General features: G+C 36.8%; 5 long non-coding RNA genes, 22 other non-coding genes and 2 pseudogenes across 27 annotated transcripts; 14 read left to right on the top strand and 15 right to left on the bottom strand.

Annotated features, from left to right (window-relative positions):
• Window positions 1-7,539: 7,539 nt before the first annotated feature.
• LOC135752944 (uncharacterized) lies at window positions 7,540-12,584 on the bottom strand. Its single transcript, XR_010533394.2, has 8 exons — window positions 12,543-12,584; window positions 11,428-11,499; window positions 11,298-11,331; window positions 10,411-10,611; window positions 9,044-9,116; window positions 8,274-8,350; window positions 8,143-8,181; window positions 7,540-8,044 (listed from the first exon to the last, which is right to left on the bottom strand). It is a non-coding gene; the product is annotated as an uncharacterized lncRNA (long non-coding RNA).
• LOC135753164 (U1 spliceosomal RNA) lies at window positions 9,863-10,027 on the bottom strand. The gene has a single exon (XR_010533473.1). It is a non-coding gene; the product is annotated as a U1 spliceosomal RNA (small nuclear RNA).
• On the bottom strand, window positions 10,810-11,000 carry LOC135753219 (U2 spliceosomal RNA). The gene has a single exon (XR_010533527.1). It is a non-coding gene; the product is annotated as a U2 spliceosomal RNA (small nuclear RNA).
• Window positions 12,585-15,402: 2,818 nt separating the features above from the next.
• On the bottom strand, window positions 15,403-20,994 carry LOC135752942 (uncharacterized). The gene is made up of 8 exons (XR_010533392.2): window positions 20,953-20,994; window positions 19,836-19,907; window positions 19,706-19,739; window positions 18,819-19,019; window positions 16,907-16,979; window positions 16,137-16,213; window positions 16,006-16,044; window positions 15,403-15,907 (listed from the first exon to the last, which is right to left on the bottom strand). It is a non-coding gene; the product is annotated as an uncharacterized lncRNA (long non-coding RNA).
• On the bottom strand, window positions 17,725-17,889 carry LOC135753165 (U1 spliceosomal RNA). The gene has a single exon (XR_010533474.1). It is a non-coding gene; the product is annotated as a U1 spliceosomal RNA (small nuclear RNA).
• Window positions 19,218-19,408, bottom strand: LOC135753195 (U2 spliceosomal RNA). The gene has a single exon (XR_010533503.1). It is a non-coding gene; the product is annotated as a U2 spliceosomal RNA (small nuclear RNA).
• Window positions 20,995-24,083: 3,089 nt separating the features above from the next.
• Window positions 24,084-25,390, bottom strand: LOC141281014 (uncharacterized). The gene is made up of 4 exons (XR_012335372.1): window positions 25,317-25,390; window positions 24,548-24,624; window positions 24,417-24,455; window positions 24,084-24,318 (listed from the first exon to the last, which is right to left on the bottom strand). It is a non-coding gene; the product is annotated as an uncharacterized lncRNA (long non-coding RNA).
• A 745-nt stretch (window positions 25,391-26,135) lies between these two features.
• Window positions 26,136-26,300, bottom strand: LOC135753166 (U1 spliceosomal RNA). Its single transcript, XR_010533475.1, has one exon. It is a non-coding gene; the product is annotated as a U1 spliceosomal RNA (small nuclear RNA).
• A 782-nt stretch (window positions 26,301-27,082) lies between these two features.
• Window positions 27,083-27,273, bottom strand: LOC135753218 (U2 spliceosomal RNA). Its single transcript, XR_010533526.1, has one exon. It is a non-coding gene; the product is annotated as a U2 spliceosomal RNA (small nuclear RNA).
• A 5,199-nt stretch (window positions 27,274-32,472) lies between these two features.
• On the bottom strand, window positions 32,473-33,777 carry LOC141281017 (uncharacterized). Its single transcript, XR_012335378.1, has 4 exons — window positions 33,704-33,777; window positions 32,935-33,011; window positions 32,804-32,842; window positions 32,473-32,705 (listed from the first exon to the last, which is right to left on the bottom strand). It is a non-coding gene; the product is annotated as an uncharacterized lncRNA (long non-coding RNA).
• Window positions 33,778-34,522: 745 nt separating this feature from the next.
• Window positions 34,523-34,687, bottom strand: LOC135753167 (U1 spliceosomal RNA). The gene has a single exon (XR_010533476.1). It is a non-coding gene; the product is annotated as a U1 spliceosomal RNA (small nuclear RNA).
• A 782-nt stretch (window positions 34,688-35,469) lies between these two features.
• On the bottom strand, window positions 35,470-35,649 carry LOC135753222 (U2 spliceosomal RNA; annotated as a pseudogene).
• A 10,977-nt stretch (window positions 35,650-46,626) lies between these two features.
• Window positions 46,627-47,934, bottom strand: LOC141281013 (uncharacterized). The gene is made up of 4 exons (XR_012335371.1): window positions 47,861-47,934; window positions 47,091-47,167; window positions 46,960-46,998; window positions 46,627-46,861 (listed from the first exon to the last, which is right to left on the bottom strand). It is a non-coding gene; the product is annotated as an uncharacterized lncRNA (long non-coding RNA).
• A 743-nt stretch (window positions 47,935-48,677) lies between these two features.
• Window positions 48,678-48,842, bottom strand: LOC135753170 (U1 spliceosomal RNA). The gene has a single exon (XR_010533478.1). It is a non-coding gene; the product is annotated as a U1 spliceosomal RNA (small nuclear RNA).
• A 782-nt stretch (window positions 48,843-49,624) lies between these two features.
• LOC135753223 (U2 spliceosomal RNA) lies at window positions 49,625-49,800 on the bottom strand (annotated as a pseudogene).
• Window positions 49,801-61,820: 12,020 nt separating this feature from the next.
• LOC135753214 (U2 spliceosomal RNA) lies at window positions 61,821-62,011 on the top strand. The gene has a single exon (XR_010533522.1). It is a non-coding gene; the product is annotated as a U2 spliceosomal RNA (small nuclear RNA).
• Window positions 62,012-62,793: 782 nt separating this feature from the next.
• Window positions 62,794-62,958, top strand: LOC135753171 (U1 spliceosomal RNA). Its single transcript, XR_010533479.1, has one exon. It is a non-coding gene; the product is annotated as a U1 spliceosomal RNA (small nuclear RNA).
• Window positions 62,959-70,221: 7,263 nt separating this feature from the next.
• On the top strand, window positions 70,222-70,412 carry LOC135753196 (U2 spliceosomal RNA). The gene has a single exon (XR_010533504.1). It is a non-coding gene; the product is annotated as a U2 spliceosomal RNA (small nuclear RNA).
• Window positions 70,413-71,194: 782 nt separating this feature from the next.
• On the top strand, window positions 71,195-71,359 carry LOC135753172 (U1 spliceosomal RNA). Its single transcript, XR_010533480.1, has one exon. It is a non-coding gene; the product is annotated as a U1 spliceosomal RNA (small nuclear RNA).
• A 7,242-nt stretch (window positions 71,360-78,601) lies between these two features.
• Window positions 78,602-78,792, top strand: LOC135753197 (U2 spliceosomal RNA). The gene has a single exon (XR_010533505.1). It is a non-coding gene; the product is annotated as a U2 spliceosomal RNA (small nuclear RNA).
• A 782-nt stretch (window positions 78,793-79,574) lies between these two features.
• Window positions 79,575-79,739, top strand: LOC135753173 (U1 spliceosomal RNA). The gene has a single exon (XR_010533481.1). It is a non-coding gene; the product is annotated as a U1 spliceosomal RNA (small nuclear RNA).
• A 7,251-nt stretch (window positions 79,740-86,990) lies between these two features.
• Window positions 86,991-87,181, top strand: LOC135753216 (U2 spliceosomal RNA). The gene has a single exon (XR_010533524.1). It is a non-coding gene; the product is annotated as a U2 spliceosomal RNA (small nuclear RNA).
• A 782-nt stretch (window positions 87,182-87,963) lies between these two features.
• LOC135753174 (U1 spliceosomal RNA) lies at window positions 87,964-88,128 on the top strand. Its single transcript, XR_010533482.1, has one exon. It is a non-coding gene; the product is annotated as a U1 spliceosomal RNA (small nuclear RNA).
• A 7,246-nt stretch (window positions 88,129-95,374) lies between these two features.
• Window positions 95,375-95,565, top strand: LOC135753217 (U2 spliceosomal RNA). The gene has a single exon (XR_010533525.1). It is a non-coding gene; the product is annotated as a U2 spliceosomal RNA (small nuclear RNA).
• Window positions 95,566-96,347: 782 nt separating this feature from the next.
• On the top strand, window positions 96,348-96,512 carry LOC135753176 (U1 spliceosomal RNA). The gene has a single exon (XR_010533485.1). It is a non-coding gene; the product is annotated as a U1 spliceosomal RNA (small nuclear RNA).
• Window positions 96,513-102,952: 6,440 nt separating this feature from the next.
• On the top strand, window positions 102,953-103,143 carry LOC135753199 (U2 spliceosomal RNA). Its single transcript, XR_010533507.1, has one exon. It is a non-coding gene; the product is annotated as a U2 spliceosomal RNA (small nuclear RNA).
• Window positions 103,144-103,925: 782 nt separating this feature from the next.
• Window positions 103,926-104,090, top strand: LOC135753177 (U1 spliceosomal RNA). Its single transcript, XR_010533486.1, has one exon. It is a non-coding gene; the product is annotated as a U1 spliceosomal RNA (small nuclear RNA).
• A 7,292-nt stretch (window positions 104,091-111,382) lies between these two features.
• LOC135753221 (U2 spliceosomal RNA) lies at window positions 111,383-111,566 on the top strand. The gene has a single exon (XR_010533529.1). It is a non-coding gene; the product is annotated as a U2 spliceosomal RNA (small nuclear RNA).
• A 782-nt stretch (window positions 111,567-112,348) lies between these two features.
• On the top strand, window positions 112,349-112,513 carry LOC135753178 (U1 spliceosomal RNA). The gene has a single exon (XR_010533487.1). It is a non-coding gene; the product is annotated as a U1 spliceosomal RNA (small nuclear RNA).
• The last annotated feature ends 11,417 nt before the right edge of the window (window positions 112,514-123,930 follow it).

Genomic DNA, 123,930 nt, shown 5'->3' on the forward strand with positions numbered 1-123,930 from the left:
CTCTTGAAATTTTGCAGGTGGCGCTATCGAGCCATTTTTACACGCCCACTTCTGACGCCTATACTACATGTAAATTTTCGCCACTTCTGACGCGTGTGCAAATTTTCATGAGTTTTCGGGTATGTTTAGGCCCTCAAAAATGCGATCCATTTCGGAGAAGAAGAAGAAGAAGAAGAATTAAAACTGCAAGCAGTGATGGAAGGGCCCTCGCACGCATGTGCACCGCCACTCTATGGCCTTAGTAAAGCAATGAACCAGGGGGATTGAAATTTCAGTGGGTAAATATAGGCGGATATTCAAAGGAACTTTGAAGTGCCACACCTCCTTTGTGCAGCAGGTGGCGCTATGATTGTATTTGATTGTTGTAACATTGATGTGTTGAGGCCAGGACCCTTGTCAGACGTATGATGTCTGTGACAGGTCGGACATTGCATGCCTGAGTTACAACAGCTTTCTCATGGCGAAACATCACTCTTTGCGAGGCCGCCACGGACACACCCTTCAACGAAAAGTCAAGATCTTCGCAATTTATCATCGCAAAGGGCTTAAGATCAGTCTCACCTGATATGATAATGATTTGATTAAATCTCTGAGAACAGTGAATCACAGCGTAAAACAAGGCATTTACTGCTACCTCTAGGTGGCGCTAGGACTGAAGCTGAATATTTGCCTTGAAATGTGTTCAGGCCAAGACTCTTATCAAACATGTGAAGTGTGGGGCAGATTGGACATTGTATGCCTTAGTTATAACATCTTCCGGTTTCATGGCGAAAACGCTGAACTTTGTCAGGCCGCCACGGACACACCTTCCAACGAAAAGTCAAAAGCTCCGCAATTTAACATCGCAAAGGCCTTTAGATGAGATTGACCAAATATGATGACGATCTGACAAAATCTCTAGGAGGAGTTTGTTAAAGTACGAAGCCTGGAAATGACAAAATTTGCACAGAAATCACAGCAAAAATTAAAAATGGCTGACTTCCTGTGAGGTTTAGAGCTTCGCTCCAAGAGACTTTTTTGTAGGTCTTGGGGTGATATATGACCCTACCAAATTTCGTTTCTGTAGGATTTTCGTAGCGGCGGGGCTGTTCTCTTGAAATTTTGCAGGTGGCGCTATCGAGCCATTTCTGCACGCCCACTTCTGGCGCCTATGCCACATGTAAATTTTTCCCACTTCTGACGTGTGTGCAACGTTTTATGACTTTTTGAGCTTGTTTAGCCTGTCAAAATGCGATTCATTTAGCGATACTTTGCCAGGCCGCCACGGACACGCCCTTTAATGAAAAGTCAAGGTCGTTGCTTTTTATCATCACACAAGGTCTTGAGATTACACTGGTGAAATATGATGTTGATATGGTTAAATACCTAAGAGCAGTAAGTCACAGCGTCAAACATGGTATTTCCTGCTGCCTCTAGGTGGCGCTATGAGTGTTACTGAATTATGCCATGTTGATGTGTTCAGGCCTGGACCCTTATCAAACGTGTGAAGTCAGGGGCAGATCGGACAATGTATGCCTGAATTACATCAGCTTCCTGTTTCATGGCGAAACATTACACTTTGCCAGGCCGCCACGGACACGCCCTCCAATGAAAAGTCAAAAGCTCCGCAATTTAGCATCGCAAAGGCCTTTAGATGATACTGACCAAATATGATGATGATCGGATTAAATCTCTAGGAGGAGTTCGTTAAAGTACGACGCTTGGAAATGTCAAAAAATGACAGAGAAAATTCAAAATGGCTGACTTCCTGTGGGGTTTAGAGCTTAGCTCCAAGAGACTTTTTTGTAGGTCTTGGAGTAATAGATGATCCTACCAAATTTCGTATCTGTAAGTTTTTCGTAGTGGGGGGGCTGTTCTCTTGAAATTTTGCAGGTGGCGCTATCGATCCATTTTTACACGCCCACTTCTGACGCCTATACTACATGTAAATTTTCGCCACTTATGACGCGTGTGCAAATTTTCATGAGTTTTCGGGTATGTTTAGGCCCTCAAAAATGCGATCCATTTCGGAGAAGAAGAAGAAGAAGAAGAATTAAAACTGCAAGCAGTGATGGAAGGGCCCTCGCACGCATGTGCACCGCCACTCTATGGCCTTAGTAAAGCAATGAACCAGGGGGATTGAAATTTCAGTGGGTAAATATAGGCGGATATTCAAAGGAACTTTGAAGTGCCACACCTCCTTTGTGCAGCAGGTGGCGCTATGATTGTATTTGATTGTTGTAACATTGATGTGTTGAGGCCAGGACCCTTGTCAGACGTATGATGTCTGTGACAGGTCGGACATTGCATGCCTGAGTTACAACAGCTTTCTCATGGCGAAACATCACTCTTTGCGAGGCCGCCACGGACACACCCTTCAACGAAAAGTCAAGATCTTCGCAATTTATCATCGCAAAGGGCTTAAGATCAGTCTCACCTGATATGATAATGATTTGATTAAATCTCTGAGAACAGTGAATCACAGCGTAAAACAAGGCATTTACTGCTACCTCTAGGTGGCGCTAGGACTGAAGCTGAATATTTGCCTTGAAATGTGTTCAGGCCAAGACTCTTATCAAACATGTGAAGTGTGGGGCAGATTGGACATTGTATGCCTTAGTTATAACATCTTCCGGTTTCATGGCGAAAACGCTGAACTTTGTCAGGCCGCCACGGACACACCTTCCAACGAAAAGTCAAAAGCTCCGCAATTTAACATCGCAAAGGCCTTTAGATGAGATTGACCAAATATGATGACGATCTGACAAAATCTCTAGGAGGAGTTTGTTAAAGTACGAAGCCTGGAAATGACAAAATTTGCACAGAAATCACAGCAAAAATTAAAAATGGCTGACTTCCTGTGAGGTTTAGAGCTTCGCTCCAAGAGACTTTTTTGTAGGTCTTGGGGTGATATATGACCCTACCAAATTTCGTTTCTGTAGGATTTTCGTAGCGGCGGGGCTGTTCTCTTGAAATTTTGCAGGTGGCGCTATCGAGCCATTTCTGCACGCCCACTTCTGGCGCCTATGCCACATGTAAATTTTTCCCACTTCTGACGTGTGTGCAACGTTTTATGACTTTTTGAGCTTGTTTAGCCTGTCAAAATGTGATTCATTTAGCGATACTTTGCCAGGCCGCCACGGACACGCCCTTTAATGAAAAGTCAAGGTCGTTGCTTTTTATCATCACACAAGGTCTTGAGATTACACTGGTGAAATATGATGTTGATATGGTTAAATACCTAAGAGCAGTAAGTCACAGCGTCAAACATGGTATTTCCTGCTGCCTCTAGGTGGCGCTATGAGTGTTACTGAATTATGCCATGTTGATGTGTTCAGGCCTGGACCCTTATCAAACGTGTGAAGTCAGGGGCAGATCGGACAATGTATGCCTGAATTACATCAGCTTCCTGTTTCATGGCGAAACATTACACTTTGCCAGGCCGCCACGGACACGCCCTCCAATGAAAAGTCAAAAGCTCCGCAATTTAGCATCGCAAAGGCCTTTAGATGATACTGACCAAATATGATGATGATCGGATTAAATCTCTAGGAGGAGTTCGTTAAAGTACGACGCTTGGAAATGTCAAAAAATGACAGAGAAAATTCAAAATGGCTGACTTCCTGTGGGGTTTAGAGCTTAGCTCCAAGAGACTTTTTTGTAGGTCTTGGAGTAATAGATGATCCTACCAAATTTCGTATCTGTAAGTTTTTCGTAGTGGGGGGGCTGTTCTCTTGAAATTTTGCAGGTGGCGCTATCGAGCCATTTTTACACGCCCACTTCTGACGCCTATACTACATGTAAATTTTCGCCACTTCTGACGCGTGTGCAAATTTTCATGAGTTTTCGGGTATGTTTAGGCCCTCAAAAATGCGATCCATTTCGGAGAAGAAGAAGAAGAAGAAGAAGAAGAAGAAGAATAATAATAAACGGAGCAAAAACAATAGGGTCCTCACACCCTGGTGTGCTCGGGCCCTAATAATAATAATAAACGGAGCAAAAACAATAGGGTCCTCACACCCTGGTGTGCTCGGGCCCTAATAAACGGAACAAAAACAATAGGGTCCTCACACCCTGGTGTGCTCGGGCCCTAATAATAATAATAAACGGAGCAAAAACAATAGGGTCCTCACACCCTGGTGTGCTCAGGCCCTAATAATAATAATACACGGAGCAAAAACAATAGGGTCCTCACACCCTGGTGTGCTCGGGCCCTAATAATAATAAACGGAGCAAAAACAATAGGGTCCTCACACCCTGGTGTGCTCGGGCCCTAATAACTAGACATACCTATTCGGGTCTGCTCCCGTTTGCTGTGATGACGGGGACTTAGTCCAAAGCACATTTTGAGGAATACTTACACATTTTACTTCTTATTTCTTTGGAATTAATTATTATTTATTTTCAATTACAAAGTATGCGATCTGATTTTTTTAATCGCGGTGTTTGTTTTATTCCTCGTTTCTTTTCCATGCATTTGCTTTATTTATTTATTTTCTGCTTGTTGCATTTAAATGCACATTTGATTTGTTGCCACATTATTCTGTGTTAATGTATTTTTTAACATGTTTATCAACAAAAAGTGCGTTATTATAATTAATTATATAGCTGTGAAATATATACAAGAATTCCCAGCAAAAACAAAACGTTTTTATAACAATTTTCTATTACAATACATAATATCTTAAGCCACTTTGCTTACCAAGTAAATGTATCTCCATTTAAGAATTGTCAGATATTCACTAGAAAACAAGACAAAAACAGTAAGTAAGATATTCATTTACTTTTTTCTTTCAAACATGAATTTACAGACGGCTGGAAATTTTTAATAAAATAACTAGACATACCTATTCGGGTCTGCTCCCGTTTGCTGTGATGACGGGGGACTTAGTCCAAAGCACATTTTGAGGAATACTTACACATTTTACTTCTTATTTCTTTGAAATTAATTATTATTTATTTTTAATTACAAAGTATGCGATCTGATTTTTTTAATCGCGGTGTGTGTTTTATTCCTCGTTTCTTTAGCTCACACAACATTCTACCAAAAAACAGCAGATCATTTTCTACTAGATAACTCCATACACTATGGATTAAAAATGTCCCGACTGCGAACCTGATAAAACCCAGGTAAAAAGCAAATACAAATAAACCATTTTGATTTAGCAAAAGTTTACAAATAAATGCACTCCCTGCACACAACAAGCACGTCTAGTTACCATTCATTTTTTGCGTGATTTAAGTTTCGTCGCATACATTTTGGAAGGCACACGATAAAAACAAAATAAGGCTTTTAATGTATGCAGACTTCATTCTCCGTTGAGGGCTTATCAATCATAATAAACGCTGTTAACTCTTCTCATTGAATGGTCTAAATCCAATGCTGGTAAAGAAATCAAATGTGCATTTCAACGCAACAAGCAAGCCGTAAAGCAATGGATGCAGGCAAACAAACGAGGAATAGCACATACACCACGATTAGATCATCGGGTCTCATACTTTGGAATTAATAAGAAATAATTATTCAGTCTAAAGAAATAAGAAGTAAAATGTCTGAGTATTTCTCCAAATGTGCAGACTCATTACAATAAACGGGAGCAGACACGAATAGTTATGTATGTCTCGTTATTTTATTTAAAATTGACAGCTGTCTAACATATGATATATTTTGATAATACGAAATGCTAAAAAAATAATATAACACCAATCGACAATATATGTTATTGTTATTTTTACAAGTAAATTCATGTGTAGGAGAAAACAAAGCAGCTGTCAGTCCATACTATATTGAGTGGCCATCGTAGTGGTGCAACCTGAACGATGTTTTCCCTACTTCCGGTCAAAGGCGCCATTTTGTGAAATAGGCATATAGGTGACGCTGGAGCACGCGCGGCCATTGTCTCTGTTCAACAAAGCAAGTGTATATATACACATACGCATATTTTTCCTCAATCAATCACCGAATACAAGGTGCAATTCGATGCCAACTGGCCCTTCTCTCTGGTTTCATGTTTGTAAGGAAAATTAAGGGGGAAATTACGATAGCATTTCAGCCAAACATTCATTCGTGCCACACGCTGCTTTTCTTTGAACGAAAAAAAACCCCTCTGCTCCCCCTACACAATTTCTTCTCCTGTTATTTTATGCTTAAAACAAGCAAATAAATCTGCCTACAGGGTAAGACAAAATTTGTGAACTTTTCCCATAAACACTTAATTCAAGAAAAATTGTCCCACCCCACTGGCCATTTTTTATCCACAATACACATTCGATGTCTGCACGCACCATTGTCTTTGTTCAACGCAAACAATTCTGTTGCGTTTTTCTTTGAACGAAGTGCTCCGCCTAGATAATTTGACCCATATTCACATGGGTTTGTTTCTCGTTTTTTCTTTGAGAACAATCTATATAGCGCTTTCCACAATCGTTTTGGTGTTAGCTTTACGTAAAATAGAAACACAGAAAAGTACTGAGCGATGGAGAAACCACGAAGCGGAACTTATTATGGACCACGGATTGGCAAACAAACTGGCAACCACGCACAAAAGAAGCAAACTCTGGTTTTAAACTCACCTTATTTGTCCCCGGAAAACGCCAGAGTCGATGCACGGAGTGGACGTAGCAAGCCTCGCTTCCATAGCCGAAGGTCAAAAATCCATTTAAACGTGTAGTCCCCGGTGTCCACTCGATCTTACACAAAAAGCCGAGAAGCGATACCGCAATGGCATCCGGAGAAGGCGCTGGCTGTCGGGATGGAGGTTAGCGGGTCAGAGGTCCGGCACTGAAGGTCTGCGTTCATTACTCACCGTGTGTATTTCACTCTATACTTGTAAAAAAACCATACAAATACATACAGAAACAGTTATCACTCATACAAAAAGAAACACGAAGGTAAAGCTTCAGTTAATTTGCTCGCTGAATGCTTTTTGCATGCACATACAAAACTGAACAAAACTGATATACTGAACAACATAGGCCCCAAAATTGAGGAACACCAGTTGTTTAGTTAAACTGATTGAATAGCACTTTGCTTCCTATTTGTTAAATATGAAATGAGACAATAAATTACAAATTACATTTCAATGCCTGCAGCGTGTTCATGTCCACACCACAAATAAAACCGTGTGACCCTTTTTTTTTTTTTGGTTAAAAGTTTGAAAGTTTCGAACCTACGCAACACTCTAAAGACAAATGCTCCTAAATAGTAACAAATAAGGGTTCTTCAGCTTGTAACCATAGCAGAACCCGTTTTTTTGGTACTATATAGAACCTTTTTATACGGTTCTATAAAGAATCTTGCCTTGAAAAGTGCTCACCTCAGTGGTGCTATAAAGAACGATTAATTTATCAGCTGTCAGGAGTGACATTTTTGTTATTTATCCACTTTCTAATGTATAGCACTTGATAAGGATTAACAGTTTAAAAACAGAAATGCAAGACATCAGAAAATACATTTATTTTTTACTTTCATAACATGAGAGGTGTCATACAATAACAAATATGTGCTTTAAAATCACATTCCTAAGTTAAAAATATACATAAAAATAGATATATGGATCATTACACAAATCACTACTCAAAGGAAATATGTTAAATAACTGCTTCAATATTAATTAACAATAACATTTGGCCAAGGCAGTCCTTGTGAATAGACATATAAATAGACAAATAAAATCATGACATATATGCCATAGAGCCTGAGATAGAGAAAAATAATAAGGAATTCTGCTTTTACTACCATCTCAGAAATATTGCCAGAATTGGAGGTTTTGTCTCAAGACAGGACTTAGAGAAACTTGTTCATGCTTTCATCACCAGCAGGGCCGATTATTGCAATGGACAATGGATTAAAAAAGTACTGTTACTTGTTTAAAAACCACTTCATGGCTACGGGCCGAAATACATGACAGATATGCTAATCGAATATGAAACCGATTACTCGGATCAATAGGATCAGGTCATTTAGAAAAAACAAGGGTTCACTCAAAACAAGGTGCATCAGCATTTAGTTATTATCAGCTTTCAGAAGAGATCAGATGTGCTTCAACAGTAGACACTTTTAAATCTAGATTAAAAACACATCAGTTTAACTTTGCATTTACTGAATGATTTAAAACAGTACGAATAAAACAGTACAAAAGAATAAAACAGTATGAACCTTACCTGTTATAAAGGGAATGAAGCTTACGGTATGGTGCTTACCTGCAGAAATAAATAAAGTACAATAAGAACACACAGAACTTCAATTTTCAAAATTATTTTAACAATAAATGATGATTATTTAACTGGTTTACCTGTTTGCGATTACCACAGAATCCCGTCACCTGGCTGCGGTCTTCATTTGGTGAACGGTTCTCCACTCATAATTGACCTATACAAGAAATAGAGAAGAATAATAAGCAATTCTGCTTTTACATGTAGATGTGTGCCCCAAGAACACAGACACACCGGCCCCAAAAAGTTTAAACAGTAAACATTTCTGTTATTTTAATGTGGCAAATGTGTCAGCTTTAAAAGAAGCATACATTACCTTTTAAAGAGGATGCGCACTGCGTGAAATACCTTTACTCCCAGCATAAGCAAGCAATTTTCAAAATGCTTTTAAAAGTAATGGTGATTATTTTACTTGTTTAACTGTTTGTGATTACCATGGAATCATGTCACCATCATTTTTAAGCTTGTAAAGCAAATAATGAAATATTGACTTAGTAGGAAAAAATATTTTGGAAGTATCGTGATAAATGATGAAGAAAATATTTTGCAAAGTGATGGTTAGCACACGGTTGATGGTACCTAATAAATTCCATCATATTTTTTTTATTCCTACTATGGAAGTCAATGGTGACTATCTGCTGTGGGTTTACCATCATTCCTCAAAATACCTTCTTTTGTGTTACTCAGAAAAAAACTAATCCTCGTGTTGTTGTAAGCCTGTATGCATGAGTAAATGATGACAGAATTATCATCATAAATTGAAATATCCCTTTAAACTGTATTTCCCCCCCTTAAACCTAAACTTATTTTCTTACAGCAAGTCATTTAGGTAATCAAGAAAATACTTTACCCGTTGTCTTTGTGAGTTAAACAAATACAGCTACGCTTCCAGGTCTGTCGACGTTGCTGTGGTTTTTCGACAGCTGTAGTATGAAGGGTAGCGAATGAATGAATACATTGCAAAAAATCATTTCTTACTTGTTATTTCGAACTGTTTTCACTGTACAAATATCTAGAAAGTCTTAAAATAAGATGCATTTTTTGATGAGCAAAATGCCCTAAGAAAATAAGCCTAGCCTTTAGGGAGAAAAAAACTCAAAATTTAAGCGAATTTGGGCTTAAAACAAGCAAATAAATCTGCCAAAGGGGTAAGAAACAAATCTAGATATAAACACTTAATTCAAGAAAAATTGTCGTAGCCCATTGGCAGATTTGTTGGCTTGTTTAATGTACATGGATGTACAATATTTCAATTTGTCTTGTATTTATTAGCATTTTGTATTGCCCAACGCTGTCTATGTTGTTTAACTGTTGTCATTTTCTTATAAAAGCCTTTATAATTTATTAGTTTGGATGATTGCCATTCCCGAGAACCTCTTATATTGGAAGGAAAAGAATCATCTAAGCATTATTTTGTTGACTGTCTCTTAGACATGTAGCCGTTTGATTGTGGTTCTATTCAATGGCTAGTCTATTCTTTTGGAATGGTCAAACGTCTATTAGATTTTCACTGACAGCCCAAATTAAGCCTTGTTTTAGCCTAGACACATATTCGCTGTCTATTTGAAATTATGTAGTCGTTAAATAGCCGCTTTTTTGATGACTAATGTATTCTTGGGCCGTGGTTAGACGTCTCTTGGACAAAAGAATCTATTTTTAACACAAAGGTCAGGGGAGAGCGCGAACGCAGTCCCCCACTATCAGAAATTTTGCAGTCGAGATTCCCACATTTGGGGAATTCGCAAAGGGTCAGCACAACCGGAGTGCAATGGCTGAGCCTCGCCCTGGGTGAACCACCTTCATGATCATGGTGTCTCCCCTGCCAGGTAAGTATGAGCGACACCCTTTGAGGCCAGACGGACGCATCTTCCTGTGACCGATCACATCGACGGCGCCCCCGAAGGCCATCCGACTAACATTTCATTACTGTGTGTGACCAGGTGGAAAGCGCACGAAGCCACGTCTGAGACCACACATTCTTCGAGATCTACCCTATTTTTATTCCGTTTCCAGCCCGGTTGAACCGTGTAGAGTGAAATATGTGAAACAATTTAAATCAAATGGATTTAAATTGCGCATTCAAATATATGGTTTCGTTATTACAAAGTAACTTTACGTGGAATAGAAACAAATAAATGTACAGAGCAATCAAGAAACAACGAAAGCATAGCAATTTTAGAACGTGGATAAATAAAAACACAGGGCTCAATGACTTACCCGTTGTCGTTGTGAGTTAAACAAGTACAGCTATGCCTCCAGGTCTGTCGACGTTGCTGTGGTTTTTCGACAGCTGTAGTATGAAGGGTAGTGAAAAAAAGTTTTCAGGTGTTTTTAACATTCCAATCGGCCTCTTTCGCTTTTGTTGCACCTTCAGCTGTGTCGAGGATGTTTAATTCGTCCTCGGATCACCACCACAAACTTGTAAAGAAAATAATTAAATACATTACAAAAACATTTCTTTGTCAGCGTGTTCATTTTCACGCAAGCTTTTCGTTAAACCAATAAAGCCAACGAAAACACAGCAATTTTAAAACACACGGATTAGAAAAAACACCGTCATTCACGCACAGAAGAAGCAAATTCTTTTTTTATACTTGACTTATTTGTCCCCGAGAAGGGGAGCGCACCATTCATGGAAACACTGCAATACCATGTTGATGCATGGAGTGGAAGGAGCAAGCGCCGCTTCCATTTCCGAAGGTCAAAAATCCATTTAACATATAGTCCCCGGATAGGAGACGTATCAGACATTAAACTGATAAGAACAGATACTACACTTGATCTTAGCCAAAAGGCCGAGAAGCGATACCGGAATAGACGCAGCCAAAGGGGGAGCCAGCGAAGGCGCTGGCTTTTGGGGTGGAGGCTAGCGGGCATTTAACTCTATACGTTCTCATTGTATAACCCAGAGGTAGAACGTTGAGCTAGCAGATCAGAAGTTCATGTTTTCTAAACCCATGCAGAAAACACACACACAAACTGTTGGGAAAAAGCAGTCATCGCTTAACCAAACAGAAACATGAAGTAAAGCTTCAGTTAATTTGCTTGCAGCTTGCAGATCCAATACGTCGATCGTAAAGGTAATGCCGGTAGATCGCACATACCTTAACTGTGTATGCTGCTCCACGCCTCCACGAGCTTCGGGAAACAGAGCGCAAAATTGTCATTATGGTCTTGGATTAACTGTGAAACATGCTTTGCCTTTCTTCTCAAATGTGTTTTCATAAATCTTACGCTGTCCGCTGCAGCTCAGTCGTCTAACTTCTAAAATTTACCAGGATGCGCATTTTTTCCTTGATGCAGGAACTGATCCACGCTCATGAGAGAGAGAGAGAGAGAGAGAGAGAGAGAGAGAGAGAGAGAATTTAGAATTTTCAAAAAACCTTTATTACAAATTAAAACATTTTCATAACCTCAAATCAGAAAAAACAAAGGGGAAAAAAAATATATATATATAGTAACGGAAATAACAAAAAATAAGCCAACATAGGAGCAAAGACCAAATCATCTTCAATAACCAGACACAGAGCTCCTCCATAATACCAAATCAATTCAAAAGAAAGAAGATCATTCATTGCTTTTAAGTATCTAAAACCAATAAGGATTCTAGATTTAACTTATTTTAAAAACTGCTAATATATCATGGCTTCCAGGTCTGTCAACGTTGCTGTGGTTTTTCGACAGCTGTAATATGACGGGTAGAGTGAAAAAAAAATGTTTAAGTGTTTTGAACATCCCAATCTGTTCGTTTACTTAGTATTTTATTCATGTTTTCGAGTTAAAAAATAATTCTTAAATCAAGATACATTTACTTAATAAGCAAAGTGGCTTAGAATTTAAGTCTTGTTTACTGAAATAAATTCTAAAATGTAATAGGTTAAGGCTTAAAACAAGTAAAAATATCTGCCAGTGGGGTAAGAAAAATAAACCTAAATTGAGTTTATTATTGAATTAAGTTGAAACTAGAATTAAGTTTATTTTTCTTACCCCGCTGGCAGATATTTTTTACTTGTTTTAAATATAAACCTGTTGATTTTTATAATTTATTTCAATTATTACAAAGTATACGATCTGATTTTTTTAATCGCGGTGTTTGTTTTATTCCTCGTTTCTTTTCCATGCATTTGCTTTATTTATTTATTTTCTGCTTGTTGCATTTAAATGCACATTTGATTTGTTGCCACATTATTCTGTGTTAATGTATTTTTTAACATGTTTATCAACAAAAAGTGCATTATTATAATTAATTATATAGCTGTGAAATATATACAAGAATTCCCAGCAAAAACAAAACGTTTTTATAACAATTTTCTATTACAATACATAATATCTTAAGCCACTTTGCTTACCAAGTAAATGTATCTCCATTTAAGAATTGTCAGATATTCACTAGAAAACAAGACAAAAACAGTAAGTAAGATATTCATTTACTTTTTTCTTTCAAACATGAATTTACAGACGGCTGGAAATTTTTAATAAAATAACTAGACATACCTATTCGGGTCTGCTCCCGTTTGCTGTGATGACGGGGGACTTAGTCCAAAGCACATTTTGAGGAATACTTACACATTTTACTTCTTATTTCTTTGAAATTAATTATTATTTATTTTTAATTACAAAGTATGCGATCTGATTTTTTTTAATCGCGGTGTGTGTTTTATTCCTCGTTTCTTTAGCTCACACAACATTCTACCAAAAAACAGCAGATCATTTTCTACTAGATAACTCCATACACTATGGATTAAAAATGTCCCGACTGCGAACCTGATAAAACCCAGGTAAAAAGCAAATACAAATAAACCATTTTGATTTAGCAAAAGTTTACAAATAAATGCACTCCCTGCACACAACAAGCACGTCTAGTTACCATTCATTTTTTGCGTGATTTAAGTTTCGTCGCATACATTTTGGAAGGCACACGATAAAAACAAAATAAGGCTTTTAATGTATGCAGACTTCATTCTCCGTTGAGGGCTTATCAATCATAATAAACGCTGTTAACTCTTCTCATTGAATGGTCTAAATCCAATGCTGGTAAAGAAATCAAATGTGCATTTCAACGCAACAAGCAAGCCGTAAAGCAATGGATGCAGGCAAACAAACGAGGAATAGCACATACACCACGATTAGATCATCGGGTCTCATACTTTGGAATTAATAAGAAATAATTATTCAGTCTAAAGAAATAAGAAGTAAAATGTCTGAGTATTTCTCCAAATGTGCAGACTCATTACAATAAACGGGAGCAGACACGAATAGTTATGTATGTCTCGTTATTTTATTTAAAATTGACAGCTGTCTAACATATGATATATTTTGATAATACGAAATGCTAAAAAAATAATATAACACCAATCGACAATATATGTTATTGTTATTTTTACAAGTAAATTCATGTGTAGGAGAAAACAAAGCAGCTGTCAGTCCATACTATATTGAGTGGCCATCGTAGTGGTGCAACCTGAACGATGTTTTCCCTACTTCCGGTCAAAGGCGCCATTTTGTGAAATAGGCATATAGGTGACGCTGGAGCACGCGCGGCCATTGTCTCTGTTCAACAAAGCAAGTGTATATATACACATACGCATATTTTTCCTCAATCAATCACCGAATACAAGGTGCAATTCGATGCCAACTGGCCCTTCTCTCTGGTTTCATGTTTGTAAGGAAAATTAAGGGGGAAATTACGATAGCATTTCAGCCAAACATTCATTCGTGCCACGCTGCTTTTCTTTGAACGAAAAAAAAAAACCCCTCTGCTCCCCCTACACAATGTCTTCTCCTGTTATTTTATGCTTAAAACTTGCAAATAAGTCTGCCTACAGGGTAAGACAAAATTTGTGAACTTTTCCCATAAACACTTAATTCAAGAAAAATTGTCCCACCCCACTGGCCATTTTTTATCCACAATACACATTCGATGTCTGCACGCACCATTGTCTTTGTTCAACGCAAACAATTCTGTTGCGTTTTTCTTTGAACGAAGTGCTCCGCCTAGATAATTTGACCCATATTCACATGGGTTTGTTTCTCGTTTTTTCTTTGAGAACAATCTATATAGCGCTTTCCACAATCGTTTTGGTGTTAGCTTTACGTAAAATAGAAACACAGAAAAGTACTGAGCGATGGAGAAACCACGAAGCGGAACTTATTATGGACCACGGATTGGCAAACAAACTGGCAACCACGCACAAAAGAAGCAAACTCTGGTTTTAAACTCACCTTATTTGTCCCCGGAAAACGCCAGAGTCGATGCACGGAGTGGACGTAGCAAGCCTCGCTTCCATAGCCGAAGGTCAAAAATCCATTTAAACGTGTAGTCCCCGGTGTCCACTCGATCTTACACAAAAAGCCGAGAAGCGATACCGCAATGGCATCCGGAGAAGGCGCTGGCTGTCGGGATGGAGGTTAGCGGGTCAGAGGTCCGGCACTGAAGGTCTGCGTTCATTACTCACCGTGTGTATTTCACTCTATACTTGTAAAAAAACCATACAAATACATACAGAAACAGTTATCACTCATACAAAAAGAAACACGAAGGTAAAGCTTCAGTTAATTTGCTCGCTGAATGCTTTTTGCATGCACATACAAAACTGAACAAAACTGATATACTGAACAACATAGGCCCCAAAATTGAGGAACACCAGTTGTTTAGTTAAACTGATTGAATAGCACTTTGCTTCCTATTTGTTAAATATGAAATGAGACAATAAATTACAAATTACATTTCAATGCCTGCAGCGTGTTCATGTCCACACCACAAATAAAACCGTGTGACCCTTTTTTTTTTTTTGGTTAAAAGTTTGAAAGTTTCGAACCTACGCAACACTCTAAAGACAAATGCTCCTAAATAGTAACAAATAAGGGTTCTTCAGCTTGTAACCATAGCAGAACCCGTTTTTTTGGTACTATATAGAACCTTTTTATACGGTTCTATAAAGAATCTTGCCTTGAAAAGTGCTCACCTCAGTGGTGCTATAAAGAACGATTAATTTATCAGCTGTCAGGAGTGACATTTTTGTTATTTATCCACTTTCTAATGTATAGCACTTGATAAGGATTAACAGTTTAAAAACAGAAATGCAAGACATCAGAAAATACATTTATTTTTTACTTTCATAACATGAGAGGTGTCATACAATAACAAATATGTGCTTTAAAATCACATTCCTAAGTTAAAAATATACATAAAAATAGATATATGGATCATTACACAAATCACTACTCAAAGGAAATATGTTAAATAACTGCTTCAATATTAATTAACAATAACATTTGGCCAAGGCAGTCCTTGTGAATAGACATATAAATAGACAAATAAAATCATGACATATATGCCATAGAGCCTGAGATAGAGAAAAATAATAAGGAATTCTGCTTTTACTACCATCTCAGAAATATTGCCAGAATTGGAGGTTTTGTCTCAAGACAGGACTTAGAGAAACTTGTTCATGCTTTCATCACCAGCAGGGCCGATTATTGCAATGGACAATGGATTAAAAAAGTACTGTTACTTGTTTAAAAACCACTTCATGGCTACGGGCCGAAATACATGACAGATATGCTAATCGAATATGAAACCGATTACTCGGATCAATAGGATCAGGTCATTTAGAAAAAACAAGGGTTCACTCAAAACAAGGTGCATCAGCATTTAGTTATTATCAGCTTTCAGAAGAGATCAGATGTGCTTCAACAGTAGACACTTTTAAATCTAGATTAAAAACACATCAGTTTAACTTTGCATTTACTGAATGATTTAAAACAGTACGAATAAAACAGTACAAAAGAATAAAACAGTATGAACCTTACCTGTTATAAAGGGAATGAAGCTTACGGTATGGTGCTTACCTGCAGAAATAAATAAAGTACAATAAGAACACACAGAACTTCAATTTTCAAAATTATTTTAACAATAAATGATGATTATTTAACTGGTTTACCTGTTTGCGATTACCACAGAATCCCGTCACCTGGCTGCGGTCTTCATTTGGTGAACGGTTCTCCACTCATAATTGACCTATACAAGAAATAGAGAAGAATAATAAGCAATTCTGCTTTTACATGTAGATGTGTGCCCCAAGAACACAGACACACCGGCCCCAAAAAGTTTAAACAGTACACATTTCTGTTATTTTAATGTGGCAAATGTGTCAGCTTTAAAAGAAGCATACATTACCTTTTAAAGAGGATGCGCACTGCGTGAAATACCTTTACTCCCAGCATAAGCAAGCAATTTTCAAAATGCTTTTAAAAGTAATGGTGATTATTTTACTTGTTTAACTGTTTGTGATTACCATGGAATCATGTCACCATCATTTTTAAGCTTGTAAAGCAAATAATGAAATATTGACTTAGTAGGAAAAAATATTTTGGAAGTATCGTGATAAATGATGAAGAAAATATTTTGCAAAGTGATGGTTAGCACACGGTTGATGGTACCTAATAAATTCCATCATATTTTTTTTATTCCTACTATGGAAGTCAATGGTGACTATCTGCTGTGGGTTTACCATCATTCCTCAAAATACCTTCTTTTGTGTTACTCAGAAAAAAACTAATCCTCGTGTTGTTGTAAGCCTGTATGCATGAGTAAATGATGACAGAATTATCATCATAAATTGAAATATCCCTTTAAACTGTATTTCCCCCCCTTAAACCTAAACTTATTTTCTTACAGCAAGTCATTTAGGTAATCAAGAAAATACTTTACCCGTTGTCTTTGTGAGTTAAACAAATACAGCTACGCTTCCAGGTCTGTCGACGTTGCTGTGGTTTTTCGACAGCTGTAGTATGAAGGGTAGCGAATGAATGAATACATTGCAAAAAATCATTTCTTACTTGTTATTTCGAACTGTTTTCACTGTACAAATATCTAGAAAGTCTTAAAATAAGATGCATTTTTTGATGAGCAAAATGCCCTAAGAAAATAAGCCTAGCCTTTAGGGAGAAAAAAACTCAAAATTTAAGCGAATTTGGGCTTAAAACAAGCAAATAAATCTGCCAAAGGGTAAGAAACAAATCTAGATATAAACACTTAATTCAAGAAAAATTGTCGTAGCCCATTGGCAGATTTGTTGGCTTGTTTAATGTACATGGATGTACAATATTTCAATTTGTCTTGTATTTATTAGCATTTTGTATTGCCCAACGCTGTCTATGTTGTTTAACTGTTGTCATTTTCTTATAAAAGCCTTTATAATTTATTAGTTTGGATGATTGCCATTCCCGAGAACCTCTTATATTGGAAGGAAAAGAATCATCTAAGCATTATTTTGTTGACTGTCTCTTAGACATGTAGCCGTTTGATTGTGGTTCTATTCAATGGCTAGTCTATTCTTTTGGAATGGTCAAACGTCTATTAGATTTTCACTGACAGCCCAAATTAAGCCTTGTTTTAGCCTAGACACATATTCGCTGTCTATTTGAAATTATGTAGTCGTTAAATAGCCGCTTTTTTGATGACTAATGTATTCTTGGGCCGTGGTTAGACGTCTCTTGGACAAAAGAATCTATTTTTAACACAAAGGTCAGGGGAGAGCGCGAACGCAGTCCCCCACTATCAGAAATTTTGCAGTCGAGATTCCCACATTTGGGGAATTCGCAAAGGGTCAGCACAACCGGAGTGCAATGGCTGAGCCTCGCCCTGGGTGAACCACCTTCATGATCATGGTGTCTCCCCTGCCAGGTAAGTATGAGCGACACCCTTTGAGGCCAGACGGACGCATCTTCCTGTGACCGATCACATCGACGGCGCCCCCGAAGGCCATCCGACTAAAGGGCGATTTATAGTCGTGCGTAGGTCCTACGGCGTAGCAGCGACGGCGTAGGTTCCGCGTCGGTTTTCATTTATACTTGTGCGTCGCCATCCGCGTCGACGTGCAAACACACGTGAAACCGCTGGTTGACAGTAATCACGCGTGTAACCACAGTAGCAGCAGAAGTCGTCACAGAAGAAGAAGCTAAGCAAGTAAACCCACAAACGAAGAAGAAATAGCAACTTGTTGTGTATAATTTTAGAAGACCAGCAATGATGGAAGTAAATAAACAGCGACTTATGTTTCAGTTTGAGTTAAATCACTCCTCAACTTGGCTCATCTTTGTTTTCACCGTCTCAAACGGAAATACCTATGACGCAGTTTTTTTACCTGACGGGAGGGGTTTTGGTGGACCAATCACAGCGCTTGCGGTCCGCGTAGAGCCGACGCGCTGTTAGAAATTTTGGGAGGTGCGCGTCAGGCTACGCAGAGCTACGCACAGGCTACGGATAGCCTACGCCGTAGCTACGCCGTAGGACCTACGCACGACTATAAATCGCCCTTAACATTTCATTACTGTGTGTGACCAGGTGGAAAGCGCACGAAGCCACGTCTGAGACCAAACATTCTTCGAGATCTACCCTATTTTTATTCCGTTTCCAGCCCGGTTGAACCGTGTAGAGTGAAATATGTGAAACAATTTAAATCAAATGGATTTAAATTGCGCATTCAAATATATGGTTTCGTTATTACAAAGTAACTTTACGTGGAATAGAAACAAATAAATGTACAGAGCAATCAAGAAACAACGAAAGCATAGCAATTTTAGAACGTGGATAAATAAAAACACAGGGCTCAATGACTTACCCGTTGTCGTTGTGAGTTAAACAAGTACAGCTATGCCTCCAGGTCTGTCGACGTTGCTGTGGTTTTTCGACAGCTGTAGTATGAAGGGTAGTGAAAAAAAGTTTTCAGGTGTTTTTAACATTCCAATCGGCCTCTTTCGCTTTTGTTGCACCTTCAGCTGTGTCGAGGATGTTTAATTCGTCCTCGGATCACCACCACAAACTTGTAAAGAAAATAATTAAATACATTACAAAAACATTTCTTTGTCAGCGTGTTCATTTCCACGCAAGCTTTTCGTTAAACCAATAAAGCCAACGAAAACACAGCAATTTTAAAACACACGGATTAGAAAAAACACCGTCATTCACGCACAGAAGAAGCAAATTCTTTTTTTATACTTGACTTATTTGTCCCCGAGAAGGGGAGCGCACCATTCATGGAAACACTGCAATACCATGTTGATGCATGGAGTGGAAGGAGCAAGCTCCGCTTCCATTTCCGAAGGTCAAAAATCCATTTAACATATAGTCCCCGGATAGGAGACGTATCAGACATTAAACTGATAAGAACAGATACTACACTTGATCTTAGCCAAAAGGCCGAGAAGCGATACCGGAATAGACGCAGCCAAAGGGGGAGCCGGCGAAGGCGCTGGCTTTTGGGGTGGAGGCTAGCGGGCATTTAACTCTATACGTTCTCATTGTATAACCCAGAGGTAGAACGTTGAGCTAGCAGATCAGAAGTTCATGTTTTCTAAACCCATGCAGAAAACACACACACAAACTGTTGGGAAAAAGCAGTCATCGCTTAACCAAACAGAAACATGAAGTAAAGCTTCAGTTAATTTGCTTGCAGCTTGCAGATCCAATACGTCGATCGTAAAGGTAATGCCGGTAGATCGCACATACCTTAACTGTGTATGCTGCTCCACGCCTCCACGAGCTTCGGGAAACAGAGCGCAAAATTGTCATTATGGTCTTGGATTAACTGTGAAACATGCTTTGCCTTTCTTCTCAAATGTGTTTTCATAAATCTTACGCTGTCCGCTGCAGCTCAGTCGTCTAACTTCTAAAATTTACCAGGATGCGCATTTTTTCCTTGATGCAGGAACTGATCCACGCTCATGAGAGAGAGAGAGAGAGAGAGAGAGAGAGAGAGAATTTAGAATTTTCAAAAAACCTTTATTACAAATTAAAACATTTTCATAACCTCAAATCAGAAAAAAACAAAGGGGAAAAATATATATATATATATATATATATAGTAACGGAAATAACAAAAAATAAGCCAACATAGGAGCAAAGACCAAATCATCTTCAATAACCAGACACAGAGCTCCTCCATAATACCAAATCAATTCAAAAGAAAGAAGATCATTCATTGCTTTTAAGTATCTAAAACCAATAAGGATTCTAGATTTAACTTATTTTAAAAACTGCTAATATATCATGGCTTCCAGGTCTGTCAACGTTGCTGTGGTTTTTCGACAGCTGTAATATGACGGGTAGAGTGAAAAAAAAATGTTTAAGTGTTTTGAACATCCCAATCTGTTCGTTTACTTAGTATTTTATTCATGTTTTCGAGTTAAAAAATAATTCTTAAATCAAGATACATTTACTTAATAAGCAAAGTGGCTTAGAATTTAAGTCTTGTTTACTGAAATAAATTCTAAAATGTAATAGGTTAAGGCTTAAAACAAGTAAAAATATCTGCCAGTGGGGTAAGAAAAATAAACCTAAATTGAGTTTATTATTGAATTAAGTTGAAACTAGAATTAAGTTTATTTTTCTTACCCCGCTGGCAGATATTTTTTACTTGTTTTAAATATAAACCTGTTGATTTTTATAATTTATTTCAATTATTACAAAGTATACGATCTGATTTTTTTAATCGCGGTGTTTGTTTTATTCCTCGTTTCTTTTCCGTGCATTTGCTTTATTTATTTATTTTCTGCTTGTTGCATTTAAATGCACATTTGATTTGTTGCCACATTATTCTGTGTTAATGTATTTTTTAACATGTTTATCAACAAAAAGTGCGTTATTATAATTAATTATATAGCTGTGAAATATATACAAGAATTCCCAGCAAAAACAAAACGTTTTTATAACAATTTTCTATTACAATACATAATATCTTAAGCCACTTTGCTTACCAAGTAAATGTATCTCCATTTAAGAATTGTCAGATATTCACTAGAAAACAAGACAAAAACAGTAAGTAAGATATTCATTTACTTTTTTCTTTCAAACATGAATTTACAGACGGCTGGAAATTTTTAATAAAATAACTAGACATACCTATTCGGGTCTGCTCCCGTTTGCTGTGATGACGGGGGACTTAGTCCAAAGCACATTTTGAGGAATACTTACACATTTTACTTCTTATTTCTTTGAAATTAATTATTATTTATTTTTAATTACAAAGTATGCGATCTGATTTTTTTTAATCGCGGTGTGTGTTTTATTCCTCGTTTCTTTAGCTCACACAACATTCTACCAAAAAACAGCAGATCATTTTCTACTAGATAACTCCATACACTATGGATTAAAAATGTCCCGACTGCGAACCTGATAAAACCCAGGTAAAAAGCAAATACAAATAAACCATTTTGATTTAGCAAAAGTTTACAAATAAATGCACTCCCTGCACACAACAAGCACGTCTAGTTACCATTCATTTTTTGCGTGATTTAAGTTTCGTCGCATACATTTTGGAAGGCACACGATAAAAACAAAATAAGGCTTTTAATGTATGCAGACTTCATTCTCCGTTGAGGGCTTATCAATCATAATAAACGCTGTTAACTCTTCTCATTGAATGGTCTAAATCCAATGCTGGTAAAGAAATCAAATGTGCATTTCAACGCAACAAGCAAGCCGTAAAGCAATGGATGCAGGCAAACAAACGAGGAATAGCACATACACCACGATTAGATCATCGGGTCTCATACTTTGGAATTAATAAGAAATAATTATTCAGTCTAAAGAAATAAGAAGTAAAATGTCTGAGTATTTCTCCAAATGTGCAGACTCATTACAATAAACGGGAGCAGACACGAATAGTTATGTATGTCTCGTTATTTTATTTAAAATTGACAGCTGTCTAACATATGATATATTTTGATAATACGAAATGCTAAAAAAATAATATAACACCAATCGACAATATATGTTATTGTTATTTTTACAAGTAAATTCATGTGTAGGAGAAAACAAAGCAGCTGTCAGTCCATACTATATTGAGTGGCCATCGTAGTGGTGCAACCTGAACGATGTTTTCCCTACTTCCGGTCAAAGGCGCCATTTTGTGAAATAGGCATATAGGTGACGCTGGAGCACGCGCGGCCATTGTCTCTGTTCAACAAAGCAAGTGTATATATACACATACGCATATTTTTCCTCAATCAATCACCGAATACAAGGTGCAATTCGATGCCAACTGGCCCTTCTCTCTGGTTTCATGTTTGTAAGGAAAATTAAGGGGGAAATTACGATAGCATTTCAGCCAAACATTCATTCGTGCCACGCTGCTTTTCTTTGAACGAAAAAAAAAAAACCCCTCTGCTCCCCCTACACAATTTCTTCTCCTGTTATTTTATGCTTAAAACTTGCAAATAAGTCTGCCTACAGGGTAAGACAAAATTTGTGAACTTTTCCCATAAACACTTAATTCAAGAAAAATTGTCCCACCCCACTGGCCATTTTTTATCCACAATACACATTCGATGTCTGCACGCACCATTGTCTTTGTTCAACGCAAACAATTCTGTTGCATTTTTCTTTGAACGAAGTGCTCCGCCTAGATAATTTGACCCATATTCACATGGGTTTGTTTCTCGTTTTTTCTTTGAGAACAATCTATATAGCGCTTTCCACAATCGTTTTGGTGTTAGCTTTACGTAAAATAGAAACACAGAAAAGTACTGAGCGATGGAGAAACCACGAAGCGGAACTTATTATGGACCACGGATTGGCAAACAAACTGGCAACCACGCACAAAAGAAGCAAACTCTGGTTTTAAACTCACCTTATTTGTCCCCGGAAAACGCCAGAGTCGATGCACGGAGTGGACGTAGCAAGCCTCGCTTCCATAGCCGAAGGTCAAAAATCCATTTAAACGTGTAGTCCCCGGTGTCCACTCGATCTTACACAAAAAGCCGAGAAGCGATACCGCAATGGCATCCGGAGAAGGCGCTGGCTGTCGGGATGGAGGTTAGCGGGTCAGAGGTCCGGCACTGAAGGTCTGCGTTCATTACTCACCGTGTGTATTTCACTCTATACTTGTAAAAAAACCATACAAATACATACAGAAACAGTTATCACTCATACAAAAAGAAACACGAAGGTAAAGCTTCAGTTAATTTGCTCGCTGAATGCTTTTTGCATGCACATACAAAACTGAACAAAACTGATATACTGAACAACATAGGCCCCAAAATTGAGGAACACCAGTTGTTTAGTTAAACTGATTGAATAGCACTTTGCTTCCTATTTGTTAAATATGAAATGAGACAATAAATTACAAATTACATTTCAATGCCTGCAGCGTGTTCATGTCCACACCACAAATAAAACCGTGTGACCCTTTTTTTTTTTTTGGTTAAAAGTTTGAAAGTTTCGAACCTACGCAACACTCTAAAGACAAATGCTCCTAAATAGTAACAAATAAGGGTTCTTCAGCTTGTAACCATAGCAGAACCCGTTTTTTTGGTACTATATAGAACCTTTTTATACGGTTCTATAAAGAATCTTGCCTTGAAAAGTGCTCACCTCAGTGGTGCTATAAAGAACGATTAATTTATCAGCTGTCAGGAGTGACATTTTTGTTATTTATCCACTTTCTAATGTATAGCACTTGATAAGGATTAACAGTTTAAAAACAGAAATGCAAGACATCAGAAAATACATTTATTTTTTACTTTCATAACATGAGAGGTGTCATACAATAACAAATATGTGCTTTAAAATCACATTCCTAAGTTAAAAATATACATAAAAATAGATATATGGATCATTACACAAATCACTACTCAAAGGAAATATGTTAAATAACTGCTTCAATATTAATTAACAATAACATTTGGCCAAGGCAGTCCTTGTAAATAGACATATAAATAGACAAATAAAATCATGACATATATGCCATAGAGCCTGAGATAGAGAAAAATAATAAGGAATTCTGCTTTTACTACCATCTCAGAAATATTGCCAGAATTGGAGGTTTTGTCTCAAGACAGGACTTAGAGAAACTTGTTCATGCTTTCATCACCAGCAGGGCCGATTATTGCAATGGACAATGGATTAAAAAAGTACTGTTACTTGTTTAAAAACCACTTCATGGCTACGGGCCGAAATACATGACAGATATGCTAATCGAATATGAAACCGATTACTCGGATCAATAGGATCAGGTCATTTAGAAAAAACAAGGGTTCACTCAAAACAAGGTGCATCAGCATTTAGTTATTATCAGCTTTCAGAAGAGATCAGATGTGCTTCAACAGTAGACACTTTTAAATCTAGATTAAAAACACATCAGTTTAACTTTGCATTTACTGAATGATTTAAAACAGTACGAATAAAACAGTACAAAAGAATAAAACAGTATGAACCTTACCTGTTATAAAGGGAATGAAGCTTACGGTATGGTGCTTACCTGCAGAAATAAATAAAGTACAATAAGAACACACAGAACTTCAATTTTCAAAATTATTTTAACAATAAATGATGATTATTTAACTGGTTTACCTGTTTGCGATTACCACAGAATCCCGTCACCTGGCTGCGGTCTTCATTTGGTGAACGGTTCTCCACTCATAATTGACCTATACAAGAAATAGAGAAGAATAATAAGCAATTCTGCTTTTACATGTAGATGTGTGCCCCAAGAACACAGACACACCGGCCCCAAAAAGTTTAAACAGTACACATTTCTGTTATTTTAATGTGGCAAATGTGTCAGCTTTAAAAGAAGCATACATTACCTTTTAAAGAGGATGCGCACTGCGTGAAATACCTTTACTCCCAGCATAAGCAAGCAATTTTCAAAATGCTTTTAAAAGTAATGGTGATTATTTTACTTGTTTAACTGTTTGTGATTACCATGGAATCATGTCACCATCATTTTTAAGCTTGTAAAGCAAATAATGAAATATTGACTTAGTAGGAAAAAATATTTTGGAAGTATCGTGATAAATGATGAAGAAAATATTTTGCAAAGTGATGGTTAGCACACGGTTGATGGTACCTAATAAATTCCATCATATTTTTTTATTCCTACTATGGAAGTCAATGGTGACTATCTGCTGTGGGTTTACCATCATTCCTCAAAATACCTTCTTTTGTGTTACTCAGAAAAAAACTAATCCTCGTGTTGTTGTAAGCCTGTATGCATGAGTAAATGATGACAGAATTATCATCATAAATTGAAATATCCCTTTAAACTGTATTTCCCCCCCTTAAACCTAAACTTATTTTCTTACAGCAAGTCATTTAGGTAATCAAGAAAATACTTTACCCGTTGTCTTTGTGAGTTAAACAAATACAGCTACGCTTCCAGGTCTGTCGACGTTGCTGTGGTTTTTCGACAGCTGTAGTATGAAGGGTAGCGAATGAATGAATACATTGCAAAAAATCATTTCTTACTTGTTATTTCGAACTGTTTTCACTGTACAAATATCTAGAAAGTCTTAAAATAAGATGCATTTTTTGATGAGCAAAATGACCTAAGAAAATAAGCCTAGCCTTTAGGGAGAAAAAAACTCAAAATTTAAGCGAATTTGGGCTTAAAACAAGCAAATAAATCTGCCAAAGGGGTAAGAAACAAATCTAGATATAAACACTTAATTCAAGAAAAATTGTCGTAGCCCATTGGCAGATTTGTTGGCTTGTTTAATGTACATGGATGTACAATATTTCAATTTGTCTTGTATTTATTAGCATTTTGTATTGCCCAACGCTGTCTATGTTGTTTAACTGTTGTCATTTTCTTATAAAAGCCTTTATAATTTATTAGTTTGGATGATTGCCATTCCCGAGAACCTCTTATATTGGAAGGAAAAGAATCATCTAAGCATTATTTTGTTGACTGTCTCTTAGACATGTAGCCGTTTGATTGTGGTTCTATTCAATGGCTAGTCTATTCTTTTGGAATGGTCAAACGTCTATTAGATTTTCACTGACAGCCCAAATTAAGCCTTGTTTTAGCCTAGACACATATTCGCTGTCTATTAGAAATTATGTAGTCGTTAAATAGCCGCTTTTTTGATGACTAATGTATTCTTGGGCCGTGGTTAGACGTCTCTTGGACAAAAGAATCTATTTTTAACACAAAGGTCAGGGGAGAGCGCGAACGCAGTCCCCCACTATCAGAAATTTTGCAGTCGAGATTCCCACATTTGGGGAATTCGCAAAGGGTCAGCACAACCGGAGTGCAATGGCTGAGCCTCGCCCTGGGTGAACCACCTTCATGATCATGGTGTCTCCCCTGCCAGGTAAGTATGAGCGACACCCTTTGAGGCCAGACGGACGCATCTTCCTGTGACCGATCACATCGACGGCGCCCCCGAAGGCCATCCGACTAACATTTCATTACTGTGTGTGACCAGGTGGAAAGCGCACGAAGCCACGTCTGAGACCAAACATTCTTCGAGATCTACCCTATTTTTATTCCGTTTCCAGCCCGGTTGAACCGTGTAGAGTGAAATATGTGAAACAATTTAAATCAAATGGATTTAAATTGCGCATTCAAATATATGGTTTCGTTATTACAAAGTAACTTTACGTGGAATAGAAACAAATAAATGTACAGAGCAATCAAGAAACAACGAAAGCATAGCAATTTTAGAACGTGGATAAATAAAAACACAGGGCTCAATGACTTACCCGTTGTCGTTGTGAGTTAAACAAGTACAGCTATGCCTCCAGGTCTGTCGACGTTGCTGTGGTTTTTCGACAGCTGTAGTATGAAGGGTAGTGAAAAAAAGTTTTCAGGTGTTTTTAACATTCCAATCGGCCTCTTTCGCTTTTGTTGCACCTTCAGCTGTGTCGAGGATGTTTAATTCGTCCTCGGATCACCACCACAAACTTGTAAAGAAAATAATTAAATACATTACAAAAACATTTCTTTGTCAGCGTGTTCATTTCCACGCAAGCTTTTCGTTAAACCAATAAAGCCAACGAAAACACAGCAATTTTAAAACACACGGATTAGAAAAAACACCGTCATTCACGCACAGAAGAAGCAAATTCTTTTTTTATACTTGACTTATTTGTCCCCGAGAAGGGGAGCGCACCATTCATGGAAACACTGCAATACCATGTTGATGCATGGAGTGGAAGGAGCAAGCTCCGCTTCCATTTCCGAAGGTCAAAAATCCATTTAACATATAGTCCCCGGATAGGAGACGTATCAGACATTAAACTGATAAGAACAGATACTACCCTTGATCTTAGCCAAAAGGCCGAGAAGCGATACCGGAATAGACGCAGCCAAAGGGGGAGCCGGCGAAGGCGCTGGCTTTTGGGGTGGAGGCTAGCGGGCATTTAACTCTATACGTTCTCATTGTATAACCCAGAGGTAGAACGTTGAGCTAGCAGATCAGAAGTTCATGTTTTCTAAACCCATGCAGAAAACACACACACAAACTGTTGGGAAAAAGCAGTCATCGCTTAACCAAACAGAAACATGAAGTAAAGCTTCAGTTAATTTGCTTGCAGCTTGCAGATCCAATACGTCGATCGTAAAGGTAATGCCGGTAGATCGCACATACCTTAACTGTGTATGCTGCTCCACGCCTCCACGAGCTTCGGGAAACAGAGCGCAAAATTGTCATTATGGTCTTGGAGTAACTGTGAAACATGCTTTGCCTTTCTTCTCAAATGTGTTTTCATAAATCTTACGCTGTCCGCTGCAGCTCAGTCGTCTAACTTCTGAAATTTACCAGGATGCGCATTTTTTCCTTGATGCAGGAACTGATCCACGCTCATGAGAGAGAGAGAGAGAGAGAGAGAGAGAGAGAATTTAGAATTTTCAAAAAACCTTTATTACAAATTAAAACATTTTCATAACCTCAAATCAGAAAAAACAAAGGGGAAAAAAAAATATATATAGTAACGGAAATAACAAAAAATAAGCCAACATAGGAGCAAAGACCAAATCATCTTCAATAACCAGACACAGAGCTCCTCCATAATACCAAATCAATTCAAAAGAAAGAAGATCATTCATTGCTTTTAAGTATCTAAAACCAATAAGGATTCTAGATTTAACTTATTTTAAAAACTGCTAATATATCATGGCTTCCAGGTCTGTCAACGTTGCTGTGGTTTTTCGACAGCTGTAATATGACGGGTAGAGTGAAAAAAAATGTTTAAGTGTTTTGAACATCCCAATCTGTTCGTTTACTTAGTATTTTATTCATGTTTTCGAGTTAAAAAATAATTCTTAAATCAAGATACATTTACTTAATAAGCAAAGTGGCTTAGAATTTAAGTCTTGTTTACTGAAATAAATTCTAAAATGTAATAGGTTAAGGCTTAAAACAAGTAAAAATATCTGCCAGTGGGGTAAGAAAAATAAACCTAAATTGAGTTTATTATTGAATTAAGTTGAAACTAGAATTAAGTTTATTTTTCTTACCCCGCTGGCAGATATTTTTTACTTGTTTTAAATATAAACCTGTTGATTTTTATAATTTATTTCAATTATTACAAAGTATACGATCTGATTTTTTAATCGCGGTGTTTGTTTTATTCCTCGTTTCTTTTCCGTGCATTTGCTTTATTTATTTATTTTTGCTTGTTGCATTTAAATGCACGTTTGATTTGTTGCCACATTATTCTGTGTTAATGTATTTTTTAACATGTTTATAAACAAAAAGTGCGTTATTATAATTAATTATATGGCTGTGAATTCCCAGCAAACACAAAACGCTTTTATAACAATTTTCTATTACAATACATAATATCTTACGCCACTTTGCTTACCAAGTAAATGTATCTCCATTTAAGAATTGTCAGATATTCACAAGAAAACAAGACAAAAACAGTAAGTAAGATATTCATTTACTTTTTTCTTTCAAACATGAATTTACAGACGGCTGGAAATTTTAAATAAAATAACTAGACATACCTATTCGGGTCTGCTCCCGTTTGCTGTGATGACGGGGACTTAGTTCAAAGCACATTTTGAGGAATACTTACACATTTTACTTCTTATTTCTTTGGAATTAATTATTATTTATTTTCAATTACAAAGTATGCGATCTGATTTTTTTAATCGCGGTGTTTGTTTTATTCCTCGTTTCTTTTCCATGCATTTGCTTTATTTATTTATTTTCTGCTTGTTGCATTTAAATGCACATTTGATTTGTTGCCACATTATTCTGTGTTAATGTATTTTTTAACATGTTTATCAACAAAAAGTGCGTTATTATAATTAATTATATAGCTGTGAAATATATACAAGAATTCCCAGCAAAAACAAAACGTTTTTATAACAATTTTCTATTACAATACATAATATCTTAAGCCACTTTGCTTACCAAGTAAATGTATCTCCATTTAAGAATTGTCAGATATTCACTAGAAAACAAGACAAAAACAGTAAGTAAGATATTCATTTACTTTTTTCTTTCAAACATGAATTTACAGACGGCTGGAAATTTTTAATAAAATAACTAGACATACCTATTCGGGTCTGCTCCCGTTTGCTGTGATGACGGGGGACTTAGTCCAAAGCACATTTTGAGGAATACTTACACATTTTACTTCTTATTTCTTTGAAATTAATTTTTATTTATTTTTAATTACAAAGTATGCGATCTGATTTTTTTTAATCGCGGTGTGTGTTTTATTCCTCGTTTCTTTAGCTCACACAACATTCTACCAAAAAACAGCAGATCATTTTCTACTAGATAACTCCATACACTATGGATTAAAAATGTCCCGACTGCGAACCTGATAAAACCCAGGTAAAAAGCAAATACAAATAAACCATTTTGATTTAGCAAAAGTTTACAAATAAATGCACTCCCTGCACACAACAAGCACGTCTAGTTACCATTCATTTTTTGCGTGATTTAAGTTTCGTCGCATACATTTTGGAAGGCACACGATAAAAACAAAATAAGGCTTTTAATGTATGCAGACTTCATTCTCCGTTGAGGGCTTATCAATCATAATAAACGCTGTTAACTCTTCTCATTGAATGGTCTAAATCCAATGCTGGTAAAGAAATCAAATGTGCATTTCAACGCAACAAGCAAGCCGTAAAGCAATGGATGCAGGCAAACAAACGAGGAATAGCACATACACCACGATTAGATCATCGGGTCTCATACTTTGGAATTAATAAGAAATAATTATTCAGTCTAAAGAAATAAGAAGTAAAATGTCTGAGTATTTCTCCAAATGTGCAGACTCATTACAATAAACGGGAGCAGACACGAATAGTTATGTATGTCTCGTTATTTTATTTAAAATTGACAGCTGTCTAACATATGATATATTTTGATAATACGAAATGCTAAAAAAATAATATAACACCAATCGACAATATATGTTATTGTTATTTTTACAAGTAAATTCATGTGTAGGAGAAAACAAAGCAGCTGTCAGTCCATACTATATTGAGTGGCCATCGTAGTGGTGCAACCTGAACGATGTTTTCCCTACTTCCGGTCAAAGGCGCCATTTTGTGAAATAGGCCTATAGGTGACGCTGGAGCACGCGCGGCCATTGTCTCTGTTCAACAAAGCAAGTGTATATATACACATACGCATATTTTTCCTCAATCAATCACCGAATACAAGGTGCAATTCGATGCCAACTGGCCCTTCTCTCTGGTTTCATGTTTGTAAGGAAAATTAAGGGGGAAATTACGATAGCATTTCAGCCAAACATTCATTCGTGCCACGCTGCTTTTCTTTGAACGAAAAAAAACCCCTCTGCTCCCCCTACACAATTTCTTCTCCTGTTATTTTATGCTTAAAACAAGCAAATAAATCTGCCTACAGGGTAAGACAAAATTTGTGAACTTTTCCCATAAACACTTAATTCAAGAAAAATTGTCCCACCCCACTGGCCATTTTTTATCCACAATACACATTCGATGTCTGCACGCACCATTGTCTTTGTTCAACGCAAACAATTCTGTTGCGTTTTTCTTTGAACGAAGTGCTCCGCCTAGATAATTTGACCCATATTCACATGGGTTTGTTTCTCGTTTTTTCTTTGAGAACAATCTATATAGCGCTTTCCACAATCGTTTTGGTGTTAGCTTTACGTAAAATAGAAACACAGAAAAGTACTGAGCGATGGAGAAACCACGAAGCGGAACTTATTATGGACCACGGATTGGCAAACAAACTGGCAACCACGCACAAAAGAAGCAAACTCTGGTTTTAAACTCACCTTATTTGTCCCCGGAAAACGCCAGAGTCGATGTACGGAGTGGACGTAGCAAGCCTCGCTTCCATAGCCGAAGGTCAAAAATCCATTTAAACGTGTAGTCCCCGGTGTCCACTCGATCTTACACAAAAAGCCGAGAAGCAATACCGCAATGGCATCCGGAGAAGGCGCTGGCTGTCGGGATGGAGGTTAGCGGGTCAGAGGTCCGGCACTGAAGGTCTGCGTTCATTACTCACCGTGTGTATTTCACTCTATACTTGTAAAAAAACCATACAAATACATACAGAAACAGTTATCACTCATACAAAAAGAAACACGAAGGTAAAGCTTCAGTTAATTTGCTCGCTGAATGCTTTTTGCATGCACATACAAAACTGAACAAAACTGATATACTGAACAACATAGGCCCCAAAATTGAGGAACACCAGTTGTTTAGTTAAACTGATTGAATAGCACTTTGCTTCCTATTTGTTAAATATGAAATGAGACAATAAATTACAAATTACATTTCAATGCCTGCAGCGTGTTCATGTCCACACCACAAATAAAACCGTGTGACCCTTTTTTTTTTTTTGGTTAAAAGTTTGAAAGTTTCGAACCTACGCAACACTCTAAAGACAAATGCTCCTAAATAGTAACAAATAAGGGTTCTTCAGCTTGTAACCATAGCAGAACCCGTTTTTTTGGTACTATATAGAACCTTTTTATACGGTTCTATAAAGAATCTTGCCTTGAAAAGTGCTCACCTCAGTGGTGCTATAAAGAACGATTAATTTATCAGCTGTCAGGAGTGACATTTTTGTTATTTATCCACTTTCTAATGTATAGCACTTGATAAGGATTAACAGTTTAAAAACAGAAATGCAAGACATCAGAAAATACATTTATTTTTTACTTTCATAACATGAGAGGTGTCATACAATAACAAATATGTGCTTTAAAATCACATTCCTAAGTTAAAAATATACATAAAAATAGATATATGGATCATTACACAAATCACTACTCAAAGGAAATATGTTAAATAACTGCTTCAATATTAATTAACAATAACATTTGGCCAAGGCAGTCCTTGTAAATAGACATATAAATAGACAAATAAAATCATGACATATATGCCATAGAGCCTGAGATAGAGAAAAATAATAAGGAATTTTGCTTTTACTACCATCTCAGAAATATTGCCAGAATTGGAGGTTTTGTCTCAAGACAGGACTTAGAGAAACTTGTTCATGCTTTCATCACCAGCAGGGCCGATTATTGCAATGGACAATGGATTAAAAAAGTACTGTTACTTGTTTAAAAACCACTTCATGGCTACGGGCCGAAATACATGACAGATATGCTAATCGAATATGAAACCGATTACTCGGATCAATAGGATCAGGTCATTTAGAAAAAACAAGGGTTCACTCAAAACAAGGTGCATCAGCATTTAGTTATTATCAGCTTTCAGAAGAGATCAGATGTGCTTCAACAGTAGACACTTTTAAATCTAGATTAAAAACACATCAGTTTAACTTTGCATTTACTGAATGATTTAAAACAGTACGAATAAAACAGTACAAAAGAATAAAACAGTATGAACCTTACCTGTTATAAAGGGAATGAAGCTTACGGTATGGTGCTTACCTGCAGAAATAAATAAAGTACAATAAGAACACACAGAACTTCAATTTTCAAAATTATTTTAACAATAAATGATGATTATTTAACTGGTTTACCTGTTTGCGATTACCACAGAATCCCGTCACCTGGCTGCGGTCTTCATTTGGTGAACGGTTCTCCACTCATAATTGACCTATACAAGAAATAGAGAAGAATAATAAGCAATTCTGCTTTTACATGTAGATGTGTGCCCCAAGAACACAGACACACCGGCCCCAAAAAGTTTAAACAGTACACATTTCTGTTATTTTAATGTGGCAAATGTGTCAGCTTTAAAAGAAGCATACATTACCTTTTAAAGAGGATGCGCACTGCGTGAAATACCTTTACTCCCAGCATAAGCAAGCAATTTTCAAAATGCTTTTAAAAGTAATGGTGATTATTTTACTTGTTTAACTGTTTGTGATTACCATGGAATCATGTCACCATCATTTTTAAGCTTGTAAAGCAAATAATGAAATATTGACTTAGTAGGAAAAATATTTTGGAAGTATCGTGATAAATGATGAAGAAAATATTTTGCAAAGTGATGGTTAGCACACGGTTGATGGTACCTAATAAATTCCATCATATTTTTTTTATTCCTACTATGGAAGTCAATGGTGACTATCTGCTGTGGGTTTACCATCATTCCTCAAAATACCTTCTTTTGTGTTACTCAGAAAAAAACTAATCCTCGTGTTGTTGTAAGCCTGTATGCATGAGTAAATGATGACAGAATTATCATCATAAATTGAAATATCCCTTTAAACTGTATTTCCCCCCCTTAAACCTAAACTTATTTTCTTACAGCAAGTCATTTAGGTAATCAAGAAAATACTTTACCCGTTGTCTTTGTGAGTTAAACAAATACAGCTACGCTTCCAGGTCTGTCGACGTTGCTGTGGTTTTTCGACAGCTGTAGTATGAAGGGTAGCGAATGAATGAATACATTGCAAAAAATCATTTCTTACTTGTTATTTCGAACTGTTTTCACTGTACAAATATCTAGAAAGTCTTAAAATAAGATGCATTTTTTGATGAGCAAAATGCCCTAAGAAAATAAGCCTAGCCTTTAGGGAGAAAAAAACTCAAAATTTAAGCGAATTTGGGCTTAAAACAAGCAAATAAATCTGCCAAAGGGGTAAGAAACAAATCTAGATATAAACACTTAATTCAAGAAAAATTGTCGTAGCCCATTGGCAGATTTGTTGGCTTGTTTAATGTACATGGATGTACAATATTTCAATTTGTCTTGTATTTATTAGCATTTTGTATTGCCCAACGCTGTCTATGTTGTTTAACTGTTGTCATTTTCTTATAAAAGCCTTTATAATTTATTAGTTTGGATGATTGCCATTCCCGAGAACCTCTTATATTGGAAGGAAAAGAATCATCTAAGCATTATTTTGTTGACTGTCTCTTAGACATGTAGCCGTTTGATTGTGGTTCTATTCAATGGCTAGTCTATTCTTTTGGAATGGTCAAACGTCTATTAGATTTTCACTGACAGCCCAAATTAAGCCTTGTTTTAGCCTAGACACATATTCGCTGTCTATTTGAAATTATGTAGTCGTTAAATAGCCGCTTTTTTGATGACTAATGTATTCTTGGGCCGTGGTTAGACGTCTCTTGGACAAAATAATCTATTTTTAACACAAAGGTCAGGGGAGAGCGCGAACGCAGTCCCCCACTATCAGAAATTTTGCAGTCGAGATTCCCACATTTGGGGAATTCGCAAAGGGTCAGCACAACCGGAGTGCAATGGCTGAGCCTCGCCCTGGGTGAACCACCTTCATGATCATGGTGTCTCCCCTGCCAGGTAAGTATGAGCGACACCCTTTGAGGCCAGACGGACGCATCTTCCTGTGACCGATCACATCGACGGCGCCCCCGAAGGCCATCCGACTAACATTTCATTACTGTGTGTGACCAGGTGGAAAGCGCACGAAGCCACGTCTGAGACCAAACATTCTTCGAGATCTACCCTATTTTTATTCCGTTTCCAGCCCGGTTGAACCGTGTAGAGTGAAATATGTGAAACAATTTAAATCAAATGGATTTAAATTGCGCATTCAAATATATGGTTTCGTTATTACAAAGTAACTTTACGTGGAATAGAAACAAATAAATGTACAGAGCAATCAAGAAACAACGAAAGCATAGCAATTTTAGAACGTGGATAAATAAAAACACAGGGCTCAATGACTTACCCGTTGTCGTTGTGAGTTAAACAAGTACAGCTATGCCTCCAGGTCTGTCGACGTTGCTGTGGTTTTTCGACAGCTGTAGTATGAAGGGTAGTGAAAAAAAGTTTTCAGGTGTTTTTAACATTCCAATCGGCCTCTTTCGCTTTTGTTGCACCTTCAGCTGTGTCGAGGATGTTTAATTCGTCCTCGGATCACCACCACAAACTTGTAAAGAAAATAATTAAATACATTACAAAAACATTTCTTTGTCAGCGTGTTCATTTCCACGCAAGCTTTTCGTTAAACCAATAAAGCCAACGAAAACACAGCAATTTTAAAACACACGGATTAGAAAAAACACCGTCATTCACGCACAGAAGAAGCAAATTCTTTTTTTATACTTGACTTATTTGTCCCCGAGAAGGGGAGCGCACCATTCATGGAAACACTGCAATACCATGTTGATGCATGGAGTGGAAGGAGCAAGCTCCGCTTCCATTTCCGAAGGTCAAAAATCCATTTAACATATAGTCCCCGGATAGGAGACGTATCAGACATTAAACTGATAAGAACAGATTTTTCTTTTGACTGGTTTTTATTGATACATAATCACAAATTTAAACAAGTGTACATGAAACAATACGTTAAGTAAAAACACTAATGTACAAATGCAGGTGAAAAGTCAAAAACTAGTCAAGAAAATTTAAACTTCGAGGGTTAAAACACCATTAAAATCCTGAATCCCTAAAACACACCACATTTTAAAATACAAATGAAGCACCTAAAATGACCCATGTAAAAGCATGCAATCCTTAAAACCTTGTAAAAAATGAAAAAAGGGTTAAATATCGTTTATTGTTTCTTTTACATTTATTAAAAGTGCTTCCAGTGTGTTTTAAAAGCCAGAATAAAACAATACAACAAAGCTGGTGAGTAATCCTCAATGAATAAAACATTTTAAATAATAAAAGTCTTAAAAACAATACTCTGTTGTGCTTGACTGGAGAGGTGAGCCTTCCCTATGGGCCCACTCTCACCCTTCAGTCCCAGGCAATCAAAACCCGGTTTCAAGGGCCCAGAGGAGATCCGTACCCTCTGGCCCGCTGCTCCCGTAGCCGAATGTGGTGAGGGTACATCTACGGGCGACCAAGGTCGGTGGCGGCCAGGACCCTCTCTGTGGCAACCCCGGCCCCCCCATCCGAATGATTAGGCGCGGTGCCCCTGCAGCAAGTTCTCGACCGTCCTTACAGTGGCGTGGAGGGGCACCGTCACCCGTTTCCCCACCAGCAGGTTTCTGGCAGTCCAGATTGCGTGCATTATAGCATTCAGGGTGAGCCAGAGCGTTGTGAACTGTTCCGATGTTAAATCATTTGTCCTCCGGCCCACCCCTAGGACGGCGAGATTATAGTCCATCTGGACCCCACCCACTGGCAGGCACGGGAAAACCAGGGGGCCGGTCGCGGTCCACTGGTCCTGTGCAGCGCCGCACTCCCAGAGGACGTGCCGCACGGTCTCTTCGTGGTTGCACCCGAGCCGTGGGCACTTTGCGTTGGCGGCCATGCCGCGGGAGTGCATAACCGCCCTGGTCGGTAGGATCTCATGGGCCACCATCCACATCAGGTCCTTTTGATGGTTCCGAAGGGCAGGGTGGGCTGCGTTCTTCCACACTGTTTTTGCCTCAATCTCCGTTAGGCCTGGTACTGGGCTCACCTTCTCCCGGTCCTGCACAACAGAGATAATCATTTTATGGTCCTTTAAAACATTCAAATTTTCACGTTCTAAGTCTTGTTTCCTTAGAAATTTCTTAATAAAAGCATATTCTTTTGGCAAGTTAAAAGACACTGGGGTTCTAAGATCCACTGTTAAAATTTTCAGATGGCGTAAATACGACCCCATCCAGAACTTGACTAATGCTACGGTCTTGTCACTGGATGGGGATGTGGCATACTTCAAATGTAAAGCAGTAAAATTACTCCCTAAAAAAAGACCAAGGTCTGGGAGTCCTTTGCCTCCATTTTCCTTTCGTTTTTTGACGGTTTCTCTCTTTATTCTCTCCCACCTGGACCCCCAGAGGAAATAAAAGACAGCACGTTCCACCGCTAAAATGAAGGACCTGGGGGGGCTAAAAACAGAACACAACAATAAAAACAAAGGTAAGATCACTGCTTTAAAAACTAAAATCTTCCCTTCCATTGTCAAATTCCTTAGTCCCCATAAACCCAGTCGCTGTCTCACTTTTCCTAAAGTATCAGTCCAATTTCCTCGTCCACCACCCTCCCTATCAAACTTTATACCTAGAATTTTTATATCATTTTCCCTTAGAGTCACGTCCAGTCCTTCCACGTCTATGTCGCGCCACTGTCCGAAGAGCTGGGCCTCTGACTTGTCTCTGTTTAATTTAGAGCCGGAGGCCCGTCCATAAGAATCTGTTAATTCCAAAGCTCTTCGGACAGATAAAAAGTCAGTCGTTAAAATTGTCACATCGTCCATGTATAAAACACATTTTGCTGTCAAACCTCCTGGAAGTTTGAGTCCTTCGATCCGTTGGTCCCTTCTCAAGAGCTGTGCCAGTGGCTCGATGCATGCCACATACAAGAGCGGGGATAACGGGCAACCTTGACGGACGCCGCTGTGTATGTTAACAGCTTTTGTTAAATGCCCGTTTACGAGAATTTTGCTGGTTATATCATTATACAGCAATCCCACCCATGCCAAAAACCTCCCTGGGAAACCCATTTTCTCCAGTACCCGCAATAGGTACTGGTGCGAGACCCGATCAAATGCTTTTTCAAAATCTAAATTTAGCACTATGAGGCCAATGTTTCTGTCCCTCGCAAAACAGATGGCATCTCGGATCAATATCAGGCTGTCCGTGATCCTCTTCCCGGGCACAGCGCACGCTTGATCCGGGTGGATCACGTCCTTTAAAACCATGGACATGCGTGTTGCTAAAAGCTTGCTAAAAAGTTTGCAATCCAAATTTAAAAGGCTGATTGGTCTCCACGTTTTTAAGTCTGTTTTGTCTCCTTTTTTATGTAAAAGCGAAACAATGCCTAGTCTAAAACTGTCAGGGAGTTTGTCCAGTCTGTCAAAGTCCTTAAAAACCATTAAAAGTTCTGGTGCTAAAATGTCCCAAAATTTTGAATAAAATTCCACGGGAAGGCCGTCACTTCCCGGCGACTTACCTGTTTTAAAATCCTTCATACATTTTGTAAGCTCTAAAAGAGTAAAATCTTGGGTTAAAATTGCACACTCATTTTCAATTTTCATTTCTAAATTTTCCAAAATGTTTTCTATGGCTTTCTTTGTTACCTCTTTTTTGTTGTATAAATCTGCATAAAAAGTTTCTACTTCTTCTAATATTTCTTCTGTATTTCTGACTTCTTTCTCCCCATTTTTTAATTTGGTTATTACACCTTTGTTTGTTAAAATCCTCTTAAAAAAATATCTTGTGCATTTTTCGCCTTCTTCCAGATCTTTTTCCTTGCTTCTTAAAATCAACCCTTTACTTCTTTGTTTTTCTAAATCAGCCATTTCTTTTTTAACCTCATTTAGTTCTTCATTAAAGTCAAACCCTTCATTTACAAACTTAAAATACCTTTGTAATCTTTTTTGCAGTCCCGACATGCATCTTTTTTCTTTGTTCTTTTTTTCAATCCCTTTCTTTCTAAAAAACAGTCTCGTCCTGTGTTTCACCATCTCCCACCACTGTTCACGTGAATCAAAAAAGTCCTGGAGGGTCTGCCATTGACTGAATTGCTCCCTGTAGTCACTAATTATCTCCTCATCCTGCAAAAGGGAGCAATTCAGTTTCCAGATCCCTCCCCCTATCGTCAATTTTGTGGCAAAAGAAATGGTGCAAGACAGCATAACGTGATCGGAAAAAAACAAGGGTGTTAATATAGCATCAGTCGGCGGGCCATCGCGTACGAAAATGTAGTCAATACGAGAGGCATTGGTGCCATCACCACTGAACCAGGTGTAGCCCACCTCTCTCGGATGCAAAGTCTTAAAACAGTCAGTTAATTTAAAATCCTTAACTAAACTCTGCAATAAAACTGATGTCTTGTCAAACCTAAAATCTGCCCCTGCCCTCTTCCTATCAGTCTTGGCTAAAACACAGTTAAAATCTCCCCCTACCACTAATGGTACCCTGCCCAGCATGTGGGACTGCAGTTCCTCTAAAAGCTCATACCTATCGTTTTTACCTGTAAAACCGTACACATTTAAAAGATTAAAATCTCTATCTAAAAAAGTCATATTCGCTAAAATAGCCCGCCCATCTCTTACCACCGTGCTCCCCTTAACCAGAATGTGAGGGTTATTTATTAAAATCGCCACTCCATCGTTTTTGTTAAAATTGGACCCGCTCCACATGGAGGGTCCTGGCGTCCAAAGCTCCTCCCACTTCCTGTAACTAGATAAAAAAGGTAAAGCACACTCTTGTAGCAAGAAAATATCTGACTTTTGAGATTTTAAAAAGGATAAAATAGTATGTGCTCTGACTGTGGACCTCACACTTCTTACATTAATTGTTGAGATTGTGAGGGCCATAATCAATAAATTAGGTAAAAAATGCATGAGCTAAAAAAGGAACTAAAACATTTTATTTAAAGGACTACAAAGTTCATTTAAATCAAAGAATCTCTTGTGACACCTGCTCCTCTTTAATAGTGATAATATTAGGTTCAGGAGGGTGGGTGCCCACCGCCCTAGGATCCACAGAGAAAATCTCTTGCGGCTCCTTTGGCGATGATGTTCTTAGCTGTATTTGCAGAAAAGATACCTCATTCGGGGATGCTGAGGGCCACAACCTGTCTCCCTCCTCTGTACTTAAGCTGGTGGACCTCAACTTTTTCTCCCCTGTTTGACACAGAGGAGACCCCGCAGGTCTTTTCTGCAACTGAGCATTAGGTAACCAATCTAGAGTTGTTCCGCCTCTACTATTTGAATCGTTTTGCTCGGTTTCTAAATCGGGTACCGTTTCCAAAGAGGAGGGGGTCGATTCATCTGACTCCTCCTCCGCTTCACGTTCCTTGTCCGCTTCCATACTCACATTTTGCTGTTCTTGTTGGGGGGGCGGAGTCTCCTCCTCCTCCCGACCGTTACTAATTTCTGACTCCGCCCCTTGGCCCGCCCCTTCCGCTCCATCTCGGCCAGTCCCTGGGCTTGGTTGGGTATTTGAAATTCCCTCCAAAACCTCAGGGACCGCCTCTGTCGGGTTTCTCGCTGCCGTTTTGGCCTTTAATATGTTGGCAAATGATTTAGGGCAATCTCTGTAGAGATGGTTGGATTCACCACAAAGATTGCACTTTCTGCCATTGGTACATTCCTCATAAATGTGCCCAATTTCTTTACACTTGCCGCATACTGTTTCCTGGCATGCCTCTACGAGGTGCCCAAGCTGGCCGCATTTACGACACAGTTTGGGCATCCCCTGATAATGAATGTAGCCTCTGTTTTCTCCCAGCACAATCATAGAAGGAATCTGACTTAAGCCCTGGAAGCCGCGTGGATCCTCCCATTGTTTAATGGGAACTCTCCACGCGGCATTCCAGATGCCGTCCTCGTCTAAAACCTTGACTGGCTGGCCCCGAACAGAGCAATATCTCGCCAACCATATCGCTATGTCCTCTCCACTCACAGTCTCATTAAACATTCGAACAATTACCACTTTAAGGGAATTGTCCGTCAGTTTTTCGACTGTGAACATGGAGAGACTGGCTTTTACCATTTCCACACGAGACCAGAAAACATTTAGCAGCGCAGCGCTTTTAAAACTCAAATCGAAACCACGGTTCTGGGGGAGAGCCAATAAACAATTTACATCCGTTGCCGAAAAACCTAGAACTTTTTGCACGAGTTTACGTGAAAAATCCAGTCTGGACATCGTCATTAACGTTCCATCATTATTTTTTTTAAATAAAAAACGCACGCTGTGGTGCCTCCGCACACCGGCCCGAACAGCCGACATGGTAGAGGCACCGACAGCCTCTTAAAATACGTAAAACAGCCAATAAATATCTAAATGAACGAATGAATAAATAACTAAACTTTAAACAAGACGATAAATAGTAAAACAGCAGAATAAATAAAGAAATAAAACGGCACTTTACCTGTGAAAGCTGGTGTTTTTTCTCCTTCCCGGCGAGCTGTAAATAAACCTGAAGAAAGTAAAAAGAAAAAAACCGCAAGCAGTTCCAGAAAAAAGTTGGAAAAACTATTTTTCACAGGTTAAGTCCGAATATAATCCCTGTTTGAAAAGACTAAAACCACTAATAGGCAATAATCTGTTTTGCAAACAGAGAAGGCGATCGCAGTCCCGTCCCGTTGATTTTAGCCAAAAGGCCGAGAAGCGATACCGGAATAGACGCAGCCAAAGGGGGAGCCGGCGAAGGCGCTGGCTTTTGGGGTGGAGGCTAGCGGGCATTTAACTCTATACGTTCTCATTGTATAACCCAGAGGTAGAACGTTGAGCTAGCAGATCAGAAGTTCATGTTTTCTAAACCCATGCAGAAAACACACACACAAACTGTTGGGAAAAAGCAGTCATCGCTTAACCAAACAGAAACATGAAGTAAAGCTTCAGTTAATTTGCTTGCAGCTTGCAGATCCAATACGTCGATCGTAAAGGTAATGCCGGTAGATCGCACATACCTTAACTGTGTATGCTGCTCCACGCCTCCACGAGCTTCGGGAAACAGAGCGCAAAATTGTCATTATGGTCTTGGATTAACTGTGAAACATGCTTTGCCTTTCTTCTCAAATGTGTTTTCATAAATCTTACGCTGTCCGCTGCAGCTCAGTCGTCTAACTTCTAAAATTTACCAGGATGCGCATTTTTTCCTTGATGCAGGAACTGATCCACGCTCATGAGAGAGAGAGAGAGAGAGAGAGAGAGAGAGAGAGAGAGAGAGAGAATTTAGAATTTTCAAAAAACCTTTATTACAAATTAAAACATTTTCATAACCTCAAATCATAAAAAACAAAGGGGAAAAAATATATATATATATATAGTAACGGAAATAACAAAAAATAAGCCAACATAGGAGCAAAGACCAAATCATCTTCAATAACCAGACACAGAGCTCCTCCATAATACCAAATCAATTCAAAAGAAAGAAGATCATTCATTGCTTTTAAGTATCTAAAACCAATAAGGATTCTAGATTTAACTTATTTTAAAAACTGCTAATATATCATGGCTTCCAGGTCTGTCAACGTTGCTGTGGTTTTTCGACAGCTGTAATATGACGGGTAGAGTGAAAAAAAAAATGTTTAAGTGTTTTGAACATCCCAATCTGTTCGTTTACTTAGTATTTTATTCATGTTTTCGAGTTAAAAAATAATTCTTAAATCAAGATACATTTACTTAATAAGCAAAGTGGCTTAGAATTTAAGTCTTGTTTACTGAAATAAATTCTAAAATGTAATAGGTTAAGGCTTAAAACAAGTAAAAATATCTGCCAGTGGGGTAAGAAAAATAAACCTAAATTGAGTTTATTATTGAATTAAGTTGAAACTAGAATTAAGTTTATTTTTCTTACCCCGCTGGCAGATATTTTTTACTTGTTTTAAATATAAACCTGTTGATTTTTATAATTTATTTCAATTATTACAAAGTATACGATCTGATTTTTTAATCGCGGTGTTTGTTTTATTCCTCGTTTCTTTTCCGTGCATTTGCTTTATTTATTTATTTTTGCTTGTTGCATTTAAATGCACGTTTGATTTGTTGCCACATTATTCTGTGTTAATGTATTTTTTAACATGTTTATAAACAAATAGTGCGTTATTATAATTAATTATATGGCTGTGAATTCCCAGCAAACACAAAACGCTTTTATAACAATTTTCTATTACAATACATAATATCTTACGCCACTTTGCTTACCAAGTAAATGTATCTCCATTTAAGAATTGTCAGATATTCACAAGAAAACAAGACAAAAACAGTAAGTAAGATATTCATTTACTTTTTTCTTTCAAACATGAATTTACAGACGGCTGGAAATTTTAAATAAAATAACTAGACATACCTATTCGGGTCTGCTCCCGTTTGCTGTGATGACGGGGACTTAGTCCAAAGCACATTTTGAGGAATACTTACACATTTTACTTCTTATTTCTTTGGAATTAATTATTATTTATTTTCAATTACAAAGTATGCGATCTGATTTTTTTAATCGCGGTGTTTGTTTTATTCCTCGTTTCTTTTCCATGCATTTGCTTTATTTATTTATTTTCTGCTTGTTGCATTTAAATGCACATTTGATTTGTTGCCACATTATTCTGTGTTAATGTATTTTTTAACATGTTTATCAACAAAAAGTGCGTTATTATAATTAATTATATAGCTGTGAAATATATACAAGAATTCCCAGCAAAAACAAAACGTTTTTATAACAATTTTCTATTACAATACATAATATCTTAAGCCACTTTGCTTACCAAGTAAATGTATCTCCATTTAAGAATTGTCAGATATTCACTAGAAAACAAGACAAAAACAGTAAGTAAGATATTCATTTACTTTTTTCTTTCAAACATGAATTTACAGACGGCTGGAAATTTTTAATAAAATAACTAGACATACCTATTCGGGTCTGCTCCCGTTTGCTGTGATGACGGGGGACTTAGTCCAAAGCACATTTTGAGGAATACTTACACATTTTACTTCTTATTTCTTTGAAATTAATTATTATTTATTTTTAATTACAAAGTATGCGATCTGATTTTTTTTAATCGCGGTGTGTGTTTTATTCCTCGTTTCTTTAGCTCACACAACATTCTACCAAAAAACAGCAGATCATTTTCTACTAGATAACTCCATACACTATGGATTAAAAATGTCCCGACTGCGAACCTGATAAAACCCAGGTAAAAAGCAAATACAAATAAACCATTTTGATTTAGCAAAAGTTTACAAATAAATGCACTCCCTGCACACAACAAGCACGTCTAGTTACCATTCATTTTTTGCGTGATTTAAGTTTCGTCGCATACATTTTGGAAGGCACACGATAAAAACAAAATAAGGCTTTTAATGTATGCAGACTTCATTCTCCGTTGAGGGCTTATCAATCATAATAAACGCTGTTAACTCTTCTCATTGAATGGTCTAAATCCAATGCTGGTAAAGAAATCAAATGTGCATTTCAACGCAACAAGCAAGCCGTAAAGCAATGGATGCAGGCAAACAAACGAGGAATAGCACATACACCACGATTAGATCATCGGGTCTCATACTTTGGAATTAATAAGAAATAATTATTCAGTCTAAAGAAATAAGAAGTAAAATGTCTGAGTATTTCTCCAAATGTGCAGACTCATTACAATAAACGGGAGCAGACACGAATAGTTATGTATGTCTCGTTATTTTATTTAAAATTGACAGCTGTCTAACATATGATATATTTTGATAATACGAAATGCTAAAAAAATAATATAACACCAATCGACAATATATGTTATTGTTATTTTTACAAGTAAATTCATGTGTAGGAGAAAACAAAGCAGCTGTCAGTCCATACTATATTGAGTGGCCATCGTAGTGGTGCAACCTGAACGATGTTTTCCCTACTTCCGGTCAAAGGCGCCATTTTGTGAAATAGGCATATAGGTGACGCTGGAGCACGCGCGGCCATTGTCTCTGTTCAACAAAGCAAGTGTATATATACACATACGCATATTTTTCCTCAATCAATCACCGAATACAAGGTGCAATTCGATGCCAACTGGCCCTTCTCTCTGGTTTCATGTTTGTAAGGAAAATTAAGGGGGAAATTACGATAGCATTTCAGCCAAACATTCATTCGTGCCACGCTGCTTTTCTTTGAACGAAAAAAAAAACCCCTCTGCTCCCCCTACACAATTTCTTCTCCTGTTATTTTATGCTTAAAACAAGCAAATAAATCTGCCTACAGGGTAAGACAAAATTTGTGAACTTTTCCCATAAACACTTAATTCAAGAAAAATTGTCCCACCCCATTGGCCATTTTTTATCCACAATACACATTCGATGTCTGCACGCACCATTGTCTTTGTTCAACGCAAACAATTCTGTTGCGTTTTTCTTTGAACGAAGTGCTCCGCCTAGATAATTTGACCCATATTCACATGGGTTTGTTTCTCGTTTTTTCTTTGAGAACAATCTATATAGCGCTTTCCACAATCGTTTTGGTGTTAGCTTTACGTAAAATAGAAACACAGAAAAGTACTGAGCGATGGAGAAACCACGAAGCGGAACTTATTATGGACCACGGATTGGCAAACAAACTGGCAACCACGCACAAAAGAAGCAAACTCTGGTTTTAAACTCACCTTATTTGTCCCCGGAAAACGCCAGAGTCGATGCACGGAGTGGACGTAGCAAGCCTCGCTTCCATAGCCGAAGGTCAAAAATCCATTTAAACGTGTAGTCCCCGGTGTCCACTCGATCTTACACAAAAAGCCGAGAAGCGATACCGCAATGGCATCCGGAGAAGGCGCTGGCTGTCGGGATGGAGGTTAGCGGGTCAGAGGTCCGGCACTGAAGGTCTGCGTTCATTACTCACCGTGTGTATTTCACTCTATACTTGTAAAAAAACCATACAAATACATACAGAAACAGTTATCACTCATACAAAAAGAAACACGAAGGTAAAGCTTCAGTTAATTTGCTCGCTGAATGCTTTTTGCATGCACATACAAAACTGAACAAAACTGATATACTGAACAACATAGGCCCCAAAATTGAGGAACACCAGTTGTTTAGTTAAACTGATTGAATAGCACTTTGCTTCCTATTTGTTAAATATGAAATGAGACAATAAATTACAAATTACATTTCAATGCCTGCAGCGTGTTCATGTCCACACCACAAATAAAACCGTGTGACCCTTTTTTTTTTTTTGGTTAAAAGTTTGAAAGTTTCGAACCTACGCAACACTCTAAAGACAAATGCTCCTAAATAGTAACAAATAAGGGTTCTTCAGCTTGTAACCATAGCAGAACCCGTTTTTTTGGTACTATATAGAACCTTTTTATACGGTTCTATAAAGAATCTTGCCTTGAAAAGTGCTCACCTCAGTGGTGCTATAAAGAACGATTAATTTATCAGCTGTCAGGAGTGACATTTTTGTTATTTATCCACTTTCTAATGTATAGCACTTGATAAGGATTAACAGTTTAAAAACAGAAATGCAAGACATCAGAAAATACATTTATTTTTTACTTTCATAACATGAGAGGTGTCATACAATAACAAATATGTGCTTTAAAATCACATTCCTAAGTTAAAAATATACATAAAAATAGATATATGGATCATTACACAAATCACTACTCAAAGGAAATATGTTAAATAACTGCTTCAATATTAATTAACAATAACATTTGGCCAAGGCAGTCCTTGTAAATAGACATATAAATAGACAAATAAAATCATGACATATATGCCATAGAGCCTGAGATAGAGAAAAATAATAAGGAATTCTGCTTTTACTACCATCTCAGAAATATTGCCAGAATTGGAGGTTTTGTCTCAAGACAGGACTTAGAGAAACTTGTTCATGCTTTCATCACCAGCAGGGCCGATTATTGCAATGGACAATGGATTAAAAAAGTACTGTTACTTGTTTAAAAACCACTTCATGGCTACGGGCCGAAATACATGACAGATATGCTAATCGAATATGAAACCGATTACTCGGATCAATAGGATCAGGTCATTTAGAAAAAACAAGGGTTCACTCAAAACAAGGTGCATCAGCATTTAGTTATTATCAGCTTTCAGAAGAGATCAGATGTGCTTCAACAGTAGACACTTTTAAATCTAGATTAAAAACACATCAGTTTAACTTTGCATTTACTGAATGATTTAAAACAGTACGAATAAAACAGTACAAAAGAATAAAACAGTATGAACCTTACCTGTTATAAAGGGAATGAAGCTTACGGTATGGTGCTTACCTGCAGAAATAAATAAAGTACAATAAGAACACACAGAACTTCAATTTTCAAAATTATTTTAACAATAAATGATGATTATTTAACTGGTTTACCTGTTTGCGATTACCACAGAATCCCGTCACCTGGCTGCGGTCTTCATTTGGTGAACGGTTCTCCACTCATAATTGACCTATACAAGAAATAGAGAAGAATAATAAGCAATTCTGCTTTTACATGTAGATGTGTGCCCCAAGAACACAGACACACCGGCCCCAAAAAGTTTAAACAGTACACATTTCTGTTATTTTAATGTGGCAAATGTGTCAGCTTTAAAAGAAGCATACATTACCTTTTAAAGAGGATGCGCACTGCGTGAAATACCTTTACTCCCAGCATAAGCAAGCAATTTTCAAAATGCTTTTAAAAGTAATGGTGATTATTTTACTTGTTTAACTGTTTGTGATTACCATGGAATCATGTCACCATCATTTTTAAGCTTGTAAAGCAAATAATGAAATATTGACTTAGTAGGAAAAAATATTTTGGAAGTATCGTGATAAATGATGAAGAAAATATTTTGCAAAGTGATGGTTAGCACACGGTTGATGGTACCTAATAAATTCCATCATATTTTTTTTATTCCTACTATGGAAGTCAATGGTGACTATCTGCTGTGGGTTTACCATCATTCCTCAAAATACCTTCTTTTGTGTTACTCAGAAAAAAACTAATCCTCGTGTTGTTGTAAGCCTGTATGCATGAGTAAATGATGACAGAATTATCATCATAAATTGAAATATCCCTTTAAACTGTATTTCCCCCCCTTAAACCTAAACTTATTTTCTTACAGCAAGTCATTTAGGTAATCAAGAAAATACTTTACCCGTTGTCTTTGTGAGTTAAACAAATACAGCTACGCTTCCAGGTCTGTCGACGTTGCTGTGGTTTTTCGACAGCTGTAGTATGAAGGGTAGCGAATGAATGAATACATTGCAAAAAATCATTTCTTACTTGTTATTTCGAACTGTTTTCACTGTACAAATATCTAGAAAGTCTTAAAATAAGATGCATTTTTTGATGAGCAAAATGCCCTAAGAAAATAAGCCTAGCCTTTAGGGAGAAAAAAACTCAAAATTTAAGCGAATTTGGGCTTAAAACAAGCAAATAAATCTGCCAAAGGGGTAAGAAACAAATCTAGATATAAACACTTAATTCAAGAAAAATTGTCGTAGCCCATTGGCAGATTTGTTGGCTTGTTTAATGTACATGGATGTACAATATTTCAATTTGTCTTGTATTTATTAGCATTTTGTATTGCCCAACGCTGTCTATGTTGTTTAACTGTTGTCATTTTCTTATAAAAGCCTTTATAATTTATTAGTTTGGATGATTGCCATTCCCGAGAACCTCTTATATTGGAAGGAAAAGAATCATCTAAGCATTATTTTGTTGACTGTCTCTTAGACATGTAGCCGTTTGATTGTGGTTCTATTCAATGGCTAGTCTATTCTTTTGGAATGGTCAAACGTCTATTAGTTTTACTGACAGCCCAAATTAAGCCTTGTTTTAGCCTAGACACATATTCGCTGTCTATTAGAAATTATGTAGTCGTTAAATAGCCGCTTTTTTGATGACTAATGTATTCTTGGGCCGTGGTTAGACGTCTCTTGGACAAAATAATCTATTTTTAACACAAAGGTCAGGGGAGAGCGCGAACGCAGTCCCCCACTATCAGAAATTTTGCAGTCGAGATTCCCACATTTGGGGAATTCGCAAAGGGTCAGCACAACCGGAGTGCAATGGCTGAGCCTCGCCCTGGGTGAACCACCTTCATGATCATGGTGTCTCCCCTGCCAGGTAAGTATGAGCGACACCCTTTGAGGCCAGACGGACGCATCTTCCTGTGACCGATCACATCGACGGCGCCCCCGAAGGCCATCCGACTAACATTTCATTACTGTGTGTGACCAGGTGGAAAGCGCACGAAGCCACGTCTGAGACCACACATTCTTCGAGATCTACCCTATTTTTATTCCGTTTCCAGCCCGGTTGAACCGTGTAGAGTGAAATATGTGAAACAATTTAAATCAAATGGATTTAAATTGCGCATTCAAATATATGGTTTCGTTATTACAAAGTAACTTTACGTGGAATAGAAACAAATAAATGTACAGAGCAATCAAGAAACAACGAAAGCATAGCAATTTTAGAACGTGGATAAATAAAAACACAGGGCTCAATGACTTACCCGTTGTCGTTGTGAGTTAAACAAGTACAGCTATGCCTCCAGGTCTGTCGACGTTGCTGTGGTTTTTCGACAGCTGTAGTATGAAGGGTAGTGAAAAAAAGTTTTCAGGTGTTTTTAACATTCCAATCGGCCTCTTTCGCTTTTGTTGCACCTTCAGCTGTGTCGAGGATGTTTAATTCGTCCTCGGATCACCACCACAAACTTGTAAAGAAAATAATTAAATACATTACAAAAACATTTCTTTGTCAGCGTGTTCATTTCCACGCAAGCTTTTCGTTAAACCAATAAAGCCAACGAAAACACAGCAATTTTAAAACACACGGATTAGAAAAAACACCGTCATTCACGCACAGAAGAAGCAAATTCTTTTTTTATACTTGACTTATTTGTCCCCGAGAAGGGGAGCGCACCATTCATGGAAACACTGCAATACCATGTTGATGCATGGAGTGGAAGGAGCAAGCTCCGCTTCCATTTCCGAAGGTCAAAAATCCATTTAACATATAGTCCCCGGATAGGAGACGTATCAGACATTAAACTGATAAGAACAGATTTTTCTTTCGAAAATTTTTTATTGTCATCACATCTTTTTTCAAAAACAAACATGGCTTTAAAGAAACACTCACATTCACAGTCACAGTCATTTATATCAATAAAATATCTTTAAAACGTCAGACAATAAATAACATTTAAGACTTTTTTAAAGAGATGAGACTATTAAAATCTTTTCTGGGTGTTAAAAGGGTAAAAAGCCAATGAGTTTAAGAATAAAACAATGCATGAAATAAAGTTTTTAACAATTGTAAAACAACAACCTAAAATTTTTTTTTTTTTTTTTAAAGTCCTTTATTGTCCAGGGCCGGGGTGAGCCCTTACCAACGTGGCCATCACCCCACTCTACAGAACAAACTTTTTTTATTTTTTTCTTGGTGCCCAGCGGAGATCCCCACCCTCCGGCCCGCTGGCCCGCTGTTCCCGTAGCCGGTGGTGGTCTGGGTGCATCTACGGGCAGCCAGGCACGGTGGCAAGCTGGGACCTCCCTGTGTGGCCCCGGCCCCTTCGTCCGAATGATTATGTCCGGTGCCCCTGCAACACCGTTCTGACCATCCGCTCGCGTGCGTGGAGGGGCACCGTAACACGTTTCCCCACCAGCAGGTTCCTGGTGGTCCAGATGGTGTCCTTAATGGCATTTAGGGTGAGCCAGAGCGAGGTGAACTCTTGTGCTGACAACACCCTCAGGCCCCTACCCACCCCCAGGACTGCGAGCTTGTAGTCCATCTGGACCCCACCTGCTGGCAGGCACGGGAAAAACAGGGGACCGGTTCTGGCCCACAGGTCCCTCGCATTACCGCACTCCCAGAGCAGATGTCGAACAGTCTCCGGTAGATTACACCCAGTCTGTGGACAGACTGGGTTCTTGGCCATACCCCGGGAGTGCATTACCGCCCTGACTGGGAGGATCTCATGGGCCACCAACCACGCCAAATCTTTGTGTCTGTTCTGAAGAGCGGGGTGGGCAGTGTTCCTCCATACTTGTTTGGCCTCCTCTAAAGTGAGGCCTGGAACTGGGCTCACTGACTCCCGGTCCTGTACAAGAGAGACAAGAGATTTGTGATTTGTTAAAATATTTACATCTTGAGTCTCTAAAATGTATTTCTTTAAAAATGTCTTGATAAAACTGTACTGTTGGGGCAAATTAAAAGATACTGGAGTTTTTAAATCAACTGGTAAAACTTTTAAGAATCTCAGGTAGGACCCCATCCAATATCTGACCATAGCTGTCGTCTTGTTCTCGTTGGATGGGGTCACTGCATAACTAATGTGCAGGGCAGTAAATCGGCTTGTTAAAAACAGTCGTGGGTCTGGGAGGCCTATCCCACCATTTTCTGGTCTTTTCTTTACGACCTCTCTCTTTAGACGTTCCCATTTGGACCCCCACAGGAAATAAAACACGGCCCTCTCCAGGTCTGTAAAAAATTGTTTAGTAGGACTAAAAACAGAACATACAAGTAAAAGCAATGGTAAAATTACAGCTTTAAAAATCAGCACTTTTCCATGTAATGTCAACTGTCTTTGTCCCCAAAACCCCAGTCTTTTCCTAACTTTCCCTAACAAGTCAGTCCAGTTTCCCCGTCCACCACCCTCCTTGTCAAATTTAACTCCTAAAATTTTAAGGTCTGTTTCTTTAAAATCCACATCCAGTCCTCCTGTGTCAATGTTCCCCCACGGCCCGAAGAGCAGGGCCTCAGACTTACTTCTGTTAAGTTTAGCGCCTGAGGCCCGACCGTACCAGTCAGTCAAGTCCATTGCTCTTCGTACAGATAAAACATCAGTTGTTAAAAGGGTTACGTCATCCATATATAAAACACAGGTCGCTGTCAGTCCACCAGTCCCAGGCACGTCTAGTCCTTTAATCCATTTATCCCTTCTCAAGATCTGTGCCAGTGGTTCCATACATGCCACATACAGGAGGGGAGATAAAGGACACCCCTGACGGACGCCGCTGCATATATTTACAGCTTGGGAAAGATGCCCGTTAACTAGAATTCTGCTGACTAAGCCGTTGTACAGCAATCCCACCCAAGCTATGAATCTCCCTGGGAAACCCATTTTTTCCAGTACCTGAAACAGGTACTTGTGCGAGACCCGGTCGAATGCTTTTTCAAAATCTAAATTTAGGACTGCTAGCCGAATGTTTCTGTCTCTCGCAAAACAGATGGCATCTCTAATCAGCACCAGACTGTCCGTGATCTTTCTCCCGGGCACAGCACATGCTTGATCCGGGTGGATTACGTCCTCTAAAACAGTAGACATTCGTGTTGCTAAAATTTTACTAAAAAGTTTAATGTCAAAATTTAAAAGTGTGATTGGTCGCCACGTCTTAAGGTCAGTCTTGTCTCCTTTCTTATGTAAAAGTGAAACTATCCCTATTCTGAAGCTGTCAGGAAGTTTGTCTAGAGTCTCAAATTCCTTAAAAACAGTCAATAAATCATGTGCTAAAATATCCCAAAACGTCACATAAAACTCCAGGGGGAGTCCATCCATTCCTGGGGACTTCCCTCGTTTAAAACCTTTAAGAGCAGTATGTAATTCTAAAATGGTTAAATCTTGAGATAAAAACACATTTTCACAACTTACCTTTTTTTCCACAAACTCTAAAACTTCCTTTATTGTCTCGTTTTCTACTTCTTTATTGCAATATAAACTTTCATAGAATTCTGTCACTCCATTCAAAATTTCTTTTGTTGTATGCACTTCCCTCCCACCTGTTTTAAGTGATGTTATTGCTTTAGCCTTTGTAACAATCTTCTTAAAAAAATATCTGGTGCATTTTTCCCCTTCCTCAATATCTCTTTCTCTACTTCTTAAAATTACTCCTTTGCTTTGAGTTTCACTTAAAGCTGACATTTCCTCTTTAACATCTTTAATTTCTTGACTAAAATCCAATCCTTCATTTAAAAGATTAAAATACCTCTGCAGTCTTTTTTGCAGCCCCATCATGCGTCTTTTCTCCCTGTCTTTTTTCATCTTTCCTATTTTTCTAAAAAATTGCCTTGTCCTATGTTTTACCATCTCCCACCATTGTGCACGTGAATCATAAAAGTCTTGGAGGGTCTGCCATTGGCTAAACTGCTCCCTGTATTGTCTAGCTACCTCGTCATCCTCGAGAAGGGAACAGTTCAGCTTCCACAGCCCTCCCCCTACCGTCACACCAGTGGGCAGTGAAAGGGTGCAAGACAGCATCATGTGATCAGAAAAGAAAAGGGGGGTCAATGTAGCATCGGTTGGCGGGCAGTCTCTTGTAAAAACATAGTCAATTCGAGAGGCTTTAGTGCCATCACCACTGAACCAGGTGAAGCCCTCCTCTCTCTGATGCATTAGTTTAAAACAGTCGACTAACTTAAAATCTCTCACTAAACCCTGCAATAAAACCGATGTTTTATCTACCTTAAAATCTTCCCCTACCCTCTTCCTATCCTTTTGGCTTAAAACACAATTAAAATCCCCTGCCACCACCAGGGGAGCCCTACCTAGCATGTGAGGCTGCAAAACCTCTAAAAGTTCATGCCTTTCATTTTTATCTGTAAAACCATACACGTTGAGAATCTTAAAATCCCTGTCTAAAAAAGTCAGATTTGCTAAAATGGCCCGTCCGTCCCTCACCACCGTGCTGCCCTTCACCAAGATGTTAGGATTATTTATTAAAATTGCAACACCATCTGATTTATTAAAATTTGATCCGCTCCACAGTGAGGGTCCTGGGGTCCATAGTTCCTCCCACCTTCTATAATTAGTTAAAAAGGGCAGAGAACACTCTTGCAATAAAAACACATCTGACTTAAAAGACTTTAAAAGGGATAAAACACTCTGTGCTCGGATGTTAGTCCTCACGCTTCTCACATTGATTGTAGAGACAGTGAGGGCCATGAGCAGTAAGGTTTTAAAAAGCATGAACTTTAAAAGAGAAACATTATCAAAATAAAACTACAGATAATTTAAAATCATAAAATTTCTTGGGAAACTTGCTCTTCCTTTATCCCCACGGTATTGGAGACAGGAGAGCAGACAATTTGTTCCAGAGGAACCACAGAGACACTCTCTTGTGGCTCCTTGGGCGATGATGTTCTTAGCCTAATTTGAAGAAAAGAGACCTCATTGGGGGATTCTTGGGGCCACACACGATCCAGATCTTCCACAGAGGAACTATCTGGTTGCTGTGTGGCCCGAAGCTTTTTCTCCTCTGTCTTGGACAAAGGAGATCCCGCAGGCCTTTTCTGCACTTGAGCACTTGGGAGTGAACAATCGGTTTTACTCCCACTAGAATCAGTACTCACCTCAGGCACAGTGATCATGCTGGAAACTGTTTCATCACTTTCATTGTCTTTCTCTTCCTCCCCAAGTTCCTTTAAAACATTTGACTCCGCCCCTGGGGCCACCCCACATCCTCCATCTTGCCCAATCCCTGAAGCTGGCTGGGATTTTGAATTTCCCGCCAAAACCTCAGGGACCGCCTCCTCCTCCCTTTGTTCTTGTGTTTGTTGGCCATGTGGGGCGGCCATCTTGGGTGCCTTAAGCTTGTTGGCAAAGCTTTTTGGGCAATCTCTGTAGAGATGGTTTGAATCTCCACAAAGATTGCACCTCCTGCCATTGGTACATTCTTCAAAAGTATGACCAGTTTCTCTGCACTTCCCACATATTAATTCCTGGCATGCTTCAGCGAGATGCCCCATACTTCCACACTTCCTACACAGTTTGGGCATCCCCTGATAGTGAATGTAGCCCCTGTTTTCTCCCAGCACAATCATTGAAGGCAGATGTCTCAGGCCTAGGTAGCCCCCAGCGTCTTCCCATTGTTTGATGGGAATTCGCCAGGAGCAGTTCCAAATGCCATCCTCATCAAGCACTTTGATAGGCGGGCCACGAACAGTGCAAAATCTACCCAGCCAAACACAAATGTCTTCTCCAGTCACTGTTTCATTAAACATCCTGACAATCACAGTTTTAAGTGTGTTATCAGAAAGCCTTTCCACAGTAAACATAGAAAACTGGGCCTTTACAACCTCAAATCTTTGCCAGAAATCAATAAGCAATGAAGCACTATTAAAACTCAAATCAAAGCCTTTGTTAAAAGGCAACGTCATCAAACAATTAATATCTGTAGCTTTGAAGTTGAGGGCTTTTTGGACAAACTTCCTGGAGAAGTCAAGACGTGACATCCCCAGGAGCTTACCCTCAACTTCTTTAAATATAAACCGCACGCTGTGGTGCCTCCGCACGCCGGCACGAGCAGCCGACATGTTGGAGGCACCAACAGCTTAAAATATACTAAAACACACTAAAACCAATAAACAATTTAAAAATTCAAACTTACCTTAAAACGATCGTTGCACAAATACAGAGTCTTCTTTAAAACCTGAAAAATAAATAAGTAAAAGCAAAAGCAAGCGAAAAAAGCAAGCAAAAGCAATATATACCTCTTCACAGATATGTGGTTTAAGCTATAGGTAAGCAAAAACCCAGAAACCTGCAATGAGGCGATCACTCCCCCTTGTGGCCAGACACTTGATCTTAGCCAAAAGGCCGAGAAGCGATACCGGAATAGACGCAGCCAAAGGGGGAGCCGGCGAAGGCGCTGGCTTTTGGGGTGGAGGCTAGCGGGCATTTAACTCTATACGTTCCCATTGTATAACCCAGAGGTAGAACGTTGAGCTAGCAGATCAGAAGTTCATGTTTTCTAAACCCATGCAGAAAACACACACACAAACTGTTGGGAAAAAGCAGTCATCGCTTAACCAAACAGAAACATGAAGTAAAGCTTCAGTTAATTTGCTTGCAGCTTGCAGATCCAATACGTCGATTGTAAAGGTAATGCCGGTAGATCGCATATACCTTAACTGTGTATGCTGCTCCACGCCTCCACGAGCTTCGGGAAACAGAGCGCAAAATTGTCATTATGGTCTTGGATTAACTGTGAAACATGCTTTGCCTTTCTTCTCAAATGTGTTTTCATAAATCTTACGCTGTCCGCTGCAGCTCAGTCGTCTAACTTCTGAAATTTACCAGGATGCGCATTTTTTCCTTGATGCAGGAACTGATCCACGCTCATGAGAGAGAGAGAGAGAGAGAGAGAGAGAGAGAGAGAGAGAGAATTTAGAATTTTCAAAAAACCTTTATTACAAATTAAAACATTTTCATAACCTCAAATCAGAAAAAACAAAGGGGAAAAAATATATATATAGTAACGGAAATAACAAAAAATAAGCCAACATAGGAGCAAAGACCAAATCATCTTCAATAACCAGACACAGAGCTCCTCCATAATACCAAATCAATTCAAAAGAAAGAAGATCATTCATTGCTGTTAAGTATCTAAAACCAATAAGGATTCTAGATTTAACTTATTTTAAAAACTGCTAATATATCATGGCTTCCAGGTCTGTCAACGTTGCTGTGGTTTTTCGACAGCTGTAATATGACGGGTAGAGTGAAAAAAAAATGTTTAAGTGTTTTGAACATCCCAATCTGTTCGTTTACTTAGTATTTTATTCATGTTTTCGAGTTAAAAAATAATTCTTAAATCAAGATACATTTACTTAATAAGCAAAGTGGCTTAGAATTTAAGTCTTGTTTACTGAAATAAATTCTAAAATGTAATAGGTTAAGGCTTAAAACAAGTAAAAATATCTGCCAGTGGGGTAAGAAAAATAAACCTAAATTGAGTTTATTATTGAATTAAGTTGAAACTAGAATTAAGTTTATTTTTCTTACCCCGCTGGCAGATATTTTTTACTTGTTTTAAATATAAACCTGTTGATTTTTATAATTTATTTCAATTATTACAAAGTATACGATCTGATTTTTTTAATCGCGGTGTTTGTTTTATTCCTCGTTTCTTTTCCATGCATTTGCTTTATTTATTTATTTTCTGCTTGTTGCATTTAAATGCACATTTGATTTGTTGCCACATTATTCTGTGTTAATGTATTTTTTAACATGTTTATCAACAAAAAGTGCGTTATTATAATTAATTATATAGCTGTGAAATATATACAAGAATTCCCAGCAAAAACAAAACGTTTTTATAACAATTTTCTATTACAATACATAATATCTTAAGCCACTTTGCTTACCAAGTAAATGTATCTCCATTTAAGAATTGTCAGATATTCACTAGAAAACAAGACAAAAACAGTAAGTAAGATATTCATTTACTTTTTTCTTTCAAACATGAATTTACAGACGGCTGGAAATTTTTAATAAAATAACTAGACATACCTATTCGGGTCTGCTCCCGTTTGCTGTGATGACGGGGGACTTAGTCCAAAGCACATTTTGAGGAATACTTACACATTTTACTTCTTATTTCTTTGAAATTAATTATTATTTATTTTTAATTACAAAGTATGCGATCTGATTTTTTTAATCGCGGTGTGTGTTTTATTCCTCGTTTCTTTAGCTCACACAACATTCTACCAAAAAACAGAAGATCATTTTCTACTAGATAACTCCATACACTATGGATTAAAAATGTCCCGACTGCGAACCTGATAAAACCCAGGTAAAAAGCAAATACAAATAAACCATTTTGATTTAGCAAAAGTTTACAAATAAATGCACTCCCTGCACACAACAAGCACGTCTAGTTACCATTCATTTTTTGCGTGATTTAAGTTTCGTCGCATACATTTTGGAAGGCACACGATAAAAACAAAATAAGGCTTTTAATGTATGCAGACTTCATTCTCCGTTGAGGGCTTATCAATCATAATAAACGCTGTTAACTCTTCTCATTGAATGGTCTAAATCCAATGCTGGTAAAGAAATCAAATGTGCATTTCAACGCAACAAGCAAGCCGTAAAGCAATGGATGCAGGCAAACAAACGAGGAATAGCACATACACCACGATTAGATCATCGGGTCTCATACTTTGGAATTAATAAGAAATAATTATTCAGTCTAAAGAAATAAGAAGTAAAATGTCTAAGTATTTCTCCAAATGTGCAGACTCATTACAATAAACGGGAGCAGACACGAATAGTTATGTATGTCTCGTTATTTTATTTAAAATTGACAGCTGTCTAACATATGATATATTTTGATAATACGAAATGCTAAAAAAATAATATAACACCAATCGACAATATATGTTATTGTTATTTTTACAAGTAAATTCATGTGTAGGAGAAAACAAAGCAGCTGTCAGTCCATACTATATTGAGTGGCCATCGTAGTGGTGCAACCTGAACGATGTTTTCCCTACTTCCGGTCAAAGGCGCCATTTTGTGAAATAGGCATATAGGTGACGCTGGAGCACGCGCGGCCATTGTCTCTGTTCAACAAAGCAAGTGTATATATACAAATACGCATATTTTTCCTCAATCAATCACCGAATACAAGGTGCAATTCGATGTCAACAAAATTTGTGACATCGAATGTGTATTGTGGATAAAAAATGGCCAGTGGGGTGGGACAATTTTTCTTGAATTAAGTGTTTATGGGAAAAGTTCACAAATTTTGTCTTACCCTGTAGGCAGATTTATTTGCTTGTTTTAAGCATAAAATAACAGGAGAAGAAATTGTGTAGGGGGAGCAGAGGGGTTTTTTTTTCGTTCAAAGAAAAGCAGCGTGGCACGAATGAATGTTTGGCTGAAATGCTATCGTAATTTCCCCCTTAATTTTCCTTACAAACATGAAACCAGAGAGAAGGGCCAGTTGGCATCGAATTGCACCTTGTATTCGGTGATTGATTGAGGAAAAATATGCGTATGTGTATATATACACTTGCTTTGTTGAACAGAGACAATGGCCGCGCGTGCTCCAGCGTCACCTATATGCCTATTTCACAAAATGGCGCCTTTGACCGGAAGTAGGGAAAACATCGTTCAGGTTGCACCACTACGATGGCCACTCAATATAGTTTGGACTGACAGCTGCTTTGTTTTCTCCTACACATGAATTTACTTGTAAAAATAACAATAACATATATTGTCGATTGGTGTTATATTATTTTTTTAGCATTTCGTATTATCAAAATATATCATATGTTAGACAGCTGTCAATTTTAAATAAAATAACGAGACATACATAACTATTCGTGTCTGCTCCCGTTTATTGTAATGAGTCTGCACATTTGGAGAAATACTCAGACATTTTACTTCTTATTTCTTTAGACTGAATAATTATTTCTTATTAATTCCAAAGTATGAGACCCGATGATCTAATCGTGGTGTATGTGCTATTCCTCGTTTGTTTGCCTGCATCCATTGCTTTACGGCTTGCTTGTTGCGTTGAAATGCACATTTGATTTCTTTACCAGCATTGGATTTAGACCATTCAATGAGAAGAGTTAACAGCGTTTATTATGATTGATAAGCCCTCAACGGAGAATGAAGTCTGCATACATTAAAAGCCTTATTTTGTTTTTATCGTGTGCCTTCCAAAATGTATGCGACGAAACTTAAATCACGCAAAAAATGAATGGTAACTAGACGTGCTTGTTGTGTGCAGGGAGTGCATTTATTTGTAAACTTTTGCTAAATCAAAATGGTTTATTTGTATTTGCTTTTTACCTGGGTTTTATCAGGTTCGCAGTCGGGACATTTTTAATCCATAGTGTATGGAGTTATCTAGTAGAAAATGATCTGCTGTTTTTTGGTAGAATGTTGTGTGAGCTAAAGAAACGAGGAATAAAACACACACCGCGATTAAAAAAAATCAGATCGCATACTTTGTAATTAAAAATAAATAATAATTAATTTCAAAGAAATAAGAAGTAAAATGTGTAAGTATTCCTCAAAATGTGCTTTGGACTAAGTCCCCCGTCATCACAGCAAACGGGAGCAGACCCGAATAGGTATGTCTAGTTATTTTATTAAAAATTTCCAGCCGTCTGTAAATTCATGTTTGAAAGAAAAAAGTAAATGAATATCTTACTTACTGTTTTTGTCTTGTTTTCTAGTGAATATCTGACAATTCTTAAATGGAGATACATTTACTTGGTAAGCAAAGTGGCTTAAGATATTATGTATTGTAATAGAAAATTGTTATAAAAACGTTTTGTTTTTGCTGGGAATTCTTGTATATATTTCACAGCTATATAATTAATTATAATAACGCACTTTTTGTTGATAAACATGTTAAAAAATACATTAACACAGAATAATGTGGCAACAAATCAAATGTGCATTTAAATGCAACAAGCAGAAAATAAATAAATAAAGCAAATGCATGGAAAAGAAACGAGGAATAAAACAAACACCGCGATTAAAAAAATCAGATCGCATACTTTGTAATTGAAAATAAATAATAATTAATTCCAAAGAAATAAGAAGTAAAATGTGTAAGTATTCCTCAAAATGTGCTTTGGACTAAGTCCCCGTCATCACAGCAAACGGGAGCAGACCCGAATAGGTATGTCTAGTTATTTTATTTAAAATTTCCAGCCGTCTGTAAATTCATGTTTGAAAGAAAAAAGTAAATGAATATCTTACTTACTGTTTTTGTCTTGTTTTCTTGTGAATATCTGACAATTCTTAAATGGAGATACATTTACTTGGTAAGCAAAGTGGCGTAAGATATTATGTATTGTAATAGAAAATTGTTATAAAAGCGTTTTGTGTTTGCTGGGAATTCACAGCCATATAATTAATTATAATAACGCACTTTTTGTTTATAAACATGTTAAAAAATACATTAACACAGAATAATGTGGCAACAAATCAAACGTGCATTTAAATGCAACAAGCAAAAATAAATAAATAAAGCAAATGCACGGAAAAGAAATGAGGAATAAAACAAACACCGCGATTAAAAAATCAGATCGTATACTTTGTAAAAATTGAAATAAATTATAAAAATCAACAGGTTTATATTTAAAACAAGTAAAAAATATCTGCCAGCGGGGTAAGAAAAATAAACTTAATTCTAGTTTCAACTTAATTCAATAATAAACTCAATTTAGGTTTATTTTTCTTACCCCACTGGCAGATATTTTTACTTGTTTTAAGCCTTAACCTATTACATTTTAGAATTTATTTCAGTAAACAAGACTTAAATTCTAAGCCACTTTGCTTATTAAGTAAATGTATCTTGATTTAAGAATTATTTTTTAACTCGAAAACATGAATAAAATACTAAGTAAACGAACAGATTGGGATGTTCAAAACACTTAAACATTTTTTTTTCACTCTACCCGTCATATTACAGCTGTCGAAAAACCACAGCAACGTTGACAGACCTGGAAGCCATGATATATTAGCAGTTTTTAAAATAAGTTAAATCTAGAATCCTTATTGGTTTTAGATACTTAAAAGCAATGAATGATCTTCTTTCTTTTGAATTGATTTGGTATTATGGAGGAGCTCTGTGTCTGGTTATTGAAGATGATTTGGTCTTTGCTCCTATGTTGGCTTATTTTTTGTTATTTCCGTTACTATATATATATATATTTTTTTCCCCTTTGTTTTTTCTGATTTGAGGTTATGAAAATGTTTTAATTTGTAATAAAGGTTTTTTGAAAATTCTAAATTCTCTCTCTCTCTCTCTCTCTCTCTCTCTCTCTCTCTCTCTCTCTCTCTCTCATGAGCGTGGATCAGTTCCTGCATCAAGGAAAAAATGCGCATCCTGGTAAATTTTAGAAGTTAGACGACTGAGCTGCAGCGGACAGCGTAAGATTTATGAAAACACATTTGAGAAGAAAGGCAAAGCATGTTTCACAGTTAATCCAAGACCATAATGACAATTTTGCGCTCTGTTTCCCGAAGCTCGTGGAGGCGTGGAGCAGCATACACAGTTAAGGTATGTGCGATCTACCGGCATTACCTTTACGATCGACGTATTGGATCTGCAAGCTGCAAGCAAATTAACTGAAGCTTTACTTCATGTTTCTGTTTGGTTAAGCGATGACTGCTTTTTCCCAACAGTTTGTGTGTGTGTTTTCTGCATGGGTTTAGAAAACATGAACTTCTGATCTGCTAGCTCAACGTTCTACCTCTGGGTTATACAATGAGAACGTATAGAGTTAAATGCCCGCTAGCCTCCACCCCAAAAGCCAGCGCCTTCGCCGGCTCCCCCTTTGGCTGCGTCTATTCCGGTATCGCTTCTCGGCCTTTTGGCTAAGATCAAGTGTAGTATCTGTTCTTATCAGTTTAATGTCTGATACGTCTCCTATCCGGGGACTATATGTTAAATGGATTTTTGACCTTCGGAAATGGAAGCGGAGCTTGCTCCTTCCACTCCCTGCATCAACATGGTATTGCAGTGTTTCCATGAATGGTGCGCTCCCCTTCTCGGGGACAAATAAGTCAAGTATAAAAAAAGAATTTGCTTCTTCTCTGCGTGAATGACGGTGTTTTTTCTAATCCGTGTGTTTTAAAATTGCTGTGTTTTCGTTGGCTTTATTGGTTTAACGAAAAGCTTGCGTGGAAATGAACACGCTGACAAAGAAATGTTTTTGTAATGTATTTAATTATTTTCTTTACAAGTTTGTGGTGGTGATCCGAGGACGAATTAAACATCCTCGACACAGCTGAAGGTGCAACAAAAGCGAAAGAGGCCGATTGGAATGTTAAAAACACCTGAAAACTTTTTTTCACTACCCTTCATACTACAGCTGTCGAAAAACCACAGCAACGTCGACAGACCTGGAGGCATAGCTGTACTTGTTTAACTCACAACGACAACGGGTAAGTCATTGAGCCCTGTGTTTTTATTTATCCACGTTCTAAAATTGCTATGCTTTCGTTGTTTCTTGATTGCTCTGTACATTTATTTGTTTCTATTCCACGTAAAGTTACTTTGTAATAACGAAACCATATATTTGAGTGCGCAATTTAAATCCATTTGATTTAAATTGTTTCACATATTTCACTCTACACGGTTCAACCGGGCTGGAAACGGAATAAAAATAGGGTAGATCTCGAAGAATGTTTGGTCTCAGACGTGGCTTCGTGCGCTTTCCACCTGGTCACACACAGTAATGAAATGTTAGTCGGATGGCCTTCGGGGGCGCCGTCGATGTGATCGGTCACAGGAAGATGCGTCCGTCTGGCCTCAAAGGGTGTCGCTCATACTTACCTGGCAGGGGAGACACCATGATCATGAAGGTGGTTCACCCAGGGCGAGGCTCAGCCATTGCACTCCGGTTGTGCTGACCCTTTGCGAATTCCCCAAATGTGGGAATCTCGACTGCAAAATTTCTGATAGTGGGGGACTGCGTTCGCGCTCTCCCCTGACCTTTGTGTTAAAAATAGATTCTTTTGTCCAAGAGACGTCTAACCACGGCCCAAGAATACATTAGTCATCAAAAAAGCGGCTGTTTAACGACTACATAATTTCTAATAGACAGCGAATATGTGTCTAGGCTAAAACAAGGCTTAATTTGGGCTGTCAGTGAAAATCTAATAGACGTTTGACCATTCCAAAAGAATAGACTAGCCATTGAATAGAACCACAATCAAACGGCTACATGTCTAAGAGACAGTCAACAAAATAATGCTTAGATGATTCTTTTCCTTCCAATATAAGAGGTTCTCGGGAATGGCAATCATCCAAACTAATAAATTATAAAGGCTTTTATAAGAAAATGACAACAGTTAAACAACATAGACAGCGTTGGGCAATACAAAATGCTAATAAATACAAGACAAATTGAAATATTGTACATCCATGTACATTAAACAAGCCAACAAATCTGCCAATGGGCTACGACAATTTTTCTTGAATTAAGTGTTTATATCTAGATTTGTTTCTTACCCCTTTGGCAGATTTATTTGCTTGTTTTAAGCCCAAATTCGCTTAAATTTTGAGTTTTTTTCTCCCTAAAGGCTAGGCTTATTTTCTTAGGGCATTTTGCTCATCAAAAAATGCATCTTATTTTAAGACTTTCTAGATATTTGTACAGTGAAAACAGTTCGAAATAACAAGTAAGAAATGATTTTTTGCAATGTATTCATTCATTCGCTACCCTTCATACTACAGCTGTCGAAAAACCACAGCAACGTCGACAGACCTGGAAGCGTAGCTGTATTTGTTTAACTCACAAAGACAACGGGTAAAGTATTTTCTTGATTACCTAAATGACTTGCTGTAAGAAAATAAGTTTAGGTTTAAGGGGGGGGAAATACAGTTTAAAGGGATATTTCAATTTATGATGATAATTCTGTCATCATTTACTCATGCATACAGGCTTACAACAACACGAGGATTAGTTTTTTTCTGAGTAACACAAAAGAAGGTATTTTGAGGAATGATGGTAAACCCACAGCAGATAGTCACCATTGACTTCCATAGTAGGAATAAAAAAAATATGATGGAATTTATTAGGTACCATCAACCGTGTGCTAACCATCACTTTGCAAAATATTTTCTTCATCATTTATCACGATACTTCCAAAATATTTTTTCCTACTAAGTCAATATTTCATTATTTGCTTTACAAGCTTAAAAATGATGGTGACATGATTCCATGGTAATCACAAACAGTTAAACAAGTAAAATAATCACCATTACTTTTAAAAGCATTTTGAAAATTGCTTGCTTATGCTGGGAGTAAAGGTATTTCACGCAGTGCGCATCCTCTTTAAAAGGTAATGTATGCTTCTTTTAAAGCTGACACATTTGCCACATTAAAATAACAGAAATGTGTACTGTTTAAACTTTTTGGGGCCGGTGTGTCTGTGTTCTTGGGGCACACATCTACATGTAAAAGCAGAATTGCTTATTAATCTTCTCTATTTCTTGTATAGGTCAATTATGAGTGGAGAACCGTTCACCAAATGAAGACCGCAGCCAGGTGACGGGATTCTGTGGTAATCGCAAACAGGTAAACCAGTTAAATAATCATCATTTATTGTTAAAATAATTTTGAAAATTGAAGTTCTGTGTGTTCTTATTGTACTTTATTTATTTCTGCAGGTAAGCACCATACCGTAAGCTTCATTCCCTTTATAACAGGTAAGGTTCATACTGTTTTATTCTTTTGTACTGTTTTATTCGTACTGTTTTAAATCATTCAGTAAATGCAAAGTTAAACTGATGTGTTTTTAATCTAGATTTAAAAGTGTCTACTGTTGAAGCACATCTGATCTCTTCTGAAAGCTGATAATAACTAAATGCTGATGCACCTTGTTTTGAGTGAACCCTTGTTTTTTCTAAATGACCTGATCCTATTGATCCGAGTAATCGGTTTCATATTCGATTACTATATCTGTCATGTATTTCGGCCCGTAGCCATGAAGTGGTTTTTAAACAAGTAACAGTACTTTTTTAATCCATTGTCCATTGCAATAATCGGCCCTGCTGGTGATGAAAGCATGAACAAGTTTCTCTAAGTCCTGTCTTGAGACAAAACCTCCAATTCTGGCAATATTTCTGAGATGGTAGTAAAAGCAGAATTCCTTATTATTTTTCTCTATCTCAGGCTCTATGGCATATATGTCATGATTTTATTTGTCTATTTATATGTCTATTTACAAGGACTGCCTTGGCCAAATGTTATTGTTAATTAATATTGAAGCAGTTATTTAACATATTTCCTTTGAGTAGTGATTTGTGTAATGATCCATATATCTATTTTTATGTATATTTTTAACTTAGGAATGTGATTTTAAAGCACATATTTGTTATTGTATGACACCTCTCATGTTATGAAAGTAAAAAATAAATGTATTTTCTGATGTCTTGCATTTCTGTTTTTAAACTGTTAATCCTTATCAAGTGCTATACATTAGAAAGTGGATAAATAACAAAAATGTCACTCCTGACAGCTGATAAATTAATCGTTCTTTATAGCACCACTGAGGTGAGCACTTTTCAAGGCAAGATTCTTTATAGAACCGTATAAAAAGGTTCTATATAGTACCAAAAAAACGGGTTCTGCTATGGTTACAAGCTGAAGAACCCTTATTTGTTACTATTTAGGAGCATTTGTCTTTAGAGTGTTGCGTAGGTTCGAAACTTTCAAACTTTTAACCAAAAAAAAAAAAGGGTCACACGGTTTTATTTGTGGTGTGGACATGAACACGCTGCAGGCATTGAAATGTAATTTGTAATTTATTGTCTCATTTCATATTTAACAAATAGGAAGCAAGGTGCTATTCAATCAGTTTAACTAAACAACTGGTGTTCCTCAATTTTGGGGCCTATGTTGTTCAGTATATCAGTTTTGTTCAGTTTTGTATGTGCATGCAAAAAGCATTCAGCGAGCAAATTAACTGAAGCTTTACCTTCGTGTTTCTTTTTGTATGAGTGATAACTGTTTCTGTATGTATTTGTATGGTTTTTTTACAAGTATAGAGTGAAATACACACGGTGAGTAATGAACGCAGACCTTCAGTGCCGGACCTCTGACCCGCTAACCTCCATCCCGACAGCCAGCGCCTTCTCCGGATGCCATTGCGGTATCGCTTCTCGGCTTTTTGTGTAAGATCGAGTGGACACCGGGGACTACACGTTTAAATGGATTTTTGACCTTCGGCTATGGAAGCGAGGCTTGCTACGTCCACTCCGTGCATCGACTCTGGCGTTTTCCGGGGACAAATAAGGTGAGTTTAAAACCAGAGTTTGCTTCTTTTGTGCGTGGTTGCCAGTTTGTTTGCCAATCCGTGGTCCATAATAAGTTCCGCTTCGTGGTTTCTCCATCGCTCAGTACTTTTCTGTGTTTCTATTTTACGTAAAGCTAACACCAAAACGATTGTGGAAAGCGCTATATAGATTGTTCTCAAAGAAAAAACGAGAAACAAACCCATGTGAATATGGGTCAAATTATCTAGGCGGAGCACTTCGTTCAAAGAAAAACGCAACAGAATTGTTTGCGTTGAACAAAGACAATGGTGCGTGCAGACATCGAATGTGTATTGTGGATAAAAAATGGCCAGTGGGGTGGGACAATTTTTCTTGAATTAAGTGTTTATGGGAAAAGTTCACAAATTTTGTCTTACCCTGTAGGCAGATTTATTTGCTTGTTTTAAGCATAAAATAACAGGAGAAGAAATTGTGTAGGGGGAGCAGAGGGGGTTTTTTTCGTTCAAAGAAAAGCAGCGTGGCACGAATGAATGTTTGGCTGAAATGCTATCGTAATTTCCCCCTTAATTTTCCTTACAAACATGAAACCAGAGAGAAGGGCCAGTTGGCATCGAATTGCACCTTGTATTCGGTGATTGATTGAGGAAAAATATGCGTATGTGTATATATACACTTGCTTTGTTGAACAGAGACAATGGCCGCGCGTGCTCCAGCGTCACCTATATGCCTATTTCACAAAATGGCGCCTTTGACCGGAAGTAGGGAAAACATCGTTCAGGTTGCACCACTACGATGGCCACTCAATATAGTATGGACTGACAGCTGCTTTGTTTTCTCCTACACATGAATTTACTTGTAAAAATAACAATAACATATATTGTCGATTGGTGTTATATTATTTTTTTAGCATTTCGTATTATCAAAATATATCATATGTTAGACAGCTGTCAATTTTAAATAAAATAACGAGACATACATAACTATTCGTGTCTGCTCCCGTTTATTGTAATGAGTCTGCACATTTGGAGAAATACTCAGACATTTTACTTCTTATTTCTTTAGACTGAATAATTATTTCTTATTAATTCCAAAGTATGAGACCCGATGATCTAATCGTGGTGTATGTGCTATTCCTCGTTTGTTTGCCTGCATCCATTGCTTTACGGCTTGCTTGTTGCGTTGAAATGCACATTTGATTTCTTTACCAGCATTGGATTTAGACCATTCAATGAGAAGAGTTAACAGCGTTTATTATGATTGATAAGCCCTCAACGGAGAATGAAGTCTGCATACATTAAAAGCCTTATTTTGTTTTTATCGTGTGCCTTCCAAAATGTATGCGACGAAACTTAAATCACGCAAAAAATGAATGGTAACTAGACGTGCTTGTTGTGTGCAGGGAGTGCATTTATTTGTAAACTTTTGCTAAATCAAAATGGTTTATTTGTATTTGCTTTTTACCTGGGTTTTATCAGGTTCGCAGTCGGGACATTTTTAATCCATAGTGTATGGAGTTATCTAGTAGAAAATGATCTGCTGTTTTTTGGTAGAATGTTGTGTGAGCTAAAGAAACGAGGAATAAAACACACACCGCGATTAAAAAAAATCAGATCGCATACTTTGTAATTAAAAATAAATAATAATTAATTTCAAAGAAATAAGAAGTAAAATGTGTAAGTATTCCTCAAAATGTGCTTTGGACTAAGTCCCCCGTCATCACAGCAAACGGGAGCAGACCCGAATAGGTATGTCTAGTTATTTTATTAAAAATTTCCACCCGTCTGTAAATTCATGTTTGAAAGAAAAAAGTAAATGAATATCTTACTTACTGTTTTTGTCTTGTTTTCTAGTGAATATCTGACAATTCTTAAATGGAGATACATTTACTTGGTAAGCAAAGTGGCTTAAGATATTATGTATTGTAATAGAAAATTGTTATAAAAACGTTTTGTTTTTGCTGGGAATTCTTGTATATATTTCACAGCTATATAATTAATTATAATAACGCACTTTTTGTTGATAAACATGTTAAAAAATACATTAACACAGAATAATGTGGCAACAAATCAAATGTGCATTTAAATGCAACAAGCAGAAAATAAATAAATAAAGCAAATGCATGGAAAAGAAACGAGGAATAAAACAAACACCGCGATTAAAAAAATCAGATCGCATACTTTGTAATTGAAAATAAATAATAATTAATTCCAAAGAAATAAGAAGTAAAATGTGTAAGTATTCCTCAAAATGTGCTTTGGACTAAGTCCCCGTCATCACAGCAAACGGGAGCAGACCCGAATAGGTATGTCTAGTTATTTTATTTAAAATTTCCAGCCGTCTGTAAATTCATGTTTGAAAGAAAAAAGTAAATGAATATCTTACTTACTGTTTTTGTCTTGTTTTCTTGTGAATATCTGACAATTCTTAAATGGAGATACATTTACTTGGTAAGCAAAGTGGCGTAAGATATTATGTATTGTAATAGAAAATTGTTATAAAAGCGTTTTGTGTTTGCTGGGAATTCACAGCCATATAATTAATTATAATAACGCACTTTTTGTTTATAAACATGTTAAAAAATACATTAACACAGAATAATGTGGCAACAAATCAAACGTGCATTTAAATGCAACAAGCAAAAATAAATAAATAAAGCAAATGCACGGAAAAGAAATGAGGAATAAAACAAACACCGCGATTAAAAAATCAGATCGTATACTTTGTAATAATTGAAATAAATTATAAAAATCAACAGGTTTATATTTAAAACAAGTAAAAAATATCTGCCAGCGGGGTAAGAAAAATAAACTTAATTCTAGTTTCAACTTAATTCAATAATAAACTCAATTTAGGTTTATTTTTCTTACCCCACTGGCAGATATTTTTACTTGTTTTAAGCCTTAACCTATTACATTTTAGAATTTATTTCAGTAAACAAGACTTAAATTCTAAGCCACTTTGCTTATTAAGTAAATGTATCTTGATTTAAGAATTATTTTTTAACTCGAAAACATGAATAAAATACTAAGTAAACGAACAGATTGGGATGTTCAAAACACTTAAACATTTTTTTTTTCACTCTACCCGTCATATTACAGCTGTCGAAAAACCACAGCAACGTTGACAGACCTGGAAGCCATGATATATTAGCAGTTTTTAAAATAAGTTAAATCTAGAATCCTTATTGGTTTTAGATACTTAAAAGCAATGAATGATCTTCTTTCTTTTGAATTGATTTGGTATTATGGAGGAGCTCTGTGTCTGGTTATTGAAGATGATTTGGTCTTTGCTCCTATGTTGGCTTATTTTTTGTTATTTCCGTTACTATATATATATATTTTTTTTCCCCTTTGTTTTTTCTGATTTGAGGTTATGAAAATGTTTTAATTTGTAATAAAGGTTTTTTGAAAATTCTAAATTCTCTCTCTCTCTCTCTCTCTCTCTCTCTCTCTCTCTCTCATGAGCGTGGATCAGTTCCTGCATCAAGGAAAAAATGCGCATCCTGGTAAATTTTAGAAGTTAGACGACTGAGCTGCAGCGGACAGCGTAAGATTTATGAAAACACATTTGAGAAGAAAGGCAAAGCATGTTTCACAGTTAATCCAAGACCATAATGACAATTTTGCGCTCTGTTTCCCGAAGCTCGTGGAGGCGTGGAGCAGCATACACAGTTAAGGTATGTGCGATCTACCGGCATTACCTTTACGATCGACGTATTGGATCTGCAAGCTGCAAGCAAATTAACTGAAGCTTTACTTCATGTTTCTGTTTGGTTAAGCGATGACTGCTTTTTCCCAACAGTTTGTGTGTGTGTTTTCTGCATGGGTTTAGAAAACATGAACTTCTGATCTGCTAGCTCAACGTTCTACCTCTGGGTTATACAATGAGAACGTATAGAGTTAAATGCCCGCTAGCCTCCACCCCAAAAGCCAGCGCCTTCGCCGGCTCCCCCTTTGGCTGCGTCTATTCCGGTATCGCTTCTCGGCCTTTTGGCTAAGATCAAGTGTAGTATCTGTTCTTATCAGTTTAATGTCTGATACGTCTCCTATCCGGGGACTATATGTTAAATGGATTTTTGACCTTCGGAAATGGAAGCGGAGCTTGCTCCTTCCACTCCATGCATCAACATGGTATTGCAGTGTTTCCATGAATGGTGCGCTCCCCTTCTCGGGGACAAATAAGTCAAGTATAAAAAAAGAATTTGCTTCTTCTGTGCGTGAATGACGGTGTTTTTTCTAATCCGTGTGTTTTAAAATTGCTGTGTTTTCGTTGGCTTTATTGGTTTAACGAAAAGCTTGCGTGGAAATGAACACGCTGACAAAGAAATGTTTTTGTAATGTATTTAATTATTTTCTTTACAAGTTTGTGGTGGTGATCCGAGGACGAATTAAACATCCTCGACACAGCTGAAGGTGCAACAAAAGCGAAAGAGGCCGATTGGAATGTTAAAAACACCTGAAAACTTTTTTTCACTACCCTTCATACTACAGCTGTCGAAAAACCACAGCAACGTCGACAGACCTGGAGGCATAGCTGTACTTGTTTAACTCACAACGACAACGGGTAAGTCATTGAGCCCTGTGTTTTTATTTATCCACGTTCTAAAATTGCTATGCTTTCGTTGTTTCTTGATTGCTCTGTACATTTATTTGTTTCTATTCCACGTAAAGTTACTTTGTAATAACGAAACCATATATTTGAATGCGCAATTTAAATCCATTTGATTTAAATTGTTTCACATATTTCACTCTACACGGTTCAACCGGGCTGGAAACGGAATAAAAATAGGGTAGATCTCGAAGAATGTTTGGTCTCAGACGTGGCTTCGTGCGCTTTCCACCTGGTCACACACAGTAATGAAATGTTAGTCGGATGGCCTTCGGGGGCGCCGTCGATGTGATCGGTCACAGGAAGATGCGTCCGTCTGGCCTCAAAGGGTGTCGCTCATACTTACCTGGCAGGGGAGACACCATGATCATGAAGGTGGTTCACCCAGGGCGAGGCTCAGCCATTGCACTCCGGTTGTGCTGACCCTTTGCGAATTCCCCAAATGTGGGAATCTCGACTGCAAAATTTCTGATAGTGGGGGACTGCGTTCGCGCTCTCCCCTGACCTTTGTGTTAAAAATAGATTCTTTTGTCCAAGAGACGTCTAACCACGGCCCAAGAATACATTAGTCATCAAAAAAGCGGCTATTTAACGACTACATAATTTCAAATAGACAGCGAATATGTGTCTAGGCTAAAACAAGGCTTAATTTGGGCTGTCAGTGAAAATCTAATAGACGTTTGACCATTCCAAAAGAATAGACTAGCCATTGAATAGAACCACAATCAAACGGCTACATGTCTAAGAGACAGTCAACAAAATAATGCTTAGATGATTCTTTTCCTTCCAATATAAGAGGTTCTCGGGAATGGCAATCATCCAAACTAATAAATTATAAAGGCTTTTATAAGAAAATGACAACAGTTAAACAACATAGACAGCGTTGGGCAATACAAAATGCTAATAAATACAAGACAAATTGAAATATTGTACATCCATGTACATTAAACAAGCCAACAAATCTGCCAATGGGCTACGACAATTTTTCTTGAATTAAGTGTTTATATCTAGATTTGTTTCTTACCCTTTGGCAGATTTATTTGCTTGTTTTAAGCCCAAATTCGCTTAAATTTTGAGTTTTTTTCTCCCTAAAGGCTAGGCTTATTTTCTTAGGGCATTTTGCTCATCAAAAAATGCATCTTATTTTAAGACTTTCTAGATATTTGTACAGTGAAAACAGTTCGAAATAACAAGTAAGAAATGATTTTTTGCAATGTATTCATTCATTCGCTACCCTTCATACTACAGCTGTCGAAAAACCACAGCAACGTCGACAGACCTGGAAGCGTAGCTGTATTTGTTTAACTCACAAAGACAACGGGTAAAGTATTTTCTTGATTACCTAAATGACTTGCTGTAAGAAAATAAGTTTAGGTTTAAGGGGGGGAAATACAGTTTAAAGGGATATTTCAATTTATGATGATAATTCTGTCATCATTTACTCATGCATACAGGCTTACAACAACACGAGGATTAGTTTTTTTCTGAGTAACACAAAAGAAGGTATTTTGAGGAATGATGGTAAACCCACAGCAGATAGTCACCATTGACTTCCATAGTAGGAATAAAAAAAATATGATGGAATTTATTAGGTACCATCAACCGTGTGCTAACCATCACTTTGCAAAATATTTTCTTCATCATTTATCACGATACTTCCAAAATATTTTTTCCTACTAAGTCAATATTTCATTATTTGCTTTACAAGCTTAAAAATGATGGTGACATGATTCCATGGTAATCACAAACAGTTAAACAAGTAAAATAATCACCATTACTTTTAAAAGCATTTTGAAAATTGCTTGCTTATGCTGGGAGTAAAGGTATTTCACGCAGTGCGCATCCTCTTTAAAAGGTAATGTATGCTTCTTTTAAAGCTGACACATTTGCCACATTAAAATAACAGAAATGTGTACTGTTTAAACTTTTTGGGGCCGGTGTGTCTGTGTTCTTGGGGCACACATCTACATGTAAAAGCAGAATTGCTTATTATTCTTCTCTATTTCTTGTATAGGTCAATTATGAGTGGAGAACCGTTCACCAAATGAAGACCGCAGCCAGGTGACGGGATTCTGTGGTAATCGCAAACAGGTAAACCAGTTAAATAATCATCATTTATTGTTAAAATAATTTTGAAAATTGAAGTTCTGTGTGTTCTTATTGTACTTTATTTATTTCTGCAGGTAAGCACCATACCGTAAGCTTCATTCCCTTTATAACAGGTAAGGTTCATACTGTTTTATTCTTTTGTACTGTTTTATTCGTACTGTTTTAAATCATTCAGTAAATGCAAAGTTAAACTGATGTGTTTTTAATCTAGATTTAAAAGTGTCTACTGTTGAAGCACATCTGATCTCTTCTGAAAGCTGATAATAACTAAATGCTGATGCACCTTGTTTTGAGTGAACCCTTGTTTTTTCTAAATGACCTGATCCTATTGATCCGAGTAATCGGTTTCATATTCGATTAGCATATCTGTCATGTATTTCGGCCCGTAGCCATGAAGTGGTTTTTAAACAAGTAACAGTACTTTTTTAATCCATTGTCCATTGCAATAATCGGCCCTGCTGGTGATGAAAGCATGAACAAGTTTCTCTAAGTCCTGTCTTGAGACAAAACCTCCAATTCTGGCAATATTTCTGAGATGGTAGTAAAAGCAGAATTCCTTATTATTTTTCTCTATCTCAGGCTCTATGGCATATATGTCATGATTTTATTTGTCTATTTATATGTCTATTTACAAGGACTGCCTTGGCCAAATGTTATTGTTAATTAATATTGAAGCAGTTATTTAACATATTTCCTTTGAGTAGTGATTTGTGTAATGATCCATATATCTATTTTTATGTATATTTTTAACTTAGGAATGTGATTTTAAAGCACATATTTGTTATTGTATGACACCTCTCATGTTATGAAAGTAAAAAATAAATGTATTTTCTGATGTCTTGCATTTCTGTTTTTAAACTGTTAATCCTTATCAAGTGCTATACATTAGAAAGTGGATAAATAACAAAAATGTCACTCCTGACAGCTGATAAATTAATCGTTCTTTATAGCACCACTGAGGTAAGCACTTTTCAAGGCAAGATTCTTTATAGAACCGTATAAAAAGGTTCTATATAGTACCAAAAAAACGGGTTCTGCTATGGTTACAAGCTGAAGAACCCTTATTTGTTACTATTTAGGAGCATTTGTCTTTAGAGTGTTGCGTAGGTTCGAAACTTTCAAACTTTTAACCAAAAAAAAAAAAGGGTCACACGGTTTTATTTGTGGTGTGGACATGAACACGCTGCAGGCATTGAAATGTAATTTGTAATTTATTGTCTCATTTCATATTTAACAAATAGGAAGCAAAGTGCTATTCAATCAGTTTAACTAAACAACTGGTGTTCCTCAATTTTGGGGCCTATGTTGTTCAGTATATCAGTTTTGTTCAGTTTTGTATGTGCATGCAAAAAGCATTCAGCGAGCAAATTAACTGAAGCTTTACCTTCGTGTTTCTTTTTGTATGAGTGATAACTGTTTCTGTATGTATTTGTATGGTTTTTTTACAAGTATAGAGTGAAATACACACGGTGAGTAATGAACGCAGACCTTCAGTGCCGGACCTCTGACCCGCTAACCTCCATCCCGACAGCCAGCGCCTTCTCCGGATGCCATTGCGGTATCGCTTCTCGGCTTTTTGTGTAAGATCGAGTGGACACCGGGGACTACACGTTTAAATGGATTTTTGACCTTCGGCTATGGAAGCGAGGCTTGCTACGTCCACTCCGTGCATCGACTCTGGCGTTTTCCGGGGACAAATAAGGTGAGTTTAAAACCAGAGTTTGCTTCTTTTGTGCGTGGTTGCCAGTTTGTTTGCCAATCCGTGGTCCATAATAAGTTCCGCTTCGTGGTTTCTCCATCGCTCAGTACTTTTCTGTGTTTCTATTTTATGTAAAGCTAACACCAAAACGATTGTGGAAAGCGCTATATAGATTGTTCTCAAAGAAAAAACGAGAAACAAACCCATGTGAATATGGGTCAAATTATCTAGGCGGAGCACTTCGTTCAAAGAAAAACGCAACAGAATTGTTTGCGTTGAACAAAGACAATGGTGCGTGCAGACATCGAATGTGTATTGTGGATAAAAAATGGCCAGTGGGGTGGGACAATTTTTCTTGAATTAAGTGTTTATGGGAAAAGTTCACAAATTTTGTCTTACCCTGTAGGCAGATTTATTTGCTTGTTTTAAGCATAAAATAACAGGAGAAGAAATTGTGTAGGGGGAGCAGAGGGGTTTTTTTTCATTCAAAGAAAAGCAGCGTGGCACGAATGAATGTTTGGCTGAAATGCTATCGTAATTTCCCCCTTAATTTTCCTTACAAACATGAAACCAGAGAGAAGGGCCAGTTGGCATCGAATTGCACCTTGTATTCGGTGATTGATTGAGGAAAAATATGCGTATGTGTATATATAAACTTGCTTTGTTGAACAGAGACAATGGCCGCGCGTGCTCCAGCGTCACCTATATGCCTATTTCACAAAATGGCGCCTTTGACCGGAAGTAGGGAAAACATCGTTCAGGTTGCACCACTACGATGGCCACTCAATATAGTATGGACTGACAGCTGCTTTGTTTTCTCCTACACATGAATTTACTTGTAAAAATAACAATAACATATATTGTCGATTGGTGTTATATTATTTTTTTAGCATTTCGTATTATCAAAATATATCATATGTTAGACAGCTGTCAATTTTAAATAAAATAACGAGACATACATAACTATTCGTGTCTGCTCCCGTTTATTGTAATGAGTCTGCACATTTGGAGAAATACTCAGACATTTTACTTCTTATTTCTTTAGACTGAATAATTATTTCTTATTAATTCCAAAGTATGAGACCCGATGATCTAATCGTGGTGTATGTGCTATTCCTCGTTTGTTTGCCTGCATCCATTGCTTTACGGCTTGCTTGTTGCGTTGAAATGCACATTTGATTTCTTTACCAGCATTGGATTTAGACCATTCAATGAGAAGAGTTAACAGCGTTTATTATGATTGATAAGCCCTCAACGGAGAATGAAGTCTGCATACATTAAAAGCCTTATTTTGTTTTTATCGTGTGCCTTCCAAAATGTATGCGACGAAACTTAAATCACGCAAAAAATGAATGGTAACTAGACGTGCTTGTTGTGTGCAGGGAGTGCATTTATTTGTAAACTTTTGCTAAATCAAAATGGTTTATTTGTATTTGCTTTTTACCTGGGTTTTATCAGGTTCGCAGTCGGGACATTTTTAATCCATAGTGTATGGAGTTATCTAGTAGAAAATGATCTGCTGTTTTTTGGTAGAATGTTGTGTGAGCTAAAGAAACGAGGAATAAAACACACACCGCGATTAAAAAAAAATCAGATCGCATACTTTGTAATTAAAAATAAATAATAATTAATTTCAAAGAAATAAGAAGTAAAATGTGTAAGTATTCCTCAAAATGTGCTTTGGACTAAGTCCCCCGTCATCACAGCAAACGGGAGCAGACCCGAATAGGTATGTCTAGTTATTTTATTAAAAATTTCCAGCCGTCTGTAAATTCATGTTTGAAAGAAAAAAGTAAATGAATATCTTACTTACTGTTTTTGTCTTGTTTTCTAGTGAATATCTGACAATTCTTAAATGGAGATACATTTACTTGGTAAGCAAAGTGGCTTAAGATATTATGTATTGTAATAGAAAATTGTTATAAAAACGTTTTGTTTTTGCTGGGAATTCTTGTATATATTTCACAGCTATATAATTAATTATAATAACGCACTTTTTGTTGATAAACATGTTAAAAACTACATTAACACAGAATAATGTGGCAACAAATCAAATGTGCATTTAAATGCAACAAGCAGAAAATAAATAAATAAAGCAAATGCATGGAAAAGAAACGAGGAATAAAACAAACACCGCGATTAAAAAAATCAGATCGCATACTTTGTAATTGAAAATAAATAATAATTAATTCCAAAGAAATAAGAAGTAAAATGTGTAAGTATTCCTCAAAATGTGCTTTGGACTAAGTCCCCGTCATCACAGCAAACGGGAGCAGACCCGAATAGGTATGTCTAGTTATTTTATTTAAAATTTCCAGCCGTCTGTAAATTCATGTTTGAAAGAAAAAAGTAAATGAATATCTTACTTACTGTTTTTGTCTTGTTTTCTTGTGAATATCTGACAATTCTTAAATGGAGATACATTTACTTGGTAAGCAAAGTGGCGTAAGATATTATGTATTGTAATAGAAAATTGTTATAAAAGCGTTTTGTGTTTGCTGGGAATTCACAGCCATATAATTAATTATAATAACGCACTTTTTGTTTATAAACATGTTAAAAAATACATTAACACAGAATAATGTGGCAACAAATCAAACGTGCATTTAAATGCAACAAGCAAAAATAAATAAATAAAGCAAATGCACGGAAAAGAAACGAGGAATAAAACAAACACCGCGATTAAAAAATCAGATCGTATACTTTGTAATAATTGAAATAAATTATAAAAATCAACAGGTTTATATTTAAAACAAGTAAAAAATATCTGCCAGCGGGGTAAGAAAAATAAACTTAATTCTAGTTTCAACTTAATTCAATAATAAACTCAATTTAGGTTTATTTTTCTTACCCCACTGGCAGATATTTTTACTTGTTTTAAGCCTTAACCTATTACATTTTAGAATTTATTTCAGTAAACAAGACTTAAATTCTAAGCCACTTTGCTTATTAAGTAAATGTATCTTGATTTAAGAATTATTTTTTAACTCGAAAACATGAATAAAATACTAAGTAAACAAACAGATTGGGATGTTCAAAACACTTAAACATTTTTTTTTTCACTCTACCCGTCATATTACAGCTGTCGAAAAACCACAGCAACGTTGACAGACCTGGAAGCCATGATATATTAGCAGTTTTTAAAATAAGTTAAATCTAGAATCCTTATTGGTTTTAGATACTTAAAAGCAATGAATGATCTTCTTTCTTTTGAATTGATTTGGTATTATGGAGGAGCTCTGTGTCTGGTTATTGAAGATGATTTGGTCTTTGCTCCTATGTTGGCTTATTTTTTGTTATTTCCGTTACTATATATATATATTTTTTTTCCCCTTTGTTTTTTCTGATTTGAGGTTATGAAAATGTTTTAATTTGTAATAAAGGTTTTTTGAAAATTCTAAATTCTCTCTCTCTCTCTCTCTCATGAGCGTGGATCAGTTCCTGCATCAAGGAAAAAATGCGCATCCTGGTAAATTTTAGAAGTTAGACGACTGAGCTGCAGCGGACAGCGTAAGATTTATGAAAACACATTTGAGAAGAAAGGCAAAGCATGTTTCACAGTTAATCCAAGACCATAATGACAATTTTGCGCTCTGTTTCCCGAAGCTCGTGGAGGCGTGGAGCAGCATACACAGTTAAGGTATGTGCGATCTACCGGCATTACCTTTACGATCGACGTATTGGATCTGCAAGCTGCAAGCAAATTAACTGAAGCTTTACTTCATGTTTCTGTTTGGTTAAGCGATGACTGCTTTTTCCCAACAGTTTGTGTGTGTGTTTTCTGCATGGGTTTAGAAAACATGAACTTCTGATCTGCTAGCTCAACGTTCTACCTCTGGGTTATACAATGAGAACGTATAGAGTTAAATGCCCGCTAGCCTCCACCCCAAAAGCCAGCGCCTTCGCCGGCTCCCCCTTTGGCTGCGTCTATTCCGGTATCGCTTCTCGGCCTTTTGGCTAAGATCAAGTGTAGTATCTGTTCTTATCAGTTTAATGTCTGATACGTCTCCTATCCGGGGACTATATGTTAAATGGATTTTTGACCTTCGGAAATGGAAGCGGAGCTTGCTCCTTCCACTCCATGCATCAACATGGTATTGCAGTGTTTCCATGAATGGTGCGCTCCCCTTCTCGGGGACAAATAAGTCAAGTATAAAAAAAGAATTTGCTTCTTCTGTGCGTGAATGACGGTGTTTTTTCTAATCCGTGTGTTTTAAAATTGCTGTGTTTTCGTTGGCTTTATTGGTTTAACGAAAAGCTTGCGTGGAAATGAACACGCTGACAAAGAAATGTTTTTGTAATGTATTTAATTATTTTCTTTACAAGTTTGTGGTGGTGATCCGAGGACGAATTAAACATCCTCGACACAGCTGAAGGTGCAACAAAAGCGAAAGAGGCCGATTGGAATGTTAAAAACACCTGAAAACTTTTTTTCACTACCCTTCATACTACAGCTGTCGAAAAACCACAGCAACGTCGACAGACCTGGAGGCATAGCTGTACTTGTTTAACTCACAACGACAACGGGTAAGTCATTGAGCCCTGTGTTTTTATTTATCCACGTTCTAAAATTGCTATGCTTTCGTTGTTTCTTGATTGCTCTGTACATTTATTTGTTTCTATTCCACGTAAAGTTACTTTGTAATAACGAAACCATATATTTGAATGCGCAATTTAAATCCATTTGATTTAAATTGTTTCACATATTTCACTCTACACGGTTCAACCGGGCTGGAAACGGAATAAAAATAGGGTAGATCTCGAAGAATGTTTGGTCTCAGACGTGGTTTCGTGCGCTTTCCACCTGGTCACACACAGTAATGAAATGTTAGTCGGATGGCCTTCGGGGGCGCCGTCGATGTGATCGGTCACAGGAAGATGCGTCCGTCTGGCCTCAAAGGGTGTCGCTCATACTTACCTGGCAGGGGAGACACCATGATCATGAAGGTGGTTCACCCAGGGCGAGGCTCAGCCATTGCACTCCGGTTGTGCTGACCCTTTGCGAATTCCCCAAATGTGGGAATCTCGACTGCAAAATTTCTGATAGTGGGGGACTGCGTTCGCGCTCTCCCCTGACCTTTGTGTTAAAAATAGATTCTTTTGTCCAAGAGACGTCTAACCACGGCCCAAGAATACATTAGTCATCAAAAAAGCGGCTATTTAACGACTACATAATTTCTAATAGACAGCGAATATGTGTCTAGGCTAAAACAAGGCTTAATTTGGGCTGTCAGTGAAAATCTAATAGACGTTTGACCATTCCAAAAGAATAGACTAGCCATTGAATAGAACCACAATCAAACGGCTACATGTCTAAGAGACAGTCAACAAAATAATGCTTAGATGATTCTTTTCCTTCCAATATAAGAGGTTCTCGGGAATGGCAATCATCCAAACTAATAAATTATAAAGGCTTTTATAAGAAAATGACAACAGTTAAACAACATAGACAGCGTTGGGCAATACAAAATGCTAATAAATACAAGACAAATTGAAATATTGTACATCCATGTACATTAAACAAGCCAACAAATCTGCCAATGGGCTACGACAATTTTTCTTGAATTAAGTGTTTATATCTAGATTTGTTTCTTACCCCTTTGGCAGATTTATTTGCTTGTTTTAAGCCCAAATTCGCTTAAAGTTTGAGTTTTTTTCTCCCTAAAGGCTAGGCTTATTTTCTTAGGGCATTTTGCTCATCAAAAAATGCATCTTATTTTAAGACTTTCTAGATATTTGTACAGTGAAAACAGTTCGAAATAACAAGTAAGAAATGATTTTTTGCAATGTATTCATTCATTCGCTACCCTTCATACTACAGCTGTCGAAAAACCACAGCAACGTCGACAGACCTGGAAGCGTAGCTGTATTTGTTTAACTCACAAAGACAACGGGTAAAGTATTTTCTTGATTACCTAAATGACTTGCTGTAAGAAAATAAGTTTAGGTTTAAGGGGGGGAAATACAGTTTAAAGGGATATTTCAATTTATGATGATAATTCTGTCATCATTTACTCATGCATACAGGCTTACAACAACACGAGGATTAGTTTTTTTCTGAGTAACACAAAAGAAGGTATTTTGAGGAATGATGGTAAACCCACAGCAGATAGTCACCATTGACTTCCATAGTAGGAATAAAAAAAATATGATGGAATTTATTAGGTACCATCAACCGTGTGCTAACCATCACTTTGCAAAATATTTTCTTCATCATTTATCACGATACTTCCAAAATATTTTTTCCTACTAAGTCAATATTTCATTATTTGCTTTACAAGCTTAAAAATGATGGTGACATGATTCCATGGTAATCACAAACAGTTAAACAAGTAAAATAATCACCATTACTTTTAAAAGCATTTTGAAAATTGCTTGCTTATGCTGGGAGTAAAGGTATTTCACGCAGTGCGCATCCTCTTTAAAAGGTAATGTATGCTTCTTTTAAAGCTGACACATTTGCCACATTAAAATAACAGAAATGTGTACTGTTTAAACTTTTTGGGGCCGGTGTGTCTGTGTTCTTGGGGCACACATCTACATGTAAAAGCAGAATTGCTTATTATTCTTCTCTATTTCTTGTATAGGTCAATTATGAGTGGAGAACCGTTCACCAAATGAAGACCGCAGCCAGGTGACGGGATTCTGTGGTAATCGCAAACAGGTAAACCAGTTAAATAATCATCATTTATTGTTAAAATAATTTTGAAAATTGAAGTTCTGTGTGTTCTTATTGTACTTTATTTATTTCTGCAGGTAAGCACCATACCGTAAGCTTCATTCCCTTTATAACAGGTAAGGTTCATACTGTTTTATTCTTTTGTACTGTTTTATTCGTACTGTTTTAAATCATTCAGTAAATGCAAAGTTAAACTGATGTGTTTTTAATCTAGATTTAAAAGTGTCTACTGTTGAAGCACATCTGATCTCTTCTGAAAGCTGATAATAACTAAATGCTGATGCACCTTGTTTTGAGTGAACCCTTGTTTTTTCTAAATGACCTGATCCTATTGATCCGAGTAATCGGTTTCATATTCGATTAGCATATCTGTCATGTATTTCGGCCCGTAGCCATGAAGTGGTTTTTAAACAAGTAACAGTACTTTTTTAATCCATTGTCCATTGCAATAATCGGCCCTGCTGGTGATGAAAGCATGAACAAGTTTCTCTAAGTCCTGTCTTGAGACAAAACCTCCAATTCTGGCAATATTTCTGAGATGGTAGTAAAAGCAGAATTCCTTATTATTTTTCTCTATCTCAGGCTCTATGGCATATATGTCATGATTTTATTTGTCTATTTATATGTCTATTTACAAGGACTGCCTTGGCCAAATGTTATTGTTAATTAATATTGAAGCAGTTATTTAACATATTTCCTTTGAGTAGTGATTTGTGTAATGATCCATATATCTATTTTTATGTATATTTTTAACTTAGGAATGTGATTTTAAAGCACATATTTGTTATTGTATGACACCTCTCATGTTATGAAAGTAAAAAATAAATGTATTTTCTGATGTCTTGCATTTCTGTTTTTAAACTGTTAATCCTTATCAAGTGCTATACATTAGAAAGTGGATAAATAACAAAAATGTCACTCCTGACAGCTGATAAATTAATTGTTCTTTATAGCACCACTGAGGTGAGCACTTTTCAAGGCAAGATTCTTTATAGAACCGTATAAAAAGGTTCTATATAGTACCAAAAAAACGGGTTCTGCTATGGTTACAAGCTGAAGAACCCTTATTTGTTACTATTTAGGAGCATTTGTCTTTAGAGTGTTGCGTAGGTTCGAAACTTTCAAACTTTTAACCAAAAAAAAAAAAGGGTCACACGGTTTTATTTGTGGTGTGGACATGAACACGCTGCAGGCATTGAAATGTAATTTGTAATTTATTGTCTCATTTCATATTTAACAAATAGGAAGCAAAGTGCTATTCAATCAGTTTAACTAAACAACTGGTGTTCCTCAATTTTGGGGCCTATGTTGTTCAGTATATCAGTTTTGTTCAGTTTTGTATGTGCATGCAAAAAGCATTCAGCGAGCAAATTAACTGAAGCTTTACCTTCGTGTTTCTTTTTGTATGAGTGATAACTGTTTCTGTATGTATTTGTATGTTTTTTTTACAAGTATAGAGTGAAATACACACGGTGAGTAATGAACGCAGACCTTCAGTGCCGGACCTCTGACCCGCTAACCTCCATCCCGACAGCCAGCGCCTTCTCCGGATGCCATTGCGGTATCGCTTCTCGGCTTTTTGTGTAAGATCGAGTGGACACCGGGGACTACACGTTTAAATGGATTTTTGACCTTCGGCTATGGAAGCGAGGCTTGCTACGTCCACTCCGTGCATCGACTCTGGCGTTTTCCGGGGACAAATAAGGTGAGTTTAAAACCAGAGTTTGCTTCTTTTGTGCGTGGTTGCCAGTTTGTTTGCCAATCCGTGGTCCATAATAAGTTCCGCTTCGTGGTTTCTCCATCGCTCAGTACTTTTCTGTGTTTCTATTTTACGTAAAGCTAACACCAAAACGATTGTGGAAAGCGCTATATAGATTGTTCTCAAAGAAAAAACGAGAAACAAACCCATGTGAATATGGGTCAAATTATCTAGGCGGAGCACTTCGTTCAAAGAAAAACGCAACAGAATTGTTTGCGTTGAACAAAGACAATGGTGCGTGCAGACATCGAATGTGTATTGTGGATAAAAAATGGCCAGTGGGGTGGGACAATTTTTCTTGAATTAAGTGTTTATGGGAAAAGTTCACAAATTTTGTCTTACCCTGTAGGCAGATTTATTTGCTTGTTTTAAGCATAAAATAACAGGAGAAGAAATTGTGTAGGGGGAGCAGAGGGGTTTTTTTTCGTTCAAAGAAAAGCAGCGTGGCACGAATGAATGTTTGGCTGAAATGCTATCGTAATTTCCCCCTTAATTTTCCTTACAAACATGAAACCAGAGAGAAGGGCCAGTTGGCATCGAATTGCACCTTGTATTCGGTGATTGATTGAGGAAAAATATGCGTATGTGTATATATACACTTGCTTTGTTGAACAGAGACAATGGCCGCGCGTGCTCCAGCGTCACCTATATGCCTATTTCACAAAATGGCGCCTTTGACCGGAAGTAGGGAAAACATCGTTCAGGTTGCACCACTACGATGGCCACTCAATATAGTATGGACTGACAGCTGCTTTGTTTTCTCCTACACATGAATTTACTTGTAAAAATAACAATAACATATATTGTCGATTGGTGTTATATTATTTTTTTAGCATTTCGTATTATCAAAATATATCATATGTTAGACAGCTGTCAATTTTAAATAAAATAACGAGACATACATAACTATTCGTGTCTGCTCCCGTTTATTGTAATGAGTCTGCACATTTGGAGAAATACTCAGACATTTTACTTCTTATTTCTTTAGACTGAATAATTATTTCTTATTAATTCCAAAGTATGAGACCCGATGATCTAATCGTGGTGTATGTGCTATTCCTCGTTTGTTTGCCTGCATCCATTGCTTTACGGCTTGCTTGTTGCGTTGAAATGCACATTTGATTTCTTTACCAGCATTGGATTTAGACCATTCAATGAGAAGAGTTAACAGCGTTTATTATGATTGATAAGCCCTCAACGGAGAATGAAGTCTGCATACATTAAAAGCCTTATTTTGTTTTTATCGTGTGCCTTCCAAAATGTATGCGACGAAACTTAAATCACGCAAAAAATGAATGGTAACTAGACGTGCTTGTTGTGTGCAGGGAGTGCATTTATTTGTAAACTTTTGCTAAATCAAAATGGTTTATTTGTATTTGCTTTTTACCTGGGTTTTATCAGGTTCGCAGTCGGGACATTTTTAATCCATAGTGTATGGAGTTATCTAGTAGAAAATGATCTGCTGTTTTTTGGTAGAATGTTGTGTGAGCTAAAGAAACGAGGAATAAAACACACACCGCGATTAAAAAAAATCAGATCGCATACTTTGTAATTAAAAATAAATAATAATTAATTTCAAAGAAATAAGAAGTAAAATGTGTAAGTATTCCTCAAAATGTGCTTTGGACTAAGTCCCCCGTCATCACAGCAAACGGGAGCAGACCCGAATAGGTATGTCTAGTTATTTTATTAAAAATTTCCAGCCGTCTGTAAATTCATGTTTGAAAGAAAAAAGTAAATGAATATCTTACTTACTGTTTTTGTCTTGTTTTCTAGTGAATATCTGACAATTCTTAAATGGAGATACATTTACTTGGTAAGCAAAGTGGCTTAAGATATTATGTATTGTAATAGAAAATTGTTATAAAAACGTTTTGTTTTTGCTGGGAATTCTTGTATATATTTCACAGCTATATAATTAATTATAATAACGCACTTTTTGTTGATAAACATGTTAAAAAATACATTAACACAGAATAATGTGGCAACAAATCAAATGTGCATTTAAATGCAACAAGCAGAAAATAAATAAATAAAGCAAATGCATGGAAAAGAAACGAGGAATAAAACAAACACCGCGATTAAAAAAATCAGATCGCATACTTTGTAATTGAAAATAAATAATAATTAATTCCAAAGAAATAAGAAGTAAAATGTGTAAGTATTCCTCAAAATGTGCTTTGGACTAAGTCCCCGTCATCACAGCAAACGGGAGCAGACCCGAATAGGTATGTCTAGTTATTTTATTTAAAATTTCCAGCCGTCTGTAAATTCATGTTTGAAAGAAAAAAGTAAATGAATATCTTACTTACTGTTTTTGTCTTGTTTTCTTGTGAATATCTGACAATTCTTAAATGGAGATACATTTACTTGGTAAGCAAAGTGGCGTAAGATATTATGTATTGTAATAGAAAATTGTTATAAAAGCGTTTTGTGTTTGCTGGGAATTCACAGCCATATAATTAATTATAATAACGCACTTTTTGTTTATAAACATGTTAAAAAATACATTAACACAGAATAATGTGGCAACAAATCAAACGTGCATTTAAATGCAACAAGCAAAAATAAATAAATAAAGCAAATGCACGGAAAAGAAACGAGGAATAAAACAAACACCGCGATTAAAAAATCAGATCGTATACTTTGTAATAATTGAAATAAATTATAAAAATCAACAGGTTTATATTTAAAACAAGTAAAAAATATCTGCCAGCGGGGTAAGAAAAATAAACTTAATTCTAGTTTCAACTTAATTCAATAATAAACTCAATTTAGGTTTATTTTTCTTACCCCACTGGCAGATATTTTTACTTGTTTTAAGCCTTAACCTATTACATTTTAGAATTTATTTCAGTAAACAAGACTTAAATTCTAAGCCACTTTGCTTATTAAGTAAATGTATCTTGATTTAAGAATTATTTTTTAACTCGAAAACATGAATAAAATACTAAGTAAACGAACAGATTGGGATGTTCAAAACACTTAAACATTTTTTTTTTCACTCTACCCGTCATATTACAGCTGTCGAAAAACCACAGCAACGTTGACAGACCTGGAAGCCATGATATATTAGCAGTTTTTAAAATAAGTTAAATCTAGAATCCTTATTGGTTTTAGATACTTAAAAGCAATGAATGATCTTCTTTCTTTTGAATTGATTTGGTATTATGGAGGAGCTCTGTGTCTGGTTATTGAAGATGATTTGGTCTTTGCTCCTATGTTGGCTTATTTTTTGTTATTTCCGTTACTATATATATATATATTTTTTTCCCCTTTGTTTTTTCTGATTTGAGGTTATGAAAATGTTTTAATTTGTAATAAAGGTTTTTTGAAAATTCTAAATTCTCTCTCTCTCTCTCTCTCTCTCTCTCATGAGCGTGGATCAGTTCCTGCATCAAGGAAAAAATGCGCATCCTGGTAAATTTTAGAAGTTAGACGACTGAGCTGCAGCGGACAGCGTAAGATTTATGAAAACACATTTGAGAAGAAAGGCAAAGCATGTTTCACAGTTAATCCAAGACCATAATGACAATTTTGCGCTCTGTTTCCCGAAGCTCGTGGAGGCGTGGAGCAGCATACACAGTTAAGGTATGTGCGATCTACCGGCATTACCTTTACGATCGACGTATTGGATCTGCAAGCTGCAAGCAAATTAACTGAAGCTTTACTTCATGTTTCTGTTTGGTTAAGCGATGACTGCTTTTTCCCAACAGTTTGTGTGTGTGTTTTCTGCATGGGTTTAGAAAACATGAACTTCTGATCTGCTAGCTCAACGTTCTACCTCTGGGTTATACAATGAGAACGTATAGAGTTAAATGCCCGCTAGCCTCCACCCCAAAAGCCAGCGCCTTCGCCGGCTCCCCCTTTGGCTGCGTCTATTCCGGTATCGCTTCTCGGCCTTTTGGCTAAGATCAAGCGTAGTATCTGTTCTTATCAGTTTAATGTCTGATACGTCTCCTATCCGGGGACTATATGTTAAATGGATTTTTGACCTTCGGAAATGGAAGCGGAGCTTGCTCCTTCCACTCCATGCATCAACATGGTATTGCAGTGTTTCCATGAATGGTGCGCTCCCCTTCTCGGGGACAAATAAGTCAAGTATAAAAAAAGAATTTGCTTCTTCTGTGCGTGAATGACGGTGTTTTTTCTAATCCGTGTGTTTTAAAATTGCTGTGTTTTCGTTGGCTTTATTGGTTTAACGAAAAGCTTGCGTGGAAATGAACACGCTGACAAAGAAATGTTTTTGTAATGTATTTAATTATTTTCTTTACAAGTTTGTGGTGGTGATCCGAGGACGAATTAAACATCCTCGACACAGCTGAAGGTGCAACAAAAGCGAAAGAGGCCGATTGGAATGTTAAAAACACCTGAAAACTTTTTTTCACTACCCTTCATACTACAGCTGTCGAAAAACCACAGCAACGTCGACAGACCTGGAGGCATAGCTGTACTTGTTTAACTCACAACGACAACGGGTAAGTCATTGAGCCCTGTGTTTTTATTTATCCACGTTCTAAAATTGCTATGCTTTCGTTGTTTCTTGATTGCTCTGTACATTTATTTGTTTCTATTCCACGTAAAGTTACTTTGTAATAACGAAACCATATATTTGAATGCGCAATTTAAATCCATTTGATTTAAATTGTTTCACATATTTCACTCTACACGGTTCAACCGGGCTGGAAACGGAATAAAAATAGGGTAGATCTCGAAGAATGTTTGGTCTCAGACGTGGCTTCGTGCGCTTTCCACCTGGTCACACACAGTAATGAAATGTTAGTCGGATGGCCTTCGGGGGCGCCGTCGATGTGATCGGTCACAGGAAGATGCGTCCGTCTGGCCTCAAAGGGTGTCGCTCATACTTACCTGGCAGGGGAGACACCATGATCATGAAGGTGGTTCACCCAGGGCGAGGCTCAGCCATTGCACTCCGGTTGTGCTGACCCTTTGCGAATTCCCCAAATGTGGGAATCTCGACTGCAAAATTTCTGATAGTGGGGGACTGCGTTCGCGCTCTCCCCTGACCTTTGTGTTAAAAATAGATTCTTTTGTCCAAGAGACGTCTAACCACGGCCCAAGAATACATTAGTCATCAAAAAAGCGGCTATTTAACGACTACATAATTTCTAATAGACAGCGAATATGTGTCTAGGCTAAAACAAGGCTTAATTTGGGCTGTCAGTGAAAATCTAATAGACGTTTGACCATTCCAAAAGAATAGACTAGCCATTGAATAGAACCACAATCAAACGGCTACATGTCTAAGAGACAGTCAACAAAATAATGCTTAGATGATTCTTTTCCTTCCAATATAAGAGGTTCTCGGGAATGGCAATCATCCAAACTAATAAATTATAAAGGCTTTTATAAGAAAATGACAACAGTTAAACAACATAGACAGCGTTGGGCAATACAAAATGCTAATAAATACAAGACAAATTGAAATATTGTACATCCATGTACATTAAACAAGCCAACAAATCTGCCAATGGGCTACGACAATTTTTCTTGAATTAAGTGTTTATATCTAGATTTGTTTCTTACCCCTTTGGCAGATTTATTTGCTTGTTTTAAGCCCAAATTCGCTTAAAGTTTGAGTTTTTTTCTCCCTAAAGGCTAGGCTTATTTTCTTAGGGCATTTTGCTCATCAAAAAATGCATCTTATTTTAAGACTTTCTAGATATTTGTACAGTGAAAACAGTTCGAAATAACAAGTAAGAAATGATTTTTTGCAATGTATTCATTCATTCGCTACCCTTCATACTACAGCTGTCGAAAAACCACAGCAACGTCGACAGACCTGGAAGCGTAGCTGTATTTGTTTAACTCACAAAGACAACGGGTAAAGTATTTTCTTGATTACCTAAATGACTTGCTGTAAGAAAATAAGTTTAGGTTTAAGGGGGGGAAATACAGTTTAAAGGGATATTTCAATTTATGATGATAATTCTGTCATCATTTACTCATGCATACAGGCTTACAACAACACGAGGATTAGTTTTTTTCTGAGTAACACAAAAGAAGGTATTTTGAGGAATGATGGTAAACCCACAGCAGATAGTCACCATTGACTTCCATAGTAGGAATAAAAAAAATATGATGGAATTTATTAGGTACCATCAACCGTGTGCTAACCATCACTTTGCAAAATATTTTCTTCATCATTTATCACGATACTTCCAAAATATTTTTTCCTACTAAGTCAATATTTCATTATTTGCTTTACAAGCTTAAAAATGATGGTGACATGATTCCATGGTAATCACAAACAGTTAAACAAGTAAAATAATCACCATTACTTTTAAAAGCATTTTGAAAATTGCTTGCTTATGCTGGGAGTAAAGGTATTTCACGCAGTGCGCATCCTCTTTAAAAGGTAATGTATGCTTCTTTTAAAGCTGACACATTTGCCACATTAAAATAACAGAAATGTGTACTGTTTAAACTTTTTGGGGCCGGTGTGTCTGTGTTCTTGGGGCACACATCTACATGTAAAAGCAGAATTGCTTATTATTCTTCTCTATTTCTTGTATAGGTCAATTATGAGTGGAGAACCGTTCACCAAATGAAGACCGCAGCCAGGTGACGGGATTCTGTGGTAATCGCAAACAGGTAAACCAGTTAAATAATCATCATTTATTGTTAAAATAATTTTGAAAATTGAAGTTCTGTGTGTTCTTATTGTACTTTATTTATTTCTGCAGGTAAGCACCATACCGTAAGCTTCATTCCCTTTATAACAGGTAAGGTTCATACTGTTTTATTCTTTTGTACTGTTTTATTCGTACTGTTTTAAATCATTCAGTAAATGCAAAGTTAAACTGATGTGTTTTTAATCTAGATTTAAAAGTGTCTACTGTTGAAGCACATCTGATCTCTTCTGAAAGCTGATAATAACTAAATGCTGATGCACCTTGTTTTGAGTGAACCCTTGTTTTTTCTAAATGACCTGATCCTATTGATCCGAGTAATCGGTTTCATATTCGATTAGCATATCTGTCATGTATTTCGGCCCGTAGCCATGAAGTGGTTTTTAAACAAGTAACAGTACTTTTTTAATCCATTGTCCATTGCAATAATCGGCCCTGCTGGTGATGAAAGCATGAACAAGTTTCTCTAAGTCCTGTCTTGAGACAAAACCTCCAATTCTGGCAATATTTCTGAGATGGTAGTAAAAGCAGAATTCCTTATTATTTTTCTCTATCTCAGGCTCTATGGCATATATGTCATGATTTTATTTGTCTATTTATATGTCTATTTACAAGGACTGCCTTGGCCAAATGTTATTGTTAATTAATATTGAAGCAGTTATTTAACATATTTCCTTTGAGTAGTGATTTGTGTAATGATCCATATATCTATTTTTATGTATATTTTTAACTTAGGAATGTGATTTTAAAGCACATATTTGTTATTGTATGACACCTCTCATGTTATGAAAGTAAAAAATAAATGTATTTTCTGATGTCTTGCATTTCTGTTTTTAAACTGTTAATCCTTATCAAGTGCTATACATTAGAAAGTGGATAAATAACAAAAATGTCACTCCTGACAGCTGATAAATTAATTGTTCTTTATAGCACCACTGAGGTGAGCACTTTTCAAGGCAAGATTCTTTATAGAACCGTATAAAAAGGTTCTATATAGTACCAAAAAAACGGGTTCTGCTATGGTTACAAGCTGAAGAACCCTTATTTGTTACTATTTAGGAGCATTTGTCTTTAGAGTGTTGCGTAGGTTCGAAACTTTCAAACTTTTAACCAAAAAAAAAAAAGGGTCACACGGTTTTATTTGTGGTGTGGACATGAACACGCTGCAGGCATTGAAATGTAATTTGTAATTTATTGTCTCATTTCATATTTAACAAATAGGAAGCAAAGTGCTATTCAATCAGTTTAACTAAACAACTGGTGTTCCTCAATTTTGGGGCCTATGTTGTTCAGTATATCAGTTTTGTTCAGTTTTGTATGTGCATGCAAAAAGCATTCAGCGAGCAAATTAACTGAAGCTTTACCTTCGTGTTTCTTTTTGTATGAGTGATAACTGTTTCTGTATGTATTTGTATGTTTTTTTTACAAGTATAGAGTGAAATACACACGGTGAGTAATGAACGCAGACCTTCAGTGCCGGACCTCTGACCCGCTAACCTCCATCCCGACAGCCAGCGCCTTCTCCGGATGCCATTGCGGTATCGCTTCTCGGCTTTTTGTGTAAGATCGAGTGGACACCGGGGACTACACGTTTAAATGGATTTTTGACCTTCGGCTATGGAAGCGAGGCTTGCTACGTCCACTCCGTGCATCGACTCTGGCGTTTTCCGGGGACAAATAAGGTGAGTTTAAAACCAGAGTTTGCTTCTTTTGTGCGTGGTTGCCAGTTTGTTTGCCAATCCGTGGTCCATAATAAGTTCCGCTTCGTGGTTTCTCCATCGCTCAGTACTTTTCTGTGTTTCTATTTTACGTAAAGCTAACACCAAAACGATTGTGGAAAGCGCTATATAGATTGTTCTCAAAGAAAAAACGAGAAACAAACCCATGTGAATATGGGTCAAATTATCTAGGCGGAGCACTTCGTTCAAAGAAAAACGCAACAGAATTGTTTGCGTTGAACAAAGACAATGGTGCGTGCAGACATCGAATGTGTATTGTGGATAAAAAATGGCCAGTGGGGTGGGACAATTTTTCTTGAATTAAGTGTTTATGGGAAAAGTTCACAAATTTTGTCTTACCCTGTAGGCAGATTTATTTGCTTGTTTTAAGCATAAAATAACAGGAGAAGAAATTGTGTAGGGGGAGCAGAGGGGTTTTTTTTCGTTCAAAGAAAAGCAGCGTGGCACGAATGAATGTTTGGCTGAAATGCTATCGTAATTTCCCCCTTAATTTTCCTTACAAACATGAAACCAGAGAGAAGGGCCAGTTGGCATCGAATTGCACCTTGTATTCGGTGATTGATTGAGGAAAAATATGCGTATGTGTATATATACACTTGCTTTGTTGAACAGAGACAATGGCCGCGCGTGCTCCAGCGTCACCTATATGCCTATTTCACAAAATGGCGCCTTTGACCGGAAGTAGGGAAAACATCGTTCAGGTTGCACCACTACGATGGCCACTCAATATAGTATGGACTGACAGCTGCTTTGTTTTCTCCTACACATGAATTTACTTGTAAAAATAACAATAACATATATTGTCGATTGGTGTTATATTATTTTTTTAGCATTTCGTATTATCAAAATATATCATATGTTAGACAGCTGTCAATTTTAAATAAAATAACGAGACATACATAACTATTCGTGTCTGCTCCCGTTTATTGTAATGAGTCTGCACATTTGGAGAAATACTCAGACATTTTACTTCTTATTTCTTTAGACTGAATAATTATTTCTTATTAATTCCAAAGTATGAGACCCGATGATCTAATCGTGGTGTATGTGCTATTCCTCGTTTGTTTGCCTGCATCCATTGCTTTACGGCTTGCTTGTTGCGTTGAAATGCACATTTGATTTCTTTACCAGCATTGGATTTAGACCATTCAATGAGAAGAGTTAACAGCGTTTATTATGATTGATAAGCCCTCAACGGAGAATGAAGTCTGCATACATTAAAAGCCTTATTTTGTTTTTATCGTGTGCCTTCCAAAATGTATGCGACGAAACTTAAATCACGCAAAAAATGAATGGTAACTAGACGTGCTTGTTGTGTGCAGGGAGTGCATTTATTTGTAAACTTTTGCTAAATCAAAATGGTTTATTTGTATTTGCTTTTTACCTGGGTTTTATCAGGTTCGCAGTCGGGACATTTTTAATCCATAGTGTATGGAGTTATCTAGTAGAAAATGATCTGCTGTTTTTTGGTAGAATGTTGTGTGAGCTAAAGAAACGAGGAATAAAACACACACCGCGATTAAAAAAAATCAGATCGCATACTTTGTAATTAAAAATAAATAATAATTAATTTCAAAGAAATAAGAAGTAAAATGTGTAAGTATTCCTCAAAATGTGCTTTGGACTAAGTCCCCCGTCATCACAGCAAACGGGAGCAGACCCGAATAGGTATGTCTAGTTATTTTATTAAAAATTTCCAGCCGTCTGTAAATTCATGTTTGAAAGAAAAAAGTAAATGAATATCTTACTTACTGTTTTTGTCTTGTTTTCTAGTGAATATCTGACAATTCTTAAATGGAGATACATTTACTTGGTAAGCAAAGTGGCTTAAGATATTATGTATTGTAATAGAAAATTGTTATAAAAACGTTTTGTTTTTGCTGGGAATTCTTGTATATATTTCACAGCTATATAATTAATTATAATAACGCACTTTTTGTTGATAAACATGTTAAAAAATACATTAACACAGAATAATGTGGCAACAAATCAAATGTGCATTTAAATGCAACAAGCAGAAAATAAATAAATAAAGCAAATGCATGGAAAAGAAACGAGGAATAAAACAAACACCGCGATTAAAAAAATCAGATCGCATACTTTGTAATTGAAAATAAATAATAATTAATTCCAAAGAAATAAGAAGTAAAATGTGTAAGTATTCCTCAAAATGTGCTTTGGACTAAGTCCCCGTCATCACAGCAAACGGGAGCAGACCCGAATAGGTATGTCTAGTTATTTTATTTAAAATTTCCAGCCGTCTGTAAATTCATGTTTGAAAGAAAAAAGTAAATGAATATCTTACTTACTGTTTTTGTCTTGTTTTCTTGTGAATATCTGACAATTCTTAAATGGAGATACATTTACTTGGTAAGCAAAGTGGCGTAAGATATTATGTATTGTAATAGAAAATTGTTATAAAAGCGTTTTGTGTTTGCTGGGAATTCACAGCCATATAATTAATTATAATAACGCACTTTTTGTTTATAAACATGTTAAAAAATACATTAACACAGAATAATGTGGCAACAAATCAAACGTGCATTTAAATGCAACAAGCAAAAATAAATAAATAAAGCAAATGCACGGAAAAGAAACGAGGAATAAAACAAACACCGCGATTAAAAAATCAGATCGTATACTTTGTAATAATTGAAATAAATTATAAAAATCAACAGGTTTATATTTAAAACAAGTAAAAAATATCTGCCAGCGGGGTAAGAAAAATAAACTTAATTCTAGTTTCAACTTAATTCAATAATAAACTCAATTTAGGTTTATTTTTCTTACCCCACTGGCAGATATTTTTACTTGTTTTAAGCCTTAACCTATTACATTTTAGAATTTATTTCAGTAAACAAGACTTAAATTCTAAGCCACTTTGCTTATTAAGTAAATGTATCTTGATTTAAGAATTATTTTTTAACTCGAAAACATGAATAAAATACTAAGTAAACGAACAGATTGGGATGTTCAAAACACTTAAACATTTTTTTTTCACTCTACCCGTCATATTACAGCTGTCGAAAAACCACAGCAACGTTGACAGACCTGGAAGCCATGATATATTAGCAGTTTTTAAAATAAGTTAAATCTAGAATCCTTATTGGTTTTAGATACTTAAAAGCAATGAATGATCTTCTTTCTTTTGAATTGATTTGGTATTATGGAGGAGCTCTGTGTCTGGTTATTGAAGATGATTTGGTCTTTGCTCCTATGTTGGCTTATTTTTTGTTATTTCCGTTACTATATATATATATTTTTTTCCCCTTTGTTTTTTCTGATTTGAGGTTATGAAAATGTTTTAATTTGTAATAAAGGTTTTTTGAAAATTCTAAATTCTCTCTCTCTCTCTCTCTCTCTCTCATGAGCGTGGATCAGTTCCTGCATCAAGGAAAAAATGCGCATCCTGGTAAATTTTAGAAGTTAGACGACTGAGCTGCAGCGGACAGCGTAAGATTTATGAAAACACATTTGAGAAGAAAGGCAAAGCATGTTTCACAGTTAATCCAAGACCATAATGACAATTTTGCGCTCTGTTTCCCGAAGCTCGTGGAGGCGTGGAGCAGCATACACAGTTAAGGTATGTGCGATCTACCGGCATTACCTTTACGATCGACGTATTGGATCTGCAAGCTGCAAGCAAATTAACTGAAGCTTTACTTCATGTTTCTGTTTGGTTAAGCGATGACTGCTTTTTCCCAACAGTTTGTGTGTGTGTTTTCTGCATGGGTTTAGAAAACATGAACTTCTGATCTGCTAGCTCAACGTTCTACCTCTGGGTTATACAATGAGAACGTATAGAGTTAAATGCCCGCTAGCCTCCACCCCAAAAGCCAGCGCCTTCGCCGGCTCCCCCTTTGGCTGCGTCTATTCCGGTATCGCTTCTCGGCCTTTTGGCTAAGATCAAGCGTAGTATCTGTTCTTATCAGTTTAATGTCTGATACGTCTCCTATCCGGGGACTATATGTTAAATGGATTTTTGACCTTCGGAAATGGAAGCGGAGCTTGCTCCTTCCACTCCATGCATCAACATGGTATTGCAGTGTTTCCATGAATGGTGCGCTCCCCTTCTCGGGGACAAATAAGTCAAGTATAAAAAAAGAATTTGCTTCTTCTGTGCGTGAATGACGGTGTTTTTTCTAATCCGTGTGTTTTAAAATTGCTGTGTTTTCGTTGGCTTTATTGGTTTAACGAAAAGCTTGCGTGGAAATGAACACGCTGACAAAGAAATGTTTTTGTAATGTATTTAATTATTTTCTTTACAAGTTTGTGGTGGTGATCCGAGGACGAATTAAACATCCTCGACACAGCTGAAGGTGCAACAAAAGCGAAAGAGGCCGATTGGAATGTTAAAAACACCTGAAAACTTTTTTTCACTACCCTTCATACTACAGCTGTCGAAAAACCACAGCAACGTCGACAGACCTGGAGGCATAGCTGTACTTGTTTAACTCACAACGACAACGGGTAAGTCATTGAGCCCTGTGTTTTTATTTATCCACGTTCTAAAATTGCTATGCTTTCGTTGTTTCTTGATTGCTCTGTACATTTATTTGTTTCTATTCCACGTAAAGTTACTTTGTAATAACGAAACCATATATTTGAATGCGCAATTTAAATCCATTTGATTTAAATTGTTTCACATATTTCACTCTACACGGTTCAACCGGGCTGGAAACGGAATAAAAATAGGGTAGATCTCGAAGAATGTTTGGTCTCAGACGTGGCTTCGTGCGCTTTCCACCTGGTCACACACAGTAATGAAATGTTAGTCGGATGGCCTTCGGGGGCGCCGTCGATGTGATCGGTCACAGGAAGATGCGTCCGTCTGGCCTCAAAGGGTGTCGCTCATACTTACCTGGCAGGGGAGACACCATGATCATGAAGGTGGTTCACCCAGGGCGAGGCTCAGCCATTGCACTCCGGTTGTGCTGACCCTTTGCGAATTCCCCAAATGTGGGAATCTCGACTGCAAAATTTCTGATAGTGGGGGACTGCGTTCGCGCTCTCCCCTGACCTTTGTGTTAAAAATAGATTCTTTTGTCCAAGAGACGTCTAACCACGGCCCAAGAATACATTAGTCATCAAAAAAGCGGCTATTTAACGACTACATAATTTCTAATAGACAGCGAATATGTGTCTAGGCTAAAACAAGGCTTAATTTGGGCTGTCAGTGAAAATCTAATAGACGTTTGACCATTCCAAAAGAATAGACTAGCCATTGAATAGAACCACAATCAAACGGCTACATGTCTAAGAGACAGTCAACAAAATAATGCTTAGATGATTCTTTTCCTTCCAATATAAGAGGTTCTCGGGAATGGCAATCATCCAAACTAATAAATTATAAAGGCTTTTATAAGAAAATGACAACAGTTAAACAACATAGACAGCGTTGGGCAATACAAAATGCTAATAAATACAAGACAAATTGAAATATTGTACATCCATGTACATTAAACAAGCCAACAAATCTGCCAATGGGCTACGACAATTTTTCTTGAATTAAGTGTTTATATCTAGATTTGTTTCTTACCCCTTTGGCAGATTTATTTGCTTGTTTTAAGCCCAAATTCGCTTAAAGTTTGAGTTTTTTTCTCCCTAAAGGCTAGGCTTATTTTCTTAGGGCATTTTGCTCATCAAAAAATGCATCTTATTTTAAGACTTTCTAGATATTTGTACAGTGAAAACAGTTCGAAATAACAAGTAAGAAATGATTTTTTGCAATGTATTCATTCATTCGCTACCCTTCATACTACAGCTGTCGAAAAACCACAGCAACGTCGACAGACCTGGAAGCGTAGCTGTATTTGTTTAACTCACAAAGACAACGGGTAAAGTATTTTCTTGATTACCTAAATGACTTGCTGTAAGAAAATAAGTTTAGGTTTAAGGGGGGGAAATACAGTTTAAAGGGATATTTCAATTTATGATGATAATTCTGTCATCATTTACTCATGCATACAGGCTTACAACAACACGAGGATTAGTTTTTTTCTGAGTAACACAAAAGAAGGTATTTTGAGGAATGATGGTAAACCCACAGCAGATAGTCACCATTGACTTCCATAGTAGGAATAAAAAAAATATGATGGAATTTATTAGGTACCATCAACCGTGTGCTAACCATCACTTTGCAAAATATTTTCTTCATCATTTATCACGATACTTCCAAAATATTTTTTCCTACTAAGTCAATATTTCATTATTTGCTTTACAAGCTTAAAAATGATGGTGACATGATTCCATGGTAATCACAAACAGTTAAACAAGTAAAATAATCACCATTACTTTTAAAAGCATTTTGAAAATTGCTTGCTTATGCTGGGAGTAAAGGTATTTCACGCAGTGCGCATCCTCTTTAAAAGGTAATGTATGCTTCTTTTAAAGCTGACACATTTGCCACATTAAAATAACAGAAATGTGTACTGTTTAAACTTTTTGGGGCCGGTGTGTCTGTGTTCTTGGGGCACACATCTACATGTAAAAGCAGAATTGCTTATTATTCTTCTCTATTTCTTGTATAGGTCAATTATGAGTGGAGAACCGTTCACCAAATGAAGACCGCAGCCAGGTGACGGGATTCTGTGGTAATCGCAAACAGGTAAACCAGTTAAATAATCATCATTTATTGTTAAAATAATTTTGAAAATTGAAGTTCTGTGTGTTCTTATTGTACTTTATTTATTTCTGCAGGTAAGCACCATACCGTAAGCTTCATTCCCTTTATAACAGGTAAGGTTCATACTGTTTTATTCTTTTGTACTGTTTTATTCGTACTGTTTTAAATCATTCAGTAAATGCAAAGTTAAACTGATGTGTTTTTAATCTAGATTTAAAAGTGTCTACTGTTGAAGCACATCTGATCTCTTCTGAAAGCTGATAATAACTAAATGCTGATGCACCTTGTTTTGAGTGAACCCTTGTTTTTTCTAAATGACCTGATCCTATTGATCCGAGTAATCGGTTTCATATTCGATTAGCATATCTGTCATGTATTTCGGCCCGTAGCCATGAAGTGGTTTTTAAACAAGTAACAGTACTTTTTTAATCCATTGTCCATTGCAATAATCGGCCCTGCTGGTGATGAAAGCATGAACAAGTTTCTCTAAGTCCTGTCTTGAGACAAAACCTCCAATTCTGGCAATATTTCTGAGATGGTAGTAAAAGCAGAATTCCTTATTATTTTTCTCTATCTCAGGCTCTATGGCATATATGTCATGATTTTATTTGTCTATTTATATGTCTATTTACAAGGACTGCCTTGGCCAAATGTTATTGTTAATTAATATTGAAGCAGTTATTTAACATATTTCCTTTGAGTAGTGATTTGTGTAATGATCCATATATCTATTTTTATGTATATTTTTAACTTAGGAATGTGATTTTAAAGCACATATTTGTTATTGTATGACACCTCTCATGTTATGAAAGTAAAAAAGAAATGTATTTTCTGATGTCTTGCATTTCTGTTTTTAAACTGTTAATCCTTATCAAGTGCTATACATTAGAAAGTGGATAAATAACAAAAATGTCACTCCTGACAGCTGATAAATTAATCGTTCTTTATAGCACCACTGAGGTAAGCACTTTTCAAGGCAAGATTCTTTATAGAACCGTATAAAAAGGTTCTATATAGTACCAAAAAAACGGGTTCTGCTATGGTTACAAGCTGAAGAACCCTTATTTGTTACTATTTAGGAGCATTTGTCTTTAGAGTGTTGCGTAGGTTCGAAACTTTCAAACTTTTAACCAAAAAAAAAAAAGGGTCACACGGTTTTATTTGTGGTGTGGACATGAACACGCTGCAGGCATTGAAATGTAATTTGTAATTTATTGTCTCATTTCATATTTAACAAATAGGAAGCAAAGTGCTATTCAATCAGTTTAACTAAACAACTGGTGTTCCTCAATTTTGGGGCCTATGTTGTTCAGTATATCAGTTTTGTTCAGTTTTGTATGTGCATGCAAAAAGCATTCAGCGAGCAAATTAACTGAAGCTTTACCTTCGTGTTTCTTTTTGCACGAATGAATGTTTGGCTGAAATGCTATCGTAATTTCCCCCTTAATTTTCCTTACAAACATGAAACCAGAGAGAAGGGCCAGTTGGCATCGAATTGCACCTTGTATTCGGTGATTGATTGAGGAAAAATATGCGTATGTGTATATATAAACTTGCTTTGTTGAACAGAGACAATGGCCGCGCGTGCTCCAGCGTCACCTATATGCCTATTTCACAAAATGGCGCCTTTGACCGGAAGTAGGGAAAACATCGTTCAGGTTGCACCACTACGATGGCCACTCAATATAGTATGGACTGACAGCTGCTTTGTTTTCTCCTACACATGAATTTACTTGTAAAAATAACAATAACATATATTGTCGATTGGTGTTATATTATTTTTTTAGCATTTCGTATTATCAAAATATATCATATGTTAGACAGCTGTCAATTTTAAATAAAATAACGAGACATACATAACTATTCGTGTCTGCTCCCGTTTATTGTAATGAGTCTGCACATTTGGAGAAATACTCAGACATTTTACTTCTTATTTCTTTAGACTGAATAATTATTTCTTATTAATTCCAAAGTATGAGACCCGATGATCTAATCGTGGTGTATGTGCTATTCCTCGTTTGTTTGCCTGCATCCATTGCTTTACGGCTTGCTTGTTGCGTTGAAATGCACATTTGATTTCTTTACCAGCATTGGATTTAGACCATTCAATGAGAAGAGTTAACAGCGTTTATTATGATTGATAAGCCCTCAACGGAGAATGAAGTCTGCATACATTAAAAGCCTTATTTTGTTTTTATCGTGTGCCTTCCAAAATGTATGCGACGAAACTTAAATCACGCAAAAAATGAATGGTAACTAGACGTGCTTGTTGTGTGCAGGGAGTGCATTTATTTGTAAACTTTTGCTAAATCAAAATGGTTTATTTGTATTTGCTTTTTACCTGGGTTTTATCAGGTTCGCAGTCGGGACATTTTTAATCCATAGTGTATGGAGTTATCTAGTAGAAAATGATCTGCTGTTTTTTGGTAGAATGTTGTGTGAGCTAAAGAAACGAGGAATAAAACACACACCGCGATTAAAAAAAATCAGATCGCATACTTTGTAATTAAAAATAAATAATAATTAATTTCAAAGAAATAAGAAGTAAAATGTGTAAGTATTCCTCAAAATGTGCTTTGGACTAAGTCCCCCGTCATCACAGCAAACGGGAGCAGACCCGAATAGGTATGTCTAGTTATTTTATTAAAAATTTCCAGCCGTCTGTAAATTCATGTTTGAAAGAAAAAAGTAAATGAATATCTTACTTACTGTTTTTGTCTTGTTTTCTAGTGAATATCTGACAATTCTTAAATGGAGATACATTTACTTGGTAAGCAAAGTGGCTTAAGATATTATGTATTGTAATAGAAAATTGTTATAAAAACGTTTTGTTTTTGCTGGGAATTCTTGTATATATTTCACAGCTATATAATTAATTATAATAACGCACTTTTTGTTGATAAACATGTTAAAAAATACATTAACACAGAATAATGTGGCAACAAATCAAATGTGCATTTAAATGCAACAAGCAGAAAATAAATAAATAAAGCAAATGCATGGAAAAGAAACGAGGAATAAAACAAACACCGCGATTAAAAAAATCAGATCGCATACTTTGTAATTGAAAATAAATAATAATTAATTCCAAAGAAATAAGAAGTAAAATGTGTAAGTATTCCTCAAAATGTGCTTTGGACTAAGTCCCCGTCATCACAGCAAACGGGAGCAGACCCGAATAGGTATGTCTAGTTATTTTATTTAAAATTTCCAGCCGTCTGTAAATTCATGTTTGAAAGAAAAAAGTAAATGAATATCTTACTTACTGTTTTTGTCTTGTTTTCTTGTGAATATCTGACAATTCTTAAATGGAGATACATTTACTTGGTAAGCAAAGTGGCGTAAGATATTATGTATTGTAATAGAAAATTGTTATAAAAGCGTTTTGTGTTTGCTGGGAATTCACAGCCATATAATTAATTATAATAACGCACTTTTTGTTTATAAACATGTTAAAAAATACATTAACACAGAATAATGTGGCAACAAATCAAACGTGCATTTAAATGCAACAAGCAAAAATAAATAAATAAAGCAAATGCACGGAAAAGAAACGAGGAATAAAACAAACACCGCGATTAAAAAATCAGATCGTATACTTTGTAATAATTGAAATAAATTATAAAAATCAACAGGTTTATATTTAAAACAAGTAAAAAATATCTGCCAGCGGGGTAAGAAAAATAAACTTAATTCTAGTTTCAACTTAATTCAATAATAAACTCAATTTAGGTTTATTTTTCTTACCCCACTGGCAGATATTTTTACTTGTTTTAAGCCTTAACCTATTACATTTTAGAATTTATTTCAGTAAACAAGACTTAAATTCTAAGCCACTTTGCTTATTAAGTAAATGTATCTTGATTTAAGAATTATTTTTTAACTCGAAAACATGAATAAAATACTAAGTAAACAAACAGATTGGGATGTTCAAAACACTTAAACATTTTTTTTTTCACTCTACCCGTCATATTACAGCTGTCGAAAAACCACAGCAACGTTGACAGACCTGGAAGCCATGATATATTAGCAGTTTTTAAAATAAGTTAAATCTAGAATCCTTATTGGTTTTAGATACTTAAAAGCAATGAATGATCTTCTTTCTTTTGAATTGATTTGGTATTATGGAGGAGCTCTGTGTCTGGTTATTGAAGATGATTTGGTCTTTGCTCCTATGTTGGCTTATTTTTTGTTATTTCCGTTACTATATATATATATTTTTTTTCCCCTTTGTTTTTTCTGATTTGAGGTTATGAAAATGTTTTAATTTGTAATAAAGGTTTTTTGAAAATTCTAAATTCTCTCTCTCTCTCTCTCTCATGAGCGTGGATCAGTTCCTGCATCAAGGAAAAAATGCGCATCCTGGTAAATTTTAGAAGTTAGACGACTGAGCTGCAGCGGACAGCGTAAGATTTATGAAAACACATTTGAGAAGAAAGGCAAAGCATGTTTCACAGTTAATCCAAGACCATAATGACAATTTTGCGCTCTGTTTCCCGAAGCTCGTGGAGGCGTGGAGCAGCATACACAGTTAAGGTATGTGCGATCTACCGGCATTACCTTTACGATCGACGTATTGGATCTGCAAGCTGCAAGCAAATTAACTGAAGCTTTACTTCATGTTTCTGTTTGGTTAAGCGATGACTGCTTTTTCCCAACAGTTTGTGTGTGTGTTTTCTGCATGGGTTTAGAAAACATGAACTTCTGATCTGCTAGCTCAACGTTCTACCTCTGGGTTATACAATGAGAACGTATAGAGTTAAATGCCCGCTAGCCTCCACCCCAAAAGCCAGCGCCTTCGCCGGCTCCCCCTTTGGCTGCGTCTATTCCGGTATCGCTTCTCGGCCTTTTGGCTAAGATCAAGTGTAGTATCTGTTCTTATCAGTTTAATGTCTGATACGTCTCCTATCCGGGGACTATATGTTAAATGGATTTTTGACCTTCGGAAATGGAAGCGGAGCTTGCTCCTTCCACTCCATGCATCAACATGGTATTGCAGTGTTTCCATGAATGGTGCGCTCCCCTTCTCGGGGACAAATAAGTCAAGTATAAAAAAAGAATTTGCTTCTTCTGTGCGTGAATGACGGTGTTTTTTCTAATCCGTGTGTTTTAAAATTGCTGTGTTTTCGTTGGCTTTATTGGTTTAACGAAAAGCTTGCGTGGAAATGAACACGCTGACAAAGAAATGTTTTTGTAATGTATTTAATTATTTTCTTTACAAGTTTGTGGTGGTGATCCGAGGACGAATTAAACATCCTCGACACAGCTGAAGGTGCAACAAAAGCGAAAGAGGCCGATTGGAATGTTAAAAACACCTGAAAACTTTTTTTCACTACCCTTCATACTACAGCTGTCGAAAAACCACAGCAACGTCGACAGACCTGGAGGCATAGCTGTACTTGTTTAACTCACAACGACAACGGGTAAGTCATTGAGCCCTGTGTTTTTATTTATCCACGTTCTAAAATTGCTATGCTTTCGTTGTTTCTTGATTGCTCTGTACATTTATTTGTTTCTATTCCACGTAAAGTTACTTTGTAATAACGAAACCATATATTTGAATGTGCAATTTAAATCCATTTGATTTAAATTGTTTCACATATTTCACTCTACACGGTTCAACCGGGCTGGAAACGGAATAAAAATAGGGTAGATCTCGAAGAATGTTTGGTCTCAGACGTGGCTTCGTGCGCTTTCCACCTGGTCACACACAGTAATGAAATGTTAGTCGGATGGCCTTCGGGGGCGCCGTCGATGTGATCGGTCACAGGAAGATGCGTCCGTCTGGCCTCAAAGGGTGTCGCTCATACTTACCTGGCAGGGGAGACACCATGATCATGAAGGTGGTTCACCCAGGGCGAGGCTCAGCCATTGCACTCCGGTTGTGCTGACCCTTTGCGAATTCCCCAAATGTGGGAATCTCGACTGCAAAATTTCTGATAGTGGGGGACTGCGTTCGCGCTCTCCCCTGACCTTTGTGTTAAAAATAGATTCTTTTGTCCAAGAGACGTCTAACCACGGCCCAAGAATACATTAGTCATCAAAAAAGCGGCTATTTAACGACTACATAATTTCTAATAGACAGCGAATATGTGTCTAGGCTAAAACAAGGCTTAATTTGGGCTGTCAGTGAAAATCTAATAGACGTTTGACCATTCCAAAAGAATAGACTAGCCATTGAATAGAACCACAATCAAACGGCTACATGTCTAAGAGACAGTCAACAAAATAATGCTTAGATGATTCTTTTCCTTCCAATATAAGAGGTTCTCGGGAATGGCAATCATCCAAACTAATAAATTATAAAGGCTTTTATAAGAAAATGACAACAGTTAAACAACATAGACAGCGTTGGGCAATACAAAATGCTAATAAATACAAGACAAATTGAAATATTGTACATCCATGTACATTAAACAAGCCAACAAATCTGCCAATGGGCTACGACAATTTTTCTTGAATTAAGTGTTTATATCTAGATTTGTTTCTTACCCCTTTGGCAGATTTATTTGCTTGTTTTAAGCCCAAATTCGCTTAAAGTTTGAGTTTTTTTCTCCCTAAAGGCTAGGCTTATTTTCTTAGGGCATTTTGCTCATCAAAAAATGCATCTTATTTTAAGACTTTCTAGATATTTGTACAGTGAAAACAGTTCGAAATAACAAGTAAGAAATGATTTTTTGCAATGTATTCATTCATTCGCTACCCTTCATACTACAGCTGTCGAAAAACCACAGCAACGTCGACAGACCTGGAAGCGTAGCTGTATTTGTTTAACTCACAAAGACAACGGGTAAAGTATTTTCTTGATTACCTAAATGACTTGCTGTAAGAAAATAAGTTTAGGTTTAAGGGGGGGAAATACAGTTTAAAGGGATATTTCAATTTATGATGATAATTCTGTCATCATTTACTCATGCATACAGGCTTACAACAACACGAGGATTAGTTTTTTTCTGAGTAACACAAAAGAAGGTATTTTGAGGAATGATGGTAAACCCACAGCAGATAGTCACCATTGACTTCCATAGTAGGAATAAAAAAAATATGATGGAATTTATTAGGTACCATCAACCGTGTGCTAACCATCACTTTGCAAAATATTTTCTTCATCATTTATCACGATACTTCCAAAATATTTTTTCCTACTAAGTCAATATTTCATTATTTGCTTTACAAGCTTAAAAATGATGGTGACATGATTCCATGGTAATCACAAACAGTTAAACAAGTAAAATAATCACCATTACTTTTAAAAGCATTTTGAAAATTGCTTGCTTATGCTGGGAGTAAAGGTATTTCACGCAGTGCGCATCCTCTTTAAAAGGTAATGTATGCTTCTTTTAAAGCTGACACATTTGCCACATTAAAATAACAGAAATGTGTACTGTTTAAACTTTTTGGGGCCGGTGTGTCTGTGTTCTTGGGGCACACATCTACATGTAAAAGCAGAATTGCTTATTATTCTTCTCTATTTCTTGTATAGGTCAATTATGAGTGGAGAACCGTTCACCAAATGAAGACCGCAGCCAGGTGACGGGATTCTGTGGTAATCGCAAACAGGTAAACCAGTTAAATAATCATCATTTATTGTTAAAATAATTTTGAAAATTGAAGTTCTGTGTGTTCTTATTGTACTTTATTTATTTCTGCAGGTAAGCACCATACCGTAAGCTTCATTCCCTTTATAACAGGTAAGGTTCATACTGTTTTATTCTTTTGTACTGTTTTATTCGTACTGTTTTAAATCATTCAGTAAATGCAAAGTTAAACTGATGTGTTTTTAATCTAGATTTAAAAGTGTCTACTGTTGAAGCACATCTGATCTCTTCTGAAAGCTGATAATAACTAAATGCTGATGCACCTTGTTTTGAGTGAACCCTTGTTTTTTCTAAATGACCTGATCCTATTGATCCGAGTAATCGGTTTCATATTCGATTAGCATATCTGTCATGTATTTCGGCCCGTAGCCATGAAGTGGTTTTTAAACAAGTAACAGTACTTTTTTAATCCATTGTCCATTGCAATAATCGGCCCTGCTGGTGATGAAAGCATGAACAAGTTTCTCTAAGTCCTGTCTTGAGACAAAACCTCCAATTCTGGCAATATTTCTGAGATGGTAGTAAAAGCAGAATTCCTTATTATTTTTCTCTATCTCAGGCTCTATGGCATATATGTCATGATTTTATTTGTCTATTTATATGTCTATTTACAAGGACTACCTTGGCCAAATGTTATTGTTAATTAATATTGAAGCAGTTATTTAACATATTTCCTTTGAGTAGTGATTTGTGTAATGATCCATATATCTATTTTTATGTATATTTTTAACTTAGGAATGTGATTTTAAAGCACATATTTGTTATTGTATGACACCTCTCATGTTATGAAAGTAAAAAATAAATGTATTTTCTGATGTCTTGCATTTCTGTTTTTAAACTGTTAATCCTTATCAAGTGCTATACATTAGAAAGTGGATAAATAACAAAAATGTCACTCCTGACAGCTGATAAATTAATCGTTCTTTATAGCACCACTGAGGTGAGCACTTTTCAAGGCAAGATTCTTTATAGAACCGTATAAAAAGGTTCTATATAGTACCAAAAAAACGGGTTCTGCTATGGTTACAAGCTGAAGAACCCTTATTTGTTACTATTTAGGAGCATTTGTCTTTAGAGTGTTGCGTAGGTTCGAAACTTTCAAACTTTTAACCAAAAAAAAAAAAGGGTCACACGGTTTTATTTGTGGTGTGGACATGAACACGCTGCAGGCATTGAAATGTAATTTGTAATTTATTGTCTCATTTCATATTTAACAAATAGGAAGCAAAGTGCTATTCAATCAGTTTAACTAAACAACTGGTGTTCCTCAATTTTGGGGCCTATGTTGTTCAGTATATCAGTTTTGTTCAGTTTTGTATGTGCATGCAAAAAGCATTCAGCGAGCAAATTAACTGAAGCTTTACCTTCGTGTTTCTTTTTGTATGAGTGATAACTGTTTCTGTATGTATTTGTATGTTTTTTTTACAAGTATAGAGTGAAATACACACGGTGAGTAATGAACGCAGACCTTCAGTGCCGGACCTCTGACCCGCTAACCTCCATCCCGACAGCCAGCGCCTTCTCCGGATGCCATTGCGGTATCGCTTCTCGGCTTTTTGTGTAAGATCGAGTGGACACCGGGGACTACACGTTTAAATGGATTTTTGACCTTCGGCTATGGAAGCGAGGCTTGCTACGTCCACTCCGTGCATCGACTCTGGCGTTTTCCGGGGACAAATAAGGTGAGTTTAAAACCAGAGTTTGCTTCTTTTGTGCGTGGTTGCCAGTTTGTTTGCCAATCCGTGGTCCATAATAAGTTCCGCTTCGTGGTTTCTCCATCGCTCAGTACTTTTCTGTGTTTCTATTTTACGTAAAGCTAACACCAAAACGATTGTGGAAAGCGCTATATAGATTGTTCTCAAAGAAAAAACGAGAAACAAACCCATGTGAATATGGGTCAAATTATCTAGGCGGAGCACTTCGTTCAAAGAAAAACGCAACAGAATTGTTTGCGTTGAACAAAGACAATGGTGCATGCAGACATCGAATGTGTATTGTGGATAAAAAATGGCCAGTGGGGTGGGACAATTTTTCTTGAATTAAGTGTTTATGGGAAAAGTTCACAAATTTTGTCTTACCCTGTAGGCAGATTTATTTGCTTGTTTTAAGCATAAAATAACAGGAGAAGAAATTGTGTAGGGGGAGCAGAGGGGTTTTTTTTCATTCAAAGAAAAGCAGCGTGGCACGAATGAATGTTTGGCTGAAATGCTATCGTAATTTCCCCCTTAATTTTCCTTACAAACATGAAACCAGAGAGAAGGGCCAGTTGGCATCGAATTGCACCTTGTATTCGGTGATTGATTGAGGAAAAATATGCGTATGTGTATATATACACTTGCTTTGTTGAACAGAGACAATGGCCGCGCGTGCTCCAGCGTCACCTATATGCCTATTTCACAAAATGGCGCCTTTGACCGGAAGTAGGGAAAACATCGTTCAGGTTGCACCACTACGATGGCCACTCAATATAGTATGGACTGACAGCTGCTTTGTTTTCTCCTACACATGAATTTACTTGTAAAAATAACAATAACATATATTGTCGATTGGTGTTATATTATTTTTTTAGCATTTCGTATTATCAAAATATATCATATGTTAGACAGCTGTCAATTTTAAATAAAATAACGAGACATACATAACTATTCGTGTCTGCTCCCGTTTATTGTAATGAGTCTGCACATTTGGAGAAATACTCAGACATTTTACTTCTTATTTCTTTAGACTGAATAATTATTTCTTATTAATTCCAAAGTATGAGACCCGATGATCTAATCGTGGTGTATGTGCTATTCCTCGTTTGTTTGCCTGCATCCATTGCTTTACGGCTTGCTTGTTGCGTTGAAATGCACATTTGATTTCTTTACCAGCATTGGATTTAGACCATTCAATGAGAAGAGTTAACAGCGTTTATTATGATTGATAAGCCCTCAACGGAGAATGAAGTCTGCATACATTAAAAGCCTTATTTTGTTTTTATCGTGTGCCTTCCAAAATGTATGCGACGAAACTTAAATCACGCAAAAAATGAATGGTAACTAGACGTGCTTGTTGTGTGCAGGGAGTGCATTTATTTGTAAACTTTTGCTAAATCAAAATGGTTTATTTGTATTTGCTTTTTACCTGGGTTTTATCAGGTTCGCAGTCGGGACATTTTTAATCCATAGTGTATGGAGTTATCTAGTAGAAAATGATCTGCTGTTTTTTGGTAGAATGTTGTGTGAGCTAAAGAAACGAGGAATAAAACACACACCGCGATTAAAAAAAATCAGATCGCATACTTTGTAATTAAAAATAAATAATAATTAATTTCAAAGAAATAAGAAGTAAAATGTGTAAGTATTCCTCAAAATGTGCTTTGGACTAAGTCCCCCGTCATCACAGCAAACGGGAGCAGACCCGAATAGGTATGTCTAGTTATTTTATTAAAAATTTCCAGCCGTCTGTAAATTCATGTTTGAAAGAAAAAAGTAAATGAATATCTTACTTACTGTTTTTGTCTTGTTTTCTAGTGAATATCTGACAATTCTTAAATGGAGATACATTTACTTGGTAAGCAAAGTGGCTTAAGATATTATGTATTGTAATAGAAAATTGTTATAAAAACGTTTTGTTTTTGCTGGGAATTCTTGTATATATTTCACAGCTATATAATTAATTATAATAACGCACTTTTTGTTGATAAACATGTTAAAAAATACATTAACACAGAATAATGTGGCAACAAATCAAATGTGCATTTAAATGCAACAAGCAGAAAATAAATAAATAAAGCAAATGCATGGAAAAGAAACGAGGAATAAAACAAACACCGCGATTAAAAAAATCAGATCGCATACTTTGTAATTGAAAATAAATAATAATTAATTCCAAAGAAATAAGAAGTAAAATGTGTAAGTATTCCTCAAAATGTGCTTTGGACTAAGTCCCCGTCATCACAGCAAACGGGAGCAGACCCGAATAGGTATGTCTAGTTATTTTATTTAAAATTTCCAGCCGTCTGTAAATTCATGTTTGAAAGAAAAAAGTAAATGAATATCTTACTTACTGTTTTTGTCTTGTTTTCTTGTGAATATCTGACAATTCTTAAATGGAGATACATTTACTTGGTAAGCAAAGTGGCGTAAGATATTATGTATTGTAATAGAAAATTGTTATAAAAGCGTTTTGTGTTTGCTGGGAATTCACAGCCATATAATTAATTATAATAACGCACTTTTTGTTTATAAACATGTTAAAAAATACATTAACACAGAATAATGTGGCAACAAATCAAACGTGCATTTAAATGCAACAAGCAAAAATAAATAAATAAAGCAAATGCACGGAAAAGAAATGAGGAATAAAACAAACACCGCGATTAAAAAATCAGATCGTATACTTTGTAATAATTGAAATAAATTATAAAAATCAACAGGTTTATATTTAAAACAAGTAAAAAATATCTGCCAGCGGGGTAAGAAAAATAAACTTAATTCTAGTTTCAACTTAATTCAATAATAAACTCAATTTAGGTTTATTTTTCTTACCCCACTGGCAGATATTTTTACTTGTTTTAAGCCTTAACCTATTACATTTTAGAATTTATTTCAGTAAACAAGACTTAAATTCTAAGCCACTTTGCTTATTAAGTAAATGTATCTTGATTTAAGAATTATTTTTTAACTCGAAAACATGAATAAAATACTAAGTAAACGAACAGATTGGGATGTTCAAAACACTTAAACATTTTTTTTTTCACTCTACCCGTCATATTACAGCTGTCGAAAAACCACAGCAACGTTGACAGACCTGGAAGCCATGATATATTAGCAGTTTTTAAAATAAGTTAAATCTAGAATCCTTATTGGTTTTAGATACTTAAAAGCAATGAATGATCTTCTTTCTTTTGAATTGATTTGGTATTATGGAGGAGCTCTGTGTCTGGTTATTGAAGATGATTTGGTCTTTGCTCCTATGTTGGCTTATTTTTTGTTATTTCCGTTACTATATATATATATATTTTTTCCCCTTTGTTTTTTCTGATTTGAGGTTATGAAAATGTTTTAATTTGTAATAAAGGTTTTTTGAAAATTCTAAATTCTCTCTCTCTCTCTCTCTCTCTCTCTCTCTCTCTCTCTCTCTCTCTCTCTCTCTCTCTCTCTCTCTCTCATGAGCGTGGATCAGTTCCTGCATCAAGGAAAAAATGCGCATCCTGGTAAATTTTAGAAGTTAGACGACTGAGCTGCAGCGGACAGCGTAAGATTTATGAAAACACATTTGAGAAGAAAGGCAAAGCATGTTTCACAGTTAATCCAAGACCATAATGACAATTTTGCGCTCTGTTTCCCGAAGCTCGTGGAGGCGTGGAGCAGCATACACAGTTAAGGTATGTGCGATCTACCGGCATTACCTTTACGATCGACGTATTGGATCTGCAAGCTGCAAGCAAATTAACTGAAGCTTTACTTCATGTTTCTGTTTGGTTAAGCGATGACTGCTTTTTCCCAACAGTTTGTGTGTGTGTTTTCTGCATGGGTTTAGAAAACATGAACTTCTGATCTGCTAGCTCAACGTTCTACCTCTGGGTTATACAATGAGAACGTATAGAGTTAAATGCCCGCTAGCCTCCACCCCAAAAGCCAGCGCCTTCGCCGGCTCCCCCTTTGGCTGCGTCTATTCCGGTATCGCTTCTCGGCCTTTTGGCTAAGATCAAGTGTAGTATCTGTTCTTATCAGTCTGATACGTCTCCTATCCGGGGACTATATGTTAAATGGATTTTTGACCTTCGGAAATGGAAGCGGAGCTTGCTCCTTCCACTCCATGCATCAACATGGTATTGCAGTGTTTCCATGAATGGTGCGCTCCCCTTCTCGGGGACAAATAAGTCAAGTATAAAAAAAGAATTTGCTTCTTCTGTGCGTGAATGACGGTGTTTTTTCTAATCCGTGTGTTTTAAAATTGCTGTGTTTTCGTTGGCTTTATTGGTTTAACGAAAAGCTTGCGTGGAAATGAACACGCTGACAAAGAAATGTTTTTGTAATGTATTTAATTATTTTCTTTACAAGTTTGTGGTGGTGATCCGAGGACGAATTAAACATCCTCGACACAGCTGAAGGTGCAACAAAAGCGAAAGAGGCCGATTGGAATGTTAAAAACACCTGAAAACTTTTTTTCACTACCCTTCATACTACAGCTGTCGAAAAACCACAGCAACGTCGACAGACCTGGAGGCATAGCTGTACTTGTTTAACTCACAACGACAACGGGTAAGTCATTGAGCCCTGTGTTTTTATTTATCCACGTTCTAAAATTGCTATGCTTTCGTTGTTTCTTGATTGCTCTGTACATTTATTTGTTTCTATTCCACGTAAAGTTACTTTGTAATAACGAAACCATATATTTGAATGCGCAATTTAAATCCATTTGATTTAAATTGTTTCACATATTTCACTCTACACGGTTCAACCGGGCTGGAAACGGAATAAAAATAGGGTAGATCTCGAAGAATGTTTGGTCTCAGACGTGGCTTCGTGCGCTTTCCACCTGGTCACACACAGTAATGAAATGTTAGTCGGATGGCCTTCGGGGGCGCCGTCGATGTGATCGGTCACAGGAAGATGCGTCCGTCTGGCCTCAAAGGGTGTCGCTCATACTTACCTGGCAGGGGAGACACCATGATCATGAAGGTGGTTCACCCAGGGCGAGGCTCAGCCATTGCACTCCGGTTGTGCTGACCCTTTGCGAATTCCCCAAATGTGGGAATCTCGACTGCAAAATTTCTGATAGTGGGGGACTGCGTTCGCGCTCTCCCCTGACCTTTGTGTTAAAAATAGATTCTTTTGTCCAAGAGACGTCTAACCACGGCCCAAGAATACATTAGTCATCAAAAAAGCGGCTATTTAACGACTACATAATTTCTAATAGACAGCGAATATGTGTCTAGGCTAAAACAAGGCTTAATTTGGGCTGTCAGTGAAAATCTAATAGACGTTTGACCATTCCAAAAGAATAGACTAGCCATTGAATAGAACCACAATCAAACGGCTACATGTCTAAGAGACAGTCAACAAAATAATGCTTAGATGATTCTTTTCCTTCCAATATAAGAGGTTCTCGGGAATGGCAATCATCCAAACTAATAAATTATAAAGGCTTTTATAAGAAAATGACAACAGTTAAACAACATAGACAGCGTTGGGCAATACAAAATGCTAATAAATACAAGACAAATTGAAATATTGTACATCCATGTACATTAAACAAGCCAACAAATCTGCCAATGGGCTACGACAATTTTTCTTGAATTAAGTGTTTATATCTAGATTTGTTTCTTACCCCTTTGGCAGATTTATTTGCTTGTTTTAAGCCCAAATTCGCTTAAAGTTTGAGTTTTTTTCTCCCTAAAGGCTAGGCTTATTTTCTTAGGGCATTTTGCTCATCAAAAAATGCATCTTATTTTAAGACTTTCTAGATATTTGTACAGTGAAAACAGTTCGAAATAACAAGTAAGAAATGATTTTTTGCAATGTATTCATTCATTCGCTACCCTTCATACTACAGCTGTCGAAAAACCACAGCAACGTCGACAGACCTGGAAGCGTAGCTGTATTTGTTTAACTCACAAAGACAACGGGTAAAGTATTTTCTTGATTACCTAAATGACTTGCTGTAAGAAAATAAGTTTAGGTTTAAGGGGGGGAAATACAGTTTAAAGGGATATTTCAATTTATGATGATAATTCTGTCATAATTTACTCATGCATACAGGCTTACAACAACACGAGGATTAGTTTTTTTCTGAGTAACACAAAAGAAGGTATTTTGAGGAATGATGGTAAACCCACAGCAGATAGTCACCATTGACTTCCATAGTAGGAATAAAAAAAATATGATGGAATTTATTAGGTACCATCAACCGTGTGCTAACCATCACTTTGCAAAATATTTTCTTCATCATTTATCACGATACTTCCAAAATATTTTTTCCTACTAAGTCAATATTTCATTATTTGCTTTACAAGCTTAAAAATGATGGTGACATGATTCCATGGTAATCACAAACAGTTAAACAAGTAAAATAATCACCATTACTTTTAAAAGCATTTTGAAAATTGCTTGCTTATGCTGGGAGTAAAGGTATTTCACGCAGTGCGCATCCTCTTTAAAAGGTAATGTATGCTTCTTTTAAAGCTGACACATTTGCCACATTAAAATAACAGAAATGTGTACTGTTTAAACTTTTTGGGGCCGGTGTGTCTGTGTTCTTGGGGCACACATCTACATGTAAAAGCAGAATTGCTTATTATTCTTCTCTATTTCTTGTATAGGTCAATTATGAGTGGAGAACCGTTCACCAAATGAAGACCGCAGCCAGGTGACGGGATTCTGTGGTAATCGCAAACAGGTAAACCAGTTAAATAATCATCATTTATTGTTAAAATAATTTTGAAAATTGAAGTTCTGTGTGTTCTTATTGTACTTTATTTATTTCTGCAGGTAAGCACCATACCGTAAGCTTCATTCCCTTTATAACAGGTAAGGTTCATACTGTTTTATTCTTTTGTACTGTTTTATTCGTACTGTTTTAAATCATTCAGTAAATGCAAAGTTAAACTGATGTGTTTTTAATCTAGATTTAAAAGTGTCTACTGTTGAAGCACATCTGATCTCTTCTGAAAGCTGATAATAACTAAATGCTGATGCACCTTGTTTTGAGTGAACCCTTGTTTTTTCTAAATGACCTGATCCTATTGATCCGAGTAATCGGTTTCATATTCGATTAGCATATCTGTCATGTATTTCGGCCCGTAGCCATGAAGTGGTTTTTAAACAAGTAACAGTACTTTTTTAATCCATTGTCCATTGCAATAATCGGCCCTGCTGGTGATGAAAGCATGAACAAGTTTCTCTAAGTCCTGTCTTGAGACAAAACCTCCAATTCTGGCAATATTTCTGAGATGGTAGTAAAAGCAGAATTCCTTATTATTTTTCTCTATCTCAGGCTCTATGGCATATATGTCATGATTTTATTTGTCTATTTATATGTCTATTTACAAGGACTGCCTTGGCCAAATGTTATTGTTAATTAATATTGAAGCAGTTATTTAACATATTTCCTTTGAGTAGTGATTTGTGTAATGATCCATATATCTATTTTTATGTATATTTTTAACTTAGGAATGTGATTTTAAAGCACATATTTGTTATTGTATGACACCTCTCATGTTATGAAAGTAAAAAATAAATGTATTTTCTGATGTCTTGCATTTCTGTTTTTAAACTGTTAATCCTTATCAAGTGCTATACATTAGAAAGTGGATAAATAACAAAAATGTCACTCCTGACAGCTGATAAATTAATCGTTCTTTATAGCACCACTGAGGTGAGCACTTTTCAAGGCAAGATTCTTTATAGAACCGTATAAAAAGGTTCTATATAGTACCAAAAAAACGGGTTCTGCTATGGTTACAAGCTGAAGAACCCTTATTTGTTACTATTTAGGAGCATTTGTCTTTAGAGTGTTGCGTAGGTTCGAAACTTTCAAACTTTTAACCAAAAAAAAAAAAAGGGTCACACGGTTTTATTTGTGGTGTGGACATGAACACGCTGCAGGCATTGAAATGTAATTTGTAATTTATTGTCTCATTTCATATTTAACAAATAGGAAGCAAAGTGCTATTCAATCAGTTTAACTAAACAACTGGTGTTCCTCAATTTTGGGGCCTATGTTGTTCAGTATATCAGTTTTGTTCAGTTTTGTATGTGCATGCAAAAAGCATTCAGCGAGCAAATTAACTGAAGCTTTACCTTCGTGTTTCTTTTTGTATGAGTGATAACTGTTTCTGTATGTATTTGTATGGTTTTTTTACAAGTATAGAGTGAAATACACACGGTGAGTAATGAACGCAGACCTTCAGTGCCGGACCTCTGACCCGCTAACCTCCATCCCGACAGCCAGCGCCTTCTCCGGATGCCATTGCGGTATCGCTTCTCGGCTTTTTGTGTAAGATCGAGTGGACACCGGGGACTACACGTTTAAATGGATTTTTGACCTTCGGCTATGGAAGCGAGGCTTGCTACGTCCACTCCGTGCATCGACTCTGGCGTTTTCCGGGGACAAATAAGGTGAGTTTAAAACCAGAGTTTGCTTCTTTTGTGCGTGGTTGCCAGTTTGTTTGCCAATCCGTGGTCCATAATAAGTTCCGCTTCGTGGTTTCTCCATCGCTCAGTACTTTTCTGTGTTTCTATTTTACGTAAAGCTAACACCAAAACGATTGTGGAAAGCGCTATATAGATTGTTCTCAAAGAAAAAACGAGAAACAAACCCATGTGAATATGGGTCAAATTATCTAGGCGGAGCACTTCGTTCAAAGAAAAACGCAACAGAATTGTTTGCGTTGAACAAAGACAATGGTGCGTGCAGACATCGAATGTGTATTGTGGATAAAAAATGGCCAGTGGGGTGGGACAATTTTTCTTGAATTAAGTGTTTATGGGAAAAGTTCACAAATTTTGTCTTACCCTGTAGGCAGATTTATTTGCTTGTTTTAAGCATAAAATAACAGGAGAAGAAATTGTGTAGGGGGAGCAGAGGGGTTTTTTTTTCGTTCAAAGAAAAGCAGCGTGGCACGAATGAATGTTTGGCTGAAATGCTATCGTAATTTCCCCCTTAATTTTCCTTACAAACATGAAACCAGAGAGAAGGGCCAGTTGGCATCGAATTGCACCTTGTATTCGGTGATTGATTGAGGAAAAATATGCGTATGTGTATATATACACTTGCTTTGTTGAACAGAGACAATGGCCGCGCGTGCTCCAGCGTCACCTATATGCCTATTTCACAAAATGGCGCCTTTGACCGGAAGTAGGGAAAACATCGTTCAGGTTGCACCACTACGATGGCCACTCAATATAGTATGGACTGACAGCTGCTTTGTTTTCTCCTACACATGAATTTACTTGTAAAAATAACAATAACATATATTGTCGATTGGTGTTATATTATTTTTTTAGCATTTCGTATTATCAAAATATATCATATGTTAGACAGCTGTCAATTTTAAATAAAATAACGAGACATACATAACTATTCGTGTCTGCTCCCGTTTATTGTAATGAGTCTGCACATTTGGAGAAATACTCAGACATTTTACTTCTTATTTCTTTAGACTGAATAATTATTTCTTATTAATTCCAAAGTATGAGACCCGATGATCTAATCGTGGTGTATGTGCTATTCCTCGTTTGTTTGCCTGCATCCATTGCTTTACGGCTTGCTTGTTGCGTTGAAATGCACATTTGATTTCTTTACCAGCATTGGATTTAGACCATTCAATGAGAAGAGTTAACAGCGTTTATTATGATTGATAAGCCCTCAACGGAGAATGAAGTCTGCATACATTAAAAGCCTTATTTTGTTTTTATCGTGTGCCTTCCAAAATGTATGCGACGAAACTTAAATCACGCAAAAAATGAATGGTAACTAGACGTGCTTGTTGTGTGCAGGGAGTGCATTTATTTGTAAACTTTTGCTAAATCAAAATGGTTTATTTGTATTTGCTTTTTACCTGGGTTTTATCAGGTTCGCAGTCGGGACATTTTTAATCCATAGTGTATGGAGTTATCTAGTAGAAAATGATCTGCTGTTTTTTGGTAGAATGTTGTGTGAGCTAAAGAAACGAGGAATAAAACACACACCGCGATTAAAAAAAATCAGATCGCATACTTTGTAATTAAAAATAAATAATAATTAATTTCAAAGAAATAAGAAGTAAAATGTGTAAGTATTCCTCAAAATGTGCTTTGGACTAAGTCCCCCGTCATCACAGCAAACGGGAGCAGACCCGAATAGGTATGTCTAGTTATTTTATTAAAAATTTCCAGCCGTCTGTAAATTCATGTTTGAAAGAAAAAAAGTAAATGAATATCTTACTTACTGTTTTTGTCTTGTTTTCTAGTGAATATCTGACAATTCTTAAATGGAGATACATTTACTTGGTAAGCAAAGTGGCTTAAGATATTATGTATTGTAATAGAAAATTGTTATAAAAACGTTTTGTTTTTGCTGGGAATTCTTGTATATATTTCACAGCTATATAATTAATTATAATAACGCACTTTTTGTTGATAAACATGTTAAAAAATACATTAACACAGAATAATGTGGCAACAAATCAAATGTGCATTTAAATGCAACAAGCAGAAAATAAATAAATAAAGCAAATGCATGGAAAAGAAACGAGGAATAAAACAAACACCGCGATTAAAAAAATCAGATCGCATACTTTGTAATTGAAAATAAATAATAATTAATTCCAAAGAAATAAGAAGTAAAATGTGTAAGTATTCCTCAAAATGTGCTTTGGACTAAGTCCCCGTCATCACAGCAAACGGGAGCAGACCCGAATAGGTATGTCTAGTTATTTTATTTAAAATTTCCAGCCGTCTGTAAATTCATGTTTGAAAGAAAAAAGTAAATGAATATCTTACTTACTGTTTTTGTCTTGTTTTCTTGTGAATATCTGACAATTCTTAAATGGAGATACATTTACTTGGTAAGCAAAGTGGCGTAAGATATTATGTATTGTAATAGAAAATTGTTATAAAAGCGTTTTGTGTTTGCTGGGAATTCACAGCCATATAATTAATTATAATAACGCACTTTTTGTTTATAAACATTATAACAATCACAAACTACACCTTGTAATTAGATTATTATAAATCTGAAATTTGGGAGGGCTTAGAAAACCAATTGCGAGTTTAGATACAAATATGTGTAAAGAGACCACAACAAAACAGTGAATTGAAGTGAAATTATATATATTGAAAACTGTATCAAAACACAAAACCAATATAACAATAATTTACCATGAAGATATATAGTTCTCAATGTCACACACAGGTTACATAAAAGGTAAACAACAGTTTAGTGGTAAGATTGATGACGATGAACAATGTGAAAAAGCTTATCTGAGGTGTTCATTTGAAATGTCCATTGCCTCAGCAAAATGTCCAACAAATGTCCAGATGAATTTGGAATCCAGAAAGGGTGAAGAAATGCAAAGGAATCCACTCATGCAGCTAACACTGTCATATTGGAACCTTCTATGCAACAAACCCATTTAAAGGACAAATATGAGGTACCCATTCATTGGGATCCAATTAATCCCTGTGGCCTGCAGCCCATGGGGTGAGATTCACCATTATATTAGAAGTCCTTCTATACACAAGAAATAATACACATTAGAAGTAAACATAACAGAACAATAAAGTATTTGATTTAACAAACAAACATTCCCATAAACCCAACAAAAAGCTTATTTCTTACTTGGATTGAGCATAAAACAAAAGTTTCCCAATCAGGACACAGGGTTGTTTGAAACACTCAAGGCCAAAGCCATGCTTCACATATATCTTGCTCTGTGGTAAGCCAGGCTTTAATACTAGCAGGCGGGTAGCTCATTAACTCCCCCTAGAGGCAGGTAGTAACAGACCTCTGGCTGTTACATATCCCCCCCTTCAGAAATAAACCCTTCATATCCAAAACAAGGCTTCAAATTTTCTACATGATATGTATCAACATTTTTAAGATCATTAAGATATGAAACAGCATAATTAACCGGGCCAAGACATTTCACAACTTTAGCAGGACCCTTCCATTTCTCAGAAAGTTTAGCCATAAACCCTTCGTTAGCTCTGGATAAAGGGTGAGACCGGACCCATACCACATCTCCTACCTTAAACTGAGTCTGCTTACGGCGTTGATCATAGTAGTGCTTTTGCTTGTTTTGAGCTTGTTCCACATTTTTCTTCACAATATGGAGGAAATTTTGCTGCCTTTCGAGAACCGGATAAGCAGGGTTACTAGGGTCAGGTGGATGGTGTAGTGCTCTCTCCAATGGTCCTTTCAGCTTTCTTCCTAGAGCCACTTCTGCTGGGGTATAACCTATGCTTTCTTGTACAGTAGAGTTAATCGCAAATCTGAATTCTGCCAACCATCGATCCCACTGTCGGTGCTGGTCCCCTACATATGAAGCAATCATTGTCTTGAGAGTTCTGTTGACGCGCTCTGTCAAGTTTGTTTGAGGATGGTAAGCTGTAGTCAGCTTCTGAATTACACCCCACTGTTTACAAACCAAGTTGAGTAAATGAGAGGTAAATTGTGCTCCACGATCTGATACCAAATAGGCAGGTGTCCCCCATCTTGTGAAAACTTCCTCCACCAGAATCCTTGCTATTTGGGGAGCTTTTGCCACTCTTAAAGGGAACAGTTCCACCCATTTGGAACAGTAATCAACGACAACTAGAAGGTGTTCATTTTGCTTGACACTTTTTGGAAATGGGCCCATTAAATCAACTCCCATCATATATCCCGGTTCGACGACTGGAGTGGATTGTAGATACCCAGAAAGTTTTGTGAATGAAGGCTTATACTGTTGACATGTCTGACACTCCTTGCAGTGTTTCCACACATCTGTTCTTAAAGTAGGCCAATAGGCTATATCCAAAAGTCTGAGAAGTGTTTTCAGTCTTCCCAGATGACCACTTAATGGGTTGTCGTGGGCATACTGCAAGAACTCCTTACGATGACACATAGGTACAATTATTTGTAGCTTCTGCCCCTTGTGGCCATCAGGTACACTGCGAAACAAAGTTCCATTCTGCATAACATAATGTACTCTGGAAATATCATGATTCACCTCTAAGCTGGCTTTTTTAATCAACTCCTGGACTTCCACATCTTTTTGTTGTTCAATTGCAATTTGTGTCAGATCTACTGGAACATTAGCTGGAATGGTTTTGATTTTAACAGCTTTAACCATGGCAAGCACCGGAGATGAGGTAATGCCTTCCTGAGTTCTAGATAAGACATCGGGAACAACATTACAAAGGCCTTTCCTGTACTTAACTGTGAACTGAAAACCTTGTAAACGAATGGTCCAACGGGTAAGTCGAGATGATGGTTTGGGGTGTTGGAAAACCCATGTTAGTGCTGCATGGTCCGTTACCACCTCAAAAGGTCGTCCTTCAAGATATGGTCTCCACTTTTCTACCGCCCACACAACTGCCAAACACTCCTTCTCTGAAACGGAGTACATCTTTTCAGCTCCTCTTAGTAGTCTGGAAGCATATGCTATGACATGTTCTTCTTCTTCTGTTTCCTGTGTCAGTACAGCTCCCAATCCAACTTCACTGGCATCTGTTTGCACTCTGAAAGGTTTATTAAAATCTGGTGGAATTAGTACTGGTGCTTGTGTCAGATCTTGCTTTATGGTCTCAAATGATTGCTGGCATTGTTCGGACCAGATCCATGTGGCCTTCTTTTGTTTAAGAGCATGCAGAGGGGCAGCTTTTTCAGAGAAATGAGGGATGAAGCGGTGGTACCAACCAGCCAAACCTAAGAAACGTTGGACATCCTTCAGAGATTGCGGTACGGGGAATTCACTTACTGCTGCTACCTTAGATGGATCTGTCTTAATTCCCTCACCTGAAACAACGTGGCCAAGAAATGTGAGTGCTCGTTGAATAAAATGACATTTCTTAAGATTTAGGGTAAGTCCAGCTTCATGAAAACACTTGAACACCAGGCTGAGATGTTGAAGATGTTCCATTTCATTTCTAGAATACACAACAACATCATCAATATACACAAAGCAACACTTTCCTTTTAGTTCTCTCAACACATGGTCCATAAGCCTCTGGAATGATGCAGCAGAGTTCTTTAGGCCAAATGGTAGACGTAAGAATTCATATAATCCAGCTGAGGTCACAAACGCGGTTTTCTGTATGCTGCCCTCCTCCATCTCCATCTGCCAATATCCACTTTTTAGATCCAGAGTGCTAAACACAACTGCTCCATGTAACGACTCCAGTATGTCAGATATTTGTGGCATAGGATAAGCATCAAGGTAAGTTTTTAAATTCAGTCCTCTGTAATCAACACAAAATCTTGACCCACCATCTTTTTTTGGTACCACTACCACAGGAGCTGCCCAGGGTGAAACAGAGGGACGAATTATCTGTTTAGCAAGCATTTCCTTGATTTCTGCCTCGATCAGATGCTGTTTGTCTGTAGAAACTTTGTAAGCCTTTTTCCTAACGGGTACTTCATCAGTGGTAATGATACAGTGTTTTACCAGATTTGTATGTCCAAAATCATGGGTACATACCGTTGGCCATCCCAGCATCAGACTCTCCAAGTCGTTTTTAATGGGTTGTTGTGTGTCAGCTTTCTGTACAAGTTGTTGAATGGTCTGCAAAGTTACAACTGTTACAGGTGGGGAGGGTACAGCAAGGTAAAAATGTACTGAAGGTGGAAAGTCATTAATCAAAAATGGAAAAGAATCTTCACCATCAGCTTCTTTTGAAGGCAATATGTACTGTGCTTTTTGAAAGTTTAACACAATTCCAGTAGCCAGTAGAAAATCCATGCCTAATAGAATTGGTACTGTTAAATCTGTATCCTTCAAAATGAACAATGTCAGGTCTACTTGTCGTCCCTGAATCTCACACTGCCAGTTTACCTTTCCAATTGCAGTCTGTCTTTGTCCATTAGCCAGCATAAATAACTGTCCTACACTTGGATCACAGGGTTCCTTTTTACACAACTGTCTCCAACAGGACTCCTGTATAAGGGACAACGTACTGCCTGTATCCACCATGGCTACAAAATATCGATCTCGAAGCACGATAGGAATTGACACAGTTTTGATGTCTGGGGTTGCTGTTTTATGCATGGACTGGACAATTCTGGTGTTTGCAATAAGGGGTTTACGTTGAGGGTCTCGACTTGATTGAGTTTTCTTCCTTTGTTCTTCCACGTTAATTTGACTCCAGTACCTTTTAGATTCATCAAAGTCCCTTTCGATCTGGGTTCCAATTCTTACCAACTCTCCAACATCCCTTACAGTTCCTCTCATTAAACTTGCCAAGCGTGGATTACAGTTCCGAAGTATAGCCTGTACCACTTCTTTTTCTGTCATTTTCTTTTTCCATCTCATACATAGTGCCCGATAGTGGAAAGCGAAGTCACGGATGCTCTCCTTAGCACCCTGCTTTCTTTCTAATAACCTCCTCGCAGCCACATCTTCATAGTCTTCACTAAGAAAGGAGTGCAAAAAAACTCTTTTAAACTGAATCCAACTGGTAACACTCCCTTTCTCAGCCAACCACCAGTCTTTAGCAGTTCCCTTTAGCACAGCTGTTAATGAAGCAAGTATCTCATTGTCAGATAGAGGACGTACAGCAAAATACTCTTCACAACGTTCTATAAACATCACAGGATCTTCATCTTGATCATTACTGAAGTTTGGAAAATCTATTTTCACAGGGGGATTGTACTGTACAGCTTGGGTAGACTGAACATCATATGTTCGGTCTCCAATAGGGGAAGGGAATAAAGCACTAGGAAGTGGTTGTTTTGGAGTGGATACTATAGGAGTAAGAGATTTGAACTTTTGTTCAATTTGTACATCTCTTCTTTTTAAACAGTCCACCATTGATTGTCCCAAATCCTGTATTGCCAGTTCCAGCCTTTTCTTCACTCTATCACATTCACGTTCAATATGATAATTTACCCTCTCTTCAATACCTTTACATTTATGTTCCATTTCAGAAAAGGTGCAACACTCACTGACCCTTTGACAGCATTCTTCAATTCGATTTTCCATTGACGTTACCCTTTCTGTTAGGTGCTCTACTAGGGAAGTAACAGAATTAAACTTCTCCTGCCACAGCTCTTCAGCAACATCATGGTGTGGTGGTGGTGGTGGTAAAGGGAGATCATCCAAATTTTCATCTATATCCTCTTCATTTTCCTCCTCAGATTCAATATATAACTCACTGAATGTATTAATCAATTCCTTAAGGGGTTCTCTATGGGTGGTGAATGGGTCAGATGCGAAATCTAATTTAGGTATGGTCTCAACCCTTTCCTGAGCTTTCTGGCTGGCCATATTATGCTAAGTCTCATACACAATATAGTACTAACAAAAAAAATCAGTTTTCTTCAGGTCCCTGTTCGGGCGCCATTATATAACAATCACAAACTACACCTTGTAATTAGATTATTATAAATCTGAAATTTGGGAGGGCTTAGAAAACCAATTGCGAGTTTAGATACAAATATGTGTAAAGAGACCACAACAAAACAGTGAATTGAAGTGAAATTATATATATTGAAAACTGTATCAAAACACAAAACCAATATAACAATAATTTACCATGAAGATAT

The sequence above is a fragment of the Paramisgurnus dabryanus genome, chromosome 18 (genome assembly GCF_030506205.2).
Source record: "Paramisgurnus dabryanus chromosome 18, PD_genome_1.1, whole genome shotgun sequence".
Classification (NCBI taxonomy): domain Eukaryota; kingdom Metazoa; phylum Chordata; class Actinopteri; order Cypriniformes; family Cobitidae; genus Paramisgurnus; species Paramisgurnus dabryanus.